Source organism: Limanda limanda, chromosome 19 (assembly GCF_963576545.1).
Source record: "Limanda limanda chromosome 19, fLimLim1.1, whole genome shotgun sequence".
NCBI lineage: Eukaryota > Metazoa > Chordata > Actinopteri > Pleuronectiformes > Pleuronectidae > Limanda > Limanda limanda.
This window is the reverse complement of record NC_083654.1, coordinates 17,763,874-17,888,957: the sequence shown is the minus strand read 5'-3', so window position 1 is coordinate 17,888,957 and position 125,084 is coordinate 17,763,874. Positions and strand designations below refer to the sequence as shown.

The 125,084-nt window shown below is 43.4% G+C and overlaps 11 protein-coding genes across 19 annotated transcripts; 7 read left to right on the top strand and 4 right to left on the bottom strand.

Annotated features, from left to right (window-relative positions):
• The first annotated feature begins 16,574 nt into the window (after window positions 1-16,574).
• celf3a (cugbp, Elav-like family member 3a) lies at window positions 16,575-28,712 on the top strand. The gene is made up of 11 exons (XM_061092689.1): window positions 16,575-16,623; window positions 18,122-18,250; window positions 19,631-19,710; window positions 20,298-20,441; window positions 21,443-21,587; window positions 23,048-23,194; window positions 23,441-23,500; window positions 24,017-24,121; window positions 24,990-25,133; window positions 25,348-25,480; window positions 27,804-28,712. Exons 1-10 carry the CDS (start codon window positions 16,575-16,577, stop codon window positions 25,473-25,475), a joined length of 1,131 nt encoding a protein of 376 aa, XP_060948672.1. The 3' UTR covers window positions 25,476-25,480; window positions 27,804-28,712.
• Window positions 28,713-30,465: 1,753 nt separating this feature from the next.
• Window positions 30,466-43,723, top strand: cers2a (ceramide synthase 2a). 2 transcript variants are annotated; one of them, XM_061093409.1, is made up of 11 exons: window positions 30,466-30,530; window positions 37,454-37,621; window positions 37,733-37,850; window positions 38,038-38,156; window positions 39,343-39,400; window positions 39,681-39,731; window positions 39,916-40,008; window positions 40,796-40,924; window positions 41,118-41,224; window positions 41,698-41,851; window positions 41,944-43,723. In XM_061093409.1, exons 2-11 carry the CDS (start codon window positions 37,455-37,457, stop codon window positions 42,088-42,090), a joined length of 1,143 nt encoding a protein of 380 aa, XP_060949392.1. In that variant the 5' UTR covers window positions 30,466-30,530; window position 37,454; the 3' UTR covers window positions 42,091-43,723. The 2 variants fall into 2 exon arrangements, with proteins under 2 accessions (XP_060949392.1, XP_060949393.1); XM_061093410.1 differs by lacking the exon at window positions 30,466-30,530 and adding an exon at window positions 33,114-33,126.
• On the top strand, window positions 42,677-46,902 carry LOC133026486 (cortexin domain-containing 1 protein-like). Its single transcript, XM_061093382.1, has 2 exons — window positions 42,677-42,693; window positions 46,671-46,902. The coding sequence occupies exons 1-2, from the start codon at window positions 42,677-42,679 to the stop codon at window positions 46,900-46,902; spliced, it is 249 nt and encodes an 82-aa protein (XP_060949365.1).
• Window positions 46,903-47,853: 951 nt separating this feature from the next.
• On the top strand, window positions 47,854-52,372 carry LOC133025893 (histone-lysine N-methyltransferase SETDB1-B-like). Its single transcript, XM_061092683.1, has 7 exons — window positions 47,854-48,184; window positions 49,063-49,408; window positions 49,507-49,659; window positions 50,565-50,766; window positions 50,861-50,934; window positions 51,600-51,790; window positions 51,887-52,372. The coding sequence occupies exons 2-7, from the start codon at window positions 49,066-49,068 to the stop codon at window positions 51,980-51,982; spliced, it is 1,059 nt and encodes a 352-aa protein (XP_060948666.1). The 5' UTR covers window positions 47,854-48,184; window positions 49,063-49,065; the 3' UTR covers window positions 51,983-52,372.
• Window positions 52,373-53,736: 1,364 nt separating this feature from the next.
• On the top strand, window positions 53,737-59,863 carry LOC133026076 (histone-lysine N-methyltransferase SETDB1-A-like). 2 transcript variants are annotated; one of them, XM_061092910.1, is made up of 9 exons: window positions 53,737-53,786; window positions 54,774-54,948; window positions 56,586-56,692; window positions 56,787-57,248; window positions 57,340-57,495; window positions 57,598-57,796; window positions 57,899-57,972; window positions 59,230-59,420; window positions 59,515-59,863. In XM_061092910.1, exons 2-9 carry the CDS (start codon window positions 54,779-54,781, stop codon window positions 59,611-59,613), a joined length of 1,458 nt encoding a protein of 485 aa, XP_060948893.1. In that variant the 5' UTR covers window positions 53,737-53,786; window positions 54,774-54,778; the 3' UTR covers window positions 59,614-59,863. The 2 variants fall into 2 exon arrangements, with proteins under 2 accessions (XP_060948893.1, XP_060948891.1); XM_061092908.1 differs by having other exon boundaries at window positions 56,772-57,248.
• Window positions 59,864-61,805: 1,942 nt separating this feature from the next.
• Window positions 61,806-71,689, top strand: clk2a (CDC-like kinase 2a). 4 transcript variants are annotated; one of them, XM_061092671.1, is made up of 13 exons: window positions 61,806-61,963; window positions 63,169-63,410; window positions 63,513-63,762; window positions 64,936-65,026; window positions 65,842-65,908; window positions 67,305-67,421; window positions 67,854-68,020; window positions 68,525-68,619; window positions 68,736-68,865; window positions 69,094-69,176; window positions 69,794-69,873; window positions 69,965-70,055; window positions 70,241-71,689. In XM_061092671.1, the coding sequence occupies exons 2-13, from the start codon at window positions 63,169-63,171 to the stop codon at window positions 70,427-70,429; spliced, it is 1,602 nt and encodes a 533-aa protein (XP_060948654.1). In that variant the 5' UTR covers window positions 61,806-61,963; the 3' UTR covers window positions 70,430-71,689. The 4 variants fall into 4 exon arrangements, with proteins under 4 accessions (XP_060948654.1, XP_060948656.1, XP_060948655.1 ...); XM_061092673.1 differs by lacking the exon at window positions 61,806-61,963 and adding an exon at window positions 62,202-62,230; XM_061092672.1 differs by lacking the exon at window positions 61,806-61,963 and adding an exon at window positions 62,248-62,315.
• Window positions 71,690-73,368: 1,679 nt separating this feature from the next.
• On the top strand, window positions 73,369-75,052 carry si:ch211-81a5.8 (uncharacterized protein LOC560648 homolog). Its single transcript, XM_061093406.1, has 4 exons — window positions 73,369-73,593; window positions 74,101-74,433; window positions 74,656-74,743; window positions 74,834-75,052. Exons 1-4 carry the CDS (start codon window positions 73,451-73,453, stop codon window positions 74,972-74,974), a joined length of 705 nt encoding a protein of 234 aa, XP_060949389.1. The 5' UTR covers window positions 73,369-73,450; the 3' UTR covers window positions 74,975-75,052.
• A 264-nt stretch (window positions 75,053-75,316) lies between these two features.
• On the bottom strand, window positions 75,317-80,380 carry dnajc8 (DnaJ (Hsp40) homolog, subfamily C, member 8). The gene is made up of 9 exons (XM_061092724.1): window positions 80,312-80,380; window positions 79,758-79,859; window positions 77,348-77,404; window positions 77,187-77,253; window positions 76,978-77,072; window positions 76,803-76,874; window positions 76,323-76,414; window positions 76,133-76,208; window positions 75,317-76,043 (listed from the first exon to the last, which is right to left on the bottom strand). The coding sequence occupies exons 1-9, from the start codon at window positions 80,378-80,380 to the stop codon at window positions 75,921-75,923; spliced, it is 753 nt and encodes a 250-aa protein (XP_060948707.1). The 3' UTR covers window positions 75,317-75,920.
• Window positions 80,381-81,142: 762 nt separating this feature from the next.
• LOC133025734 (heterogeneous nuclear ribonucleoprotein R-like) lies at window positions 81,143-89,800 on the bottom strand. 4 transcript variants are annotated; one of them, XR_009683163.1, is made up of 15 exons: window positions 89,645-89,800; window positions 88,234-88,394; window positions 87,347-87,465; window positions 87,143-87,250; window positions 86,918-87,031; window positions 86,554-86,730; window positions 86,318-86,453; window positions 86,013-86,218; window positions 85,778-85,927; window positions 85,574-85,695; window positions 84,943-85,481; window positions 83,031-83,091; window positions 82,054-82,114; window positions 81,708-81,826; window positions 81,143-81,276 (listed from the first exon to the last, which is right to left on the bottom strand). XR_009683163.1 is itself a non-coding variant. In XM_061092477.1 (12 exons), the coding sequence occupies exons 2-12, from the start codon at window positions 88,388-88,390 to the stop codon at window positions 83,057-83,059; spliced, it is 1,863 nt and encodes a 620-aa protein (XP_060948460.1). In that variant the 5' UTR covers window positions 88,391-88,394; window positions 89,645-89,800; the 3' UTR covers window positions 82,244-83,056. The 4 variants fall into 4 exon arrangements, 2 of the variants coding, with proteins under 2 accessions (XP_060948460.1, XP_060948459.1); XR_009683162.1 differs by having other exon boundaries at window positions 81,708-82,114; XM_061092477.1 differs by lacking the exons at window positions 81,143-81,276; window positions 81,708-81,826; window positions 82,054-82,114 and having other exon boundaries at window positions 82,244-83,091.
• Window positions 89,801-90,292: 492 nt separating this feature from the next.
• LOC133025956 (ATPase inhibitor A, mitochondrial-like) lies at window positions 90,293-93,332 on the bottom strand. Its single transcript, XM_061092756.1, has 3 exons — window positions 93,150-93,332; window positions 91,489-91,601; window positions 90,293-90,632 (listed from the first exon to the last, which is right to left on the bottom strand). Exons 1-3 carry the CDS (start codon window positions 93,219-93,221, stop codon window positions 90,491-90,493), a joined length of 327 nt encoding a protein of 108 aa, XP_060948739.1. The 5' UTR covers window positions 93,222-93,332; the 3' UTR covers window positions 90,293-90,490.
• Window positions 93,333-103,115: 9,783 nt separating this feature from the next.
• LOC133026226 (adhesion G protein-coupled receptor B1-like) lies at window positions 103,116-120,087 on the bottom strand. Its single transcript, XM_061093092.1, has 29 exons — window positions 119,385-120,087; window positions 118,404-118,553; window positions 118,213-118,311; window positions 117,947-118,111; window positions 117,398-117,562; window positions 116,115-116,279; window positions 115,841-116,005; window positions 115,629-115,730; window positions 115,412-115,518; window positions 115,124-115,318; window positions 114,940-115,008; window positions 113,929-114,037; window positions 113,316-113,459; window positions 113,150-113,219; window positions 112,933-113,035; window positions 112,522-112,565; window positions 110,116-110,242; window positions 106,599-106,702; window positions 106,372-106,474; window positions 106,004-106,224; window positions 105,823-105,889; window positions 105,619-105,704; window positions 105,241-105,412; window positions 105,038-105,133; window positions 104,883-104,922; window positions 104,058-104,713; window positions 103,840-103,944; window positions 103,559-103,609; window positions 103,116-103,313 (listed from the first exon to the last, which is right to left on the bottom strand). Exons 1-29 carry the CDS (start codon window positions 120,085-120,087, stop codon window positions 103,116-103,118), a joined length of 4,581 nt encoding a protein of 1,526 aa, XP_060949075.1.
• Between the last annotated feature and the right edge of the window lie 4,997 nt (window positions 120,088-125,084).

Genomic DNA, 125,084 nt, shown 5'->3' with positions numbered 1-125,084 from the left:
TTAAAAAAAGGAAAGAATATAACAAACACTAAGATAAAAGATATGTAGGATGTGAACCTTATAGTCTTTGTAAAGCGTGACCTTTATTAGCCAGAGAGCGTTCTGATCTCAGTCACAGGTGAGGTCACGTTTAGAGATCCTTTCTCTGATCTCCAAACTTAAAGGGATAGTTAACCAAAAATGATAATGCACTCATTATCTACACACCATTATGCTTATGGGGGGCGGGTGAAGTGTTTGAGTCCACAAAACACTTTTGGAATTTCAGGGGTAGACAGCGTTTCAGCCAAATCCAATACAATTTAAGGTGGTGTCCATAAGCCCGACATTTAAAGTCAACTTGAAATGGCGTCATTAAGATTGAATTTTTAGCATTAATGTCCATTATCGGAAGTAGTGATGCTGCCGGAACAAGCAAAATGGATTTATTGGCAGAAATCTTGTATAAAATAATCTTACTGATGTTTCACTAGTGTTTTTTATTTAAATTGTACAAATTGTTCTTTTCTTTACCCTTGAGTGAGCCTTTTAGATTCAAATACTTTATATTTATAATATGAGCGGTTCCTCTCTATGGAGGCAGACGTGTTTTTTACAGTCGTCCACACTGGACAAACTAAACACCTTTTGTGTTTTAATAACAACTGAAGGCTACCACAGGTTCTCTATCATGTTTGGAATGGGAAGGTGAGGTGAGGGGTGTTCAGCTGCTACATGCAACTTCACTACTGAAACGTGTAACGTGGACTCAAACACGTCACCCACCCCTTCATCAGCATAGATAATGAGTGGATTTTCATTTTCCGGTGAACCGACCCTTTAATGTATATGTAATGTACACTGTGCGGCTGTCGCGGGGCCGGTAGCTTGCGGACGGTCCCTGGCGGCAGTCATCACGGCTCGTACAGCCCAGGGGAGGGATGGAGCTGAGATGGACAGGGAGGGAGACACCGGCTTACGACGTCAAAGGAGTACACACACACACACTCACACACACACACACACTCACACACTCAGAGGGGAGAGGAGCGACCAACCAGACCCACTATTCCCCACGGTCCACTGACGGAAGCCTAAATATCAATTGATCTCCACACTCATCCAGCGGAGCCAGGCAGGGAGAACTGTTTATTCTCTAGGTCTGATTCATTCTAGGGAGAGAAGCAAAGAAAAAGACAAAATCCAGGAATTCGAGAGCAGCGAGGAGGAGAAAGAACCCGAGCAGATCTAGAAACAGACGCTCATGCCGAATAGCGGAGCGTGGCTGGATGTGAGTTGTGTTGTTTCAGACGCGAACAGGCCGAACTTGTAACGGGATTTCACACACGCTCCCACCGACAGATGAACTGAATCACAGAGGTTTTTAATAAGTGAAGAAGAAAGACGTCCGCGGCTTCCATCGATTCTCTGCCACCGACAGCACCACAGGTAGGAGGGTTGTTATTTGTCGTTTATTCTCCCCGTGTGTGTGTGTGTGTGTGTTTGTCTGTTTGTGTTTTGTGCTTTATTTTTTTGGGTGAAATGTGTAGAATCGTGTCGGGGTCATTGTTGTTGTCCCCCACGTCCTGACAAAGAGCGAGCAGGTCTCCAGCTGTGATGACAGACACATGATGTTTCTCTCGACGGATCGAGCTGTTTACTATCATCTGCTGCGATGGGACTTTAAATTTAAAAATGTTTTTTCTTCACCCTGACAATAAGGACAGGTTGTAACTTACCCATCTGTAGATCCAAATGTTGATATAAACCTATGAATATGCAAGTTAGGACATTATAATGACATTTTATTGTATATTTGTTTTTGCAAATTAGCATTTTTAACATTTTAACACGAAATCGTGGCTCCCGATGTTTGAAATTGGGTCAAAAAATGTGTTTGGTTGATTTTGAGCCTTTTTAAAATAACATTACATCACTATTCATATTGAATATAGTTCTTACATCAATGTGTCTGTCATGTAGACAACAGTGCATTCAGGATATTTAAGCACTAAGCATTTTTATATATTAATACATTGATATCATACTCTATATGTTAATCTTAATGTTAATCACGTGTTTTATTGAGATCACATGTGTTTTATTGTGATTTATTTGGGATATTCTCTCTAAAATCGACCTGAGGATTTGCTCCACCATCTCTCCGAGGGTGTAGAAACCATCATTTCATCATCTCAGTCCCACTGATCGTTCCCATCTGCACCTCCATCCCCGGCCTCCTGTTGGCACCTCCTGTGCAGTGTGAATTTAAGCCTGCAGGCTCCTGTCTGCTCCTCCTGACCGCCTCCACTCTCTCTCTCTCTTCTCTCTCTCTCTCTCTCTCTCTCTCTCTCTCTCTCTCTCTCTCTCTCTCTCTCTCTATCTCTATGTGTGTGTGTGTGTTCCTATTCCTCCCCAGACTTCTCAATGAAGGAGCCTGACGCAATCAAGCTCTTCATCGGGCAGATACCCCGAAACCTGGAGGAGAAGGACCTGAAGCCCATCTTCGAGCAGTTTGGCAAGATCTACGAGTTGACGGTGATAAAGGACAAATACACAGGGATGCACAAAGGTAAGGAAGGAGAAACTCCCCTCGTGGCTCACCGAGCTTCCTATTGGGGGGAAATATTAATTTAGCACGAGACTAAGATATGGAGTCACGATAGTTTATTCTTATTCCCTGTAAATATCAGTGAGGCTCTTCCTCATTTGGCACGTGTCCCTCTGAGGCCTCCTTGAGCGTCTCTGTGAAAAACCTGCTGGTTGACGCACAGCTGGTGGAAAGTTTGCATCCTCACACTTCACAAATCTTTTAGTCAGGCTTTCTGTTTTGGATTACAGTGGAAAAAGATTTTGAGCTTTGACTCAGTCTGAGGTAGTGATTCATGCAAAGTATTTTCAAGCTGAGTTGACAACATTTCATTTATTTCCCTGGAAAAAGGAGTCGAAGCTATTTGGGCGAATACATTTTATTCTAACAGTCAAAATGCTTTAGATATGATTACATGTAAGTGCAGCATTGGATTTTCAAATGAATTTGTTTGTAAATCTACAGTCTGCTCATCAGGAACATGTTGAGTTCATGTTGAGCAAATGTGAAAACAGTACAAAGTTGAACGCCGCAGTGCATCTTGGGAGATCTTATGTTACGTCTCATGATGCTACACCAGAGATTTAAAAATGTGTCAATGGTTGTTCTTCACCACCAACATCGTTTGATTAAAATAAGACTTCCCCACTTTAAAATCAAAAATCATAGACCTCAAGAATGAATACATAACTGTCATCTGTTAGAGTTACGAGATTATACAGAAGTAGAATGACATTCACTTGAGCAAAAACCACCGAGACCCGTCAGTCCCCTTAAATTCAATCAAGCTGCACTAAATTCCACACACTCAAAGATATCACTTCCCTCTCTGTGTCTAATTATTTTTAAATCAAGATCCATGAATTACTTCATGGGAAATTGGTGGAAATGTCCAACAAAAAAAAAAAATGAACGCCCTCTCTCTCAATGTTAAAGACACTGATAAAACATTTACAGGTTCAGCCCCTTTTTGTCTGGATCCCAGAATTTATTGAGTTATTTTTTGGCTCGTGTTCCATCCTTCAGTCTCGTGCAGATCCTTTCAGGTTGTTTTTTTTTGTGTGTAAATCTGCTGACAACAAACAAACCCACAATCCAACAAACAAATGGACACAGAGGGGTGAAAACATGACATCCCTGGTGGAGATGATAAATAGCATTGTTGTACGTTTTACAGTGTAGAATATAGCACAACTATCTCTGGATATAATTTACTACAACCACAGAGGTAGTTGTCTAAACCCAACCATATAAAACTATGTTGTTATTCCACAATCTTGTTCATATGATGGCAATAGTCAACTTGAAAGTAATGTTTGTCAAAGGATGAAAAAAGGCTTCTCATAATTTGGATTTAAAAACTCCCCGCTGTCAGAATCCCGGTGGACAGATGGAGTTAAGTTGGTAAAAGTGATCTGAGGGAAAACACTGATCCCTCCTGTCATTCCTAATGCAAATATGAGCAGGGGAAACAAAGGCTTTTATAAATCCACATAAAGCATCAGTCATTTGGGAGACGTATAGGGCCAGGTGGTACCGGTCCTCTAACACCTACAACACCTATTCTGCATACATCTACATATTCATGATTTGTGGGAGCCCTAAAGGTTAATGAAGGCCTTTCTCTATTATGTGGGACTGCATACATTTTGCTTGAACAGCATGATATTAACCACTCATTCAGACAGCCTGCGTCTGAATTGTCTCCAGGTATTATGATTTAATAATCCCAGCCGATCTCCTGCGCTGTTGGGAAAACTATTTAACAAAATGACAGTTGGCCATTGTTTTCATGCCACTTTTTTAATGTAGCTTTAAATACATATTTATAATTGTGTCCCGATTACAGGCTGGAAGCAATTTTTTTTAATGAATTTTAAACACATGCAATCCCCAAACTGTTAAATAAAACCAAACCACGTACTCAATATCAAATGTGCATATTTGTATTATTTATTTGATGGCACAGCCTTCAGGCCCTCGGGGCGAACGGCACCATGTGTTGACAATGTTGACAAATCTGATATTAAAAATACATGCACTTATATTTGGCTGATTTTCTCCCGTTTGGCTTTGTTTCCCAGGATGTGCCTTCCTGACATACTGTGCACGCGAGTCCGCCCTCAAGGCCCAGAATGCACTGCACGAGCAGAAGACGCTACCAGGGGTGAGTGCGTCGTCGTCGTCATCGTCTTCTCCTTCTCGAGTCCTCAGCGGCTCACATGTGTGTAAAAAAAAAAAAAAAAAAAAAAAAAAAAAAAAAAGAGGGAGGGAGGGAATAACTGGCAGGCGAGGGCATCTGAACACACACCGCACATGCACAAGCGTGGACGCACAGTGACACGAGAGAAATTAACAGAGTTTGACATGTCAGCCGCGTCTTCTCCCTTCAGCTGATATGCTCCAATAAAGGTCAGGGGCTGCTCTCCCTCTTATGTTTCATATGTGATGCATCCAGACATATCCATCCAGTTAAGGCATGAGTCATCTCGCTACATGTCATGGGTCGAGAGACACCAAAGAGACAGCTCGGAGGTTCGCTTCTGGAGGGCCTTTGCCGCTCCTCATTCTCTCTGATGTTTCTTTTCTTTAATGTATCTATGTCTTTCTCCCTCTATACACACACACACATCCATACATACATATATCTATATATATATATATACATCTTCCCCTTCCTCTCCTGTCTTTCCATCAATCTCTCCCCGTGAGTCCTAATCAAAGTTAAACCTAGCTTTATTAGCATAGCCGGGCAGCAGGTGTGCTGCCAAATGACATTTCCAGAGCTAAATATGACATGACAGCCGCGTCTCCATAATAACCGACTCCATGAGAGACAAGGCGACAAGGCAAGGAATTACTGAGACAGAGCGTGCTCCCAGACTCACTGCTGCTTCCTCTTTTACACTAACAAGGCTTTAACCCTGTTTCCTTTGGTTATTTTTGTTGAAATCTACATTCATCATCATTCACTTCTCTCTCTCTCTATCTATCTCTCTCTCTCTCTCTCTCTCTCTCTCTCTCTCTCTCTCTCTCTCTCTCTCTCTCTCTCTCTCTCTCGCTCCTGAGTGACAGCTAATGGCTGCAGATTCTGAGGGAAGAGTGAGGAAGCGGTAGAACAGTGTGTTTTTTAAAATGATCTATTGATTGGCCGGTAGACTATGCCCATAAGAGATTCTAGTGTGGTCAAATTGTTTTCCTTTTTGTCCAAACCCAAAAGATTTTAATTTAGTTTCATAAAAGACGAAGAAAACCAGCAAATTATAACATTTGAAAAGAACCAGACAATTATTTTTTGGTATTTTTGCTTGAAGAGCGAGTATTTTAATAATCGATTATTAGCTTGAGTCATTTTTGTAGCAAAAATGAAAAAAATTGTCTGATTACCGCTTCTTCAATGTGAGGATTTGCTGGTTTTCTTTGTCTGATTTGATAATACAGGAAATTTGAAATTGTCGTTGGGAAAACAATAATTAGTTTTACAGGCAAAACTATTTATCAAAAAGATAATCATTAAACTAACTGATGATGGTTTGGTCAAATTGATTTATTTTTTTGCCCGACCTAATAAAACCAACAAATTTCAACATTTGAAAAGACAGAAAAACGATTTTTTTTTTGTCATCTTTGCTCAAAACATCTAAAGAGCCAGTATTTTAATAAACAAGTGATTTTTGAAGCACAAATGCAAAACATTGTCTGATTACAGCTTCTTCAACGTGAAGATCACCTGGTTTTCTGTGTCTGACGTGACAGTAAAGTGAATGTTAGGTTGTTGGGCTTGTGATGGACATTTTTCACATGTTTTGGACATTTTAACGCCAAAGGACTTGATTGAGAAATGAAATAATGGTGAAAATAACATTTGGTTGAAGCCCAGAAACAGAGAAAAGCCACCGAACCCTCGTGTGCTGCTTTAAACAACAGTCATTTGTGTTTCCCCTTGATAATCTCTCATTGATTGTAATAATTTCAGCAGTAGATCAGTGTTGTAATGGCAGCCGGGGGGGGGGGGCGGGACACTGCGGGTCGCGGGGACAATTTGAAAGAGCCGGCCGGTATTAGGGTGGCAACAAATGAAATCCTTTTGTTAGCGTGACAGTAGCGTGACCTCCCTGACCTCTCGTAGGGGGGGGGGGGATCAGCAGGACCCGGTGCCCCCCGGCTAAAGCCCTCTTCCCCCCCCCGTGTTTGCTCCCCCAGCGGCTCTCCTCCTCACAACCTCTTACCTCTAAGCCGAGTGGAACAAGCTAAACCCTCCTGTGTTCTCTACCTCCCTGCCCCCCTTTCCTTCGCCAGAGAAAGAAAGAGAGAGAGAAAAAAAAAAAAAAAAAGACGACGACGAAAACCATCTTATTAGCTCCGTGCACGCCCACGCGGACAAGAACGGCTTCCCACCCCTGCTACCAGCTGTGGTGTAATTGTCATCTAATTGCACCTGCACTGCCAAAGAATAATTAACTTTGGCATCTCATGGTCGTGGTGGGGGGGGCGAGGGGGGGGTGACACAAAAGAAATAACATGAAGGCAATTATAGGACTGAGAGGAAGGAGCTGAAATGAAAGCTCACCTGAATGTAGAGAAAGCTGAAGGATGTCATTAACACTCATCACAGCTTTTCCTTTTTTTTTTTTGTGTGTTTCTTCTCCTCGGGAAGTGAGAGAATCAGACTTGCTGCTTCTTTTATTTCCTCCACGTTTGCTCTTTCACCGATTTTTTTTTTTTTCTTTCTCTTAGCCGACAATGGAAAACGGAGAAAGAAAGGAGATGGGGAGGGTGGAATAAGAAAGAAGTCAGGGAGGGTCGAACAGATGGTTTTATATATCGGAGCGGCACCTGGCCTTGGGTTTCATTTCAGGTGAGAGAGGGTCCATCTAGGAGGAGGAGGAGGAGGAGGAGGAGGAGGAGGAGGAAGAAGAAGAGGAGTGTCTAAGGCACAGTCGGCCGAAAGCAGGGAAAGCAATTGAGAGAATGGCGGAGTTGGTAGATGGAGAGAAGAGACGGGAAAAAAAGAGGCAGGAACAGTCAAACGGTTTCCGAGAGGAAGTGTGAAAATGGAGTTTGGGAGGAGAGAAGATTCCGGGAGCTGTTCTCTGGTCCTGTCCTGTTTGGACATCTTGTTCTCTTGTCCCCACAGTTTGAAACCATCACATCCGGTTTTAGCCACATTAAAAAGAAGCCATTTTACACAGCGACCTACAAAACTCAACGTAGATTCCAACAACTTTATATAAATATCTGTTGAATGAGCTAAATCATGTCCCTGGTTGCCGTCGGAGATCATTAGAGCTGAAATTACTCGACAGAAATACGTCGAGTACTTTTTTCAAGAGCAAATGGCAAAATCTCCCTGGTGTACTTGTTGTGGTTCTCGGTGATAACAGACTGATTGTGTTTAGTTTTTGGTCTCTGAGGTGATTTAAGACATTTCCACAGGCGGCTTGAACCTGTTATGAGAATGTTTTGTTATTTCCTGACATTTTCAGCCAATTGACAAAATCATTATCGGGGGGAAAGCAGTCGCTAGATTCAAGAAAAAGCCCCCAAAGTTTTGTAAGTATGTATAATTGGATTCTTGCTGGGAGTTAACTGAGATTACACGCTGATGTCTGTTTGGTAAATGTGAAGCTGCAGCTAGCATCTAGCATAAATAGCTTAGCATAAAGACTGGAAACAAGGGGAAACAGTTAGCCTAGCTCTGTCTAATGGCACCAGACACTTCTATATATTTTTATATTTCCTAATATGTGAGACTTTCACTCCTGTAACCAGTGAGTAAGAGATCGTAAGTTGCAGCTCTTCATCTGTTCATCTGCTTGAGTAAAGACACAATAAATTTCTCCTCATCCCTTACTTAAATTAATATTTGCCAAAAGGCCTCACAGTTAATTTCACAACTAAATATTACCGTTTAACAGTGGGACTGTGCCCCAGTGAGATAGTAGCTGTGTGTGTGTGTTTGGTGCGTGTTTGCATTTGCAGCAGGGCAAGGGAGGGCAGGTGTTAACACTAACTGGGTTTAATGACGGGTTTGTGTGTGTGTGCGTGTGTGTGTGAGTGTGTGTTTGCTTTTGTGTTTGTGCGTTTCCGTGGAGGGTACACATACAAAGACTTGGACGGATGCATGGATGGATGGATGGATGGATGGAAGTCGTGGGCTTTATTATGAGCTCCTCTCAGGTTTCTTTATTCACTATCTGCCGTGTGTGTGTGTGTGTGTGTGTGTGTGTGTGTGTGTGAGGCAGAGAGAGAGAGAGAGAGAGAGAAAGTGAAATCTGTGCCGTGAGGCCTTCTGTGTTTAAGCTGCCTATATACGAGAGGAAAGATCCCTCTGTGAGTGGAACATCTGACTAAGCCTGACATTTACTCAGCCATAAGGACTCAGACGGAGCAGACAGAGGGGTTTTATCAATAGTCGGAAATAAATGCATATGCTAAATATAGCCCAGGCTTTTTACGCAGGATATGAGATGGGAAGTTGTCGTGCCAGAATGTGGTAATTTGTGCCCCTCATGTCTGAGCAAACACTCTGCTTCAGATACATATGGACTTATGAAGGTGGTGTTACCTGTTAGCAGTGTAGACTTACTCCATCTTTGCATAGTGGAGACAGATAAATGGATAAATACGTTTACATCCGGATTAAACATCCAGATCTCCTGATTACAAGGCCAGGTCAGCAATGCTGATCATTTATATATATTTTCTAAATGCCAACTGGAAGAGCATCCATCAGACTTCACAGCAGATGGTCAGAACCGCTCACCATTTCAGATTCAATGTTCTATACCCATTCAAGATCCCACAAAAGACATACTTCAGAGACGGAGCCTTTATGAAAATCCTGCTGGCTTTATGTGAAAAAAGGCTGGAGCTTAAGTGGCTGAAGCCCCAAGGTCCCGAGCTCTGGATCCACGGCTGGACTGACGTAGTTCATCATGTGTATGTAACGGACAAGTGGACATGTTGTACAAGATACATTCACCAGCGAATTCTCCTCTCCCTCCCAGTCGTGCTGTTTTATTCTGTAAGGTTGCCACCAGATTTAGATTTGATTCACTGGGTCACAGTGAACATGTGTAGCCTGTGTTGTGACGTCACTCGGGGGCTGGGATGATGATGATGATGATGAGGATGATGAAGAAGATGATAGCAATTAGCGTGTCTCAGAGCAAACGTGCTCTCTCAATCAATGTATCTGGCATCGGGTCATTTACATACGCATGCATACGGATGGATGTGCATCAGGGACGGAAAGAAGAGGGCCCCATTTTTTTTTTCCCCGCGTCACTCTGTGTCGACAGTAATGATAAACGCAGATTGGATTTACAGACGTAGTAAATGGGTGTGAATGAGAAAGGAATTGGATAAATGAAGGAGGGGTGGGACAATAAGCAAAGGGTGGGGGGAGGGCAGGGAGAAATGAATGAAAGTTTGACATAATGAACAGTGGGTGGCAGCAAGGGTGGGGGGGGGGTGTTTGGAGGTGCATTGAGGCAGTGTGTTTATCAGCTTAAATGCAGACATCTGTTACTGAGAAATAGTGTGTGTTTCGGGGGGTTTGTGTGCGTGTGTGTGTGTGTGTGTGTGTGTGTGTGTGTGTGTGTGTGTGTGTGTGTGTGTGTGTGTGTGTGTGTGTGTGTGTGTGTGTGTGTGTGTGTGTGTGTGTGTGTGTGTGTGTGTGTGTGTGTGTGTGTGTGTGTGTGTGTGTGTGTGTGTGGCTGTTACAGAACTCATTAGGCTTTTTGAACTCGTAGCATTGGTCATAGCGTAGCATGTAAACCCAAGTGTGTATAGCATGAGCAAATTAAAAAAAAGAAGAAAGAAAAGTAGGACATGAGCCCAATCTGCACACGCACACACACACACACACACTTACACACAAACACACACAAATATCTGTCCGTAATTCAGTTCTTTTCTCCCTCTGCTCCACTGACTCGAGTCAAACAACACTTGACATGAATATTTAGCAGTCGGAGAAGACAAAACAATTGAGAGTCGACTCCAGCGTTGTTAGAAATGTACTCTTTGATATTCAGTTTCTCCGCTTTTGGAGGATTTTGCGTCGGCTCTTGTTTGACAAAACGTCTTCGGCTCTCGACACCGGACGGACTGCTGAACCCTGCGGGAGTCGGAGACAACACCGGGAAAGCAGATTTGACATTGAAGAGCAAATCATTGAATAAATATTATTGAGCTGTGCTTAGCATGGTGCTGTCAGTGTCTTTGTGTTTGATTGATTTAGCTACAGGCCGGATTCAGGAGAAGGTTTCTCTCTCTCCGCCTTGTGTGCCTACCCACCCATGTGTGTGCGCATCTGTGTGTGCATCCACGTGTGGCCACATTAACAGACCCTACTTGTGTATCTCTGCTTCTCGTCCCTGCCTCTGCTTTGCTTTGTTCCGACTCTTTGTTCCGAGCTCACAATCATCTGTGTCTGTTAATCTCCTTTTTTTTTTTTTTTTTTCAAAGTCTGTTTATTATCCTCCTCTTTTTCTTTTTTTTTTTATTCCACCCTGTGAATATACCAATTTCCACCTGTGCTTCTCTCCTTCCACTTCTTTTTCCCCTGGGTGAATTCACAAGTGCGTCCCAGCGTAAGTGCATTTGTGATGGAGAAGCGAGGGAGCGAAAAGCATCAGAGACTGGAGAGGAACAGAACAGGGCGGAGAGATGAGGGGAGGGGAGGGAGAGGGTGGTGGTGGGGGGGGGGGGGGGTGGCAGGTTGATTACGGTCGCAGGTCTCGTTGCTTGGAGACGGCGGGGACGAGGGATGCCAGGTTGCCTGGCGACCGGCGCGATGCAATGACCAGCGCTGTGTGATGGAGCGGAGGGGAGGCGAAGACGGTAAATTGTCTTTGTGCCCCCACCTACCCCCCAATTTCTCCCCTTACATACACACAAAAACACACACACACACACACACACACACACACACACACACACACACACACACACACAGAACTCTCCCTGCTGTAAACGTTCTTCAAAGAGCAGGCGAGATGGTCTCTGCTGATATTTACCAGCATTCAGAGCGGCTGCTTTTCAGGGCGGATCTGCAAATTGTAGAGAGAACAGGCGACAGAAATGTGTCAGCAGCAGCAGCAGCAGCAGCAGCAGCAGCAGCAGCTCTATAGACTCAACCCCACTGGCTTGTGTTGAGCCAGATGAGTGTATAGAGATTATCATCTGCTCGGAATCGGAAAAAAAGGCGAGAAAAATATCCCAGCATCAATACGCTTCACTCACCTCCGTCTAAAACACACGTTCCTGTAGCTGTGGCTGACGAACCCATTCACGATGAGGTGTGTGTGTATTTGGTAGTTGATGGAATGGGGGGGTGGGGGGTCATGCATTATGTGGGAAGGGGTCGAGCCGTGATTTGATTGGATAATCTATGGATTTAATATCTCATAATCCTTTTTGCAAAAATCCCCGGCGGGCATCACAGAGCGAAAAAAAAGATTAAGTATGTGTAGATGTGTGCTCGTGTTGCTGTGACCGACAGGAGCAGACAAAGCATGTGTGTGTGTCTCTGTGTGTCTGTGTGTGTGTGTGTGGCAGTGATAATGCATGTGTGTTTAATGTGACTTTATATAATAACTGTGTGTTTTGGAGACGGAGCGCGGAGGGAGAGAGAAATCAAACAGCAGAAGCGGCGCAGATGAAATGGCTCTGTTGCATCGGGCAGGTTGTGTTGCCTGTGCACAGTATGGGACTGTTTTTGTAAACAAGCCTAAGAGAGAGAGAGAGAAGGGGATGGGAGGAGGAGGAGGAGGGGAGCAACAGGAGGAGGAGGGGAGAGAGCAAATTACTGTAAAGTGTTTGTTAGTGGTTTAGGCTTAGAGGGAGATATTTTCCTCCCTTGCTTCTGCATCTGCTCTCGAGGCAGCGCCAACATTCAACAGGCACGAACGCTCCCTCCATCATCCCTCTTTCTCTTTTTTTTTAGGTGTATGTGTGTGTGCGTGTGTGTGTGTGTTCAGAATCTTTCATTTTTCCTTCCCCCTCCTCCCTTCGCCCATCTAATCCTTCTATCTCTCGACCTAGAAGCACCCTTTGTCCTCCTCATTTGTTTTTCACCCTGTCTCTCTCCTCTGCACGTCGTTCAGGGCAACCTTGTTTACCTGATGTGGGGTTCTCATCACCGGGGGTTGTCATGACGATGGCCATGCGAGCGCCGGCCTTCGTCAGAGGAGGCGGCCGGGCCCGTGTGTTGCCGGGCTGAATCTGGAGTGGCACAGGCGTTGATGCCTCCACTTCTCGCTGTTTTTTCCCCTCTTGTATATTCTAATTCCCATCTCCTGAGCCATCTGCCGCTCCGTCTTATCAGCGTTTGGCCTTCGCTGTTTGTCTTCCTGCACTGAAATATGGGACATGGGATTTTTATTTTTACAGGCGTCAGTCAAACATGTGATCGGTCATAAGAGACGTCACACTAAACTGCTGCCGTGAGGTCGAAGCTCCATCTGTAAAATCCTTAAATCAACTCTTAAATCATTCCCACTGTAGATTATATTTTATCTTTGCACTGATCTAATCGGAGTCTGGTTTTTATTATGGATTTTTCACGTTTATGTTGCATGTTCACAGAACTGTAGCAGCCACTGAAGGCTCGATACCAAGGTCCTGTTCCTGGTATTTGGCTCTGAGGACATTTCAGCAACTGGACGTGTTCTAACTCTGACTGGACAGGCTCATGTTTATTTAAATTCAGGTATATGTCACATCCCTTGATGCGTGTGACCGTGTATTTTTGGTGCAATAAAAAAAAAAAAACTGCCACATCCTATCAGCAACAGAAAAAAATATGATGTATCCTTTTCTGTTTTATATCATCTATTATTTAGTTGTTGTTGTTTAAAGCTGCATCCTTTGCCTCCATGTAAAATCTGAAATCCTTGAATTTCTTTTTCTCATTAAGTTTTTATACAATGTTGAGAGTATCGTTTTATTAAGTAAATGAAAAAAGCCGAAAGGGCAGAATGATTAAAACTAATGTGACATTAGGAGAAACAGTAAGAAAATGATCAAATAAGAAGAACAGGTCTATTAATAATATTTCCTTTTGTGAAAACCAGCTTAAAACATCAACAAAATAATTGAGAGATCCACTTCTTTTGAAAATATACATTTAAATAAAAGAGTGTTAAAAGAAAAATGAGAATTAAGTGACATGCTGTTTAATATCTAACACCATGAGACAAAAACATAACACAAATCAAATTAAAATCAGCTAAGAAAAGAGTAAATATATAATATTGCACAGAGGTAAATAACAGTGAGTTTTGCACAGGCTGCTCCACTGATGTATTCTGAGCTGTGGGTGTACGAGTGCAACACAACATGAGAAGTGATTGCAATAGTGGCAAACAAGACAAAAGGCAAATGAATGGAGCCGTTTAAAAACCACAGGGGTGTTATTTGTCGAGAGCTTTCGTGCACAAAGCTTTTTGAACAAGGGCCGAGTCGGAATGATCTCTGCGAAAATAAAAAAAATGATTATATGTATAAGGAACAGAACTGAAACTGTGATTTAAGATGAAATTACTATTCAGTGATTGCAGGAGCAGGCCTCCATTTGCCTGAGTGATTGGAAGATGGTTTTGAGACTTTGGCCCTCCATCTCCCTCTATCACAAGCCCTAATTGGTGCAATCAATTGGACGCCCTCAGTGAGGGGCCGAGGGGGTGAGAAGGGGAGGGGGGGGTCGTCTGCAGCAGGTGTTTCAGCTGCCGGTTCACGTCAGTGGCGGTGGCGGTGGCGTGGAGACGGCGGTGTTTGTTCATGCCGTCCGTCTGACCAGCGATCGATGTCTCCTGGCGACCGAGCGCCGCAGATCCATCAGTGACACGGGAACAGTGACCGGCCCAAATGTCACCAGCTCCATAATTAAGACCTTCATTAAGCCACAGTTAACAGAGTGTCACTCCGCCGCTCGCACCTCCACTCCTCACCTCGCCCATCCCCTCCCTCCCTCCCTCCCTCACACACACACATCGCACCCCCACCTCCATCTCCATCCTCTCCTCCTCCATATGCTGCTGCTCTCCTTCCCCCTCCATCCCTCTCAATCCCACCCTTCTTACTCCTCTTTGTAGTCCAGGCAAAGTAGCGTTTTACGACCGACTAATTGTAAAAGAATTTTTTTCAGCATAGATCATTTCTATGAGGTGTCCAGAACAACATACTAAAAGTCCTAAGAAATCCTAGTTGAGGAAATATGTTTAATTCTCATCAATGTGTGCCAATAAGGCCCGGCAACAATACACCCCAAAAAGACTATTTTTTTCCTTTACTCCAATCAAAATAAAACTTTACACAATGAAAGTAGCCATGAAACGTAACATTTTTTGTATTACAAGTTTCTTTTGAAATGAATTTGACAAGCACATGAGCTCCACACTTATTGAATATGTCCTAATTTGCATAGGCAAACACCATTCATATGTATGACAAATACATACATAAATTCATTTTCAAAGAAACTTGTAATACAAAAAATTTTACGTTTCATGGCTACTTTCATTGTGTAAAGTTTCATTTTGATAGGAGTAAAGGAAAAAAATAGTCCTTTTGGGGTGTATTGTTGCCGGGCCTTATTGGCACACATTGATGAGAATTAAACATATTTCCTCAACTAGGATTTCTTAGGACTTTTAGTATGTTGTTCTGGACACCTCATAGAAATAATCTATGCTGAAAAAAATTCTTTTACAATTACTTCTATTTTTGGCTCCGAAATGGGCTACTTTGCCTGGACTATTGCCCTATTGCCCTACCACCAAAGTATTTCTTTATCATCAACCACTTGGTGATATTAATTAATACTTAAAAAAAAGGAATGATGAATGATAAATGATTTCTTCAGGTCTTATAGTAGCATGAGGCCTCCGTGTGTGTCACATGTGTTCGAAGCACCGCGGCTGGTTGTGAGGTTTAACTGTTGAGACTGTGACTCCAGCAGAAACCTCTTCACCTTCAATTCTGATGATTTCTTAGTGTACGCTCGAGCTTATTGCACAATCCACAATCTCCTCTTTATTCCACTCAATACCTTCTTTTTTCCCGGTTCCCTTGCTCTTTACATTTCAAAGACCAGGCGCCGGGGAACCGATGTTCATATAGGAGGAGGCAGTGTTCAGTAAATGGGAGGACAATGGTGAGGAAAGTAATGGGATTTCAGCAACTTGTCTTTTGATGAATTATGAAAAGGTCACTTAATCCTCCTCTGTTGTGTGCGCTCTCTGCTGTTTCTTTGTCATTCTTTTATTCCTTTTTTCTTCTTCTAGATATGATGCCTTTCTTTCTTACCCTGTATACCCCCCCCACCCACCACCCCACCCACCCCGTCTGTTTCTGCCTTCCTGTCAGGCTCAGAATCTACTCTGACGATGCATGCTTCTGTAATCCAGATTAGCCCGAGCGAGTGTTCTTAATCTTATCACTTCCCCAATCCCGGCGTGGGTGTGTGCTTTTTCCTGGTTGGGTGTGATAGGGGGGGGGGGCAATCGGCATTAGAGCCGATTCTGAGAGAAGGGATGGAGAGAAAAAGAGAGAGAGAGAGAGAGAGCGACTCTGAATGTAATATCCCACATATCAGTGTCAGTCGTGGTCTAGTGAAGCAGGGTTGGCAGGAAAGGAAGAAAAAAAAAAAAGGAGAAGAGAGAGAGAATTACTGGAGGAAACATGGGAGGCCGACTGACAGAGCACAGACTTACATACATGTGTCACCGTGACGTCACGTTACACCAGTAATAGCTCGAGTTACATGACATCTGCACGTCTGCTCCTGCAGCTTACCAGACAACAGCGACCAAATCGCGTTACGAGCTCCAGCACCTGCCAGTTATTTCTAGTTTGTCGGGTTTTGTATTTTTTTTTTTCTTTCCAGTGGTATAAATTCTCCTCTTCTAATTCTCTTGTTCATGGTCACTGCCCCCCCCCCCCCCCCCAGTCCTATATTTAAACTCCCTGCGCCGTGTGGCCTCTGTCTTTCCAGATGAACCGTCCGATCCAAGTGAAGCCGGCGGACAGCGAGAGCAGAGGGGGTAAGAGACACCTGCCCCCCCCCATGCACACACACATGCACACACACACACACACGCACACACACACGCACACACACACACACACACACACACACACACACACACACACAGCACCTGTTCAAATAACAGCACCTTCATAGTGCAAACGATCATCTCACATCTACACAAAAACACTTGATTTTCATGCAGCAATTTGGAAAGAAAACCTGATTTATTTTCACAATATCTTGAAATGACACTGATGACGACACAAGAGCCCAAACCATCAGGTCACTGCTTGTATAAAACAAGGGATTTTAAGAGTTAGCCTTGGATTCAATGACCTGTTGATAAGGAGTGTGTTGTGAATGGCTCATCTCCCAAATCTCAACACCTTCAAAGCCGAACCCTTGGACGGCCACGAGTGTTCTTCAGTGCTGGATTAGTTTTCCCAGACGCCACTTCTTCCAACATGTAATCAATCAGTCGCCCAATCAGTCAGGATTAGACTCAGGCTGCTTCCAACATTTCCTGAAACACAATTATTACACATTTCAGCTGTTTCTGTTGTGTATTTGTTTCTCTCATTTACCACAGTTCATACGTACGTTTGCATTGTTGTCGGCCATTTAACATTAAATGTGATCATTTTGTTGTAAAAGGCATAAGAACCTATTTGAAACCTGGTTGAGCTACAGTAGCTGCTTCACCACACATGCAGGGTTTTTGTCCGTAGAGGTAGAAGATTGATGACGGTGTCTGAGGACATTTTTATACGACACAACAGGGAAAAACGCAGGTGTAAATAAAATGAATGAAGGCTGAATTTCCCTTAGTCGCTTCATTTCCAGCCTCCTGCAATCATGAAGGACTGACTGATGATAGAAACCACCAGAGATACCCCCCCCCGCCCCTATCTACACACCTTTTTTAATAAGACCACATGTTCGACCTCTATCTTGTGTAACATTTGCATAAGTATAACAAAAACAACAACGGCTGTGAATCACTCTGAGCCTCAGGTCTGCAGCAGATGATTTTTCCTGCAGGGTTTTTTTCTTCTTCCCCCCATCCGCTGTGTTTTTGCAGAATTATAACAAGCACATATATTTGTAGTGGAAGAGGCTCAAACATGCAGAAGCGCTGGTCTGATCCCTCCCAGACGTGGACAGACGGAGCAGCTTCTCTGACAACACACAGGGTGACAAACATTCGAGTCACCGCCAGATGCTGTTTGTTTGTGCAGATTTTCACGTTTACTGCACTCTGGTGGTAGTTCCGAAGTACAGCATCCACCCTGCTTTGTCACTGCCCATCACACTGTTGCTTCCTTAACACTCCTGCATGCATGTAGTGGTGACATGGCACTTCTCCCCTTTTGTCGCCCCTCTCCTGCCTCCTCTCTCATCGCCTGCATCACCTCCCTCATAAAAACACCCACTCCCATTTTCTCCCCTTTGTTTTCTGTTCTCACTCACACTTTCCTCCCCTCCCACCCTGGTGATCTCCTTTTCCTTAGAAGACAGGAAGCTGTTTGTGGGCATGCTGGGAAAGCAGCAGACGGACACCGACGTGAGGAAGATGTTCGAGCCGTTCGGCAGCATCGAGGAGTGCACGGTGCTCCGCGGGCCCGACGGCACCAGCAAAGGTAACGTCATGGAGTCATGATACAGGAGAGAACAGGATCCTCTATCAGCAGAATATGACACAGAGCATGAAATGAAAAGCACGGCCTGGAATAAAAACAATGAGGAATAAAACCACAGCCCCAAATCCTGTCAACATCATGTACTGTTGTGTCTCTACTGCAAAACAGACTCAATCTTCTGTCCTCCACCTATTGCTTTGAATAAAACAACCTGTTTTTACTAAATGGTCACAGAGATGCTCTCATCAGCTGGTCAACGGTTCCAAATCTTTACCCGTTCCAAAGTAGATTCAAAACAAGACTACACTTTGATTTATTCCCATTTTGGCCTGAATTCTGAATTCCTGTTTCATCCCTTTTATTAAATGACATTTTAAGTGGATTCAACAATAGCACTCTGCAGTTCCCTTATGAAATCACATTTAAATTAGTTAGATCTAGATTTTTATTCTGATTCATACTATATTAAACATAGTCATGGAAACCCACCTCCTAAATACGCAATTTTTTTCATCAATATCCAAAAAAAAAGGAAATAGTTATCAAAAGTAGTAAAAACATTCATGGATCTGCCCCTTTTTCCGGATTTGCACAAAGTATTTAAGAATTCTTTACTGATCCAGACTGCATCCCTCCACCAAGTCTCATGGAAACCAGCTCAGTTGTTTTTGTGTAATCTTGCTGAAAACCCAACCAACAAACTAACTATAGTTAAAGTAAAATTGATTCATATTAGCCAAAAAAATCATCTTTTAAACAATAAATTAATATTTGTCCCTCTTTTTAAAAAGATGCTGACTAAGATGTTTTTGGAAGTTTTCCTTTTCTCCACAATTTCCCAAACACCTGCTTCTCATGCGTCCTTGAGCTTTTCTCTCTCCTGATTCCAATGATTGGCTCCAGATCACGACTGCCAACATGACACAGCCCTCCATTTAAATATTTGTCTTCTCATCCTCCGGCCCTGAGACTCAAGCCCGAGTCACGTTGCCGTCACGTGAACGTAAATTACAATCGTCACGAACAACAACGCTCGTAACATTTGTCGTGTAGATCAACGTCCGGCGACAGTTCAAACACCGACGCTGGATCTTCCTGCGTTTGTTGCATGAGCCATGACTAATGGTGCAATAGGTTTTATGGGTCATGGCTAATGATGCGTTTGGAGGTTTACGGCCTGTGATTGATGAAGCAATGAATGTTTTGTGGACCATGTGTAATGATGCCTTAATAACTGATGAAGCACTAGATGTAAGACGGCTCCTAATGTATTTTTAAAGCAAAGTCGTGAGAGAGTGTGTGTGTGTGTGTGTGTGTGTGTGTGTGTGTGTGTGTGTGTGTGTGTGAGGCCACGTTTAATGGTGTGTCATTTTCTCCTAGGGTGCGCATTTGTAAAGTTCCAGAACAACGCAGAGGCCCAGGCCGCCATCAACGCTCTGCACGGGAGTCGTACTTTACCTGTAAGTCCCCCCCCACCCGCCACACACACACACACACACAGAAACACACACACACATGCACAGAAGCTACACGGCTGCTTACACACTCACATGCTCCACATTCAGGCGTTTAGCCGCTGAACACGGTGACTCAGCCCACAGTCACCACTTCTCGTTTCGGTCCCCCTCCTCCACTCGATGAATCCAGGACAGTCTTTGTAAAATGTAAAATTATCTGGGTAGTTTATTTTCTCCTCTTCTGCTGGAGGTGATTTGTTCTGTGCTCTTTGTGCAGGTTTTCTCTAAAATTCACATTTATCTCAGTATTTTTTTTATCATTTTAGCTTAATTTCAGCCTCACTGTTGTCTTATCGCTAATATGTCCTAGAAACTGCAGATTTCCTTTAGATTTAACATTATAACCACTTATTATCGAAGTGATGCAGAACTCAGAGGTCCTCACTAACCCACCACAATTACTATACCACATAACCCACCACACCATGCCGTACATTATTCCTTGTTTCACCTTGACTGAGCGTCGATGTTTCTTTCTTGACGTTTAGCACCAGACCAAAGGAGTTACGATATCCACGTTACCTCCACAGGGCGCCTCCTCCAGCCTGGTGGTTAAGTTCGCCGACTCGGAGAAGGAGCGAGGGCTCAGGCGGATGCAGCAGGTGGCCTCTCAGCTGGGCGTCATCAGTCCCATGACCCTGCACCTCGGGGCATACAACGCCTACACACAGGCGGTGAGGAACACACACACACACACACACACACACACACACTTTATCTTTCATGAGGACGGACACGCAGAGCAAAGAAACCCTTTTCTGCTCAACTTGTTTTTATCCTCGTCCGACTCCCTCTCATCTCCAATTCAGTATCGACCCTTATTTAAATAATCAGAAAGAGACCATGCATGATTCAGTAACAAAAGCCTGGCAGTTGTTTTTCTTCTGTAGACGTAAGTAAAAGCTGATGTGACATAAAGCTGAAATTACACGACTGAAAATATCCTCAAAGAAAAAATATACAAAACCCAGTTTTTGGGGGAAAGCAAACCTCGCTCAACGTGTCTTGTTCCCTGTGATGTAACAAAGAGAAGTTTTAACGTCACAACATCAAGACGGCCTCACCGCTCTTTGCTTTGCTAATTGAGCGTTTAGTGCAAATGGTTTTAGATCTGGCTCGTGAACATTTGTTCAATTTGTTATGTTTAAAGAGGCCAGACAGCGTCTTTACTCTGCAGTGCATTTGTCCACAGAATGCTGTCCGTCACACAAAACACAGACAGACACATGAATATTGAACAGTAGGTAAATATTCCAGGTCCTTTTGCAAACTGCCCTGCAGCAGAAAGGTAGTCGGGTATTTTTACCTTCACAGTTTAGAGCAGGAATACGCTACATGATTTGAAGACGGATTATTACCTTGATTCGGCCTCAATGGCTGATTCTAAAATACTGTGAAGCGTCTGCAATGGTTTTCACAAGCAGAGAAGGTCACCGAGGAAAGCTGCTCTGTAGTAAGATGTGTAAAGAAACGTGGCCTTCGGATATATTGTGACTCCTGATCGAGGTTCAGTCTGGAGCCGTCGTAACGTTATGAAACATGTTGGGTTTTTATGGCTGGAGACAGTTATTTGAGCTGGATACCTGATGTTGCTTCCTGTCACAATATATTAGAAATGTTTTACTTGATTTTTAGACTCACGCACTCACAAAAGCACATCCTCCCTCTCCTCCAGTTGATGCAGCAGCAGGCCCTGGTGGCGCAGTCGGCCTACCTCTCTCCTGTTGCCACGGTGGCGGCGGTTCAGATGCAGCAGCTCGCCGCCCTCAACCCCAGCAGCATCATCGCCACGCCGATCTCATCCATCACCCCCTCCTCAGGTAATGAGAGGCAGGGATGTCTGGCTCCGGCCGGCCTTGATTAGATTTGCGCCTGAAATATGAGGACAGTTACACAAGGGGGGGGGGGGTGGAGCCAAGAGGACGAAATAACAAACATATATTATGTTGTTTTGAAAAGAAAATCTGTCTGTCACAATGTTGGATGTGTTTTATTTTTAACGTTATAAAAACCAATAAGATGGTAGTTGAGTTGGGGAAACATGAAGCCCTATGTAGTTTAGTTTATATTCTATTTCACTAGATGCAGGGTTTGAAGCAAATATTGTGACTTATATTAATTGTTCTTTTCATTCATTTTGAAAAGGATTTCTTACATTTGATTTTAAGGATCTTAAATCGACTTATACGACTCATGTATCTGTAATAAACAAATATCTCAGTAGAGTGTGAACATAAAGGTGCAGGACAAAAAGTGATTCGCCACAGAATACAAAAGAGTTGGACGACACACTGTTCAATTCCCAATAAATAATAACAAACATATATTATGTTGTTTTGAAAAGAAAATCTTTCTGTCACGATGTTGGTCGTGTTTTATTTTTAAGTTATGAAAAAACAATAAGATGGTCGTTAAGTTGGGGAAACATGAAGCCCTATGTAGTTTAATAGTTTATATTCTATTCCACTAGATTCAGGGTTTGAAGCAAATATTGTGACTTATATTAAATGTTCTTTTCATTTATTTTGATAAGGATCTCTTACACTTGATTTTAAGTACCTTAAACATTGCTTCGGCTTTTCTATACGAGTCATATATCTGTAATAAACTAATATCTCAGTAGAGTGTGAACATAAAGGTGCAGGACAAAAAGTGATTCACCACAGAATACAAAAGAGTTGGGCGACACACTGTTCAATTCCCAATAAATAATAACAAACATATATTATGTTGTTTTGAAAAGAAAATCTTTCTGTCACGATGTTGGTCGTGTTTTATTTTTAAGTTATGAAAAAACAATAAGATGGTCGTTAAGTTGGGGAAACATGAACCCCTATGTAGTTTAATAGTTTATATTCTATTCCACTAGATTCAGGGTTTGAAGCAAATATTGTGACTTATATTAAATGTTCTTTTCATTTATTTTGATAAGGATCTCTTACACTTGATTTTAAGTACCTTAAACATTGCTTCGGCTTTTCTATACGAGTCATATATCTGTAATAAAATAATATCTCAGTAGAGTGTGAACATAAAGGTGCAGGACAAAAAGTGATTTAAACCACAGAATGCAAAAGAGTTGGACGACACACTGTTCAATTCCCAATAAATAATGTTGATCTCTAATTTAAAAAGGGTGACATTGGGAAAAGTGTGCATATGTAATAAACTAATGTCTCTCATTGCAATTCATGATTTCAGCGCAAGTTTGAATTTACCTGTGTCCTGTCTTGGAATTTATTGTAAGTAAGTGTTGAAGTGTGGGCAAACATATGTGCAGGTACCAGCACTCCCCCCTCCATGGCAGGCACACCCGTGCCCGCTTTGCCTCCACCGATCTCATTGAACAGCTACGCCTCCTTGCCAGCTCCCAACGGCCAATCAGCAACCGAAGCCCTCTACACCAACGGGGTTCACGCTTATCAAGGTACATCCCTCTCATCACAGGAGTAAAGAATACTCATGTGGCCTCTTCCATAGATTCACAGGCTTTCCTACTTTGACAGTGAGGCTCTAATTAAGAGGAAATGAAATGAAACTAAAGCTCTGAATGTTATGTGGAGCGAGCCGATGTGCTCCAGATAGCATTGAGGATTATTTGTGTGTGTGTGTGTGTGTGTGTTTGTGTGTGATAAACAGCAGTTGGTGACGATATTTATTTGTTGTGTCACAGCTCAGAGTCCTGTCCTGGACCCTCTACAGCAGGCGTATACAGGCATGCAGCACTACACAGGTGAGCCTCACTACAGTTAGATGTGTTCAGTGTAAAGCTATAAGATGTAATGAAAACTGACATTTATTTATAGAAATGCATTGCTATGTACGCGTCCTGCTGCCGCGACTGATGCAAACAAACAAATCATCCCCCAAATATGATCCTCTTGTCTCATTCTACTCGGAGTTTAACTGCTCGGCCTCAGATTTGTTCCCTGGAAACGACTTTTGTGTAACCGGAATGCAAAAACAGATTTATGCAACATAATGGATTACAGCTACCTTTGCACTCCCGACTACGCAACACGGCATGCTTGAGTGGAAATCTACATCCAAAGTCAAAACATGCACATATATTACGAAATGTAAATAACCCCTTTATCTCTATAGAATGAGTCATACATAACAAACTAGATGCAAAACCCAGCAGGTCTGTGGGTGGGGGTTCAGCTCAGTCAGATGTTGTTTTAAGTTGAAAAGTGATTAGTTTGCAGTGTTCTGTTTGCTCCGCTCACCTGCTCCTCCTCTCCGACAGCCACCTACCCTGCTGCCTACAGCCTGGTGGGACAGCCCTTCCCGCACCAGCCCCAACTGGTGGCCCAGCAGCCGCAGCAGCCGCAGCAGCTGCAGCAACGGGAAGGTAAACTTACACATAATCATATCTTTAGAGGCCAATTCCAGTGGTTTTACACACGTTTTGACCCTTTTACCACAAACAGCACTCACTTTAAATCCCAGTTTTCAAACCAAGCTCCTATGTTTCATTCTCTGATGATTTTCATTCAATAACTTGTAAAGACTTTATTAAGTTATATTATTTACACCACAGTTAATATAAAACGTTAGGGCTGCTCTGTCTAGCATATTTTTTACAATATGTCTAACTAACAGTTCAAACTGAAAAAAGACTCGAAAAACAGCAAAAGAAATTTGCTCAATTGATGAAATCACTAATTAAGAAAGCTCTTTCAAAACAATATTAAATTCATCTTCAGCTTAACTGTGATGCAACTCAAAGACAACACAAATTGATCCAGATTCAATCCTCAGTGTACTGGTTAGTACAACAGTCTGATTCCTGATCCTCAGTCTACATAACACTGACCTGAAATCACTGGCTGCCGAGGACTGGAGGAAAAACACTTCCAGAAATCGAACCCTGTTTTACAAGCATTTCAAACCAGTGAAATAGAAATCATCCATAATTAGTCAACTTTGCAAAAAGAGAGAAGATCCAGTCTGTGAAGTTTCCACTGTTAATATGTCCTTAAGTCACTGTTTCCTCAAACATATGTATATTAAATGCAGATACAGAGGTGTTAAGATTATTTGGCAATGGCTTTTAATATTTGATTTATTCCCCTGCTCTATTCTGCTCATTTTATTTTATTATCAACCTAACATTCCAAGCGTTTCCTGAACCCTGCAGTTTCTAACTCCTCTCTAAACCCGTCCTGTCTTGTCGCGTCATGTCCGCGTCCTTGTCTCTCTCCCATCTCTGTGTATAGGACCCGAGGGCTGTAACATCTTTATCTACCACCTGCCTCAGGAGTTCACCGACTCTGAGATCCTGCAGATGTTCCTGCCCTTCGGCAACGTCATCTCTGCAAAGGTGTTTGTTGACCGAGCCACCAACCAGAGCAAATGCTTCGGTGAGTCACAGCGATGCTAATAGGAACGGCAACGTCAGCGCTGGTTTATTTTTACCTTGTTGCTTTTAGCATGTGTCTCTTTTATGTGACAGGGGACACATTTCACATGTAGTTTTACCTTTATCTGCTTCCACACTTTCCCAAGTGCTGCTGCTGTTGCCGCAGTATGAACGTTTGTGTTCACTTCTTTCATTTTCCTCTTTTTCCTCCCCAGGTTTTGTGAGTTTTGACAACCCGTCCAGTGCCCAGACTGCCATCCAGGCCATGAATGGCTTCCAGATCGGCATGAAGAGACTGAAGGTGCAGCTGAAGAGGCCCAAGGATGCCAACAGACCTTACTGAGCGAGGTGCGTCACTGCATGTTGACTGAGAAGTGGCTCGGGGAGGGGTTGATAGACAGCTAGAAATGGGTCTGGAAGTTGAGGAGACAGAGTGAATGTAATTGGGGGCTCAGTACTTAGATGGTTATCTTTCATGTGGAACTGAGGAAGTCAATTACTCTACAGTTGATCAACATTACTGAGATATGTTGTGTAAGCGTGGCTCCTCCTTTATTGCTCTGTGCACAGGGACAGTTTTACTGAGAGATTTAGAGACTTTACCTCGGCTCAAATGTTTTGTCTAACCAGTGTTCTGTCGCAGGGTTGAATGCCAACTACTGTTCGTCATTAATTTTTTGTTTTACTTTTCATTTATTGTTTTTGTGCTGTGCCATATGCCATTTTTCCTGAAAAAAAACATCACACCACTCTCAAGACTGTCCCGTCCATACATATATCGTGGAGACGTGCGTCGCTATGGCTACGGTTGCCTAGCAACCGCTAAAACCTCCCCCCTTCCTTCTCACTGCGTTGTAAGTTAATTGGCCTGTGTTGGTTGCTGTGGCGATATTGCCTGTGATGGTTGCCATTAGCAATTTTTATTTTGGGCCGTTGCCTTGATTCACCATGCTCAACTGCATGGCGGGTTACTGTGGCGACCATGAACTGTGTTTGGTGCGTTGTGAGTTTCCTCTTATTATTTTGTCCTGGTTTTTAATCCTTGCAAACACTGATCAATAACTGTCACTTTACCTCAGCATCTGTAAGTAACTGATTATCATGACAGCAGAGGCTAATGTAGCTCTTAGCATTGAGGCTTTTAGAAAAAAATACAGCATGTCCATCAAATATGGATAGAATTATTTCCTTTTAGACTTTTTTGCTTTTGATTACTTTCCTTTTTGTTGTCTGTCATGATTATCATTCTTACACATCCCCTCTGTTTAGTTGGTTGGTGTGGTAGTTTTCGGTGATGCAGGGTTTTTGTTTGGTTGTAACTCAAATCCACGTGACTTTGTGCCTGAACTTTGTTTGGTTTTTGTGCGACTGAAAATGTACTGAATGTGCCCCTGTATATGGTCGACAACATAGTGTCTGTGTTTGAGTGGCGTGTGCGTGCGTGAGACAAAGAAGACGTTCGTTGTGCGTTCATATTTGCGGGAGTGTTCTGTATTGAGTAGATGTGAAAAAATATTTGTGCGTAAGTGTGTGTGTGTGTGTTTATGTGTGTGTGTTGTACCAACTGAGACACTAACCTTACTCTAGAAGGTTTTGGGTAAAGCTGTTTGGTTCCTGTGACACGTGCTGCTGGCTGAGGAACTGCATTCCTCTGTAGGAATTCTGGATCAGCAAATAACATAAGAAAGAATCAGCAAATATAAGCTTAATATTAGAATATCCTTACTCAAATATCCACTTCATATCAAAAGCAAAAATTAATTCAAAGTGTCTTTTGTTCAGGGTATCTGCAGGTTATTGGCAACAAGAATCAATTATAAAGCCTTTGAATGTTTGAAATTCACTGTCTAATGAGATTGAATCTTTTCCTTCTGACAAATATCAAAACTCAAGGATTTTTCTTGATGTTTAAAATCAGGTTTAGGCTGAAAATTAAAGGCTAAGGCTAAAGTTTCTCTTAAATACATTAAATAGACACTTCTAAGACAAAGTTATATATTTTTTGTTTACTTTAAACACCCCTTAACATACAGGGTCTTCCCCACCCACACTTATTCTGCATCATTGAAGCTAAATATTGTTTGTACGGAGTAAAGTATTCAAACCCACACTCCTTGTACTTTCGGTTTGGAACAAAATAGCGACTGCACTGCTTGTTAAGGGGTTTTTAATTGATAATCTGGCATTAAAATAATGTGTTAAAATTGTTAAATAGCTGTTTCTGGTACCTGCAGATGCCCAGTTTGCTGCAAGCTGCATCACAGAGAAACTGGTGGATGATTTTAAATACTGAACCTCCCTCAGGAACTCAAGTTTGGTCAATGGCAAGGTTCTGAATATTATTAGAAAATACTTCCCCGAAATTTGGAGAGTTTATCTCCTACCAGAATTCCTATTGTGCATGTTCTGAATTAATTTGCCTGCCAAAAGACATGACCAAGTATTTTTCTAAGAACGTGCCTAACACTGCAGCAGTATGACTGTCACCATTTGAGTTGCATGGACACTAGTTGATTACTGAGACTCCCCCGGAGGCCTCAGTGCAAGCAGTGTGTATTCCAGACACCACTCCACTTCCAAAGTCTTAAATGTTTGTGTTCTCGCTCTGTGATTTGATTTAAAATACTTTGTGCTCTTCTTTTTCTCTCTTTCATCTCTTCTCCACCTCCAGGAAAACCTAAGAGTTCAATCAAGAAAAACCACTTGGGATGTCCCAGCCTTTTTTGGTTGTTTGACCAACCGTATAGCACAGGAGCAAGACAAAAAGCAGTATCACACGTATGCGCTTACAAAAATACAGCAGTAATATCAGCAACGATCTTCAGAATCCACACTATCAGAAGTGCTCCAGATGTTCCTACTGTATCATTCCACAGCTGGATTCATTTATATTATGTACATACTCTATTGTCGGCAACAAGATCTACATGTTAAGAAAAAGCATATCACTGATGTTATTCTACTGAACAGGGTTCTACTGTATAGTGTGATTTGTGGTCTATGGCGTCAACAGAAGGCCAGTCTACAGTCAGAGGCTAAAGAAAATACTATTCTGTATGATTACCATTGGTAATATTGTTATGTAGAGTTAGTTTTATTATTTATACGTAAATTAAAAAAAATCATGGGGTAACGATGCTGGAAGAGAAATGGATGTCCTCTCAGTGTACATACCTTGGTTTTCAAAATGGAGGTAAAAGGACTTAAAAACGTCACGAGTTAAGATTCTCTGCTGCCACAACTTTTCAAAATTAACAAAGCGGAAGGAAGGGCTGAGAATTTTTCTATCTTGATTTTTTACGTTTAATTTATTTGGTAATCAATTTGATGAAAGGGGGGCGGGGGGAGGGGGGGGTAAGATGTGAAAATTTCTTTTTTAATTTAAGAGGGAGAAAAAAAAAGAGGATTCCTGTGGTCTACAAGACAATGAACACACTTATAGAGTTTTTAATTACATAAATGTACCTATGGAAGTAAAAAAAAACAAAAAACAAACATAATGTTTCTTTATTTATTCTCTACAATCGCTGTTTTAAAACATATGTCTTTAAAAGAAAATAAAGTACAATTTAGAAAAAAACAGCCCGTCTCTGCTTGTTGTCGTGTCATTTAACAAACAATGTTTCCCTTTTTTTTCAGAGTTACAATTTAGAACTGTTTTTATTTTATTTGTTTAAAGAGTGTTTGATCATATGGGGAGTTTGCTGCCCTCTTCAGGCCTGAAGAGATATTGTGGAAAGTGAAAAACATCTATACATGAATCCTGTGTGTATCTAAACCTCTGGGCCAAAACTCAATGAGGGAGATAATTGAAATGTTGTGTTTATTTAGGCTATATAACTTCACTAAGTTAGAAATAGACTATGCCATTATAGTTAGGAAATATATATATGTTTAGCTATTGATAATAATATAATCCCACTTGCAAAGCTACCACCATGATTTACTGTGTGCATGTGGATCCACTCAGGATGGAAAAGTCTGAGGTGCGCAAAGAATCCCTCCGTCCCAGCATGTTGGGTTTGGTCTGATCCGTTCAAACATGCCTCTTCCCTCCTCAGCATGCCTCAGCGTTAGGAGGGCTGATTAATGCCACACGTAGACTTTGGCTGAGGTGGGGGGGTTAGCTGTGCTGTTGACACTGCAACTGCAATTCGAGGAGCAAACAGCCGCACAAGACTGTCGGGTGAGAATACACAAATGTAAGCTAATATTTGGAAACTTAGCCAATGTGTGGTTAAGGAGGAGCATCAGGGAGCCCACGTGATGTTGACAGACTACCGACAGAATGGATCTGTATCTAATAAGAATACACTGAGGTTAAGTTAACCTTTATGGCCCAATAAAGACAACGATAAAAGCTGTCAGGGTTTTGCACATTAAATCTCCTTCTGGGACATTCGGGACAATGATGAATAGCTTTTGACTTCATTTGGAGCAAGTATCTGCAGAGTTGTGATCATGGTGTTGAATTTAAACACCCTTTAACATACAGCGTCTTCCCCACCTACACTTATTCTGCATCATTGAAGCTAAATATTGTTTGTACAGAGTAAAATATGCAAACCCACACTCCTTGTACTTTCGGGTTTGAACAAAATAACGACTGCACTGCTTGTTAAGGGGTTTTTAATTGATAATCTGGCATTCAAATAATGTGTTAAAATTGTTCATTAGCTGTTTCTGGTACCTGCAGATGCCCAGTTTGCTGCAAGCTGCATCACAGAGAAACTGGTGGATGATTTGAAATACTGAACCTCCCTCAGGAACTCAAGTTTGGTCAATGGCAAGGTTCTGAATAATATTAGAAAATATTTCCCCTAAATTTGGAGAGTTTATCTCCTGCCAGAATTCCTATTGTCCACAAAAAAGACTTAATGAACAAACTGCTACAGACATGAACTGTCCAGAAAATGTCCAGAATATTGGGTGTGGACATTTTCTGTAGATGTCAGCAGGAAGTTTTACGGGTCAGACGTGTACAAAACAACAACAACATGTCTTTAATGGTCTGGTGTGGAGTGACAACTTGCAAGAGGCAGGACAAACAAATTTAAGATTAAGATTAAGATTAAGATACATTTATTTTAAGATACATTTAAACTGAAGCCGAACTCAACAATAACAACACAACACACAATTTACCCGTCCTGTGGCCTTCATCGAGCTGTTGAGCAATGCTAAGCTTGATGAAAAAATGTAGCCTCATTGTGGCCATGTGACTTAGGCAACTTTCATGACGTTTGCCTTTTTCAGAGATGTTTGAGGTCTCACAAACAGGGGGAGGCAATAAAATACAAAACTTACGCCACATCCAGTTAGTCAACTCTGTTTCTCATAACAAGAGGGAGAGAAGGTGTAAGCTCGTCCTCGATCACTTGCTGAATCTGTAAATCGGGTAAGTCCAAGCTCCTTTTTTTTTTGAAATTCTCTTTTTATTTAGAAAGGCACATTTCCATCACATACATTAAATACAGCTTTAGTCTCTCAAGGACATAAGAAAGGATGGATGTAGTAAGTTTGGGTGATTTTGTTCATACTGCCTTTCTGAGGTTTTGTTTTATGGACCTAAATTACTTCATGTAGGAACAATAACAGAGGTAAAGAGAACACAACCGGGGAGCGCACATCACATGAAAAAAAGGAGGATCACACAAAACACAAGTATATTCAAATAAAATCAGATCCAACTGGTTTTACATACTCAGTCCATTTGGTCCAGGTCTTATAAAAAATGTCTTTCTCGACCTTGAGGGAAAAAGAGATCTTTTCAATAACATAAATCTCATACACAATTTCAATCCATTCATCAATGGTGGGAGGGTCCACAGTTTTTTGTCTTTTATGTTCCACGTTTCAAACAATATGTTGCCCAAAAACAAAGTTTCACATTTTAATGGGATGTTCACATTAAATACATTGTTAATATGTTTATGGATCTCTTCCCAGTAAGACCTCATTGCTTGGCAGTCCCAGAAAATATGGAAGTGGTTGGCTCCAATAGATCCACAGAGCCTCCTACAGGAATCTCCGCTCCAAGCTCCTTTATCCTTATTTTTTCTTGTTGGGGTGTTTTTTAAAAGAATTTACCGGATTTGCCGCAGTTTCACTAGAAGTCACCATTTCTTTGCTGTTCAGTTTACAGCAGAAGTAACTTAGTGACGGCTGATGTACCTGAGACGACATAGAGTAGTGACATCACATTAGATTTAAAACATACGTAAATCAATACCAATTGCCTGCGGATCTGGGGAGCAGAGAGTTGCATCCCGGGAAAAATCAGCAACAACCAATTAAAGAGCAGCCTCAGGTCCCATGGTTGCCAACAGGTTGAAGAACTTATATTTTCTCTCTTATTTGGTCAGCGCCCCGCAGCAGGAAATTTAAAAAATGCAATTTTTATAAACAATTTCTATTGAATGCTAAAAGGCGCTTAAAGTCACCTAGAGCGTCTTACAAGTAAAATATTATTATCTAATCAAATGATGTGTAACAGGTTTGATAGGCTTTTTTTTCTCAGGATATTTGAGGGGCCCGGCGACCCGTATTAAAGGGATAGTTTGTTGAAAAATGAAAATTCACCAGTATAGAGGCATTTTAATTTTTTTTCCTGTCGGTCACCAGTTACTTGAATTGTATCAGATGTCCCAAAGTTTTCCCCTGAGACTCCAGAGGTGTTTTGTGGACTCAACCACTTTCACCCACCCCTCCATTGGCCTAGTGGTGAGACGATAACGAGTGACGATAAACATTTTTCCCTGAATTATCAAACAAACGTTACACCCTCGCTGCGAGCTAAACACTCAACAGCAAAACGACTGTTTGCTGTTCTAAACTAAAAACACACCTCCCCCGACTATACCTTGAATAAAAGTTTAAACTAACAATTTTAGCAGCACTTAAATGTCACTAACTTATAGCACTTTGTAGTTTGGCTTTCCTTGATTCTTGTTGTTCTGGGTTTGTACCCTCATGGTTGAACGCACTTAATGTGAGTCGCTTTGGCAATAAAAGCGTCAGCTAAATTACATTTTTTTTTTTTACAATCTGTTTATTGAATTTTACATAGTTAACAAACAAACAATAGTGTTCCATACGGTAAAAATTACAGAAGTAATTTCAACATACCACAGAACAGATACCAACCCCCCAGCCCCCCTCCCTCCGGCACCTAGCCCCAACAGATGAGCACATATAGTTGAAAAATAAAGAAAAACAAACAAAAAAAAAACAAAAAAAGATGGGTTGATAGAGGAAGAGAGAGAAAGGATAAATAAATAAGCAAGTAAATACATAAAAGAATAGATGACATGAATCATAATAATAATAATAACAATATAATAGTAACACTAAAAATAAATGAATGAATAAATAAATAGATACGATCAATAAAAAAAATTAAAAATTAAGAAAATTAAGAAAAGAAACACAAGTTCAGCAAGTACTTAGCTCACAGCGATCAGACAAATGAAATTTAATTATGTAAATAAAAAACTATCCCTTTAACAAGCGGCCTGCTGGTGGGGGGCGGGGTGATCCCAGACCATGCTCCTGCCTGGTCCCTCCCTCCCTGGGTGGCACTAACCACCCCTCATACCCAGCGGAAGCGTGCGTCACTTTAAACAGCCTCCACCCGCCCACGCTGGTCTCTCTTTTAACGTAGAACCATAACATCCCAGTGTCGGCGGCCGCTTCGTCCAACCGGGCTGAACTGGGAGAGAAGCACCGACAACCGGGGCTGAACTGGGAGAGAAGCACCACCGACAACCCGGGGAACCACCAGCCGGACACCAGCTCTCCAGCTCCCGCGAAACAAACCACAGGAGGGGGGACAAACTGCGACACGGTGGTTTTGAATGAGTGCAACTTGAGTTTGTAGAGAGGGAAAAATGGCGAGAAGCACTTAAAATCCCCAGCGTTAGGAAGGAAGAACAGCCGGAAGAACAGCCGGAAGAGCCGCCGGACCACACTATTTACCTCACCTTTACCTGGAGGTGAGTTCCCTGCACCGTTACTCCACCTTCCTCGACCTGTCACTGGCACACCACCACCGGCTGCTATCTTTAGACACCACCGGGGGAGGGTGGGGGGGTGTACCAGGCTCCATACAGGGGCTTTCGGTAAATTTATACCCGGGGGGCGCGGAACAGCCACCGAACTCCCCCTCCGTCCCTCCCTCCCTCCCTCCGCGCTGCTCCGCTCCACTCCCCGGCCGTTATGAAGCGGACGTTCGCCGGAAAACAGGCCTCATGTCCGGGGTGTTTGTTTTAGGAACAACCGCGATAAGAAGAAGGTCGCGATACTATTCAAGTGTATAAACCAAAGCAACAATTACTTCCTGGTTAGGGGGGGGGGCGTTAGTCGCCATGATTTTTTTTTTGAGGCGTTTTCGGCTGCAATTTGGGTTTACGCTGGAAAAAGTTTTCAACTGGAGGCAGCTGGAGATGTCGCTAGGCTGAGTTTCCTCTCTCCACACACAGGTGGGGGGGATTCAAACTACCAACCCCCCCGGGCCCGTGTGTGTGTGTGTGAAAGTGTGTGAGTTAGTTTTGTGTCTTGTTGTAAACTTTTGTGGCTCGAAGCTCCATCTCAGCCTCAGAGCCGCTACGTCCGGGAGACTCCCCGCTTGCGCACTCGCTGCCACTCCCTGCCAGGGTTTACGCAAACGGCGTAGACCGCAGTGACAGACACGACAAGTGGAAGGAAGTTCCGCAGCTCTGCAGACACACACTCTCATGTGGGTTTAGATGTTATGATATGAGGTTTGTGATCAGCATGATTCACACATCGTTTCCCCTCTGAAGGACTCCACTGTATCTGCAGCACAACACAACACACACTCACAAAGCTCCAGGGTAATCATAAAGAAAACACACAGAGAGAAACTATGGCAAAGGGACACGCTGCTTAGTGTTTACATGCAAAACTTATTGAAATTGTCATTAGGAGCTTGTGAAAACAAAGGCATCAAGTCTCCTGTTGGCTTTGGAGACAGTTTTCTTAAAGGGATAGTTCGCCCCCGAATGATTATTCACTCATTATCCACTCAGAACTATGCTGATGGGGGAGTGGGGGGTAGGTGAAGTGTTAGAGTCCACTAAACACTTTTGGACTTTCAGGAGTAAACAAAGTTGCAGCCAAATCCAATACAATTGAAGTAACTGGTGACTGATTCTCTAACTATCTCTGCAGGATAACACGGACTCCGTCCTTCATGGTTATCCTGAAGACATAACACGGAGAGAAGCTATGGCAAAGGGACAGTCAGCTGGTTAGGGTAACCCTAACCCTAACCCTTTTTACATTCAAAACTTATTTAACTTGTCATTAGGAGCTTGTGAAAACAAATATATAAAGTCTCTCGTGGCCTTGGAGACAGCTTTCTTAAGTCTGATGGGTTTTCATGACCTGAGTACGAGACTTTCAGTTTTTAAAGGTCTGTCCCATTCACAATTTGTCTTTGAGTACAAGGAAATTATGAAAAGAAAGCCCACCTTTTGAGAGATGCTTTTGAGCTGTAATTTGGGAAGTGTAGGTTCATGGGTTCGATACATTTGGGCTAAAAGTCTTTAAATCCCTGCAAATCTAATTCATATACAGTATTTTGATCGCTGATTTTTATTCAACCATTACCTCTCTTTTGTCTTTATGGAAGTGCAGCACTATACTGCTTGTGTGTACAATACATCGGTTAACAAGGGAAAAACGTAAGAAATATGGGAGTAAAAGAAGTTCTGATACCAATACACAACGACATATGTACAGTATAAACATCACACAATTACAATGGGTAGCTGTCTTTCTAGTACAGCTGTTAATGTAGCTGAACTTTGTGCCCTGAAATGTGCATTAATCTCTAAAGTGAAGATAGTTCACTGTCTGAGAGCCACTGTGCCACTCCTGTTCCTGGACTCCAAACCGTAGGTTGCAAAGTGGCAAGTTGAACCATGGACTTTCCACAGAACTTGTAGGTGAGAGGTGAACACTGGGGCTAGATTAAATGTACCAGCCCCAGAGAAGAGTCAGCAAGTGTTGTAACAGATGGAGGAACATACAACTAACCAATTAATACACACAGCACCTACAGTTCACAGAGGCCTGTGTGTTTCTAAGTGGATTAGAATAATTGGAGTCCAGAGTGTGGTCATTTACTTCATACTGGATGGTCTGTCAATATAGACTGGCTAACAAAATAAAGTTTGCTTTAGCTTGCAGCAGTTGCACCTGCCAAAACCGGTGGTGCCACATCTGTGCTCCTAACAACTATTGATCCTCCCCAATCAATTAACCCTAATGGAAATCAAACGCATTCAGCAGCAGACATACTGTTTAATTCTGACCGCTGCACAAATGCTGGTGCTGCTGTTGGTCTTTGAGTTTTTACACAACACAGGGGTTTTCACTGAATGTAGCCTGTGCCCTCTTCACTGATAATGTTTCCTGTTTTGGAATTTAGCCTCTGCTGTTGTCCTGAACAGGGCAACTGAACTGATAAAGTGTGGTTCAGACACAGAGCTAGATGTGTACTTTGATAAGAAGCAGCATGACAGTTACCACTTCCCCCTTTCAGACAGAAAGACTTTCTGCACGTTCACCTAAATCGCACAATTCACTCCAGGACTGAAGACAATCCTCCCTCCATTAACACACACAAGCCACAGAGAGCCCATTCTCTCTGTTTGAAGCATTTAAAAGACTTAACATGATCTGCAGTCTGCTCAGCAATGTGCTCAGAGGGAAAGTACACATGTTAATTTCAGTCTGAGTGAAAATAAGTTCTGTTAAAGGTCGATTTCTGACAGAAGGCAGCAGTAGCATTGAAATCCACACGTTGGTTAACAGACAGGATGGTTGATATTGCACTGCTGTGGTTCCCTGCCTAATGCAGAAGTAGAACTACTGCTACAAAATGCCACCTGCCTGAGGTCCAGTGCATTTATACTAAGCTTCTCTAACGTGTTAAAGTCCACACACCCACATTTTCCTTGTAACAAGATCTGTCAGGTGGTGTGTGTGACAAGCTGCATTTTCCTCTCTGCTCATTGACACACAGCTTCAGGCTGCAGGAACAAAGGTTCAGATGTACAAGGCGATGGTCAGCCTGAAAAGTTGCTGCTCACAGGTAAATAAGTTCCCCTCGGAGGAGTCGCCTCTAATTACTGCTGCGACGCTGATGTCATCCCGGTTAGTTTAACTGCTGCTCCCTGGACTCTAATAACAGAGCGGTGGGACTGTGTTGAGGAATGTGACGCTGCTCATTTTCACCTGTCCCTGTCCACAACCTGAGTCCCCAAAATTAAAAACCATAAAACAAGAGGGACACGTTGTTGTTCTGGACTCCACATGAGGACCATTAAAAAATCATGGGTGTCTGTGCTGAGTATCATGGCAGTTTATCCAATGGGCCTCGACCACAGACCGGATATAAAGAGGGACGAAATGACAGCGTCAACAAATGTGATGCCAAAGTGTCTGGATCGCCCCCTGTTGGCTGGCTGCAGTATAGGCTAAAAATCCTAAATGTTAATGGATGGGACATGGACAAAACAAAAAATTGTATCACTCTCATATACGATCAATTGCTCTTTTGTTCCGTATTTAGTCATTTATTCGATGTTATAAAAAGTGAAACCTTATGATTGTCACCTGAGACTTTTTCGCAGGAACTCGATATAACAACAGTTTCCCCCCCCCCGGTCCTTGAGAGGTTGTATTGGAAATGACTAACCCTCAGTTACCAGGATGGAATATCATGAGTCATCTTGCTCAAGAGATTATCAGCCCATGATGGGTTCATTGTGCAATTTCCTTTGCAAAGCTCAAACACAGTGAGGCATTACCACTCTATGTAAACTCTTCATTATTGCGAGGTGTTACTATACAAACACTGTTTTCCGTATATATCTGCTCATGTTAATGACAGAGACATGTTACACATTTTTAAGCCCTGTTAAAAAAAAGTCAACATCGCTGCCAGACTTGAGTCGGTGTTGTGTCCCGGAACGAACTAACCAAGTGTGTGTGTGTGCAGCTTAACAAAGTCCGGCCTGCATGTGGAGCAGGAAGTGCTCAGATACTGAGCGTGCTGCCCGAGGCCCAGTGAGATTAATCACTTCCAATCAATACTCTCTCTCCTCAGCCCCTCTCTGTTTCCTCTCCTTCCTCTCAGGATATTGTCACGGCAGAGTGACTTTCTATATCTATCTAATGGAAAATGACTGAAGATCGCAATAGAGACAAAACCGTCTTTTTAATACCTGGCTTAATTTCCTTCCATGTGTTAAAAAAAAAAAAAATCTCTCATTCTATTATTTTCTTTAGGATGTCTCTGCGCGAGAAGATATGGGCCGACTGGATTTGGTTTCCAGAAGGCCACGGCTGGGCGGACCTGACTGACCACGATGGCAAAGTCTTCCCTAAAATGCAGGACCTCTGGGCTACTGTGCCCATCGCCTTCTGCTTCCTGGTCATCAGACAGATATTCGAGAGGTGAGTCAACATTTCTTAATCCACCTCTTCCTCCATGTGTGTTTTGAGTGATTCTTCCTGCCGTGACTCGTAAGCTGCGTCTTCTCATCCTGTGTGTTTTCCTCTTTCCAGGACGGTAGCGACACCTGTGGCCTCTTTGCTGGGAGTGAAAGACAAACAGCGTGTTTATGCCCCTTCAAATCCCACCCTGGAATCCTATTTCTGCAGCACATCAAAGCATCCCACACAGGTATTCATCTCGTGTTCTTCAGGAAACCAACATTGCTTCAGACTCACTGTGTGTCTAATGGCAGAGATGTTGTTTGAGGTGTAAATGGACTAGAATGACAGGATGGTGGAAATAATCCCAGACCAGTTAACCACCATATCGTCATGACAGCTCTGTCTCCTCTTTTCTCTCCTTCTCTTGTTGCCAGAGCTCCATAGAGAGTTTAAGTAAAACGGCGGGCTGTTCGGAACGGCAGGTTCAGAGGTGGTTCAGGCGGCGGAGAAACCAGGACCGGCCCAACAAGCACAAAAAGTTCCGGGAAGCATGGTAGATAAGCATCTTTGACACTTTGTCGAATTTTCACGCTGAACTGTTGTTGCATCATGAAGTTGGCGTATTTAATGCAGCCTGATGAAGCTCTGCTTTGTGTATTTAACAGGATTTTAAAGAGGTCATAGTGTGCTTTTAGTTATTTTGTCACTCTGACATGGTTTTCTATTTTCCTGTGTTTGTGAGGGTGCAAAAGGTTTGACTGTTAAGAAGCAGTGCTATAAAGAATAACAACTGGCTCCAGAAAGTAAGTTTAACAAACTGGAACTAACCTCAAACACAGAGGGGATTTATCTTTTGGGTTTTTCGGTCCCTGAACAGTTGATCAAGCTTAGTTCAAACAACTATGTGTGTTTCTTATTTGAACGTATGCATTTTATGTAAAGTAGATACATTTAGATGTAAACATAAATACTGCTGGTGGCAGAAGCTACAATGGAACAGATGAGATACAAGATTCACAAGTCCTTTTGTTTGTAACTTTAAGTCCAAGACATGTTAATCAAATGTGCTTTGCTATCATGGTATGAATGAGAGAACGTAACAGGGAATCATATTATTATGATTTAGGAGGAGGAGACGGGTTAGTTCAAGAGAGTCACAGAGTAACTGGACCAGAAGCGTGCACGGGCATTGAACGTGCTGCTGTGAAGCCACGGCACTAACCGCTCTTACAGAACATCAAAATTATTTAAATGTGTGGTGCTTAATGGCCCATGCTCTGCTAATGGATTAGTTCATCCATTTAACCCCGACAACTTCCAGAAACAAGGAGCAGGCGCGGTATTTTACATAAGCTGTTGAAAAACAGGCTGTTTCACAACAGATGTCAGAGGATTGATTCTGACCAGTGTGATTCAGGGTTTAAATCCCTGTGATATTTATTAAACATTGGAAATATAATACAAAACATGTGATAAAGGTGATTATTAAATATCTTTTTCATCATTTCATGTGTCATTTTTGGAGGCTTGTTGGAAATTGTGGACTCTCGGGTGATTTCAGATAAATAGGTCCAGCACTGATGTTTGTTGTATTCACTTTCAAGTCTGAAACCTTCATTTACTTTGTGCCTTTTGTGTTGTTTGCTAGTTGTTTCTTTGTTTGTGTGTACTGGTTTGTGCTTTGTCTGAAGTTCTACAGTGTTGTGGCATTTCTGAGATCGCTGTGCATTCTCTTACAGTTGGAGATTTACCTTTTACCTTCTTGCTTTCTTTGCTGGCCTGGCAGTCCTTGTCGATGTGAGTACCCTGTCGTAACCTGGCATTCATAGCTAATGAATATCTGTATATGTGCGAATTAGGAACGTGAAACCCACTCTGGTCATAACTAGAAACATTTTTACTGAACGATATTTTAGATATTTTAGTTTGTCTTCCTAAGCATAATACTAGTTCACTATGTTGGATGTTTCACGCAATCATGGTTTCCCTCTGTATTCTTGCTTGATGCTTTCAAGTGCTTGTGGTTTTGTGTTGGACATCGTCATTAATATTAAATATCTACATCATCTACCCTCAGAAACCATGGTTCTATGATCTGGAACAGATGTGGGAAGACTTCCCAAAAATGGTGAGCCAACTGCTACGGCCTGAAACGACTCTTCAGCTAATGTCATATTGCAATACTTTGATTTTAATTCGATCACAGAATGTGCATTACTTCTATTTGTTCACCAATTTCCTGAACTGACCAATGGATATGACATGATTGGCATCATGCTCTTACATCAGATCTTTCTTTTCCTTTGTTCCAGCCACTGGTGCCTTCTCAGTACTGGTACTACAATCTGGAACTAGGCTTCTACCTCTCGCTGCTTTTTAGCGTAGCATCAGATATCAAACGAAAGGTGAGTGATGCAGCCATGCTTCCTGAACTTTGTTAGCTCTCTGTGCTGTGAAACCCCTCAGCAGCCCTCCATCCAGAGCTATCACTCACTGACTAAGTGCATGAAATGATCAGAATCAATGATCTGTGGTGTTGGTAGTGTATTTTGAGGTTTGGATATTGACTTCCCGACTAATAAATCCAGACTTTATGGATTGGATCGAGTGAAGCTTTCAGAATTCACAGAGCCGTTAAAGGTATCGTCGTTTCTGCTCGTTGCTTTAACTTCACACCGAGCGAGCAACTAACTGAACTGTGGCTCCCAGGTCAGGGTGTTGAGTTAATGTGTGACTGGAACTCAGTGGGAAGTCACACCGACTGACCATTTTTATCCACAGCTCAGGTTGATGTTGTAACTGGTGGCAGACGTTCAAGCTTGTCAGCAAATCACAAGGCCTTGAATCCAGTGCTTGTTTTATAACCGAGTTGCAACAAACTAATCTTTTAAAACCAAAAAAGCAGGAATTTACTGTAGAGCTACAATGTGGAAATCTGTCTCTTATTCAAGGAAGTGATTTTTAAACTTTTCTAATCCAGTTATAATGCTTGTTATAATGTGATTTAAGTGTATTTTTATGGCTGTAAAGTTGTATAATCCGCTCTGAGCGGAGAGTTAATCATTTGTTAGACCGGCAGCAGTCTGATACACACACTGTCGATTAGTGACCAATCTTTATAACCTGATCAATAAGTGACAATACGATGTTGCATTTTGTTTTGACACTATCTCTCTGATTCACTCTCTGCAGGATTTCAAAGAGCAGATAGTTCACCACGTAGCCACCATCCTCCTTATCAGCTTCTCCTGGCTGGTCAACTACATCCGAGCAGGGACTTTGATCATGTTGGTGCATGATACCTCCGATTATCTAATGGAGGTACGACAAGATGCCAACACGGCGGAAAAATCTAATCATCAAATTACAATAATTGTTTCATATACCTCGTAACTCTGATATTGGTTTCATGATAACAGTTTTAGGATCAGAGAGCTGTCCTCCTCATACAGTTCACTGTCTGCCCTCTAGAGGTGAAAACACGAAAGGTTCACGCTCTCCTCTCTCTTTCCAGTCGGCCAAAATGTTCAACTACGCAGGCTGGAGGAAAACCTGCAACTTCATGTTCACTATGTTTGCTGCGGTTTTCATCGTCACCCGACTCGTCATCCTCCCATTCTGGTAAAATACAAATTTCTTGCATCAGATTTACCGTTAAAGTAATGAGTCACTGCTGACAACACAGAGTAAATTAGTGCAACACTGACACTTTTTGGGGCTTTCTCTCTATGAGCGGCCATACTTCATAATGTTTTAGCTGGATTGGAAAAATAAGGTATTTTAAAATAAAACCTTTAACATTAGGGGTTATTTTTATGTGGTCTATTCCTGTACGTTTGAGAAAAATGTGAGTGTGTGATGAAGATGGATTCAAGTTTTGAGCTGATCCCTTGCACACAATCCTCACATTTAGGGGGGGTCAGACTGTAAAAACCCTGATTCCTTTGTTTTATTTAGCAGTAATCTTATGAAAGTGTTCTTTTGGAAACATAACAACAGACACATTGTCTCCCCCCCTCTCAATGGGCTTTGGAATGTGACTGAAGGTGGCTCTCACTGGACCCTCTGTTCTCTGTCTTTGTTCTATTGTACAGGATCATACACACGACGTGGGTGTACCCCCTGACGCTCTACCCCCCCTTCCTCGGCTTCTACTTCTTCAACGGTTTGCTGATGGTGCTGCAGGTTCTTCATATCTTCTGGGCCGTGCTCATCGTGCGGATGGTCGTCAAATTCCTGCCAGGAAATGTAGGAACCGCCACTTTCGATCATTTTGTCCCCTCACACAAGTTACTGCACAAAGTGTCTTATTGTTTTTTTTATTTCCCCCCCCCCGACAGGACATTGTTGAGGACGAGCGGAGCGACAAGGAGGAGACGGAGTCAGAAGACGAAGAGGAGGACAGCGAGGGGAAGGAAAAGTCTAAAAACGGCCACATTCAGAATGGCCACACTTCACTCAACAACAACCTCAGGAAGAGGAACTGATCAGACAGTGAGAGGGTGGAGAGGAGGCCGTGTGACGAAGGGCCCTGGCGTGTGGCCCTCACCTGAAAGCCAAAGAACGGGCATGTTGAACGGGGCAGCAGGCAGCACACCCACACACTTACATGCACACACACACACACACACACACTATTTGTATAGCTACACCCTCCTTTCTGAAACCCTGGCAATCTAATGTGGATAATTTCACCTCTGTGGATCACACTAAAGTAAACGGAGAGAGGACGACTTCACTGGAGAACCACAGTGATGTTTTTCTAGTACAGCAGCAGCAGCAGAGTGGTGTTGTTCTCGCTCCACGCGCCTTCTCCTCTTCTCCTTCCACCGAAGTGTAATTTGCTTTTTTCGAAGATTTTCTGCTGTTGACCAAGTTGCCTGCTTGTAGCTTTATGTTTTGTTACTGGAAGACGCAGTGGTCAGGACGGGCATTGCCCTCCTGCACAGTCAGTTAACACTCTTCTAAGTATTACTCTGAAAGAGGACTGATTTCTTTTCGCTCTTAGTAACCAACACTGAAGTCAGTGACATTGTGAGGAGCACGACGGTGAACGAGGCCTTTTGTCTTTCGATGGACCACGAGCTGATGTAAGTCATTTTACTGAAGTGTCCAGCATCGATGATTCATTTGTGCATGTTGGTTTTTGCACATGCCGTTTCGTCACTTCGGTTCTTGACAATGATTTTGAGTCAGTGTTGCAAAAAATATATATATATGTATGTGTGAGTTCCGGTAAAACGAGATAATTGGTGATAAATAATATTTTTTTAACCGTACGAGAAGGTGCTACATCTGCCAGGTGTGTTGAAAAGTGCCTAGCGTTTGTCTCAATGTGCTTTGCCTCATCGGCAGAAGAACGCACAGAGGTCCTTTTTAAATGTTTGTTTGTGTTTATGATTCGTGTCTTTTATTTTATTTGTTTTATTTGTTTTTTCCGTCCAGTAAAATTTTGGAGCAATTTGTTTAAGTGTAACCCAAACCAATCAGTAACTGTTCATGAATTCTTTATGGGCTGGAAGAGTCGATAGCATTTCATTCATTGTTGTTTCTCCCACCCATCCAAAGATGCACTTTATGGTTTCTTCTATGGATCAGCTTTGACTAATTGTCTAGAAAACAAGCGTGGTAAACGTGTTTGATTCAAACTCAAACTTAACTCGGTTTTAGTTTAGAGACTTTTACGAATATGATTTCAATTTAGTTTAATATTTATTGTCATTATTTACCCAAGTTCTTCCTCTTTGTTTCAGTGTTTTGGATCATTTTGTCTGTAAAAGAAAGTTTAATGAAATCTAAAAATGAAAAGACCAATGTATGGTTTACATCATTTTGTACAACCTCGTCATTTCAAGTGCCTTCATCATTTCAAGTGTCCGTGGTAAAGACAAAAATAAAAAACACAATATCTGTACATTATGTCATTATTTCTGCCAACACTCTGTGCACTGTAAGGCTCCGGGCCCCGAACACCTCTCTACGGCTCAGCTCACAAACCACCTCTCACCCGTAGCTACCTTTTTAAAGTGCCTTGCTACTACAGAATGTGTTTTTATTCTGCATTATGTGTTGCTGAGATGTAAAATCATAATTATGAATGATAAAGATAACTGTGGATAACTTCTGTGCATACTGGTCTCGTTCTTTGGATTTTAATCTGAAATGCCGGTTTGACTTGATCTTAAGATCTGGTTTCAGGTGTTTAACGAGGAAATTGTGTGTAAGGTGTGAAAAAGTGCCAAATAAATGCAAGTGAATGCGTAGAAAGAAGAGTCCCTGAAAGACAAACAGTTGGAAATTGTGAATTCCCTTTAAGAGATTAAACCTTACCCTAATTTGATGTTTTGTTTTTATTAAATGATGAAAAGTTTATTTTAAAGATTGAGATAGAAATAGGAAATGTCCACCACAGTCCAAATCCCCAATATTTAAAATAAATAACAGCAGCAAATTAATGCATAATGATTTCAAAAGCTGGAGACAGAGGCCTTATTTTAAAAATGACTTGAATAATTTGGAATAATAAAAAATACCTAATATTAATGTTTGTATTGTTTTATTTATATGAAAATGGATGTTCACAAACTGGATTTTAATCGATAGATCAAATAATCAGTCGCCAAAGCATAATAAAATTGATGGAGTTGAATTCTTAATGTATCTGTTATATAAACATATGCAGCTCTTATGAATTATTTCAGTTATGTGTTAACTGTGTCTTCATCTATAAAACAAATATGTCCTTACTGAAAATTCTCATTTTATCTTTAGGCCACAATTCATGATTTTTCACCTGCAATTAAGCCTTAAAATCACCAAAAGTAACTGCAGTGCTAAATTCATCCTTTTAATTCAGCTCCTTTTATAAAATGAAAATATCTTATTTGATCCTGTCATTAATTTCCAGAAAAATATGGTTTTGTGTAATGTCGTTCATTTTGTAGAGAGAGAAAACATCCATGATTCAGTAGCTGACAAATGTTGGAACGTTCGTAAAAACACTTGCTGCCGCTGTGTAAATGGAGTTAATCCCCTTTTATCTGGAGCACCACCCGTCAGTCATTGCTTCCACTTTTGCAGATTGGACCTGAAGGCACCGTGGAGCTGTTACACTATCAGATGGCAAAGTGTTGTGGCGTCACGCTGAGCAAGCACCTGGCTGGCACACTTCTCTGGGATGATGTTGCTAAAAATGTGTCGAGTGATTATGGAAAAAAATTATCTCAGAGTTTGCAGGTGATGGAGATGTTGTTTTCATGCGGCCTGGAACTTGGAGAACTTTCTCTTCCATCCGTGAAAAGAAACCAGTTCCTGTTTCCGTGCCACTCTCCCCTCCAGTTGGCTGCAGCCTGAAAGGCCTCCTTGGTTAATTGCATGTGTGGAGCGGGATCACTTTACCCCTGTGCCCTGCTCTCCAGCCTCCACACTGTTCTGCTCACTGGCAGCTCCACTGTAACAATCTCCATTTTAAAGTGGCAGGGTCAATTTCCACCCTGCTCTCGCATCTGGCTCCACAATTTAATTGCTAATGCATCTCCAGTTTCTCCAGCTCCAACGTCTGGGTTTTCCTCTCCTCGCCCCCCCCTTCTGAGAACCATCTCAACCCCCGCCCCCTCTTTAAATCTTTTCCCTTCCTCTGTAATAAAGTTCCCCTTCCTTCTCTTTCCTGTTGTTGTTGTTGTTAACTTTTCATCATCCTGTAATGAATAAGACTCAGTGTCGCCTCGGGTGCCTGAGTTGTGGTGGTGTGAAGTCTAATTGGTGACAGGGATGATGGGTCGTCCTGACAGGAGAACAAGAGGCGCAGGGTGTTTGATTCGCTTGTGAACTTTGCAGACCGTTATTCAATTCCTGCTTAAGTATTAATAAAGGCTTTACGCGCCAGGGGGAGGCCACGAGGTGCAGGTGTGTGTGCTGTGTTGATGCAGGGTTGTGTGTGCGTGCAGGAGCTAACTCACAGGCCTGCTCATTTTTCCTGGGATGATGATTACCGGGGGACAGTTAAGACTTTGGTAACCGATGAGCGTCTTATGTCACTAAGCAATAAGGGACCTTGAGGGAAAGAACAGGAGAGTCTGAAGAGACTCTGCAGCAGCACAGGAAGGATGGTGAGTCTCAATTTATATCTTTATCTTGTTGTAAACTGTAGCTTCCCTGAAAGCCTTAATTATAGGTTGGGTTTATATGTGTGTTGTGGTTAAAAAGCCTGAGAAGGATTGTGGTTTATTTACAGAAATAAACAAAAAGAACAACATGTTTTCACAGCAAAGCTGAAAAGATTAGTGGAGATTATTATTCAGATAGATATTCTGCAATTGCTTTTTTTTTTATTTTGTTTTTTATCCCTGAGCAAAACTGCAGGAATCTCTCTGGTTTGTCTTTTCTTAATTGTATGTGCTTTAAGGGATTAGAGCTGCTGGTCACACTAAACAAGACATTTGAAATCCATCATCCAGGCTTTCCAGAATACTGCAGTTTGACAATTAACAATCTGAAATTCAAAATCACGTGAAATAAGATGTCCGCTGCCGTTTAAGTACAGATGAGAATTCATAATGAGATATTAAGATGTGTGTGTGTGTATGTACCCCCTTTAGTGTTTATGTTATTTTGTACTTTGAGTTACTTATATTACAAATAATACTTTTAATTTAAAATAAACATATGATAAAATCATTAGACTAAACCAGTGCCTTTTCAAACTTTTTGAGAAGTGGACCATCTAGTTTTGGCCCCTTGTCACATTACAGATGTCAAGACAAGTTAAAAATGCAATGATGTAAAATGCCAGGGATTAAAATATTTAAAGCTTATCATTTTTCTATAATAATTCCCAAAAAGCAAAGATGAGGAAAAAGCAAATGTGTGCAGTAGAACTTTAATTCAGTTTATTCAACTTGTAATAATCTCACGACCCCTCAGATGGAGTTGTTTAGTTACTGTCTCTCTTTTTAACAGCACCGGTTGAAGTTTATTCATCTGTGTGTGTCTCTCTGGTTTATTTTTCTACCATTAAGTCCTCACCCACGTGCACACTTGTGTACTGTCCCTGATCCGGTGGTGTTAGACTAACAAGGCCGAGGCTGACGGGAGAATCCACAGTCACCACAGCCCACATGGACCGGGGTCCTCGCCCTGCGACACAGTTTGAGGTGGACGTGGACCTGGGCTTCGCTCTCTTCTTCCTCGCCCTCCTCTGCTTCTTCCTGCTGGCGACCGTGGTGCGATGTGCCCAAACGGTGGTGGATCCTTATGGCTCCATCTCCACCTCCACCTACGAGGAGGAGCAGATCAACTGAGGCAGAGCAGAGTAAAATGACTCTGCAGGACTCTGTGGAATCCAGATTTGCTCATGCACTCTTTTTGCAGTGTGTTTTCTGACCATGCAGTCTCAGTGGACATGATGTTTTATCCCTCAGAGGATTCAGGCCACTTAAGAACAAAGAGGAAGCCAATTTCCCTTTTATATCTCTTGCAATATAAATATTTGTAAAAAACAAAAAATCCAGATCTGAGATGTATGAACCTTATCCATCTGAATGTGTCTGCTACTGGGATGTTACATGACATTAAATATTGATTGAAAAGACCCCACGATGCATTTCTGTCGTCTGTGGCTGGATCCCGACTGCAACCGGGGACGTTCACCCAGTCCCTGTTTCAAATGGCAATAACAAGATCTACAGTATTTCTTTGCAAAGTCAAAGAGCTCAGTCAAAAGTGATGATATCTGCTGCAGGGGAATAGATTCGTAAATATTGACACTGAGACACACTATCTTGTTTACTTATCTATTTACCGACTTGTTTGAAGTCTGTTTAGTCTGTTTGTTGCTTAAGGGTTTGAATTGTGGACTTATTCTAAGTTTACCCTGTGGCTCTTCTGTGACTTTGTTCTTTATCTTCCCTTCTTCTATCTTTAGTTTTCATATTTTTTACACTGTATATACTCATTTTTATTCCCTTCATATTTTTCTATATTTTCCTTACACTTAACTTTTAATATCCTTATAATTTATAAACTTAAAGATGACTAATGTAATTGGGATTGCAGTGCTCAGTCAAAGAAATAAAATTCCAATATGTTGATATAAAGAAACCATGAAGAATATAGTTTTGTTCAGGGAATAACCAATTAGCAAATTACATGTTTTTAGTTTGTATTCTAAATGAACTTTTTCCTGGAGTGTGGCTGGCTCCCAGTACCCCGCCACGGCGCTAGGTGTCAGTGGAGCGCGAACAAGACAACAACCATGGCAACAGGAAGGTAAAATGGCAGAAGCAAGGATCGGCTGAAGGAAGTTGTGTATTTTATATTGAGTATATTATTTCACACGCTTGTTATCCATCGGAGCAGAAGAACAACTCCATTCCTCCCACACGACAACGAGACGACGCTTCTTCTTGAGGCTGTGTCAATGCTAGCATGCTACATTAGCCCAGTAGCTAATGTAGCACTGGGCTTTATTATTAGCCAAGTAGCTAATGTAGCTCATGTTTACCATCACAATATCACAACACACAATACTGTGATGTGACCACAGCTGTTTGTTATTTTGAAGCAGCCCGGAAGCAAGTACAGGTGAGCTGTTCAAGTCTTATAAGTAAAATAAGCTAACATAAATGCAGCTAACGTTAACGATACTGAGTCGCTACCTATTGTTAGCAATTAGCAATCAGAGTAAACTTGCACCTCACGACACCTGGTGCGAGTCGTTTATTTATTAATATGAGTTAAAACTGTGCAAGACACAAAGCTGTGTGTGACAAAAACCGTGCAAGACACATTTATAATCATTTATCTTTTAACAACCAGCTTCCTGCAGCAGCTACTCTACTGTCTGCTGTTATTAACACATAACTTCAAATCACCATTATTTAAAGGTAGTCACTGTAATGATAAAGGTCAAATGTGTCACAACATAGGATCATAAGGTAAATATTGTGTTGCTACAGAGATCAATCATCAACTTGTATGACACTGTTTGTACAAACAAACAACACAAAGTGTGTCACAGAATAAAAGCAAAGATGAGATGTTCAGAGCTAAATCGACCATAATGTATATATTGTCTCTTAATGTATATATTGTCTTATTGTATATATTGTTGTTTTGTTTTTATGTACAGTGCACCAACCACACCATGGCAATTTCCAATATATGAAAATATACGTGGCAATAAAAAGAATTCTGATTCAGATTTATATACAGTCAATGATATGAACAGTTTATGCATGTATATATATATAACGTTAAGGTATAAAGCGTTAGAGTCAAACTACAGTTATTAACTCCAGAGAAAAACAAAGTTGTTAGCTATAAACTGGTGATTTTATTATTTCAATAATTGCTACTTTTCTTTCAATTTAATCTATAATCCAAATTGTTGCAGTTCCCTGCTCTAGGTATTATTTATTTGCTTGCAAGTCTCAATTTCACTAAATCCTTTTTCATTGCAGAAAATGTCTGCCTCTCTGTGTGAGACCATGAATGAGACCATGAGTGAGGCGACTCATTGGGGGAACGACTCTGATGATCGAATCAAAAACGCAGTGGTGGTGTTGACCAGACTCCCAGATTATAAGATCAGCGCTCTACGGCCCCCGACGCCGCTGCAGTTCTACAGTGAAGACGAGTCCCCCAGCAGCTCGGACTCTGACATGCAGGTGGAGCCCGGAGATGATGACAGTGATTCAGATTATTCCGTGTCAAACAACAAACCGAACACGGTGAGGAGGGAAGCACCGAGAGCACAAGCACCGAGAGCACAAGCAGCGTCAACAAGCGGCAGCAACAACAACAACGGTAAGCTCTCAAACGCCACTTCGACCACTCACAGAAGAAAACACACAATGATTCTTAGTTTTTTGTGACTACACACTCATGAAAATAATTTTCCACAGGGGCTGAAGTGGTGGCCGCCCCAAGCTTCGACCCTGAATCAAAGGTCCGTCCTAACCTGCCAGAGGAAGAGGTCAAAGTGGACATGGTGGTGCTGGCCAGACGGAGGGCCATGACGTGGAAGCGAGGAAAAATACTGGAAATAGTGACAAAGGGTAAAAAAAGACATATGTTCAAATCAAAAATCAAATCAAATCAAAGTTTTTGTCACATGTTACTGTAGGAAATGATGATAAACCTTTTAAAACACCAGTAAAACAAAATAAATCAAAAGTTATATTTTGTTTGGATTCTTGGCTCAGCAACAATGCAGTTTGAAGATGAAACAATATTCTGACACATTGAAGACTAAATATTTAATATATAAAATGTATACACGTCATTTTCCTTACACACAGATACAGTGCAATTTAAGAGACCTGTGCTTTTGGTTGAAATTGACCTGTGACCAACAACTGGTATGACTGGTAGAATGCAAACTCAGCTCAAGCCCAAAGACATGTGTCTTACATGGTGTTTTATAAGATTAAGGACAGAAAAGATAAAAAATATGTGTAATTGAATGTGTACTTTATGAATCAGCTGCCGTGGTCCCCACAAAAACAAGAGACCTGACTGGTGTGTTTGAGACTGGTCTTCTAAAAGCACCCTGACTGGTCCCCATAAAACCACTAAAACCAGCATGTGCTTGATAAATACATTTGAAATAAGATAAAACTAAATGTAGATTCAAGTTCAATCACTTCTACAATGACCAAAGAGTAAAGACATTAAATACAATTAATTCGGACACATCGGTACCTGGTTCTTGAAAAATGATGGTGTCTGAGGATCCTTCTCAGGAGTCATGGCGATCTCAGCCTCAAAAGTGTCAGTGACAGCGACAGTTGAATGTCCAGCAACCTGAAGAATGAGTTTAACATCATTATTGAGTAGCTGGTGAGCAGGAACATTATTTCAATACAGCTACAATGTGTGCTTTTTTAAAATTAATTTCAAAACACAATTAAGCCAAAAAATGACAGATAACATCCCCTGACCTTTTTTCTTTCCTTTGCAGAAGATGGACGGATAAAGTACAAAGTTGGTTTTGAAGAAAGGGGGAAGAGCCTCGTCTCTGGACACCACATCGCCTTCGACCAAACACCGACGCTGGAGCAGCTGTATATCGGCGCTCCTGTGGTGGTCCGGGTTCAAACCAACAATCCCCTGTACCAGCCGGGTATCTTAGCAGAGCTCCCAAGTAGAAAGAACCACTTAAGGTGTGTGTCTCCTTACATTAACACCTCACAATCGCTGAAGACTCAAATGCTTTTGTAAAGGTTTGATTTGATTGAAACACATTTTACGTTCCAGGTTCTTGGTCTTTTTGGATGATCACACACCGATCTATGTTAGTTTACCTCTTCTTCACCTGGTGTGCCGACCATGTAAGTGTTAACTCTGTTTTATTTCATTGTATTCTGGGTGGAGGCTTCCCTACTTTATGATTTGCTGCAGTTTTAATTGGATGTTAATGCGGTTTTTTTTTGTCAATCGGACCTTAAATCACCCTCCATGATGTTTTGATAAATTCAGTGTTTCATTCATTTCAACATCACAAAATCCATCAATGCAAAAACAAAATCATTTCATTGTCATTACTCTTTTTTTCTCTGGGCTTCTTTTCTCTAACAGAAATATTTTTCACTTTTTCCTGCTTGAGTTTCACATTAAAAGTGAAGTCAAGGAAGAAAGGATGTGCCTTGAGCTGCTGGAAACATTTTATTGTGAAACAGCTGGAAAGGAAGTGATGCATTTCCCTGAGGAGAGCTTGATTGAAATTAACAGAAAAGCAGAGGTGATTAAATAAGATTCGCATGATGCCCATACTGCAAAATTAATCATGTGAGCCCCTGAAGAGAACAAGTCTTTCACCCGATTGTTTTCTCATCATGTGTTTGTTAAATGGTGCGTTTAAGGAACCTCATGGAGTTTCTGTCCTCATGTAACTCTGCAGCAAAGAGTAGCTCCCTGTTTGGTGTACATTAGATGAACATTATGGTTTTTGGGGGAGACGTCCATGCAGAGTGACAGACTGTTTGTTTTGCGACAGTGGAGGACGTTCTCGAGGGCCTTCCTGACAACAATCACAGGTGTTTCATGAAGCGCTACCTGAAGGATTGGCCCTTCCCACATTCAACCCAGTACAAAGCGGGACAGACCGTGCATGTCGAGCTGAATGGAGTCCAGACGAGTTGTGAGGTGCAAGAGGTCGACTGCAGCTTGATAATGGTCGAATTTGAGGTCAGTATCACTGAAGACGGCTGGTGCTCTTATGACGTTGTGTCGTTTCTATGTGACAGGTTTTGACTTAATGTGGTGTCTTTGTCTCACACTCAGACGAATCATCTCGAGCAGTGGATCTACCGCGGCTCTGTAAGACTGCAGCAACACATGGCAAGGATATTGGAATCGAATGAGAATGAGGGGAAGTGATTTCTGATATATATATCTGAAATATGATGCATCATGAGAGATTTAACATAAAATAAGGAAGTTTTTCCAATCATGCTGCAAGTTTCTGAGAAGCTGGAACAACAGAATTAGGAAATAAGGAGGTTATGTTTTCACCCTTGTTGTTTTTTTTGTTTGGTAAATTGTTTCCAGCTATATTTTTCAAAAGAATTCAATGAATTCCCATTCAATTAGGTTGAATGATAGGACAGGAGTCAAGAAAGAACCCATTCAAGTGGATTTGTACTATTTAATATTGCATCTTATTTTAATTATTAGTATTGTTTGTTAAAAAGTTCTACATTGTTTATTGGCTCCATTGTCAGCCCCATTTAAAGAAATGTATTAAACATACAGTTTTTTCAATCCTTATTCAAATGTGTTCAATGTGTTTTCTGTCAGCTGTGTCCATAAACATGTCCGACACTTTACATCATATGTGCTACAGTCTACAAGCTTTTAATTACCTGTTGGAAGAATAGGATTAAATTCAACCATCTCATTTGCTTTGTCACTTTACTTTTATCTTACATAGTGGGTTGTTCTCAGCACCTGACCTGTTTATCGTATGACCGGCGGTTACGTCTTCACTCATATGAATAGAAAACAAAGATATAAAGACCAAAAACTAGAAGAGGAAAATCTTCAAAGAAGCACCGACAGGAAATTGTCTGATCAAAGAAAGATGAAATGCATTCATTTTGAAATCAACTTCTTATATTGAGCGTTTTTATATCATTATCATCATATAAGTATCTAAATAGGATTAAGACTGAAAGTGTTTTTTTCCTTTATTTTTATTTTTGTGTTAATATAGGTTTCCATCCTTAAGTTAAGACACCAGTGGCATTAAGCTCATAACAACTATGTGTTTTGATGACAGAGAAAGAATGTCACAGAAGCATTAGTTTATTGTTAATCTAGATGTAATTATAAGCTCATTTGTTAATCAACTATAAAGTGTATCTATTTTTATTACATTTAGTCACTTAATTGTTTATGGTTCATGAAAATGTTTCACAATCTCATTCATAATTTTATCATATTCGTTTTTACTGTCATTTATTCGTTTTTATTGTTGTATTGATCTTTTTTTTTGCTATTATTTACTCGTAATGTTGTAAGAAGGGTGTCAAAGAGTCTTTACTGTAAAAGTCCCTTACAGTTCTACCTAAGGCCCATGAAAAGTTCTCTAACTGGAGTTCCCCTAGCGCTCCTCTGGGGTCGGGGCCTCTCGGAGCAAAACTGTTGTGGTTTTATTACAGGCGGGTTCCGGTTTCAGGGCATCAAAGTAAAAATCGAGCTGTTTCAGAAGAGTTTTGATGTTCATTACCAGTTCTGAGACACTGGTAGATCGGCTATTTATACCGTAGGAGGCTAGATGGCTACTCATTTCTAAGGCATCAAACCAGCGTACATAGCAAGTGAGCGTGAGGAATAGTATCAGGAAAAAAAACTTTGAAGAATGACACTCTTTGACCTTTGATGTCAGCCGCTTTCATCTTTCGATTTTCTTATAGGAAAACTCCTGTTATCCGTTATATAAAGCTTTATGTTAATAAGCCGCATCGTTTTGATAGCATCATGTGTTGTTGAGTGTCTGTGGCCACGCACCAAGCTCCAACACATCCACACATAGGCCAATCTACTCCCAAACACGTTACTACACATGGTTGGTGACGTGTTCAGCCACTAGTGGGCAGCGGTGAGTCGATCCCGTTGTGGTGCAGCGCCAGCATAAGGCGAAGAAGACGTCGCCATTGAAAACACGGTGAGCTGCTCGGAGGTAAGTTTCACTTTATTGGTCTTTAGACAAAAACTCACAACTTCCACATCAGGAGAGAAGATGAAGCGGTGGTTGTGGTTGTTTAATCCCGGATCTACGTCACTGACAGAGGAGGAGCGGGACTTGTTTCATCAAATTGTGATTGTGTGTTTGTGTGTGGGAGGGGATGGGGGGGGGGGGGTCACATGTGTGTGTTCACCTGGTGTTCACACGTACACTTCCAAAATCAAATAAATGTGTTTTGGAAATCATCTGATAATACATGAAGGGAAGTTTGTCTGTCAAGCTCTCGAAAACACAGGGACTCTTCTCTCTCTTTGTAAAGCCCCTGGTCCACTGCTACTTTATTTATTTATGTAAGTAAGTAAGTTTTTATTCATAAAGCACCTTTCAAACCGGAAGTGACAAGGTGCTGTACAAAGCCAACATTAAAGATGAAAACAGGAAATAACAGTAAGCAAAACACAAACAGTTGCATAATAAAAACTACACAAAGGGCCATAAAAACAATGGAACCACAAGGACTAGATTATAGTGTTCAACGTGTTTTATTTGTCATATACAGTCCTGTACATGAATTTCTTACTTTGCCTTCCGCTACAAGAACCGTCATATCATAACATATCATTAATTATAATATCTTCATCCACATAGCTCTTTCCAAATCAAAGTTACAGAGTCCCGTACAAATATAACACATCAGAATACTTGAAAATATCAGAGAATAATAAAACGATGGTCATAAAAGAAACAAACGCTATAATCTAAAAAATTATCTATTACAATATTAAAAGTAGAATTAGGTCAAATCAGGGAATGCAATGCAAAAGCCCTATTTCATACCATATCACATTATTGGCAGAGAACATTGGAGCAGAACATATCATTTCGTGGTATTAATTCTGCTCTTGTGCCATAGATTTTATATAAGGATTGAATATTTATTAGTTAGTTTTTTCTTTACGTGTGTGTGTGTGTGTGTTTAAGTGAGAATGGAGGAGGACGAGATGAAGATGAGCAAAGCGGAGCTCGAACAGTGGATCAGACTGAAAGTAAAAAAGAGCCGGCTGCTCGACCCCGAGGTGCTGGAGAAACGCTTCGAGCTGCAGTCGCTGCTGGAGATGAAACAGAAGATGGCCGACAATCTACTGAAGCTCCAAGAGTGAGTGCTGCTGTATCAACACTATAAAGCTAATTCACTACATTTATGATATTTACGTTGTGTTTGCATTGTGCCTGCTGTGGAGGAAAGTTTGACTTCATCTCCTCTGTGTTGCACACATACACCCGTCCCTCCAAGCAATACCCAAGGTTAAAGATAATGAGCAAACTAGTGGTACATTGTGATGTCTTCCCTCAAGGACTTTCATAATTTAAAGGTCTCACACAGGGAACCTGGGGGGGGGCACAATGTGGGTAAAGGCTCTTATATACTACTACGTGTCCGTTTCTCGGAGAGGTCTCAGCGGGAGACAAAGAATCTTTTTGATTTTTACATCTCCGTCAGTCTACGTCCGGAAAAAACACCACCGCAGTTAGCATGGTGGCTAGCCTAGCCCGCTAGCCTAGCCTGCTAGCGCCGTTTTGAAAGCTCGTTATAACCGTATGTGACCGTGCACACATGCCCTCAGTGCTCTAACGAGCCACCGTCAGCCGGACAACTCCGCTGGCTTAACACACACGTCACATTAATCGTAGAATCATAGTTGTGTTCGTGTTTGTTGCTACATGTAAACAGGAAGTTTGAGGTCCGGAAATACGGAAATTACGTCATACGGAAATGATGTCGTTCGCGGACCAATCACAGCCAAGAGCGGTCCGTCGGGTCTCCAACATGAAGACGGATAGTTAGAAAAATCAGACGTGTACGAAAAGCTGTCCGAAGCACTCGGAGAGGACGTTTCACGACGGATAGGGCGGTCTTATCTGTCCATAATAGAAAAAACGGAGAGGCATAAATTGGCCTTAAGGTGTGTGTGCTTTAAGGTAAAGTATCCACTAAGTTAAGAGCCACACACACCGTCTACTATTACAACCACTATTCCTGTCGGTCCAGCATTTCATGTGCCTCATGTTTGTGTTTATGTTTATTCAATCCTGCTGTCAAACAAAAAAACAAACATACACAGACATAAACATAACTCCTTTGCGTACGAGACATATCAAGTTATGAAAATATGAGAATGAATTTGCATTTTTTTTACATTTATTTCTAAGTGTTGTAATAGAAATTTTCATTCAGGACACAGCAATACAATTATCATTCTGGAGTTTAATTCTTTAACCGTCTGCGGACGGGGCGCAAGGCACACGGCAACAGACTTAACACAATGGCCCAGATCCCAGGGAAACGCACAACATTTATTCTACACAAGCCCCTCCTTAGACAGAGGCAGCAAGTTATCCAATCACCTCTCTGACCAGGCTTACAATACATTAGATTCTGCTCAGAGTCAGGGAAGGTGTGAATACATCTTCCTCTCAGACCCAACGTCTCTAGCAGTCACACCCAAAAGCCCATCTGCTCCGTCTCCTTCAGTGGCCCCCCGCTGTGAAACCCTTTTGTTCACACTAGATTAAGGAGGCCACATCTCAAAGGCTTCCAGGAGCAATATGCATACAGTTACCTTGAGCTAAACTCTTGATTTACAGTCTTGATCACAAAATACATCTTTCAGTAAAGTTCTTCTAACTAAATGTCATTATACATATCTAAATACAAAAATTCCCATCACAGTACTTTCTATGTACTTTTCCTGATTCCTCATGTCTTTGGGTTAATGTCCTGATGTCCTGCAGGTCTGTGGCATCGTGTGAAGCCATCGTGAGGAAACAGTACTCGCTGCTGGGATTGGAGTACAGAGACACCGATTCTGATGAGGACAAGAACAGCTGTGGTGATAGTGGTAAGATGCACGTCATTTGTTTTCAATCAGGCAACATGGCTTATTTATGTGTGAGTCAGTTTTCAATCTGTGACTCAAGCCTGTCTTTCTCCAGCTGTTACCGGTCGTACTCATCTGTCACCAAAGCAACTGGGAAGTAAGAATCCGCAAGGAAGCAGAAAGCCTTTTCAAATGATGGAACCAGTGGTGGTCTTGACCAGACTGCCTGACCTGCAGATGCTTGATCTACGTCCACCAACAACTCCAATGTCCAACAGTGACGATCACAGCTTGAGCGATGCAGATTCTGATGAACTATGGGAACCAGAAAAAGAATCCAGTGATTCACAAGATCCAAGTTATAACTCTGGGCCAAAAAAGAGGAGGAAAATTGATCATGTGTCTCCGAAAAAACACGAGACAAAGCATGAGAGTGAGCAAGCCGACACTAAAACTGAAGCCGATAGCACTGAAGCAAAAACATTGGAACCCCAAGCTAAGGAACAGAAGAATACGGAACATGAGCAAGAGGAGAAAAACACAACCAAAGAATCGTCGCCGCCTGTAAACACCAAAGGTAAAGTCCACAAAAAAAACGACAAACAAAAATGTGGCTTTATTGCTTCTATATTGCACCGGTCTGTTTAATCACTTGTTCCCTTTTGTAGTTACAGGAGTAACAGCTCCATGCACATCTTCTGGTGACGCCACTAAGGCCCCCCCCAGTGCTCCCCAAGTAGAGCTCAGTGTGAACATGAAAGTCCTGGCCAGGAAGAACCCCATGATCTGGCAACCGGGCAAAATCGCGGAAATACTAACAAAGGGTTAGATTTTCTGTAATATCTTTTTAATCTGTTCAGCAGCTCGACACACAGTGCAACACGTTTGTTCTCCGCTTAAAATTGTTTTGATTTTTGTCTCGGCAGAAGATGGGAGGCTGAAATACAAGGTTATCTTTGTAGAGAAGGGGAAGAGCCTTGTGTCTGCTCACCACATCGCCTCGGAACAAGTGTCCAGTATTGAGCAGGTGTTCGTCGGCGCTCGTGTGGTCGTCAAGAGTAAAGTTGACCGGAACTACTTCCCTGGAGTCCTGGCAGAGCTGCCGAGCAGGAAAAACAAAATGAGGTGTGTGTGTCTGCATCTCTGTCTGTGTGATAAATAGAGATGACCCAGTTTTTCTATTTAACTTTTTGACTGTTTACTTTCCCTTTTTCTTCCATTTACCAGGTTCCTGATCTTTATCGACGACCACACTCCGATCTACGTTCCCTTACATGGTTTTCGCCTAGTGTGCCAACCATGTGAGTTTAGGTCCTTACCTATTAAAGTTGTCATTGTGGATTCATTTCAGTGACGCTGGGGAGGTGCGTTCGGTCCAGTGTGACAGCTGTTGTTGGGGGGTCTGTTGGTGAAGAAGCACTTTGGCTGATCTGGGTTGTGATTCAGGACAATCAACCGGCTTAAGGCTCTTATATACTACTACGTGTCCGTTTCTCGGAGAGGTCTCAGCGGGAGACAAAGAGTCTTTTTGATTTTTACTTCTCCGTCAGTCTACGTCCGGAAAAAATTCACCGCCAAACCCATAGGTGGCGCAACGGAAGACGAGCTCAGAGAAGCCTACCCCATTTGGGAAGAAGAAGTCCACGTGTCTCTGTTGACATGTTGGCCTGCGTCCCACACACTGAACCATGGCAACTAACAGAACTAAATAAAGTGACACCCAGCGGGTCAAGATGCTGATGTTATCGTTTCTTAGCGCAGCGGTTCCCCGGTCTTGTTTCCGAACTGTGTTGCTGATTCCACAGCTTGAATCTGCTTGAGGCTACATGTAGCTAGAAGCTACACGGACCTAGCTCCCCCCCAGCTTCCACACACAGTCAGCAGGGACTCCCGACACTAACTACTACTACCCAGTGTTTGCTTCTAACCTGACGGTATTATAGAAACAGTGTCATGATAGAAGTGGAATTAAAGTCGTGACGGCGGGTTCTTGCACTGTTACCACCGCAGTTAGCATGGTGGCTAGCCTAGCCCGCTAGCCTAGCCTGCTAGCGCCGTTTTGAAAGCTCGTTATAACCGTATGTGACCGTGCACACATGCCCTCAGTGCTCTAACGAGCCACCGTCAGCCGGACAACTCCGCTGGCTTAACACACACGCCACATTAATCGTAGAATCATAGTTGTGTTCGTGTTTGTTGCTACATGTAAACAGGAAGTTTGAGGTCCGGAAATACGGAAATGACGTCATACGGAAATGATGTCGTTCGCGGACCAATCACAGCCAAGAGCGGTCCGTCGGGTCTCCAACATGAAGACGGATAGTTAGAAAAATCAGACGTGTACGAAAAGCTGTCCGACGCCCTCGGAGTGGACGTTTCACGACGGATAGGGCGGTCTTATCTGTCCGTAATAGAAAAAACGGAGAGGCATAAATTTGCCTTTAGAGTCTGATACACAGCTCCCACGAACGGTCACCCATGCACTGAAGAGCTTATTCTTCCTGTACATTCAGCAGAAATCTGTACCTTCAGTCACTCCTAATGTTTTTTTTTGACAGTGTCGTGCCCTCTGGACGATATTCAAGACGACGCCCACAAGAAATTCATGGCGGGCTATTTGAAAAGCTGGCCCAACACTCTGATGACCCACTATCCGCAGGGAGAAACCATCGAAGCGGAACATAAGGGCGTGCAGAAGAAGTGTGAGGTGCTGACGGTCGACAGCAGCTTGGTCCAGGTCGTTTTTAAGGTAATTTTCAGCTGGATTCTTTATTTTATTTTCCCCCCACGTGTTGTCCTTTAGATTGTGTCACTTACGGGGGTTGATGTGTTCTCATGCTCAGGAAGATCAACACAAGCAGTGGTTCTACCGAGGCTCCATGCGCTTGAAACACATGATTAATTTGAGGAAGCAGATGGAGTTGGAAAAGGTGAAGAAGTAAGCAGTCTACCTCATCCGACCACAAATGAACTTCTTCCTCTAAAACAAACCAGGCCGTATTGTTCTCAGGTGCTAAAGGTTCCTCACTGGCTGTAATGGCCGGAAACTGTCAAACATGAAGTATAATTGTATTTAATTTTTGTTTTTGTGTGTGTGTGTGTGCCTTAATAAAAACTAATTGTTGCATTTCATTTAAGTTCATTTGATTGTTTTAATGTTATGAGAAACGCAGCGGCTGTTTTACATGTACATAAAAATGATAAAAAAGATAAAAAAATGTTGCCACATATGTTGTGTTATGAATTTAACATTGTGACCTGCTATGTGAAAAATTATCTGCCAAACTGTTGAGTTTCTTTTTTTATAAAGTATTGAAATACCAACTTTTTACAGCCAAGTATAATTCAAAACAGCTAACTGGAAAGGTTGATATAAACTTGGCACGTAAAAAGTGTTGACAGATCCTCCATCTTAATCCTACCACTGCGTTTACAGTTGCATTCGTTTTTTACTCTATTTAAATCTGCAATGACTGTATTTTCATATTTCAGTTTGATTTGTTTTGAAATCTTCAAACTGTGTTTGTTTCCTATTGTTTGCCTTATTTTAACTTTGAATATCCACTGCTACCGTTGTGAAATGTGCCAAATAAACAGAGTATTATTATTATTGTCTAAATGACCTGTCCGTTCAATTCATAACAACTTTATTTGTCTCCGCGGGGCAATTCTAAATAATCTAAAAAATATTGTGGGGTTGATAACATTTTAAAAGGAAACAAGATAGCAGGCTTCCTGTTGTGTTTTTCCAATTGCACCTAAAGACTTTTTTGTTTGTCTGGTCATGATACACCTGTATATCGATTTTTGTGAAGACCGGTTAATGTGAACACGTTCCAGGGGTCTCGGGGGGCACCGTTGAGCCATTTTGCGACGCCCATTGAAAATTCCTTCAGAATACGTAAATTTTCACCACTTTCTAACGTTCTGCAAATTTTGGTAAGAAGTTGAGCACGTTAAAGCCCTCAAAAAGCCAATTCATTTGCCTGAATAATAATAATAATAAGAAAGAATAATCCTTACAATTTCAATAGGGTCTCACCAGACACCTTTGATGTCTGTGCTCGGGCCCTAAATAATCCTTACAATTTCAATAGGGTCTCACCAGACACCTTTGATGTCTGTGCTCGGGCCCTAATGAAAAAACAAAAATAACCAGTTCTGAGAGAGAAAGAGACGTGACCTTTGCAAGACATAAAGTTTCCTTTGATCTAGGAAGACTGAAATCAAAGGATTCATGGTCCATGTATCTCCGCGTTACAGAACATCGTGTTTTCATGGCGTGTAATCAAACTTTGACGCCACGCCACGGTCACACCGTGTGACTAAAAAAAAATGCGTCAGTCAGTTTTTATCTCCATGTTGTTGTGATGACACTCATCTCAATTTGACGTTGATCCGATGAAAACCCTGGTACAAGTACATCAAAGTAAAAATGTGGAATATGGCCAAAATGGCCACTAAATGCAAGATAGCAGGCTTCCTGTTGGGTTTTTCCAATTGCACCTAAGACTTTTTTGTTTGTCTGGTCATGATACACCTGTATATCGATTTTTGTGAAGATCGGTCAATGGGAACACCTTCCGGGGGTCTCGGGGGGCACCTTTGAGCCATTTTGCGACGCCCATTGAAAATTCCTTCAGAATACGTAAATTTTCACCACTTTCTAACGTTCTGCAAATTTTGGTAAGAAGTTGAGCATGTTAAAGCCCTCAAAAAGCCAATTCATTTGCCTGAATAATAATAATAAGAAAGAATAATCCTTACAATTTCAATAGGGTCTCACCAGACACCTTTGATGTCTGTGCTCGGGCCCTAAATAATAATAAATAATCCTTACAATAACAATAGGGTCCTCCCTGACCTTTGATCAGTGCTCGGGCCCTAATAACACAATGAATGAATGAATGAATAAATAATAAAATAGATCAGATAAACACACAAGTTATCTGCAAATTGAACAAGCCAAATAGTCAAATTTTATCCAAATCACATTTAATAAATTAAAGGAGAACAAAAATAAGAACATTCTAACGTGGGTTCGAATCTGGAACTTTGTGTGAATGATAGATCGGCCGCTGAGTGCTCGGTGCTCCGGCTGCAGGGAGACGTCAGCTGCTCTGATCCAGGATCAGATCTGCAGCGAGCGGACCGGAGGGGGAGAGGCTGACCGCCGGCTAGCGACGCAGCGGGCCACCGTCGCACCGTCCGAGCAGCGACACAGCAGCGGGAACCGGGATCGCCATCACGGATTTCCTGTGGGACAAACGCACGGGTCTCGCGGCTAAAACGGTGAATAACGAGGCTCCGGGGGCCGCTTCGTGCCGTCGAGCGAGGGCCACGGTCCTCCCCCCCTTATGCTAAGCTAGCTGTTAGCCGGGGAACCAGGGCTAGCATTAGCAGCTAGCTGTTAGCCGGGGGAACCAGGGCTAGCATTAGCATTAGCAGCTAGCTGTGTGGCTAAGATGGCGGTCGAATTATTGACATCAACTGGTGCCGCTAGCGGGACGTGCTAGCTGCGACCCGCTGGTTGGAGAGTTAGTGAACTACCGGGACTGTGTACGTGCACTCCCAGGGAACTGTAAACTGGGCGGATATTTGATTTTAATACTTAATAACAAAGGGTTCCGTGAAAGTCAACAACGTGAGTGGCCGTGGTTTCTGCTACGCCAGTGTTTTCATGATGGTGTTGTGGCTGGGGAGCTAGCTAAGCTAACTGCTAACTGCTCGTTGTTGACAGTCGCATCTGTGCCAGTTGTGTTGTTGGTGTTTCATCACGATCAAGCCAATAGTGTTGTTGGGATGTTTAACCCCCTTTTGCATGTGATCGGTGTGTGTTGTGTTGCTTCGTGTGTGTGTCCGGCTGCACCTCAACAGTTGTGTGTTTACCTGCGACTGTTGAATGTGTGTGTTTCCCTGAATTCAAACGTGTGTCAGGCCTCCTGCACAGCCACGTCTCCTGGTCTGTGTGTTTACTAAGATGTTGTCACACAAGTCAGCCCTCTGGTTTTAATGGGTTCTATTTAAATGCAGTGTTATTAAAAATACACTTAATAATCATCACAATATAACTTTCAACAATGGGGATATTAGCCAAAGTCTGATATGTGCACCGATATATTTGTGGAAGCACAGTGAAAAGGTTCGATACACAATTGATTTAAATCAGATTTTAAAACGTTTAGCTGTTGGTCAAGGGTTTTGTGTTTGTCGTTATCTGCCCTAAAATAAGTGTTTTAAAAACCCTCAGGAGCTCCGTCTTTAAACTTAAAAGAAATAACAATATCGACTGATATGAACATATTTTCTCTTTTGTGTGGTAGCTGCTGATGTGAGTCCCGAACAAAAACAAAGATGTGAACAGGAGTAAATGTAAAGTGCCTTTGACAGCAGGTGTTCTCTGCAGCTATCTTCTCTGTTTCAGCTGTCAGCCTTCTATCTTTTTTCAAATTCGTAATAATTCATTTTGTTTATGTCCGTCTCCGATGATCCTCCAGATGCCTCACACAAGACGATACTCGTCTTCGGACAGGGACAGTCGAAGCAGCTACCAGGACCGCTACAGAGACCGAGACCGAGAAAGAGATAGAGAAAGAGACCGAGACCGAGCCCGTGAAAGAGACCGAGACCGAGGGCGAAGACAACGACACCGAAGATCACCGACATACTCGTCCAGCAGCGACAGAGACAGAAGAGGGCGGGGCCACAGGCAGGAGGGGAGCTTTGCACGATCAAGGAGGTATGTTTGTTATGTGGAAAATTTATTTCAAAGCACCAAATCTCCATTATCCTTTCATCTTTGGTTGGTCTGTGTGTTTAAACCGATGTCTGTCTCTTTCAGTCGGAGTTTTGACAATCGCTCGACGGACCAACGGCCATTTGACCGAAGATTCTGCGAACGGGATCGCGAGAGAGAACGGGAGCCACATGGAGCGGCCGAAGCTTACTACCCCCGCGTCTTCACCCCCAACATGTACGGCTACCCCCCCGGCCGAGAGCGGGAACGGGACGAGTCGTACCGGCGGAAAGGCAGCAGGCGTAAGCACAAACGAAGGCGGCGTAGAACCAGGTCCTATAGCCCGTCCTCCTCGGTGAGTACAGCCAGCCCTGAGACGGTGTCTTGACTCTCCTCATCCTCTCTCTGTCCACCTCTCCCGTCTGTTTTCACTCAGCTCTTTCTGTCTCTTTCTCTCCCTAACTATTTCTACTCCGCAGCTCCTGGAATCGGTAAGTAGTACAATCTTTATGATTTGTTTTTTTGGTTCTATTTTGTCTTATTTTATGTATTTTTATTCATTTTTTTTCTCTTCCCCCAAAGTGGGTTTTTTGCTTAAATTGGCGTTTCTTTTTGGCAGAGCATTTTCATTTTTATGCAAACACTTTTTTCATTATTAATGATCAACCATTAACTCTTGCCGCTCCTCAGACACACACCCACCGTAGCTTTTCTTATTGCATCTTTCGTTCCACTCAGTCCAGAATATGTGCCCCCCCTCCCCCTTTTGGTAACACTGGATTTAGAAGATGAATTAGAAGAGGCTGAAATGCCCGTCCTGTCAGTCCAAGGCCACCATGTGAACTCCAGTGCAGATAGACAGAAAAAAAGTGAAAATGTTCTACCAAACATCGTGCTTAAATCCGGATTTAAAATACAAGTAGATTTTGGCATTTAAAAATGTCATTGATTTACTGAAATGCAGTTTCTGTGTGGTTTATATTTGACCACACCTGCTGATTAGGTCGTTAACATTAACGTGAGCAAGGGGTTGACTTTGATATTTAGTATAAATGTTGGTATTATCTCTCTCTGTTTCCTGCTCGATTACATTTGGTCCTCATTTTCTTTTCCATCTTGTTTTAATCTGAAAAGTCAGCCTGATTAGTTTTTGAGTAAGTGATTTCTCTGTCTTAATTGGTGTCTGCGTTGATGAATGGATGTGCCAGTTGCTTCCTTGTTTGTAAGCAGCTGTGGGTTAAAGGTAGAGGGCGGTGGGTGGAGAGCAGAGGACAACATGTGATCTTTGACTTGTTCCCTTGCACTATATCCCTATCGTTATATATTTCCTTCACGTGGTGTCATGCGTGAATCGCCCCATGACCACCAAACCCACCTACAACCACAACTACATCAACCACACCACCCTCCTCTTCCCTCCTCGTCTGCCTGTGCCGCCTGACGCCATGGCTGCGGCTGTCCCTGAACCCCCCCCTGTTCCCTTTGGTCGTGTCGTGACCTGCTGATGGCGGTTTGGGTGTGAAAACAGCGGAGCGACAGCCGGACGAGGGCACTGAGTGTGAGGGACGACGAGGAAGGGCACCTGATCTGTCGGAGTGGGGACGTCCTGCAAGAGAGATGTACTCACTGCCACTACTCTATCGTAACCCTTCTCCATATGAGTATTAAAGCATAGAGCATTTACATGACATGGGAGTGCCTGATGATGATGCCTTGCTAGAATGCTCTTCGCTCTAATAGCTGAAATAGCAGGGTGGATTGCAAGAAGGTTTAAGGAGGGATGTTAGATACTGTTCCCCTTTTTCGTTGTAGGATTTTAAGCTGTGGAGCATTTCCTATGTTTCACAGGTTACTTGATTTTCCCTAAACGTAGAATTCCATTCGCAGCTGTTTGCCTCTGACGTGTTTTAGATTAAAACTCAGATCATTAACTTCAGCTAGCCATGACGGTTTCAGGGTTTGGTTTATTTTTTGTCTTTCTAACATGCACATCACCTATTTAGCCTGTTTTATAGTATAACCAGTGCACATACAGACAGAACATATATACTAACACTTTGATTATTTGCAGGATCATTATTTTCCCAGTTTCACACACATGCACAATGTTACAGAGACGACCACATCTCCAAAGGATGTGCTCTCGTTTTCGATGGCTGCAAATTGGTCATCACAGAAAGGGAGCGCTTTACATTTGCCCCCTTGTCGTAGAGCAAAGCATCCGAGTATCATAGATTTACCTCCACGTGTGTCCAGTCTGCCAGATTTGAGTAGGCAGCCGTTTGAAAAGGGGATGGGCGCTAGCATGGATACGCCTGTCTACACTTTTGCATTTTGTTTTTCTGCTCAAGTCCACATGTCTAATGCTCCTGTTCTTTCTTTCCCTGCTCTCCCCCCCCCCCTCTCTTCCTTTTCTCTCTGTGTGGTGTTGCAGATGAGATTGTCAGCACTTTGGGAGAAGGCACCTTCGGGAGGGTGATGCAATGCATTGACCATCGCAGGTGTGTATGTGTGTTTGTGTGTTAGTTAAAGTCAGGAATCAACAGTTGTCAAGTCCCTGGGGTCCTGCTTCCGGGAACTCCAGTAGGGAATATTTACTCACTGGGCTGTGGCTGCTTGTCAGGGGTTAGACTTGAGCAACATGACTGGAATAGTAATATATATTTATCCATGTTTACTATAGTTTACCACTGTGGTTCATTGTTTCCAGTAATTCGTTGTTTATGTAAAATCCGTAAATCACTTCCCCCAATGAGTTATTCTGTGCTTCTCTTTTTCATTTAATAACTATCAAAAGATTTATTGTCTCCTGACTAGGGTTGCAAAATTCCGGGAATATTCAAAGTTGGAAACTTTCCATGGGAATTAACGGGAATGTACGGGAATTAACGGGAATTAACCGGGAATTAACCGGGAATAAACTGGAAATGTTGTGGGTAATTTATACTAACTGTATTTACCTTGTCATATACAGACATAAATATAAACATTTCGTTTTGTCATAGGCTGATTTGAGCCCTGAGGAAACTTTGGGCACTTGACTAAATGCTTCTGCATCGTTGTGTCATTCTTAACATAGGTCTTTGCACAGTATTTGCAAATGTACACAGCCTTTCCTTCTACATTGGATGGGGTGAAATGTCTCCACACATGAGAGAGTGCACGTGGCATTGTTCTGTAGAATGAGATGAGAAAAAAGTTTGTAAAAAAACACTGCAATGCCAGAGATATAAACTACATATATTACAATTGATGGATAAATTAATGGAAATAGGCTAGATGAACAGATGAACAATCCTCAATAAGCATGCTAATATATTTTCCCGAGTAATATCATCGAAACGTACCTGACTAGTCCTGCACACCTCAGTAGGCCTCAATAGTTCTGTAGTGTGCAGGATGCTGGATATTATCTGTGCATGTGATGGAAGAATGCACAGTGGAGGGTTGAAATTCAACGTGCAGTATGTGCTGCATTCCGTACATCTTTAAAATAGAGTTTTGAATGATGTTTTTATTGCTCAGAGTTTAATTTGCATAGTTTTATTTTTTCAAAATTCCCGAGCTTAATATTCCCGTGGAAAGTTTCCGGAAATTTACCGGACACTTTCCACCCCTTTGCAACCCTACTCCTGACAGAGCTAGAAATGATTTTATTTTCATGGTCAAAGTCTTCAGATAGCGACACATACACAGATTCCAGGATAATATCTTTTCACCAATGGGAGGGAGTTACTCCTTTATTTTGCGCCCAACTATTCGCTCTTATGTTTCAACCGTGGAGGCAAACAAATCATTTCACTGTGGTGTCTGAAATCCAGGCTCTTTCCCATGAACTGCACCTTCGTCTCTAAGTGCAAACGTCATGTAACTTTGTGTTTTAATTGCCTCTTACAGGGGAGGAGCCCGTGTAGCTCTGAAAATTATCAAAAATGTGGAGAAGTACAAGGAAGCTGCTCGTCTGGAGATCAATGTCCTGGAGAAGATCAACGAGAAGGACCCTGATAACAAATTGTGAGTTTCGACTGAGTACACTGCTGCTGCAAACGAAGGATGTTTACAAGTAACTAACACGGCTGGAGCGGACATTATTTCACTTATTAAAACTGGTTGATAAACGGAAATATGCCAATATTGACAATCTAGTTTTGTCCCGGTCATTGGGTTCGAAACAGTTTGGTACAAATGATCCACTTCATCACTGCCAAACCTCTTGTGTTGCTGCGGGGCTCTGTGGCTCAGGTGGTAGAACGGGTTGTACACTAATGGCAGGGGTGTCTGTTCAGTGCATGGCTCCTCCTCCTGTCTGGTTACCGCGGCGTCTTTGGGCTAGACATTTAACCCCAAGCTATTTCAGTTGCAAAGTGCTTTTTAAACATCTAAGGTAAAAAGTGTGTTTATGGTGCAAGTGCAGCCATTAACCTTTGTTTGGTCTGTTCCCTGCAGCCTGTGTGTCCAGATGTACGACTGGTTCGACTACCACGGTCACATGTGCATCTCCTTCGAGCTGCTCGCTCTCAGCACCTTCGACTTCCTGAAGGAAAACAACTACGTGCCGTACTCTATCGGTCAGGTCCGACACATGGCCTACCAGATCTGTCTCGCTGTGAAGTGTACGTTTATTTTATGTCCTATTTGATTTTAGAACGTAAAGACGTTAGGAGAATAAAAATCCAACAAGAAGAACTGTTAACATATTGATGCGCAGTATAAATAACCAACAGAGCATTTTAAATGTCGTGTAAGGATTGCAATAGACAGCCTGTTACCACATGAGGGCATCACAGCTTCAGAGTGATCTCTCTTCTTAACTGGTTTAACTTCTCAGGAAGAAACGATACTGAGTAAATCCTGCCCTGGTGTATTAAGCTGTTAAGTTACTGTTAAAAATGTCATTATCTTGACAGATTATGTTCTTTTACTTTTCTAAATGTTGTTGTCGTGGTCTTATTTATTGGAGTAACATATTTTAATAATTTACTTTGTGTTGTTACAACATACATTTTCTCTGAACGGAATTAAGAAAAGCTCATTAAGTGATTAGAAGATGGTTTATAGCTTTAAGTGCATTTACAGTACAATGCAAAAGACTAAATAAGCAACATTTCCCTCCACAGTTCTTCATGACAACAAGCTGACGCACACAGACCTGAAGCCTGAGAACATCCTGTTTGTCAACTCGGACTTCACCATGTCCTACAATGAAGAGAAGGTATGAGGCGGAGAAATGCACAGAAAACAAACATTGTTAAACACCTGTTCTGTTTGCTCAGGAATTTGTATGAAAGTCTGTAGTTGTAGTAGAAACTTGTGTTTTCCTGCCTGCAGAAGCGTGAAGAGCGGACGGTGAAGAGCACGGCCGTGCGGGTGGTGGACTTCGGCAGTGCCACGTTTGACCACGAGCACCACAGCACCATTGTGTCCACGCGGCATTACCGTGCCCCTGAGGTCATACTAGGTGAGAACAACTGCCAGCTGTTGTCACTGAAAACACCAAATACCAGGAGGACACGAGCGGTTATTTCTACTAACCACAGGTTTCGTCGGGGAAACCAGTTTACATGGAACTTTCTGTAGCCAGAGGCTGTGTTCTCTCAGTGGAAACCAGCACAGCTCAGCACCCCCACCCCGATCCCTCCATACACGACATGTTTTAATGTTTTCATTGTGTGTTTGTGTCCCTCAGAGCTGGGCTGGAGCCATCCCTGTGACGTGTGGAGCATTGGGTGCATCCTGTTCGAATACTACCTGGGCTTCACCTTATTTCAGGTACAACATCATTCCATTACTACCAGCAGGTTACATCCAACACCACAGCCTCACCCATGTTTTAAGATAATAGGTAAAATAAAAGGATCTTGGCCCATATTTATCAAATCAACATCATACGAGCATCCACCTGCCCGGAAATCCTGACATCTGAGTGCAGCTCTGCAGCTCTTCTTTATTCCTGGAGTGTACCGGAGTAATATCAGAGGCAAAGACAGCTTAACCCAAAATACTAGCTCCCACTTTCCACTCTGGCAGGCTTTGTCCACAAGCCATTGAGTGGTTGGCAAGTGCACTTGTGTCAGCTCTGATTTTAAGATGAGAGGAAGCAGAGAAGCAGCTTAAAATCACAGCAGGGTATTGCAAAACCGCTCTTGGACATGTATACTGTGCAATACTACAATAAATACACATATATAGTAATTGTAGCAGCAGTTGGTTCAGCCCGGTAAGAATAAGTCCTTTGAGTTATTTGTGAGCTCTGACTGTCTCAAATTATTTGGAGCAGCTGAACCTGAAGCAGCAGTTCAACCTGATAATCTTCAAGTCTCGTTCTGTGTTTCCCTCTGTGCTACTGAATCTGGTTTGCTGAACCTTTTCTCTCCATCTCCTGACAGACTCACGACAACAGGGAGCATTTGGCCATGATGGAGAGAATCCTAGGACCAGTGCCTTCTAGGATGATACGTAAGACGAGGTGAGAAAACATACACTCTAACATACCTTTTCAATCAACACCCACACACACACAATGGAACGCTGCTCACACTGACGTCCGTCCCTCTCAGGAAGCAGAAATATTTCTATCGGGGTCGTCTGGACTGGGACGAGAGCTCGTCAGCTGGGAAATACGTCAGAGAAAACTGCAAACCGCTCCGGGTAAGACGAGTGGGAAACGAATAAAAAGAATTACAAGCGTGGCCGATAAGTGACAAACGTGCTTTGTACTGAAAGAACAAAAGCGTCTTTGTTTTGTGCGATTGTTCTTCTCTTGACATTCACTCAATATTCCACCCTCCACCTCTTTTTTCTCTCTCTTGTGTTCCTCTCTGTCCTCTCCTCAGCGGTATCTGCTGTCGGAGGCGGAGGAGCACCACCAGTTGTTTGACCTCATCGAGAGCATGCTGGAGTACGAGCCCACGAAGAGGCTGGCGCTCGCCGACTCGCTCAAGCATCCCTTCTTCGAGAGCGGCGGCAGCAGCGAGGCGACGGGCAGCAAGAGCTGGGAGGGCAACAGAGACATCAGCCGGTGACCCCGGGGTCTCCAGGGACTGAATGACAGAGGAGATCATGTTCTACATAAATGTGGAACAGGTGTACTGCCGAAGGAACTGGGGGCTCCGGATGGTGCGGTTTGTCATTAAGAGCATGGACGCCGTCACTTCCTGCTCGTCCACCCCCGACCCGCTGACGTCCACCTCTGCAGCCACGAGAGGCATGTTTCCATTTCGCTGCAGAGACCAACATCACCCACAAAAGACTTAAAAAAAAGGCGAATCTTTTGTCGAGGTTGCAGCTTCAGTCGAGGTCAAAAATCCTGGAAGAATGATTGCACCCACAGTAGCCCTCTATGCAGCTCCTGTCTTCCTTTAGATTTCTGAACCACCTTTGACCCCACCCTCCGTCCGTCTTTCGATTCCATCAGCATGTAAAGACAATAGTTCAGCTCTCTAAAGGAAAGAAGCAAGACTCCAAAAAGAAATGTCTTCCGACTCTGACGTCTAAGGAAAGGGTCAAACGGAGATGGAGCTGGAAATGCAGCACGAGTCTCCACCCAAATAAATGTGAGCAGTTACATAGAGGAAACTCTATGATGGTAACAGCAAACCAGTGATGGTTAAATATAACTTATCCTTGGAAATTGCAAGAACCTTCAGCAGAAGCAAGTGTCTGAGGTTCTTGTTTTTGAAAGGTGAGCCCTTCCATCGTAGATCGCTTTTCATCTTTATTTTTTTATGTATAAAAGGTTTATTCCCTATATGGAGACTGTTGCTCTTGATGTCCCAGTTATTATTTGCCGATGAGATGATAATGGTGATGGAAACTCCCCACTCACACACGGGCCTCTGATGCTTGTCTTGTTGATATTTGTTTATGTTATGCAATGCTCTTCTGGGTGTGGGTGTGACTCGGTGTGGATGGAGTGGTTGACACGTCCATGGTAATGCTCTGCTCAGAGTCTTTTTAATAGTTCAGCATTAGTCATGGGAATTTTCTCACAACAACAAACAAGAACCTGCCTTTTGTTTCCATGTGTGATCCGGTCGGACGTGAAGCACACACACACACAACTCCTGTCGACGTATTTATTTTGAGTTCCAATAGGTCAGTCCCCCCCCCCCACCTCCACCTGTAAATGACTTGTTTTTTTTGTATGAAATTAAAGCGTATAAAACTGTATATATGTACCATTGTGTAGAAATAAAGTAAAGTCCTCCTTGCCAGAGGCTTACGTGTTCTGAGTATGGGTTCCGGCCTCTGGTTGCTAAAAGGAGGCGTCCTGTCTTTAAATACCTTCGCTGTGTCTGAGTTCCTCTCCTAAGCTTCGCTGAGTAACGCTTCCTGCTGGATGGTTGTCAAGTGAAAGACAAGTCTGCTGCCTTAAAATATCCTGTTTAAATGTAGGCTAATGTGTATAAATTTAGGCTAATGTGTATATATATATATATATATATATATTTATATATATATATATATATATAATGTACATATTAAATATCTTTATGGACATGCAACATGTACATTCTAATGACAGGACTGTAGGAAATACAGAGGAGGGATAATCACTGAGATAATGAGCAGTGACTGAAAAATATAAGATAAAACAAGCAAACTAAATCATATATATATTATATTAATGATACGTGAACATCAACCTTTTTTTAATGTATTTTCTTTACAAATTATATTAATGCAACTGAATGTTGCTATATTTTTGATAATCATTTTATTTTTATTATCAACTTTCAAAACAGCCACAACAAAGTGCTTCTCAAAGAAGACAGATACAAACAATAATAAAAATCATCATTGATAAGCAAATAATACGGTAGTGTTTGGAATCAAAGACGTTAAAAGATATAACACACCATTTAAATGAAGGGCAAAAAATAAAATAATTAAATTTCCTTTGAAATTAATGGAAAAGAAACAAAATAGCTGTAAGAAAACAAGTCCTTCAGTAAAAATAACTTTAGGGAGAAGATTTGAAAACAGAATTGAAGTCAATATAGTGGAGATATGATCTCTGCTCTGCATGAGCCTGAAGTTTCTGTCAGTCTCCAGTTTCTTCTCTAAACCTTACAGGGACCCAGACACTGACCGTGACTTGTCAAAATGGTTTACTTCTTGTTCCAAACCAACCTCTTCATTCGTTCCCTTCTTAACCCTGAGCTCAGCTGTCGGCCCGTCAGGGACAGAGACCGGCTCGGAGGATCTGCTGCGACAGGTGCTGAGAAGCTACGTCACACAAGCTTCTCCATCTGTCAGCAACACGCCACTCACTCACTGAGGGACTTCTGTCCTACCACGTCACTGATGTACAGCTCTGCATCAAGGCTCCACAATAAGAATAGTATAGAATAGGGCCTCTACTGTGGAGTTTAACTTGATTTAACTGGTGACCTGTTATACAGTTGGATTGTTTGGTAAATCATCTTTAATTTGTCTGTGGGAGAAATAAGTAGAAATCAAAAAAGACAGAAAGGAAAGTTGACAAGAAATACGTAAGTATCACGATGATGCTGCTTTTACACTGAAAAGCCCACAACTTGATGTCACCACACTTGAGTCTTTTATAAAAGTGTGAATTCAGAGTTACAGGTAGAAGCTGAGTCATCCAGATCTGTGACATGTTTTCTAACCTTGATTCAGTTCTCACTACAATGAATGAACTGAGTCATTCGTTCAGTGACTCATCTGCTTCATGTTCCCAATCAATGAAGAGGCCTCTGTTCCTGTCCTCTTCTGGGGGAGAAAGCAAGAAAACCTCTCTGCGTCACTGGAAGAGTCACCGTCCAGCTCGTGTCCCGTCCACGCTCCATCTGTCTGGACTCTTCTGTTCCAATGATCTCATCAGCTGTTACCTCAGCAAGTCAGGTGCTCACTGCTGACACCTCCGATGGGACTTCTCCTCATCTATCCCTCGTGTTGCAGATCCAATCCCCTGCTGCACATGCGTTGACCTGTGAGCTCTTCCAGGGGTCAAATGGGAACATGCAGGTGTTTTTGTTTCCTTTCCAGAGCAGGTTTGTCGCTGCTCTTCTGTTAATGAGATGAGCGACTTAGCAGATAATCCTGTGAGAGGGACCAGCGGTGTCATCAGTCAAATCCCCATCAGATTAGACGGTGGCAGAGCAGAGGTGCACACAGAACAAAACGAGAGGAGCAGCAGATCGTGGCCCAGCGAGACAACAAGGTGAGTCCCACGGATTCTTCATTGGCACTTTTGAAATAAGGCAGCAATAGACGGCAGGAACCCACCTTTGTGGAGGATTTATAATTATTTTACTTGTTTGGAGATAATGGAACAAATGTCTGTCGGTGTTAATTTCTATATTAGTGTTCTCTATTTTGTTATTTGTTGACTTTTTACACTGATATGGACCTAAATAGGAACTAGAACTACGAAAAGGACAAACAGTCAAGTTGAATTCAATCACGCTGATGGATATTAGTTCCCTAGATGGGCCTGTTTTTGTTTTAATCAAGTTATGTTGAAACCGGGTTTATTAGTTTTTATGTAATCTTGCCGACATTCAAACAAACTAACAGACAAAAAGATAACGTCCTTGGTGGAGGTAATTAAGCTGAATTAGGTATTAAACTCAGGTTAGTTTTTCTTTATCATGATTTGGAAACTGGAAATTAAACAGCATGAGAAAATGACACAGTTAATTCAAGCTCTTGATCTCTGTGTTTTCAGATTGAAGCCTCATTCCTGTTGTAAATTGAAGAAGAGATTCAACACCCACATTTGTCTGGGACCTAAAAAGACCCACACACAAAGTAAAAGAAGCCTCGACTCCGTGAGAATGGATTCCCTCATGTCTCTGGGTGCTCCCCTGAAACAGTTCACCAGCTGCGTGTCGGGGAAAAGCTCCCCCAACAAGAGAGTGGCCAAGAGGAGCGAGTCCGTCCGCAGGAGCAGCTTCTCCCGCAGGTCGAGCATCAGCAGGAGGAGAAGTCTCCCCTGCAGCAGCCAGAAAGTCCCCGACTCCTGGCTCAGGGTGTACCAGGTCGAGCTGAAGAGAGAAAGGTGAATATCAACAGGCTCAAACTGGTATTTGCTTCTGCTTTGTTGCTGTTTTACTTTCAGATTTGTTGCTGGACTCTTTAGGGGATGAATGATTTCAGTTGTCTTGTTATGCAGCTGAGTCTCTCGGCCCCAGACTTAAAGAGGATAAGACTGTTCCTCACAGGAATAAGCTGCTTGTGCACGTGAGCTCTGACTGATGCTGTCCTGTGCTTGTTGTCAAAGGAAACGTCAACAAGCCATTATCGCCAAGAAGAACGCCGAGAGGGCCGTGAAGGGGACTCACTTCAGGAGCCACCACTGCCTTCCGAGGGTACGTGCACACTGATCTCAAAGTAAAAACAATATAATAATAGGATTTTTAACTCAGCCGTCTCTATATCTCTCATCCTTCCTCCTGCAGCAAAGCACCACAACCAGAAGATCGGCCCCAGCCAAGGACAACTCCTTCTTCGGGGCCTTTCAGGGCCTGAGTCTGGACGGGCGGATGGGAGGAGCTCACGCTGCTCCTGCTCCAGGTGGAGAGCAGTGTTCAGTCATGTGAGAGCAAGAGTTTCCAGGACAGATTTCCTGTGTTGTTTGGATTCCTGTCTTTATTCATCCTGTAAAAAAGCATTGATTTAAAAGAAAAAGACTGCAGTGCTTCGTCATGATTCCTTGATAATTTGCAGTGTACACTATCACTTTCTGTGAAATAATAAGGTATTAAACTGTCATACATTGGATTTGTAGTCATTGTTTTCTTTTTCCCACTCCCTCACTACTGAGCTTGTTTCATTTAGTGGAATCGTTTCAAATCCAAAGCAGAAACTAATCAGGTCAAATGATTTTTAGGCAGTTTTCCCCCAAGAGAGCAACATAAATAGAAAAAGTATGTACAACAAACACCAGTCAGATGTTTGTTTTTATTGACAGTATTTCATTGAGTAGTTTTAAAACATGCAGAACCGACAAGTTCATCAAGACAGGAAATAAAAGCTGAACAAGTAGAAGGTCCAGAGATATTAACCTGTTGTGCTGTTACAGCATATCCAAGGGAGTGAGTAAATCGGATCAGTGTTGTATTGACTTGTGAAGTGATCTGTATTAATCATACATATCTGATAACAGTCTCCTGAACCTTTCAACCTCAGACAAATTGTAGGCTCAGCTTTGAACGTTTGGCTTGTTCACACCAAGCTTTATTTAATTTTTTTTAAAAATAAAGGACAAAAAGCAAACATAAGGACAAACCACGCATTATTTCTCGTCAGTTACAGAAATGGAAGATGCATCATTTATCTCTCTGACACAGGGAAGGTATGATCTCTGGGTCCAGATCACAGATATGTACATTAGAAACCCCAAGTACAAAACTAAGAGGGCATGACAAGTATCCTTATGGCGACTACACAGCTAAACTGCAGACGACGAGGTGAGGATACACAGAAGTGTGTTTTTTCTTTTAGTACAGGTGGGTTTTTAATCTTCTGCAGTCCAGTTTTACGGCATCATTCTCTCTGCTCCATCTTGACTTTTGGAGGCTTGAGGAAGGATCTGTTGTTCTTCTTCTCCTTGCGCTTGCCTTTGGCCTGGAAGGTCCTCCAGCTGTCCACACGCCCATCTCTTGTTTCCTGGGGTGAAAAAAAGAAATGCCAAAAGCAAGATCATCGTGATTTGTTCTTTTTTTATTAATGAGTAACCGGGAAGGCGAGGAAGGCACCTCAAAGTTTTTCTGCCATTCGCGATCTCGCTTTGTTTTCTCTACTGCCTCGATTTCTTCCTCTCTCGCCCGTTTCCTGGTGAGTTAAGAAGAGAAAAAGAAAATCCATGATGTTCAGAATAAACCAGATCTCTTTGTTTTAAAGGTGAAATCATCAGATCAGTTGGAAATTACTCCACATGTCATTTACCTTTCATGCATGTCCTTTGCATCCCTTTCTTTCCTCTTGATTTCAAGCTCTGCAAAAAGCTTCATTGTCTGTTTGTACACGGCTTGCTTGAACTGGAAAAGGAAAGAGTCAGAGAAACTTAATGTTGACATGAACATGACAATTACTGGTCAATAAATATCAGGTCGTAAACATCCTAGAAGTTAACAGCTAAACAACCGCTTATTATGAGGTAATTCTGTGGAAAGTTTCTAGGAAATTAGCAGGAAGATAAAGTACAATTTTTTAATATGAAAACCACAAGTATTTAATCACAATAACACAGGACAGCTATATCCTGTTGTAATAAAATATTATTATATAAGTAAATATTATGATTATTAATCCTTTTTAAAAGTTAATCAGTTCGATATAATGTTCTGTGTCTCTTTCAGTTCAGTTTAGATTTAGGTCATTCTATTTTCAATCCCTTCTCATTAAATCATTCTATGACTGTCTCACCATTTCATGATCATCCTCTTCCATATCCTGCGATTTCCCTTCTTTCTTCAGCTGTTTCTTTTTCTCTTTTACCTGTTGAAAAGCAGCGGTAAATAAAAGAAATGCCACATAAACACCAGTCAGGAGTAACAAAAAGGTAGAGGACGAGCAGTGAGGGGATGTGATCAACTCTCACCATATGCTCCACGTATTCCTTTCCCGCATGGACCACGTCTAAGGCTCTTTTTTTCTGTTCGGGGTCCAGTAGGAGTTTATACGCCTTGTCCACAGCTAGAGTACAGGGAGAAACCCAGGAGAACTTAAACTCACTATGAACTTTCAGGATCTACTATTTCACTGTAGACATAAAAAGCCAAAAACAAAACACAAGTGAAAGGATATTACCTTCAAAGGACTTCTGTGCTCTTTCTTGATCCCCCTGATTTTTGTCCGGATGGACCAGAATGGACAGCTGCATAGTGAAGAGACAAAAAGGAAATTAGAAACACAAACAACGAAGAAACACATGAGATGATTTACTCCAACACTTCTCTTCTTCTGCTTACCGCCCGAAATCTTTTCTTCAATTCATCATCTGTTGCCTCGGGGTCAATTTGCAGCACCTGGGAAATACAAAAACATTTTACTGACAGATTATTTTTCCAAAATAAGACACAAAACCAAAGTGATGTTCTTCTGAATTCTAAAAATACGTTCATTTAAAACAAAGTAATATGCAGACGTTTTAGGAACAGGAGCTGTTTGGATTCTTGTCTTGAATTCATTCAGACGATCACAAGCAAACATCATGAATGATGAGGAGCCACATTCATCTAAAGCAGAAAGAAGATCCTCCCGCGACTTATGGTTCAGCTCAGAGTCACTCTGTGATTGCATGAAGACATTACAGGTATAGTTCACTCAAAAATGAAAATTCATTCATTATCTACTCACATCTATGTCAATGAAGGAGTGGGTGGAGGGGTTGAGCCCACAAAACACTTGAGGAGTTTCAGGGGTAACATGACTCCATACTGCTTGTGTGGTGTCATCCAAGTGTCTGCAAGCCCCGACATTCAAATTTGACTCGAAAAGAGGACATTTATACCGTGTTTTAAACCTGAATGTCCACTACTGGAAGTGGCTTATCTAGTGGACGTAGCCACAAGATGGTGTTTCCCAGGTTCTGTGAATGCACCTTGGAGGAAGATATCAGAGGCAGTTAGCCTTAAAAAACGGTGTAAATGACCTTGTGTCGAGTGGAATTTGAATGTCAGGGCTTGCAGGCACTTGGATGACACCACAGGAGCACCATGGAGGCATGTTGTGTTTTTTTCAGTTGTTTTATTACAACTGAAGTCTCTGTCACCATAGACTTCAAGTGTATCAGAGTCTGCTGTAAGGCTGTTGCTTTGTGGACTCAAACACTTCACCCACCCTCCACGGGCATTGTGGTGAGTAGATGAGTGAATTTTCATTTTTCAGTGAACCATCCCTTTAAAGAAACTGAGGCAGATTAACTGTGGGGAAAGTTCTTGTGGTTGTTCAGGAAAAACCTACAAGTGTATTTGTGAAACACAGATGTTATTTACTTGTTTCTTGTTTACAAGAGGTTGTAGGATAAAAATACTATTCATGGCCTGGTTTTTAAAAGCCCTCTCTCGTTTCTCCGTTCCCTTAAGAGTCTGAACAGTAGTTCCCAGTAGCAGTGGAACTTCTCCCCCTTGTGGACTCCTGTTCCCTACAGAGTCTGAACAGCAGTTCCCAGTAGCAGTGGAACTTCTTCCCCTTGTGGACTCCTGTTCCCTACACAGTCTGAACACTAGTTCCCAGTAGCAGTGGACCTTCTCCCCTGTTCCCTACACAGTCTGAAAAGTGGTTCCCAGTAGCAGTGGAACTTCTCCCCTGTTCCCTACACAGTCTGAACAGTGGTTCCCAGTAGCGGAGGAACTTCTCCCCTGTTCCCTACACAGTCTGATAAGTGGTTCCCAGTTGCAGTGGAACTTCTCCCCTGTTCCCTACACAGTCTGAACAGTGGTTCCCAGTAGCAGTGGAACATCTCCCCCTGTTCCCTACAGACTCTGAACAGTAGTTCCCAGTAGCAGTGGAACTTCTCCCCTTGTGGACTCCTGTTCCCTACAGAGTCTGAACGGTGGTTACCAGTAGCAGTGGAACTTCTCCCCGTTCCCTACAGTCTGAACAGTAGTTCCCAGTAGCAGTGGAACTTCTCCCCTTGTGGACTCCTGTTCCCTACAGAGTCTGAACGGTGGTTACCAGTAGCAGTGGAACTTCTCCCCCTGTTCCCTACAGAGTCTGAACAGTGATTCCCGGTAGCAGTGGAACTTCTCCCCCTGTTCCCTACAGTCTGAACAGTAGTTCCCAGTAGCAGTGGAACTTCTCCCCTTGTGGACTCCTGTTCCCTACAGAGTCTGAACAGTGATTCCCAGTAGCAGTGGAACTTCTCCCCTGTTCCCTACACAGTCTGAACAGTGGTTCCCAGTAGCGGTGGAACTTCTCCCCTGTTCCCTACACAGTCTGAACAGTGGTTCCCAGTAGCAGTGGAACTTCTCCCCCTGTTCCCTACACAGTCTGAACAGTGGTTCCCAGTAGTGGTGGAACTTCTCCCCTGTTCCCTACACAGTCTGAACAGTGGTTCCCAGTAGCAGTGGAACTTCTCCCCCTGTTCCCTACACAGTCTGAACAGTGGTTCCCAGTAGCGGTGGAACTTCTCCCCTGTTCCCTACACAGTCTGAACAGTAGTTCCCAGTAGCAGTGGAACTTCTCCCCTTGTGGACTCCTGTTCCCTACAGAGTCTGAACAGTGATTCCCAGTAGCAGTGGAACTTCTCCCCTGTTCCCTACAGAGTCTGAACAGTGGTTCCCAGTATCAGTGGAACTTCTCCCCTGTTCCCTACACAGTCTGAACAGTGGTTCCCAGTAGCAGTGGAACTCCCCCCCCCCCCCCCTGTGGACTCACCTCGAAGGGGTTGAGGTTGAAGTAGGAGGCTCCAGGTCGGAGCAGCCTCTCTATCTGCTGCTTGTTGGTCAGCACAGAGTCTCTCTTCTCGATCTGCTTCACCTGTTAGACGGATAAACACACAACCACACACTGTGTCTGAAGCTGCACTGTCACTGCTCATTAGCACCCCCCACACACACCAGGGACTAGCGGACATGGAAGTCTGTTTCTGTCCTGGATGTGTCTCCTGGTGTGTTTGCTAAATATGAATGGAATGTAGCATGAGGGTTCCCTGGACGCAGTGAGTTTAAAAGCGAAGCTAACAACGCCTCACATTTCGGTCACATTCTAAACGTTGTGGGTCTGTGTAAGTTACAGGAAACGTGTAGCAGACATCTCTTCTTCAGTGGTGCCGCTGCTAGCATTGGGTAGGAGCACGTTAGCTTGTTGTCGTTAGCCGATGCTCACGTCTGCGAGGCCTCGTACACGACACGCCCCCACGCGGCTGAGAAACACACGTCAGCCGACCCACAACTTTCAACACACACGAATCCACGCGGGCTTCCTGGTACCTCCGTGTAGAAGTTTTGAAATAATTCATCCGATACACTCTCGGTAGCCTCTCCTCCGGCGGCCGCCATCTTGCCCCTGGTTTACATATGACGTAGCGGCGACACGTGACCCCACGGCTAATTTGATCGAAAAACTTTTTTTGTGTGAACTTTGTTTAAAATACTTGTTCTGATACTTCAGGTTTATTTATACCCGGGCCGTTTAGTCTGTGGAAATATTTAATTATGTATTTGTTGAAGCGGGATTATTATTATTTTTTAAATTAGCAAGGTTTAAAGACGTGAAATTAATTGGATCAAACGGAGATTGGTTTAAAACTTGCGGTAAATATGAGGACGAAGGCTGCGTAGCTTTAACAAAACTTATTTGTTTGCTAGTTAATTAAAATACTGCATTGTGCTTTATTTTGAAAAAGCCGGAACTGAAAGGGAATTCGCTTCCGGGTTAGCGCAAACGTCCTGTTTGTAATTCCCGCTACATTTCCACGAGTTTAAAATAAACCTGCTATTTAAAGAACATACAGATTCATGTGCAGGAGTCAGACACTGGATCATGTGAGCGTGCTTTAAACCGCAGTCACATGAACACACCTCCAGAGGAAACTGGAGATTGGCCTGGATCTTTCTGGAATAAGATCAAACCCAAGGAGCATTGACATTTATCACTTCCCACCCTTTCAAACCGGGCTGGCCCTTTAAACCCTGTGTATCCAGGGTTAGTGAGTTCTAGTCCAGCCCCGGGAGCGCACAACTTCTGAATAACATTCCAATAAGACCCACACAAGTGTTATAATGCTGTCAATTTAATATCACAAAATACAAACACACACGTTCACTTTGGAAATACATGTATTGAACCATCGAGGTGAACACATGGTTTCTCTTTACAGTTCAGATTCTTTCAGCTGGACGAGGGAGCAGGAGTCTGCTGGACCGAGCTCTGGATCCTGTTTCCTCACAGGCCTCTGCAGTAAAAGATCAAACAAAACACATAAGAATGGATTAATCAGGACTAATTCACTGCTTAATTACTGTTGTGAATTAACTCATAATTAACACTTCATAAGTTAACTCCACAAGGTTATGGAGGTTTTCAACCATGTGTCAGTCGGATTACACATAAACTGCAGAACAGATTTCCACAAAAACTGCAAGGGTGGGGGATGGGCCAAGACAAAACCCATTATGTTTTCGAGCCAATTTTAATATGGTCACACACGGTTACAGGCTCTGATTCATTGTTCTTCTGTAATAGAGAAGATGATTTTGTGATCCGAGTTGTTTCTTGGCTTAGCAATTAGGGTTTGATTGAATAATTATGGAAATTACAACTTTTGTTCCTATTTTCATTCAAAAAGAGACTGAAGGTGGAAACTAATCCACAATTCCCTCTCACCTCAGTCGCCTGCTGTTCTGTAAACAGCGAAGCCAGCTTGTGCTCGTGCGGTTGCTCTGGACCTCGAGTGCATCGTTCTCTAGGATACACGTAGTGGAGAACCTTCCCCAGACTCTGAGCTAAAAAGAAAAAAGGCCACACAGACGACAACATTGACAAATCTCTAAAGTTTGTAAAATATTAGATCAGATAAATATGTGCCAGTTTCGTGACTTTCAGAACTTACTATGGGAAGTAAGCACGTCATAAAGAGACAACTAGGACACCAAACTTTGTTTTCAAATAGAACAAAAGAACCAAAAACAAACATTTTCTGAGAATGAGTTCAGATAATGAACAATCTTACCAATCAGTCCCTTCCATTAGTGTGAACTCATTCACATGGATGGGGGCAGCTCCTTTACTGCCTGGTGACAAGAGGCAACATATAAAGACAGTTCTGATATGAGACGCTGTTATAAAGACACTCCAGCATTTGATGGCACTTGAATACAAACCAAAATGTGTGTGACATGATACAAGAAGCTGTAACCCGTCTTACCTGTGTACTATGAATAATGTGGCTCTCCTACTACCATCTGGTGGTGTTAAAGGGTAAATACACCAGTTTTGAGGGAAATCCATTGTTCTGAAATCTGCCAATTGCATCTATTTTAAGCCCACTGTCCCCACTGAGATCTAAATACATTTGACAAGCAACTCAAATAGTAATTATTTGTGTATTAATTAGCACATATACAACTGTAAAAATGGCCAAAAATTGCAGCATCGTTTATTGGGACAATGGCGCAGCGGCCGTGCTGATGACGAACAGCTTCCTCTAGTGGAGGAGGGGAAACATCCACCCCACCTCTATTCACTGAGTGTGTGTGTGTGTGTCTGCACTGGGAAGACCGGCGAGGTCATTTTGGTGCATTGAGCCAAGACAGGAAACAGGTGCTTGCAGGGTTTGTAACGCTTACCGAATCCTTGACTGTGCCTTTTGGCTGTAAAATCCAGTCGAAAGAAAAATGCTTTTTGGCTCTTTAACTTGGGAGAATAGGAACTATGGGAGGGAAATGTGCTCCCAACAAGACGATTAATTTACTATTTTCTATGATTCTTCAGTCAACTTTAGTGGCTTTTAATCTTCATATCCTGGGGAAGAAAGAAAAATCACACCCCTCCAAAATGTAAAAAAAAAAAAGCTTGATTCGCATTACAGGATAGTAGGTGAGGAAACAATAAAAAAAAAAGAACAAGGTATAATTATAGCTAGTGTTTCTCCAGAGATAACAATGAGCTACAGGAGAGGAGACAGTACTCTGTGCAAGGCGAGCTCACCCTTGAGTACCGTTCAGGTGAGTCCCTCATGCTAGTGGTGCCGCCCTCAATGCTTCTCCACCTAGGCAGGTTGGAATAAGAGGACAGACACATGAAACAAAATACAATGATACCATGGCACCAAAAGGCAGTTGCTAAACACATTTTTAACAGGTGAAAATGTCTCAAGAATGTTAACCCTTTGGATGGTCAGATCCTTGGTGTCTTCAAAAGCTGAGACGGGGCGCAAATTTGGCAAACAAATCCATTCAAATGTGTTGTCAAGGAGTTTCAGGTCCATACCAGTGTGAGTACCATCTCACCAGTATCCAAGATTGTCCTCATCTTATTTGTTTATTCAGACAGGTGGGCACAGTATGTTTCAGTAGATGTTTCCGTACAAACACCAAATTCACACAGGAAATTGTTTTAAAACACTTACTTTTTTACGACAATACTTCTATTGTATAACCACACAACATTCCTCGACTATACTTCTTAACTTGAGATGCACTTCCTTGGCCAAAACGTTTTTCTGGCTGAATCTGAGTGGAGATACAATCAAGGATGAGGTGAAAAACAGGGAAGAACCATTTGAGGCAAAGTGTAAAATTTCCAATAGTAGAATTTTTGGCAAAAATGTTATTTATATTTAAATAATCATGGGTTAGAGGAGCATTTAGTGAAGGTAGGCTAAAGGACAAAGATGGGCACAATCTTGGACAATGGCAAGGAGTCACACTGGTCACTGTTTAGTCCTTTAATGGCGGTTGGTATCACTGTATAAATTCTGAGTGCAGATTCTGAGATGCAACATGCACTGAAAAATAAAAAGGTTAAAATCCTGTTAATCATGGTGTCATCCAAACACCTTCCAAGTTCTCTTGTCCCGTTGTCTGATTGCACAATTTCAGCCTTTTGTGTTTATCCTTTGAGGAAAAGAAAATTTGAGCGGGAAAAGAAGATCTTCATCCAAATGTGAGAATTGAGGTAAAAAAAAATAAAAATGATCAAATCAATTACTGAATGACAACACTGAATTTGAGTATCTGACAATTGACTGATGCTCAGCTGAGTTTTATTGAAACGGAACAAACGTAAAAGTTATAAATACAAAGACCATCAGAGAACAAACTGCTAGGGCTCTTAAGGTAAGCCAAACCAAATTCTATTGGGAAAGTTCAAAGAAAACATAGGAAGTTATGGTATCAGTTTAAAAAAAACACATAATTTTTTTTCCTATCTCTAGAAATGCTAGGCATACACTTTGAACATTACAAAACCTTTGTTTTCTTCCTTCCTGTGGATTCTTTTCTCCACCATTGCAAAAAATGAAATATGAAGCTCTAACCATAAGCATTTATTTACAAGCAAGTCCCTAAGCAACTATGAGAAACCACAAATAAAGGGAGTACAAGAAGGAGAGGGGGGGGGAAGGGGGCATGGACAAAAACTCCTGCAAGGCAATATCATTATTTAATGTCCTTTCAGACTTTTTTCGAAATGAATGTCCACTTTTTTGAAAATGTTCATTGTTGGCTTTAAAAGAATCAGGAACAAAAAGTAACAATAAAAGTATTTTGTGTGTTTTCTAAAGACACATGTCCCAATGTAACCGTAGAAGTAACAAATGATTCACCACAACGGTTAAGCTCATTTCTTCAGCCAAAAGGCTTTCCAGCCAATCATCTTGAGCCAATTCTGGGGTCTGTCCGTTTTTTCTGAGATATATACAGACATTTTTTCATGAGTGACGATGAATAAAAAGTGATTCAAAAAATTGTCGCCAATCTCCTGATTTTTTTTTCCTTTTTGTTGTTTTTCTCTTTTTTTGTTGCCACTTTGCCAAATACCTTTGGGTGCATCTACTTCCACTGCTGCCCATAAGAATCCTGTGAAAACTCCAGGGTGTCATTACTGTAACCATAGTTACCAGAATAGTCGGCCCCCTGCTGCAGGGGCTGCTGGGCGATGGGCTGGGACCCCCAGTTCTGCTGGGTGTTGGTCTGGCGGCGCTTGGAGTCAGGCTGGTTAAACACGTCTGCCTTCCTTTTTCCACCGACATTTCCCCCACGGTTGCCTCTGGCCCCACGAGGACCGCGGCCCCTCTGTGGCTGGAAAGGGGCTCCGCGCCCCCCGCGGCCACCCCTGGGACCACCGAGGGGTGGGCCTCTTTGGGCGTAGCCACCGCGGCCACGAGCTGGTGGTGCTCCGCGAGCCCTGGGTGGAGGAGGACCTCCCCTGTTGGGACGGGCACCACGGCCCCTCATGCTGTACCCATCGTCGTAGCCATAATAAGGATCTTCATAGCCACCACGGTAGTCATGATAGTCGTAGCCATAGTAGTCATCATAGTAGTCATCATATCCATAATAATCTGGTGGGTAAGCATAGCCCCCTCGGCCCCCACGACCTCTACCTCGGCCTGGTGGTGGCATGCGTGGAGGTGGGTAGTAGTAGTAGTCGTCATACCTGCAGCGGTAAGGACAGCGTAACATTTATCGATTCCTTATTTTGTAAACAGGTCAAACCGTTACCCGGCCGTGTGTCACCGTCTCACTCACCCTGAATTCCTGGTGGTCTGCCGAGCTGCTTGGCGCTCTTTCCTCTTCTTGTCTGGAGGCTTTGCCAAAACAATCTCAATTGGCTCTCCGCCAAGCTCCCTACCGTTCATATCATCCATTGCCTAAACATAAGAGAACAGTTGGGGGTTAGTTACAGACACACACATCGTGAGATTATATCCTGTCAAAGGATTAAAAAAATACCTTAACAGCAGCATCCCTTTCTTCAAAATGAACAAAAGCATAGTCTTTGAGTTTCTTCACTCGCTCCAGCTTTCCAAACTGAGAGAACGCCATTTCAAGAAGTTCTTCAGTCACCGCTGTGGCGAGCTTCCTCACAAAGAGCACCTTCACCTGTGTAGATTAAAACAAGATTGTCATACAGAGTGTGGTTGCAGTCTTCTCAGGTGCATGGCAGTAAGACATGAACACTGCTAACCTTGGCCATGACGTCTGGGTCTGGCTCAGCGACAGGGTCCGCCCACTCCACAGTGACGGCGTTCCCCCACACCTTGACCTTGCCACTCATCAGGCGGCGGCGAGCCTGTGCTGCGGACTTGTGATCCTCGTACTCCAGGAAACAGAAGCCGCGGTTCTTCTTCTTGTCGTCCGGCTGGTGGTACAAGATGACCTCCTGGAGACCCTCTGTAAGATGAAGACAGCGTCTTTGATTTCACATCAGGGCAAAGATTCAAGCCCCACATATCCTTCATGGCATAGGATCTCTGTGTATTTGGACCTGACCTGTCACTTTGCCGAAGTCTTCCAATATACTTTCCCTTGTCTTGTTCTTTGGAATTGATCCGACAAACAGGCGATTGTTTGCAACAGATATACATACTCCCAAGTACTTGCCAGGGCGGATTTCATGATTATCACACTGAAAACAAAATGGAAAGACAAACAAACTCTTTTTTTTGTTCTTCCTGTTTGTATTGTACACTGATGTAGTGTTTCAACTTCTCTCCCAGGTCACTTACAAGCTTCACAGCCTTTTGGGCGTCGTCCTTGTTGCAGTATGTGATGAAGGCATAACCCCTGTTCTGCCCAGAGAGAGGGTCCATCATTAACCTGAGGTCCCAGATTGCACCAGCAGACTCAAAGAGCGGCACCAGCTCATCCTCGTACAGGTCTCGTGGGATTTTTCCAACAAACACCTGAAGAAGAAGAAGAGATAATCCGGTGGAGAAGTTCAAGGGTTTGCAATGAAAATTGTACACTGTGATATTAAGGATTGTCAGCGGATGATGTAAGACAGCAGAGAATGAACATCGGCCAATTTAAAAAGGCAGTAAAGCCTTGAAATTAGGCTTAACAGATTTCAGAATTTATCTAGTCATCTACCTCAGTTCCAATCCCTGGTTGCACTCCTTTGAATACATCCTCCGGTGGGGGACCGCCATACTTTCTCTGTCCTGTTGTGACATCCAGGGTGTATCCTGTCCGCTCCAGCAGAGCCTGAAAACACACACACAACATGAACTGAGCTCCATGGTTCTAAAGGTTTCTAGATGTGACATTGACTCTGACATTTTAAACAACAAAGTTCAACTACATGAGTTTGTTTACCTTAATTTTCGTCTCATCCGGGCCCTTTGTGGACTCCTGTACTTTGCTTCCTTGTTTTTCTCTCTGTCTGTATGTCTTCATGACTCCACACAGGAAAGCACTCTTATTCTACATTAAGAAGAAATGAGACAACACTTTTCATGAAACTAAACAGCACAGAAATACAAAAAAAACAACAACAGTGTAATCCATCCATGTGGTTACCTGTACATGGGACAGGTCGCTCTCTCTGAACTGCTGCAGCACAGTGAGCGCTCCCTCCTCGTTGAACTCCCTCAGAGCATCGATGGCCCTCTCGTCCAAGTCCAGATACGCCACCAAGCCTAGAGGAGCAAGACCCGGTAAATTCTGCTGCCAAGTCTGGATACTGGAACACTTACTTCACATCATATGTGATAGGTGTTAATATAAACCATATTGATATTATATATAATTTTATACAAAAATATTGTCTTTTGCACACTCTGTCTACCAATTCTTACACTCATAGTATATATATTATCTATTGTATAGTCAAATACTTATATTTATACCTCTACTATATATCATATTATATCATACTCTCTGTATATTCTTTGTATATATACACATATTTAGACATGTGTATATGTTATTATTATTATTGTATTTACTATTATTATTATATATACTGTTGCTGCCATTATTACTATATACTAATATTATATTGGTATAATTACTATCATATATAAATATATATTATGTTATATTATATACTATACTATTTTTATATACTGTCTAACAATAACATGACCATCATATCATCAGTACTATTACCATCATCTTGCCACTGCACCTTATCTACCTATTTATCTTGTGTTTCTGTTTTGAATCCTTCTACCTCAATATTTTTTATTTTATTCTATTGTATTGTATTTTATTGTATTCAAATATACCGGCTGCTATGACGACTTAATTTCCCTTCGGGGATGAATAAAGTAATCTATCTATCTATCTATCTATCTATCTATCTATCTATCTATCTATCTATCTATCTATCTATCTATCTATCTATCTATCTAAGTCACAGTCAGTCATCTTTACCTGTAGGAGCCAGAGCAGCCACCACCCACCTGTCTGAAAGATGTTGTCCAGACTTTCAGCCACTTTCTGGGGCAGCCCAGCGTCGATGAGCGTCTGGTAGTTCTCTGTGTGCGTGGTCGTCACATCCATCGGCTCCTCCTCCTCCTTTGCCGGGGCGGAACCACCGTTCACCTCAGCGGCAGCCATTCTCCTGTCACACAGAACGCAAGAAAAACAACGCATTAGGAACAAGTTAATCCTGCAGACATGAAGTCAAACTGTTTTCATTAAGCTGTTATTGACGTCCTGCAGAATGTGGAACCAGCATAGCTCCCAGTCGACTACATGCAATTTGTGTAGCTTCTAAACTACCATCGCTCTACAATAACACATTTCTATCAGTGCAATTTCAACTGCACAATATTCTCATTTCATTGCACTTATTGCCTTCAATTTCTAAAGTTCTTTGTGTTTACACTTTAACATATATAACACCCGAATGTATATTTCTCCAATTATCTTATATAGATAGATAGATAGATGGATACTTTATTAATCCCGAGGGAAATTCTGATCATCCAGTAGCTTACACAGTTAACACTTAAACACCACACTGACATACACACATAAATCACATACGGAGAATATATACACAGATACAGGAATGGAATGCAATGATGTGATAGTGTCTGTGTCCAGTAGGGAAGTGTTCTTGTGCTGCTGGAGTGGAAAGTACAATAAAAAAATATATATATATATATATAAAACAACAAAAATATATACATATATAAATATATAAGAATATGTAGTGGTAAAGTCCGTGCATGGGCTTATATGGGAAAAATATCACTGTTTAAAACCAGGTGAAATACATTAAGGTCACACCATCATTGCATCTATTATCTAATTTAATTATTATTCTCCAGTCTCTATTTTATTATTTATTTTACAATTTTGACACATTGATCCTTGTTACCTCTTATTTATTTATTTTGTGTTTTTTTTTCATCTCCCAGTGGATCACCGGGAACTCACCTCTGTGAGAAACGTGCTTCATAAATAAGGAGTTTAAAAAAGCAAAACGCTATAAATAATAACACTAGAACTATGAGGATCATAACAATAGAAGTGAAAAAGACATGAAGCAAACAACTCGGTCCCTTAAAGAAGCCTCCGCCGTCCCGCCCCCTTCACATGCGGCTAGCTAGCTAGCGAACGAGGACGCGTTAGATTTACACATCGTGACGTGCAACACGTTTCCTGTTGACTTCCGCAATCATGCAAAACGCGTTTCCCAGTTTACCAAAACAAAATCTATCTAGTGTGTCCAGTAAAACCCACTGGTTTGGGGGTTAGCTTGCATGCTAGGCTAACGGGGCTGACGTGCAGGGCCTCGCCGTGCGGACACGTCTCGCAAATCAAACGCACACCGCCCGCGATCCGACAGTTAGCTCCACTCACCGGGTTGATTCCGACAGGTGAGCGGGGCGCGGGTTCGAGCGCGGTAGATGGCACCGTGTGGACGCGGGGGAAAGCGGAGTGTGGCGCGGATGTTCGAGTCGGAGCCACAGGACTGATTTCCAGACAGCTACGGTCTCGTCGTCGGCTCGCCCGGACAACGCTCCACCGCAAACATCGCGATAGTTTGGACGAGAAGTGGAGAAAACACACAGCGAAGCGGGTGCGCTTGTTTTCACTACCCAGACACGCGTCCCGGTTTGTCCCGTTAAACGCTTACGAGTGTTTTATGAGTCATATATTCTACACAAGGCTCGAGGGTTGGTTCGATTCAATAGAGGAAGACATTTTAAAAATCCGTGGGTGGAATACATCCGCGGTTTAATCCCTACCGTGTGCGGATTCGCTCCTCGAGCCGAGTGGCACCGGAGAGACATGTCCGCGGGCGGCGCTGGGAATCAAAACGAGCGCTTCGTCTGCAACCACCCAACCGCGGAGCTTGAACTTTGATTGACGCGACTTCCCGCCAATAAAAATGCACCTTTCTGCACAATCTGCACTTCAGGAGTTTTCTTCAATACTTAATAAACAACCGACATTTTGTCCGAGCACCTGAGGATTAAATATAAGGACTCACACATGTTTCACAGCTTTCATTGAATGTGTATATGGAAGTGCTTTATTGTTTTTCTTTAAAATGTCCATGCCGTCTGTATCATGTCTGATACTGGACCTGCCTTGACCAGCAGTAAAATCTAAAAAAAAGAAATCAATCGATATCTGGGAATCAATGGTTATGGGGGGTGGGACAGCTTGTGGAAGCACAGACGATGGGCCGCCCGCTTCGCCTCAGTCGTCGTGATTCAGCTTTCGGATTTTGCCCTTGTGGCGGTTGATCTCCTTCTGCAGGCGCTCGATCTCCTTCTTGTGGTGGTCGATCTCCTCCACGTGATGTTTCCTCAGCGCCTCCATCTGCTCCTTCTCCTTCTGCCTGCAGGTGGAAATGAAAATGCATGTTTGTTTTATTTTATATATCTGACTTTTGCGTTCTGACACACAGCTCCTCCGAAAGATTACAGGAACATTTCTGGACGTCAGTGCACGTCTGAAAGCTACGGAAGCGTATTGCATTCACTTGAAATAATAAAAAAAGGGTAAAAACAGGATTTTTCCTGTTTTTCGAACTTTTTTTTTCTCCCCTGTTTTTCCGAGATAAAAATCCTGTTTTTCGAACTTTTTTCCCCCCTGTTTTTCGGAGATAAAAATCCTCTTTTTCGCTCAAATTTTTTTCCATGCTTTTATTTTCAAAGTGACGTACAGCGTCCATAGACGTAGCGTCAAATAAACCTGAAAACATCTGTTGAAAGTCTCGACCATCTTTCGGGGGATATGCTACAGATAGGTATTGGATAGTTTTTATTTTTGTCCCGTTAGTGGCTTTATTCTAGAAGATTGATGTGTAGTTCCTGTTATAAGCAGGTTTGTGGTTGGGACTCTTGTTTTGAAAGGGGTTCTAACGGAAAGGGGTTCTATCACTAGAGAAAAGTGTGAAGGAAAATAAACGAGTGTGATGTCCCGATTCAATAACCATCTCTCGTGTCCTCTTTTGGCTGAGGCCTCCTGACAGTATAATAGAACAAACCGCTCGGCTACATTAGTCTGTTGCAGGTTCAGGCTGATGCAGCAGCAACCATACTCCATGCGTGTGAGAGCTTCAGGCAGGATTAAGGGAACGCCTTTTCCGGAGAAAACTTAACTCAGAAAAACAGGATTTTTATCTCGTAAAAACAGAAAAAAAAAAAAGTTGTGAATGCAATACGCTTCCGTAGAAAGCAGCGACAACTCACCTGAAGTACCGCTCCTCCTCCGCTGCTCCTCTCTTCCCGAAGGCACCGCCCGCCTCCCTCACGGAGCCTCCTCCACCCCCACCTTTGCCCGCTCCCTTGCCTAACTCACCGAGCTGGAATAAGCAGAGGAAATAGATTAGATTTCATTCGTTACACAAAGACTCTACATGTGAAAAGAACCTGAACCAATTCTTCTAACCCCATAAAGAACAAGAGGTTAATTTACCATTGTGCAAATTGGAATCATATTACAAGCTAGTGAATGTGTTTATCCTTTTCCAGGTAATCTCTGTATCGGGGACAAGAATAAGTTGCCACACATCCTTCAGGTTGAGATCATCGGTTTTACGTTACCTGACCTTTCTGAATCTCACCTTTGGTAAGAGAGCTACAGCTAAGACGAGAGAGATGTTCTTACAGCCTCGACATCTTCTCATTCTTGAATTTGAGCTGTTTCCAACAGGTGGAAACAGTATTTCATAACTCAAGCCATCAAGCTATTAAATTCTAACGATGACCTAGTTTATTAGACATTTCCTGTTTCCTGATGAGGGTCTTATTTTTTGCTTTAACGATAGATTTATTGATCTATTGAGGTATTTTAATGTTAATCTTACTTGAGTTTTTGAACTTTTGCCTGGCTGCAAAACAACTATCCCCTCTGGGACAATAAAGTTTAAGTAGCCTCAAGTTGTAAAGCTGAAAAAGAATCACAGTTTCACATGCATTTGAATTGCTAGGACTCCAGAGCAGTTTGTACATTGGACTTAACATGAACCCTCATTTATCTGAGTACACGCTATCTCAATCGGTATGAAAAAAACAAGCTACAAAACAGTCTCTGTCACAGCAAATAAAAACAAAAATCTTCTAAATCCCTAGTTAAAACACTTGTCACTGAGCCTTTCCTGATTTTACTTATATTTTGTAGAATTCTATTGAAAAAGGATTCATTTAAAATAACTTATTGTGTATTTTACTCTTTTGATATTAGTGGTTCCTTAACTTTTTTGAAAAGTGCTCTATAAATATGATTATTATTAGACAAATAACAAAAAAACAAAAATCTTCTAAATCCCTAGTTAAAACACTCATCACTGAGCCTTTCCTGATTTTATTTATATTTTGTAGAATTCTATTGAAAAAGGATTCATTTAAAATAACTTATTGTGTTTTGTACTCTTTTGATATTAGTGATTCCTTAACTTTTGCAGTAAAGTACTTTTTTGAAAAGTGCTCTATAAATATGATTATTATTAGAAATAGATCAAAACTCAATTCTCATTTTAAGACATTGTGAAGAAGTGTATTTTAATATATTGCTTTTTCACGCTGACTGTGCAATGATAACTTCTTCTTCCATATGTTCGACGTAAACATGCACATAGTGTTATTGTCTGGGACATGACATAACACCAGGGCTGCACCTCTGCAGTGACACAGCTGCTTTATTCAAATTCCCAGTGGATGGCTGCAGAAACCATTCACCTGAGCCTGCAGCCCTGAGGGAAACTGATGCAAACTTTACACACACACGTCGTCATCTACTTGAAAACACTCACAGGATAGCAGCTAACTTAGCATCAAGGCTGCCACCGATGCCAAGTTGCAGATTTGAGCTACATGCTAACAGGAGTGAAAGCGTCTCCTGCTTCTTCTACCTGATCAGATGCCATCCTGATCTGAGAGGCGATGCATCTCCTCTGGCTCAACCTCAGCAGATACCGGGCCATGGTCCCCGAGGCTGTGTGGCTGGAGGCAGGGGACGACTGGGAAGACTGGGAGGTGTAGACTGGGGAAGTTCGGCTCCACAGGTCCGAGACCCACTATGCGGAAATTTGAGGAGGAAGTCGGAGACTGGGGCGTGGACTGAGAATCGCCCACCTCTGGTTTGTGAGAGGCCGGCTGCTGCCACCTGGTGGTGAGGGGCCGTCAGTGCTGGAGCTGCAGACACATGAACAAAAAACACAGTGAAGTCTAATGTGTGTGTGTGTGTGTGTGTGCGTGTGTGTGTGTAGAGGGGGGTAATCAATCAATCAATCAATCAATCAATCAATCAACCAATCAATCATTCAATCAATCAATCAATCAATCAAGCAATCAATCAATCAATTAATCAATCAATCAATCAATCAATCAATCAATCAATCAATCAATCACATTTGTTTCACTCAGCACTATGCCAGGTTTTTGACCATTAACCCAGAAAATAAAGCATTACTCTCTTTTTTTTTAATGCAATATTTCATAAACGTGTTTCCTGTGTCTGCTGTATGTGACAAAAGTTACCAAACACAGTATGAATGGTCCATAAAATGAAATAAAGGCAATAAATGATTTTCATTATGTGTCTCCTGCAGAACTAAGTAACAGTGGTGTGATTAAACAAAATATAATTACTTTTTACTGTACTTTACAGTATTTTTCATTTATCTTTTCTTCAATAGATTTATTTTGTTGTGTTATTATGTTTGAGCACTTTCTCCAATTATCTGCCAAGTTGCATTAAACTACTCTTTTTGAACTAAATTCATTGATTCGTCCTCTTTTTCAGCTAATGATTCCTATCTTAGGTCAGTGGGGCCTTGACCCCTGCAGCAGGCTACACAACAAATTCACGCTGCAGGTCTCAAGTCCGAGTGCAGCACAATGCGAAACTTGGAGAAAACACACAAACGCCTCTCACTTCTGATTCAGTGATACTTAAGCTCACTCAGGTTTGTCAGCAACAATAATAAAAAGACAGATTTCCCCTGCTTCCTCCTCTTTTGTGCTCAGCTATCTTCATAAATCGATCATCCCCACCGAGCTGCACGGGCAGTCTAATTAATTTCACGCTCATATTTTCTAACCGCTGTTTACAGACTGCTGACATCCTTGAGTTGTGGACCCATTACTCAAAGGGATGAGACCCGGTGCTCACCTCTCGAGTGCTGGATGAGACACATTCAGACGCACAATGGGAAGCTTTGCACAGTAAAGAGAGATGGTGGGTGTTCCGTACAGATGAGTCATAATGGAGTCCCACTGATGAAGAGCCCTTCCTGCCAGACAATACTCATCCACAGTGTGGTATGAGCTATTCATCCCTGACATTCTCCTTTCATTGTCTGAATCCGGTAGAGTTGATGGTCAATGAGCGAGTGTGGGCGCGGCGCTGCTCCGATGACGTCCCTGCAGCCTGTCAAGCTGTTTAAGTCCAGCAACGACCATGGGGATATGCAAGCTCCTGCAAGAAGAAAGGCGTCCATGTCCGCTCACTTTGTTCTGTCACTCCAACATCCTTGGTCTGTGTGCAACAGGAAGTGGAAAACGAATAGATTTTAGGATCTGAATGGGAGCAGGGTCAGGGATAAATAAATATGCTTTCAGGTCTTGATTAGAGCACAGGAGACACATGCAGGCTTTTCTTTGTAGACTCAGCAAGCACTTTATTGGGAACACCGTTCTAACAGCGCTCAAAACATGTCAAACCTAATTCTTTGTGGCATGCACTCTGCACGATTTCTGCAGATTTATCCGCTGCATAATTTATGCTGCCAATCTTCTTTTCTACTGGATCCAGATCTGGCGACTGCATCTTTGTGACCTGGTGAAGAAAGTAGTTGAAAACAGTGGATAGAAACAATACTCAAATGGGCTGTGGCATTAAAGATATCCCTGACCACCACTAGCAGCCTGCATGGTTTAAGGCACTTTGGATGTTTGAATTCATGTCGTTAACGCCAAATTGTGACCCGACCATCTGCAGCCTCAGCAGTTGTCAACTGTCTGGCTTTGATGAGCCTGTGTCCACTGCAGCCTCCGATTTCTGCTCTGAGCCGACATGAGTCAAACCTGAGGTGTTTCTTACAAAGTGGCTTTTGAGTGTACTTCTCAACAGGGAGAGGAAATGGTGAAACTGAGGTAGTTACACTCTTGCAACAAATGGTGGCAGTGTGCTCTCATGCAGATGGCGTCCGCTGTGTGCTGCCGGCAATGAATATGGAATCAGAAATTGCTGCCATTCACATAACACATGTTCAAAACAAGTCTTTCTTTTTTTCTATAGAATGTAATGGACGTCAGGAAGTTCTGCTCTCACTTTACTTTTAATAGAGATGGAACTTGAGTTTCCTGCAGAAGAATGAATATTGCAGTGCAGTATTCTACAGAGGAACCGAATCTATATCATTCACCGCATAACTCAGTTGTGATAAATGCAAGAAAGAAAATTGATTTTCACAGTGTGTCAATTCCATGTGAAAACCTAATGTGAAATAACCTACCAGGTTAAAATCAATCACGGCTGAGTCGAACAGGAAGTCGTTTTGTTGTGTTATATCAACTACAGCACTGAGCCAAACACAAATCCGAGGGCTGTTTGCGTGTCTGTGCATGTAAGGTTTTTGTACGGTCATGTACGGACTTCCGGTGTGCTGGATACAGAGCAGCCAGTTACCCTAAATCCTTTCAGAGCTGCTCACCTCGCCGTCTCAAGTGTTGCCATAGGAAATAGTATCCTGGCAACAGCACTAACCTGAGCAAAGACAAAGTAAGGTCATGCAGACAACGAGATGTGGCACAGCGTTCCTGTACCAATAACCCATTTTCATAACCTCTGCTCGGAAGGACGCTCATTGAGAATATACGTGATAATATCCTTTCAGATTTATTTTGTTGCCGTCCTTTTAAAATCTACATTCAGATTTCCCTGCATAATAATCTTCCCCCTTTCTCATGTGCATTATCAATAACTGCATGAAATTGAACTCAAATGTGAAATTGATGTGCACCTGTTGGAGAAAAGCACGTTGCATTATGTGTGCATGGAGTCCCTTAAACATAAGATACTGAAAACATGTACATCCATGAAACAGGCAGTAAATCATATCAGAATTATAATGCAGGATTTATATGCAATGTTCTTTGGCAGAACGCACCCTGACTAGTTCTCAGGAAGTATTTACACTTCCAGGTGTTTTATCTACGTCCGTTCATCTCGTATATTTCTCAGTGTTTGCTGCTGCTGAAAGTCCTTGTGTTGCTAATGGCCCCTCATGAGCTGCCTGGATGTTGCCACTGTTGCCATAGCGACCATCAGGGTTGATAAAGTGGATCAGATCCGCAATGTTCTGTACATGGTCTTTTGGACAAGGAACACTCGCAGGAACGATTGACAACCAGCAGGGCAATAATTAAAAGGGGGAATTGACTCATTTTGCAGACTGATTACAAAACGAGAAGCAGCCAATCTTTAAATTCTCTCCAAACAGCCGTTGCAAATCGTACATTTGCTGGACTTATTTCACTCTCTCGCAGGATGGTTGCAGATTTCAATAAAAGCTGCATTATAATGTCAACTAAAGGCGAAAAGGCAAGACACAAATCTATGTAATCGGTATTGTGATTAGCCAAATGCACAAAAAACAAACACTGGAAAAATGTAAGTCTTGACCTGAGGATGGCTCTGAATGAAAATTTAAGGGGATCAAATCAAATCAAATCAAATCAAATCAAAGTTTATTGTCACATGCACCAATGACAGCGTCATCGGAGCAGTGAAATTCTTATGACATGGCAGGCAACATCAACGCAGTAGACAGGCTTTATACAAAATTTAAAAAATGACATACCATATAACATATAACATATAACCTATAACATAGCAAAATGAAGCAGCACATAGCAAAATGGAGCAGCAGATAGCAAAATAGCAAAATGAATTAGCAATAAGTGTTCACCGGGTGAAGGAGTGGGGAATATTAAATTAAATAATATGAATATGAATATATGTGTAGTAAGTGTATTTGTATGGGTGGTGGAGCAGAATGTGCATGGTCACTGTTCTGAGGGTCAGTGTTGATTCGATTCGATCGATAAAGATATTTAAAAAAATATAAATTGTCTACCAACGACTGGAAATTGTACTCAGTGTTTAGTGCCCTTTAGCAAATGTCAGCGTGCTAACATGCTAGCGGTAGTAATGTTTCCGTTGTTCAGCGTCTTTGTTATCTTGTGTTAACATTGGTCAACAGACACTGTAAACATTGCTTTCGCTGGTTTTTGGTTCAACTACTGAACAAATGAAAGTCTTGACTTAAAGATGACGCAAGTTAAAAGGTTAAGTGATCGACAAAGTCCTCACAGATCATCAGACAATACGTCTGAGGGAGCACAACAAATCAGTTGGATTCATCCTCTCAGGAGCGTACAAAGCATAAAGGTAATCCATCCGGTAAAAAGATCTATCAAGACGGACTAAGTGACCTGACGCACCAACGTTACCACCCCCACCATGAGAAATACATCCTCTCTTCATAAAGGAATATCAATTTATTCATGTGTCACCCACAGTTCCATTGAGCTGCTCATGGACCCTTTCTATTGAGTCACTAGCTTGTGACCACATGTCACCTCTGTCCAGGTTTAAAACTTTATGATTTTATTGGACCATTAACTTCAGCCCTCCGCGTTCCATCAGTACCGAAGCTGATCATTAGCCTCCCCCCCGGTTCATTCCCCCCCTGGGGTAGGCTGACCGTCTGAAAAGTAGTACAAGTGCAAACACCCCCTTATGAAACCACTCTCAAGTGACTGCTGGCATTTCGCTGTGACGCACATTCACAGCTGTGATCCGCCACATCTGGGTCTTGGCCATTCATATGTAAGGCAGCCACACAGTGGGGGGGCTTTATTCATGGTTGACAGATCCTTTATCAACCCCAATTAAGAGGAGGAAAGAAAGAGAGCGAGACGCATATAGTGTCTGGGTAGACCTGCGTGAGTGCTTACTTCAGTTCAATCACAGACCATACGTAATATCAACCTCCACTCCGGTCCTGTTGATTCCTGTGCTGATTATATGAGTGGACGCTGATTGGACTTTAAATACGTATTTACATTCAAGAGAATTTCTGCCCTCGGAAACAACACGAGCCCGAGGGTTAAGCCGCTCGGAGTCTCGCTCGCGGATCTGTTTCGCTCGGGGAGACAAGAGTGTGATTCGAGCTGAAGGACACGCTGTGCTGCGGCTCCAAAAACAATGCATGCAGCTTATCTTCAGAGCCAAAGTTTGGTTCCCCAAGTAGAGCAGTGTTGTAGCGAAACATCACAACACAAAGACCTACTCCAAAACAACAACAACACAAAATACAGAACACATAATACCATCCAAAACAATGTGTTTAGCCCCTTTTTGTAGTAAATATTCATTTTGTAATCATTAAACTCAATATAAACAATGTCACTATAAAATCCATGTTTTGGTTCAAAGAGACTAAAACTAGGGTTTGGATCAGGCACAAAAAATGAAAAATGTACTTCATATTGTTGACATCAAGAGACAAATCTCACCATTTGTAAGTTGTATTATTATTTTTAAAGAGTTTAGTAAAATACTTGATAGAAAGCTTCTGAACAGCTATTAGATGGAACCAGGGGAGTTTGTTCTCTCACCTGCTGTTTCCTAGTTCAAGAATGGATTTTGAATCTCAATATTATTGTTGGAGCTAATTTGCATGTCATTGCAGTAACATTATAACACATTTCAACTAGCAGCATTACTGCAAATGCACTAACGAAGATCTAATCCATATTTGAATGTGAAACTGTTTCTCTAATCACCACTTTTCAGTATCTCTGATAAACACTGTAGCCCATCGTGCCAACTACATCACCATGAATGATTTCATGCATAAACAGCATGAAATCGCCTGTGTTCAGTCTCAGCCGTGTCTTTCCTCCTTTGTGTTGCAGTATCACCTCATGAGTTCTGCAAAGAGAATCACTGACTAGATGAAGAGTTTTGTAAATCCCCTGATGTCGAGCTGGAGTAGTTTGCATCGTCGTCATCATGATCGGGAAATTAGGTTTCTCTAATTCCCTCCACTGGGAAGTCAGAGCTGCTTTGCCGACTGCAGATCAGGACGACAGGAAGTGCTGGAGATTCTCGTGGAGATAGTTTGCTTCTAGGTCTTTTTTATTTTTGCCAAGACAACTTTAACCCATCTGCCTGAAGTAATCGATCAGCATGATCATTTGTGGCATATTTGTTTGTAGAATTTATCCAAATATCCAAATAATATATGATTATTGAAATTGGAAATATATAGATATAAAGATAAACCTCAAAGTTAAAGATGATATATTTAAATACAGTTGATGACTTTGAGTCACACACAATCTTTTTCTTCTGTTGCCTCACACTTCATAACTCTTGATAATTATAATAATTCCATGTGCTGCTGACAATCATTCAAAATACATTATAACATCTCTTTTTTCTCCTCCTTTGGGAATTTGAAGACCTTCTTATCTTTGCCCATTCGGATTAGCATCTGTTGTTTCTATAGCAACAGCCTCCAATTAAGAGACTGCCAGGACCCTGCTGTTCCTGCCAGCAAGGTGCTAATTGATACTGGATTCCATGTTGGGAGGGATGGGGGGTTGAGATGAGAAGAAGAGGGTGGGGGAGGGTAGACATTGACAGCTGTAGGATGTTGTTATTTGGACCCCCAACCACCACACACATACACATCTACATATACTAATTATTGAACAAGAGAGAGAGAGGCTGTATCACCATAAATATTCATAAGCATGTCACAGTTTAGCTTTTTATAGAATATAAACTGCCTGTAGGTGTGTTTGTGGAGACAGTTGCTGTTATATTACTCGCACACTTGGATGAAGTTGTTTATCAGGCAGAAGTTTGTGTTATTCAACATTCATGTATATGTAATACAAAAAGACATTATAGAATCTAAATGTGTGAGCATCTTGTTCTTTCTTCCTTCTTGCCCAGTGATTGCAACTGTCCGCAGGTCAGGGCATGAAAGGAATGCAAATAACGAGGGGCCACAGTGACTCATATTGCATATTTTGTATTCCACAATCACAGCAGTAAATTGTCACCGCAGAGGAAGCACAGATGAATGTTGGGCGTGAAAATAAATTAGCACAAAATGTTCCCCAAAGCAAAAATTAATCAGGAGACACTGAGAAAAATGGAGCGTGTCCCGTGATGTGCTAACAAATATGAAAAATGTCACCGGTAGTGAGGCGCCGTTCCCACAGAACCCAGCCTGCTCTCCAGCTGACCCCACCAAATTAGCAGAGCTCGACAAATGGATGATGTAAATCTCCTATTGCTGATGCCTTGCAGCAGAATTACAGCACACTGTGGAAGTGAAACGAAGAAGGGATTATGGAGAAGAGAAAGCTCAGTCTCATTACCACGGACAAAGTCGGCAAAACTAAATTCACACTGGGTAGATTTCCTTTTCTCTAAAGAGGCCGGACTCACATTCTGTCCTCTGTCAAATTTGTTTCTTTTCTCATTACTCAACTTTTCAGATCTTTTTTTTCTCGCTTTAATGATGTTCTTCTCCTTGCAAGGCATCAAAATAGAACTGAGAATTGCACTTCTATCATCAGAGATTTTTTTTCCCACCCTGCATATCACGTCTATATTTAGAGTGGCATGTTTGCCAGAGGCTTTAATGTGGCAGGAGTTCAAAATGCATTTCTTCATGTTCTGCCGCACTCTCCACACGCTGCAGTTTGTTCCTTATCCCGCGTTTGAACTTTATTTTTAGGCTTCAGATGGAGCTGTCAGGCCAACGTGACTCTGCAGGAGTCGTCTGTTCAGATTCCTGAAAGTCCTCAAGAGAATATGAGATTTAAAGTCGTATTTCAACCACTGGTGAATAATTGAGGAGTCTTCATGTAATATATATTAGTTTTTTATTAGAAATAAGTCACATTCATGTTGTGCTGTGAAAACTGTACAGTGACAGAAGGTAAAACAGAACATAAAAAAACAAAGTCGAGACAAGGAATACAAATGGGTCTTCAATACGTGTAACTCGAGGTATGAATCAGGCTGCGCCCAGGACGCACTCATTGGAAGGGACATGGGAATTGGCTGGTAATACATACTGTTGAGTTACTGACAAGGTTATTAAAAACACACTGGTACAGAAGACGTGAGGATCAATTACTCGTTGCTATACAGCGGCGAGTAATAACAAATATCCTGAAGCACAGTTTAGAGATATTCATATCGTTCATTCTATAGTATAATGTTTACTTTATAGAAGTACAATTATCTACCTGTCACAGCTCCAAATATGGAGTCTTGTGCTAACAAATCTCTAGCGATTAAATTCCTTGAATTACTAATACAGATTTGTCATACAATATTCTCATAAAGCATCTTATGCCCTGTAAATATGCGGAAGATGGTATAAAACTTCTTAAAACATCGGTAAGAAAAAACTCCTGTCTAAAATGATAATTCAGTCCTGCTTGAGCATCAAGCACCCATCATATTGCACTTTTTCATACTGATGGCTGAAAACACAAACGTGTTAAAGTCGTGAGGACCCGACGCTGGGCTGGAAGTGGCCGTCAGCGCGGGGAGCCTCTGCTCTGTCCAAGAGTCCTGCAAGGCTGAGAAACAAAAGGGCGTTGATGAAAGGTCTCCTCGGATCCGCTTATATATGTGCCACATGGAAGAGCCTGCATCTTGTGCCAGCTGAGAGAGGGCGGAGGTTTGCTACCCCCAACCCCCCCCCCCTACTGCAACGCCTCCTCTTATTTTCCACCAGCATTTTCCTGGAGTGCACTGCTCTTCCTGTGTGAGAGTCTGTGTTCATCCTGGTGCTGGTGTTTTGGTAGAGAAGAGGAATGCTCGAGAACCAGGACGTGTTGGGTAACTTAAACGCCACCTCCATCACCACCGCTCGTTGTCCCGATGCAGTCCACGTGGGCTCAGAACATTCTACTGATCTTTTGAGCCAAATGTTGTGTATGACTGTTAAAAGACAATAAAACTTGTGCCTGACAGTCATGTGGGGAATGGAAAATCTAAATGGAGGGCTATTAACTCAATAATGACAATAACAATGGTAATCATTGGAATAATAATAATAATAACCAAGGTGGTAAAATCGGAGAAAATGTATTTTCTGCTTCATTTAAGTTTTCTCAGTTCAGAGTCTCATATTCAGATCTGTTGTAGCAGTTCCAGGTATGAAGCAGAACAAAACATAAACACAAAAACTGCAAAAAAAGCCAAAATGAGTGTTGGACTCCCGCCATGGAACCGGTCCCTTCTGCTCTCACGCCTCGTGTTGGACCGTTCACCCGGCTGCTCCAGAAGCAGCCAAGAGTTCCGGCCGCTCCTCCCAAGAAGCAGGGAGGACGCGCCGTTTGTTTTTTAATGTCATTAACATTTCTCTCCAAAGTCGAGGTTGAAGGAAAAAAGAAGCACAGACATGTCGACCACATCTTCTGAACCCAGGCTGGAGGGGGTTCAGGAAACTCCCAGTGGAACCACAGCCAGTCCTGGTCCATGGAAATCACTGGACACTCCACTAACCCCGCCCCCACCAGAGCACTCTGACACGAGATACTTTAAGTCCACACGGAGAAGCTACATAAACATCCCATCATCACCAACTCCACTCTGCCGTCCCTCTCTGCTCTGGCTGAGGGTTTGAAGACATTGATTCTGGGGCCTACTTCCTCTCTTTCCTCCCTTTTAATGGTTTCCTCTACTCTATCCTTGCAGGATCGCGTTCCCAAACCAAAAAGGTGACTAAGGTGAAATCAGGTGGCTTCGCTCGCCCCCCTCCTCCCCCTCAGACCTCTGTCTGCAGGTCGATGATGTCCTGCCCGACTAAGGGGATGGTGGTGCTGGCTTTCTCCCAGTCCACAGAGTGCAGTTCCAGAGGCGAGGCGGCAAGGGGCTCCAGGTCTTTGCGGACCCAAGCAGGGGGCGACTGGGGGATTCCCCGGACCCCCTCCCACGGCCTCTCCAGAGGAGCCTGCTGTTTGTCCTGTTGGAGCAGAAAGAGGAGGCACGTTAGCACCGGTGTCGCTCATCAACCCCCGAGCAATTTCTTGATTCAATTGAAAAATGTGATGGGTTTCATTACGTCAAAAGTGATTTTCTAATAATGAAAGTCATATTGTCGTTTGGAGGGGGGAGGAAATCATTCCTCCTTGAGGCGAGTGTAATATCTGTGTCTCGTCTACAGGCAGTAAATTAGAGATCTGTGTGAGGTTGTAAATAAACACTCACGCTGTGGTTCGTTTTGTCACTTCCTCCTGAGGACACACTCCATCTCACAGACTGTAAGAAGGAAGGAAGAAAATAAATCCTTATTCAAATGACCTCCAAGTAATGACAACCACAGTTCAATACAGAAAATCACTGGTTGTTTTAAAAGGTCATTTTATATCAAAGTATCATTTTAACATTATAATTGCCTCCGTTGTGTTTTTCCCTTTTTTTTGCTTAGCATTTCCTGGAAATGAATGTCTATGGAAATGGAAGATGATCACATCATCATGATGCGTTACCTTGCTGTCAGAAGCAGGCGACTCTCGGTCTTTCTCAGCATGATGGACTCTCCTGTTCAGGTCCTGGAACATGTTCTGGTGGCGTTTCTTCGTGTGCATTATTTTCTACAGGAAGAAAAGACAAAAACATTTAAAATTCAGATCTAGTATTGTACTTTTCATATATAATACATGTCATTTATTATCTATAGAGCAAACGGCAACAAAACAATATTCACCTCAAAGTCCAGCTCAGCATATCGGGATTTCTGTCGCTCCAAGGAGCTCATGGAGAGCGTGGAGATGGTTTCGCTCTTGGACATCATGGAGTTCATGGACTCGAAGGTGTTCTCCAGGCTGCTGTGGGTGATGTGAGACTCGCTGGACATGTTGTGGATGTTCTGGATGGGCGAGTCTCTCTCCGAGTACGACACGCTGACCTGGTCCGAGGGGATCGACTTCATCCCGAAAGCGGCCTGCGGCTCGGCAAAGGGCCCGCCGAGGTGCATCAGCCGGGCCTGCGGCATCTGCTCCACGCTGATGTTGTATTTCGTCTGGTCGTCTTTGGGCTTGGACCTGAGCGTGGAGGTGGTGTTGGGCATGAGGACGTAGCTGCTGCCGTCGGAGCCGCTTCCTTCGGCGTGAGCCCGGGCGAGATCTGCGTCCAGCTGCTGGAAAATCTCCCCCTCGCAGACGTACACAGGTTTTCCACAGGGGTCGACTCCACCGACCAGCCGGGTCTTCTCTCTCTTCAGGGTGAGGGTGTGGCTGGAGTATTCGGGCAGCGCGTGCATGTGGCCCTTGCTGGGGTTGGACGGCAGGGTGTGGAAGTTGGAGCCCATGGGAAGAGGCATCTGAGGAGGGGGCATCTTCTCTTCAGAGGAGCTCTTCATTCCTTTAAGGACAAATGGTTTCAGAGTTAAAAGATAATAAAGAACAAGGCCCCATCTGAAATATTGGCTCAATAAATGTGTCCTATTTTTCATGCAGATTTTTTAAGTGCAAGGCTAAGAGAAGTGGAAATGCAAAGTGGAAATGGTTAAGAGCAAGAAAAAGGGGTTTACCTTGTCTGCTCGAATCTCCATCCTTTTCGGTATCGGACTGCTGATGAAAGAATAAGAGATGTTCTATTAGTCCCTAATGTATGCACATATCAATTTAGAGGTAAAACACAAAAGGCACTCAAGACATTAAAAAGGCAATAAGCCAAGAAACCTACCATATGCTGGGAGTGGCCATTGTGAAGGGAACTGCCAGAGTCTCCGTTGCCATCGTCCTTGCGGTCAACGACTCTGCACTTTACAGCTTCTTGAACCTAATGGATGGAGGGTGGGGGGAAAAAAAGTTAGCTTGTGTAACTTCATGAATATGACCAGCAAGAGGAACTTTTCCTTATTCCTGTCACTTTATCTCATCTCTTACCTCTCTGCGCAGGATGCAGTGAACCATGACGATGATGAAACCCTCCAGCGAGTCGAACACGGCAAAGAGGATCTGGAAGAGGGCCGAGCGGCGGTCGGTGATGGCGAGGACGGCGGACATCCAGGTGAGGGCGAGGAGAGGCAGAACCACGCAGGAGCTCCACAGTGATGCTCTGCAGGAGGAAAAGGAAACGGGTTTAACTCAACAGGCTCATACACACAGCACTCATTCTCTACTGGCTCAGATCTATTCCCCTCCTCTCTTTTGATTGTAAGCCTTGATATCAAAGCACATCATCAATAAACCCGTAATGGGACTGATGGGGGGGGGGGGGGGTGATAAGAGCAACACTCTACAGCGAGGATCAATAGGACCTACCCAGCTCTCTCCTTCAGCTTCACGTCGGTGATGCCGTCCTTGGATACCAGCTTGTTGAAGACCAGAATACCAATGACCATGTTCACCTGTTTGCAAGAAGAAGAAAAGAACATGGATGAGAAAATGTAATAGTGGGTAATGCATTTAGAAATACACTGTGTGTGATTGTGATGGATTGTGGGACGTCAAAGTCAGAATACACACCAGAACAACAGCTGCAGCCGGGCCGACAAAGGAGTAGAGGAGTCCGCCCTCGAGGGAGAGCCAGCAGCTAGAGAAGCAAGGGAGGGAGAATATTAATGTCTGAACTGAAGGAGGAGTTTTTGAGGATGAAGGCAGAAGAAAAGGAAAAGATGCAAAGCTGGGAGGTTGAGAGTTCACTTACTAGTTGACGGTGCCGTATCCCTTAGCTTTAGTGAAACCCACTGACACAGCCACCACCAGCGCGGGAAGGCCCCAGCCCAAGCACAAGAAGCGCTTGCGGATGATGCGGTTGCGCAGACGACCGGTGACGGCCATGTAGGACTGCCACGCTTCGGTCAGCACCCAGCAGAAAGAGGAGAGGAAAAAGAAGTGCAGCAGAGCGGCGACGAGAGTGCACACCACCTGTGGGAAGGAAGGGAAGGGAAGGTGGAGAGGGACAGAGGAGAAATCTGTGTCAGAGGCGCAGCTACTTTGCAAAGGTTCCCAAAGCAGTGAGACTCAGAGAGATTTAAACGAGAGGCTAGGATTGGCTGGAGGAGCGGCCCTTACCTTGTTGCGAGCCTGGGTTTGTCCGATGAGAATCAGGGCGTTGGAGCAGATGATGGAGAGGCAGAAGTTGATGAGGATGACGGAGCGCTCGGAGCGGATGTACCTGGAGTTTTGGGAAGAGGGAGAAGGAAAGAGTGAGTACAGCAGTAGAGGAGAGAGAAAGCAAAAAAACGTGCAGTGTGTATAGTCGGAGTCAGGTTTTGTTCGTAGGGGGGGGGGTTACTTACTTCCACACGGAGACGTAGATGATGATGAGGAGCAGCAGGGTGAGAGAGGAGACCCCACAGCCCACGATGAGAGTCACGGACGGGAGCAGGGACTTGTCCATGATCTGCAGAGAGGAGACATGAACAGACTTAGAGCTGATTGCATTCACACTGGGGCGAAGCAGCACTGAGATACACACTCACACATACACACACACACACATCCACACACACACACACACACTAGCGGAGCCTGTGGGTTGTGTGCTATCTGGAACGGCAGACAGCTCCCTGTAGGCAAACAGCTGAATGGCACAATCAGGCCACGGCTGAGGCAAGGTGACCCCAAGGTGAAACACGTCAGAAAGATGGAGCGGCAAACTAAACAAACGGTCAGGGTCACTGCGTTTCCTCCATTGAGCTTTCGAGTCAGCCAATGAGGCGAGGAGGATGCTGCTCATACATCTCAGTGTGTGTGTGTGTGTGTCGGGGGGGGTAGTCCGAGTCCCAGGGGCAGTTCAGGAGGGGCCGCTGCTATTGAATCATTAGTCTGAGCTGCGGCGGCAAACCTTCTCATCGCTGACAGACATCCCGAGCTATTCTCTCTCTCCTCTCGCCCTTTTTTTTATCATCTTCTCGCTGCGTCGGTGCCCACCCCCCCCCCCCCCCGCCTCTGCTGGTGTGAACAGGTGGACCATTATCACCTGTGCATTAATCTGCCACCACCTGCCCTTCTGATCTCTTGACAGCAGCTTAGCGCCTGCCACTGCCAGCGGCGCTGACTGTCCCATGTTTCAAACGGCCCTGGCACCGGCCCCCTGGTGGAGGAAACGCCTGTCGCTCCTGCTGCTCGTTGACCCGGAGCGCTGACGGGTCGCGGCTGCACACACACAAATCTCACACAGCTCCTTGAGAATCTGACGCCAACCCCCATTCGTGTGGTTTCAATGCATCTATAATCTCTGCCGGTCTCACACCTCCTCGTGGCTGTAATAAGGTAATTTAACACATCGGATCAGGTTGTCATCACCGCAAAAAAGCGTGTGAAGGATAAATTGCTCGGGCTCGGAAAAGGGAGGAATCATCGTCGGGCAAATGGTGTGATTATATTTTTTGATAATGAGCTGGGAGGGAAACGGGTGAGAAAGGGCCAAGTGGCTCCAAAAAGGTGGGTGAGGAAAATGGAATATAATAAATCTGCAGGTTTTTCAAATTAGCCCCAGCGAGAGAGGAGAGAAATGGACGCTGCTTTGGCCTTCATCTGATTTATGACGTCCATAAATTCTCATTTTTGCGAGTGTTTATGTGACGCCCGGCTCCTAATACTTCTACCACTGTTGATAGTGTTGCAGAACATTTAAATGGCACAACACGGAGCCATGAAGGATTGTTCCTCTCTGGGGTGATAGTGAAGAAGCACAGCTGGTGAAGGCCGGCCTACGGCAGCCAAAGACTAATTCCGTGTGGCAAATTTGCTTCAGAATCTATCCGACTTCATCATTGCGCCCCGAAACAGATGGTAGATATAGAGTCTTTTTCTTTTACTCTATCTGGGGGGGAATGAGAGAGAAAGGGTGCTACAGTGTGTTCTGCTCTGTCGCTTCACAATCTCTATATCTGGGTTGACGCCTCCACCGTGGACCTCTGAGTGAAATCCAGACGGCCAGATTGACCCAAATATGGAGAATGTCTTCTGCCTGCCCTTGACCGAATCACATGTTCCAATCTCGAAAACATTTTTTAAACATGTACGTCTTGGATTTGTCTATTCAATCACCCCAGTGGTGAAGAGGCTCCGCTGTACTAACTCTATAAAATGCTCCCTGTGGACCATCATGTGTCCAACGCACATGAGTCCTGAAGCCAGACTCACAGTGAACGAGAGCTGCAACACACACACACACACACACTGCGGTATCTGCCCGTTTCCCCCCCCCCCCGCTCCCCTTCTCTCCATCATATGCCTCCCAGGAAGATGTTATTGAAAACGTCCATGGCTCACATCAAAGGGTGGGTGGGGGTTGGCGGGGGGGGCATCTATGCATGACCAGACGTCTGTCTCTCATTGGTCCGCCTGGCTGGCATTTTTAAAGACTCGCTGCTGTGGCCCGAAGAGGAAGATGAACAAGCAGGAGGAAGAGGAGGAGGAGGAGGAGGAGGAGAGAGGAAGAGGAGGAGGAGGAGGAAGAGGAGGAGGGAGGAGGTGGATGTAATCGAGAATTCAGAGATATTGGCAGAGGGGATGATTGGCGCAGCTGCCTTTTTTACTGTCTCGGGAGGTTGAGAGAGAGAGGGGGGTGGGTGGGGGGGGCCCTATAACAAAAATGATGGGCGGCGCTGTTCAGACTGGCAGCTGCAGGACAAATCAAATCTGGGCCGTAAACAACAGGTTGGAGAGGGGGGGGGGGGGGTGATTCAGCAGCAGAACAGCACTGCAGTCCGGAGTCTAAGTGAGCGGCTTCACCTCCGACTGCAAGATGCAGAACGAGAGGAAAGGAGGAAATGAAGAGATTCAAACTTCCAAAATCTGAATTTCCTCAAACTGATTAATATCTGTTGCTTGCTTCCCCCCCGACTGTGCAGCAGCAGTCAGATGCACAGCAGAGATGGACAGGCCATTTCCTCTGTCCTGGGGGGGGGCGGCTGCTCAGACGAAAGAGGAGGAGGGAAGTGTGTGTGTGTGTGTCTTTATATGTGTGTGTGTGTGTCTTTATATGTGTGTGTGTGTGTGTGTGTGTGTTTTCCCCTCAGCACCTCAGTTATCAAAAAAAAAAAAAAAAAAATCACACAGGCGGAGTTTGCCTGCAGAAGCCGTTACCAAGGCAACTGGCGATGGAGCAGCTCTACAGGCAACACAGTCTATGGGGGGTGGGGGGTGTTACATATTGTCTTTGCGCATGCATTAAAAAAAAAAAAAGAAAGAAGAAGAAAAAGCTATTATATATCTATTGGCAGATTTCAATGGTGGAAACATCAGGTGCTCAAACGAGTAATTTAGAAAAAACTGCATAATCGATTATTAATTAAATGTTTCCTGTGATTACACAACGATCCATAAACATGTCTGTGTGTCTACATTTCCATGCACAAGCAAAACGTCTAAATGCATAAGCGACCCCCCCCCCCTCTCCCTTTCCCATTGCTGCAATACGCTATTATCCTTTTTTCTTCTTCTTCTTCAATTATGCAGCTGATTTTTGCAAGGAGCAAATCGTCAAATGTGCACAAATCGCCGGCGCTTTAGTTTTTTGAAAATCCCACACATGCAAAATGCCCGCATGTCAACACGTTGCACGGTTTATTATCCATCAGATTCATTATGATCAGATCGATCCGTGCAGGTGCTGCTGCTCGGAGACAAAGCGGAGAAATAACACACAACCTCCTCCGGCTGCATGACACAACACAACAACAAGTCCTACCATTCACACTGCACCGCTTTCACACAATGCACGGAGAAAAAAACATTTCAGGTGCATACAGGAGATAAAACGATTTTTGGGGATTTTTTTTCCCGGAGCGGACCGGTGAGACTTACCGAGTCGAAGTTGATGCGCGCTAAAATGGCGAAGGTGGACGGGCTGTCACACACGCATTTGGTTCTGAAGGGATGAACGGGCACGGACCTGCAGCTGCGAGCCGACCACGATCCGAGCAGCGAGGAACTGCACAGGGAAGGAGAGAGGGAACAAGGGTTAGGAGGAGAGGAGAGGAGAGGAGGCATCTGACGAACCCCTCATGCGAAGGGAAGGTCTCATAAGATCCCATAACAAAAAAAACAAAAACACACTTGGTATATTCTGCTTATGATAGGCCAGTGTGATTTGAATTCCAAGCAGCACACATGCATATAAATCTACTTTTTTTTTTTTTAATAAACCGATTCAATGCACAGACATTACTTCTGTGCGATGAAGACAAATATTATTTCTCTGTAACCTGAGGGCAGCTCAGGCTTTCACGTTTATGTGATTAATAGCCATCTTTGCCTGGATTAATGATGATAGGCCCCTTCATAAATCTCAATGTTAGCATAATCTGTATCGGCCCCCCCTTATGGCTCATCTTTCCTCGCTTGACACCAGATTATTGGCAACACTTTGCCGGTGCACAGGGACAATGTAAAGGACAATGTGTTCCTTCTTTTGAGAAACAAGGAGAGAGGGAGCGTGAAGAAGAGGGACTCGACACTGAACTTCATCTTTTCTTAAACAACTGAATATACACGCAGCATTATTATTATATATACTGTTGCTGCCATTATTACTATATAGTGCTATTATATTGGTATAATTACTATCAAATATATATTATGTTATATTATATACTATATATACTGTACTATTTTTATATACTGTCTAACAATAACATTACCATCATATCATCAGTACTATTACCATCATCTTGCCACTGCACCTCATCTACCTATTTATCTTGTGTTTCTGTTTTTTATTCTTTCTACCTCAATATTTTTTATTTTATTCTATTGTATTGTATTTTATTGTATTCAAATATACCGGCTGCTATGACGACTTAATTTCCCTTCGGAGATGAATAAGTAATCTATCTATCTATCTATCTATCTATCATTTGCTCCTGTTTAACAAATCACAGAACAGAGATGAAAACATGAAAAACATACAGTGTGAAAGCAGCTATGCTTCGTTATGGACCCTTTCAAATAAGAGGCACTTGATTTCAAATCGACTTTTTGCTTTTTGTGCAGATCTCGACTTTAAGCCAAAGAATAATCCAGCTCCAGCCTTCGTGTGTGAGAGCAGCGAGCACAGAGGAGGTTGAGGCGGCGCCCTCCGGCTCTCGCTGACTGACTGACTGACTGGTGAATACAAAGGGGCATCATAGCCAGCAGGTCCAGCCTGGTACAGAGCGTCATGGGGGGGGGGGAGGATATCATCAAGCCAGTTAACTGGAATGGCGTCTTAAACCGGCTCGGCTGCAGCGTTTAATGCGTGCAGCTTTCAGTCCGTCACATCATAAAGATGAAAACTTGGCCTTTAAAAAAGAAGAAGAAGCAGGCGTGGTCCCATCTTTTGTTTTCATGCTACAAAAGAAAAGATGCTGATTGGAGGAGACGATCATCGACCAACTTCCTGCGACGCCCCCCCCCCTCAAACATAAGCAGCTCCTCAAACAAGCCCTGACCCCGAACTGTGCCCCTCAGCCCGAGCTTCCTCCTCTATCGTTTCCTCCCGTCCCCTCTCCAGCCATTCATCACATCGGCTGTCAGGAAGGAACAGAATCTGACTGGAGGCACTTGGCCCCTCCCTCTGAAAAGTCTACCAGTTAATTACATCTTCTCCTTTTGATTCATTCTTGCCTTTTGCTTATGCTTCCACTCTGGTTGTTATAGTATAAATGTGGAAAAGTGAGCGTGTGTGTGTGTGTGTGTGTGGGGGGGGGGACAAGTCTATCTATATGCAAATGGTCCACCTGTGTGTTCTTGAGGAGGGCAGAGTGGGCCCCGGGGCTGATTGATCCCGGGCCCGGCCACCAGGAGCTGCTTTTCCTAAGCGTCCTTAAAAACTCCCGAGCTGCCACAGTCATTAAGTGGCGGCGGTGACATATGAACATGGCCGAGGGAGAGAGAGGGAGGGAGAGGGAGGGAGAGGGGCCATTGTCTGTCGGGTTGACACTCTGTGCTGCGACCTGCAGGGATGCTGGCGGTGGATTTACTCACTGATGTATGTAATGAGGTCATTAGTGTGTTTAGTCAGCGTGTCAGACAGAGAGAGGGACGCTCCTCTCTCCTCTTTGTCCGAAAATGACTTGACATTTTCAAAATGGCCGAAGCGTTATTGCTCTTTCAGATGCGGTGACTGACAGACGATGAACAACACCAGGCCTCAGATCATCTGACGCCCACAGGACAGACCATGTGTGGTTGATGATGATGATTAAGAGGAAACACTCGGTGGACACTTACGTTTCGCTCTCGTCCCACGACAGGCACGTCTCGTTCATGGTGCCCTGCGAAAGGAGAGAGGAAGAAGAAGACGTGAGCGAGGGATCTCCACAGAAAATAGAAAAGAGGGGACACACGTAGGCCGGGACGCTGTACTATCGAAACGTGTGAGATGCAACAGCTTGCCACCGCCACCCTCCCACGTAATATACGAAGTACAAAAACTAAAAACAGCGTCTGGCCGTCTGCGCAGATTAATGACTCGCACGTGATTTGTGATTTATCATCATCATCACTGACCAGTCGTACGTCTAAAAAGTCACAGTGTGGCTGTAAATGTCAACAAAATGTCAGGCTGTGTACGTGGCGGTGAGCAAACACCCGGGGGGGGGGCGGGGGAGGGATGCTACCACGTTAGATTGGGTAACTTACATTTTGGAGGTGGGGGAACTCGATCTCCACCGGGGAGGACAGGAGGGTCGTGGTGGGGTTGACGATCACCGTCACCACTTTGGAGTTGAGCAGGGTGGAGTTGCTGCGGAGAGGGAGGAGGTCACATGGTCAGCGTTTGGTGCACATGGGGCTTTATAGAGAAGAATGAATATGGTGAATGGTCGGTTTGATAATAAAAGCAGAGGAGCGGTCCTACCTCTGGAAGGACAGGATGGACGACAGGTTTCTGTAGAGGACGATGCCGGTCACAAACGTGCTGTTGCCGTCTGGGAAAAAAACAAAACACCGGATTTTAGATTCAATTGAATAAGATGGGAAGACAAGTTGATCTGCAGAATAAATGTTTTCGTCTGGGAACTCACCAGATTGCTTAATGGACAAAGCGTCCCGGGACACTGAGATCTTCTCCTCGGAGTTCCTGACCCAGTCCAGCATGCCCCTCCAGCCCTTCACGGGGAAAGTGAAGTTGGAGTTGGTGGTGGCCGGGCGCTTGTGGATGCTCAGCACTGCAGGAGGACACACATTCACAGTCTTAGACGTCATCCACTTCTACACATTTCTTTTTTTTTTTTATCTCAATGAACTGAAGCCAACGATGCCAAGGACATTTGTTTGTGTGTTTCATGCGTCATGTGTGTCACTTCCCACTAAGTCCTGTGAGAATGTCACCTTCATCACAAACAGTTACACGAGTCACCGATGAGATGAAACTTACAGTTACTCTCACGGTGTTTTTTAACAGGATTGGTGAGTTTCTGCCAAAAGCAACGTGTGATGTGAACTACACTTGTGATCAGATGTAGAACATCTTGGAGATGACACTGATGCTGATGTAGTGCGGTCTCTGGACCCTGTCAGAGTGATAAGTGATGCTTTGTGCTGCTGCTGGTATGGACTCAGACACAAGGGCCCCCAGATTAAGATTGATGCACCGGGGCCGGACTAAAGGACACATCATCCTGACGAGAGGCTCACCGAAATTCTCTGTGACTTCATAGACGTCCTCGAAGCTGCTCATCTGCGTGCCCATCATGTTCACAAAGTCCTCAACCAGGCGGAAGAACTCTTTAATGCTGGCGCCCATCTGGATTTTGAAAAATAAGAGAAAAAAGGAGGGAAAGGTTAGACACAACTGGTTTAATTAGGCAGGAGGCCGCTCATTTATAATTCATTTATTATAAGTCCCTGTCTAGATTTTCTATTCTCATGTCAGAGCGGCTTGTGCTTATTCTTTCACGGCGCTCGGCAGAGGAGCCGAGAAAAAAAAAGGAAGAAGAAGAACACACTTCTTGCTGCTATGCAACGCCAGAACTTCCTGAAAGGCCATACATGGGCAGGCTGTTGATTCATACTCGGGGTTTTTTTTCCTGTGCTCTCGCTCGGTGGAAGGGAGGGCTGCATGACTTGCGTGTCTCTGACGCAGAACTTCATTGATGTGGGCGCAAGGTGTGTGTGTGTGCGTACTCGTGTGCGATGTGCTCGTCCGTGTCCACTCACAAATGCCATCGGTATGTAGGACGGTGGGGACACTCGCAGATTGCAAAGTGGGCGTAGTGATTCTCCCTGATTCACTCTCGCTAGCGCTCCCTCTATGTTCGCTGTCACCTTCAAGCACTCGCTTTTTCTCCCACTAGTCCCCGTGTGCACTAATGTGCGTTTGCTCTCTGCAGTGTTTGTGCAACTCTTATCTTTCCCAGGGAAGGGAGGGAGTAGGGAGAGGGAATATGTCGACAGGTGGTCAAACAAGTCCTGTATGGTTTGTTGTAAGATTATCATAGGGACATTTCTGAGATAAAAAGCTACTGATAGATAATAAGTCAGCCTCTGGACATTGAATTCACTTTTCTCCAAACAGTCTAATCTGAGATACGTTTCCAGCCCTCCTGAATTTGGGAGTTTTAATCTAAAGGTTACAGGACGATGACAGAACAGACTTTTCATTCCCTCTTCTCCTCTTTCTCATAAGCACATCCTCTTATCACGTACCAGTTGTGCCTCTTCCCATTTGTCACGGTGTTCCTCGTTCAGTAAGTCGCTGATGGTCTGGACGTAGTTCTGCGGATCATAAAGCGGAGGCACAGGTGTAAGAAGAAACCAAATCTTTACTTTATCACAAACTTTTCTTCAAGAAGATAAAATAACACTTGTGAATGTGAAGATTTCAATTTACCGCGACATCGGCGCTGCTCAGCCTCAGCTTGGTTCCCTTGTACAGCTCAGTGGTGTTCTTCAGGATCTCCATGATGGCCATGAGGTCGCCGCTGTACTTGGTGCCCTCATCAGAGGAGAATCTCAGACGAGAAATCACCTCAGCGACTCCGTCCATGCTCTGCCCGACCTGCGCTTTGGAGATGTAGTCCCTAGACTGCAGGAGAGGAGACAGGAGGTTAATCTGAATGTTCTGACCTTCGCCTGTTTGTCTACACAGCTTAATAAGGGGCGTCTTCTCGGTGCTTACCAGCATCTGAATGTTCTCGTAGTTCTTGGAGACGCACTTGACGTGAGATGGGGCCTCCCAGGAGGCGAGACCTACAGCGTCCAGGGTGCAGCGGCGCAGAATCATACCTGTGGATGGGAGAGAGTGCTTGAAGTTGGCGTGACGGGCATGACAAACAGTTTGAAGTATATCTAATCAATGCAGGTACGACACATCTCTCTCTGTAATCTCACTGTACCTGAGGCATCAGCGGGACAAGCGATGGCAGCCATGTCTCCAGCCGGGGTTTGCTTCCACACAACTTCTCCAGTGCTCTGCTCGGGGCAGATCTCATGGGGCTCTGAAAGGTGACGAGAACAATCCATTACATGATGGCCAATTTATCTCCTGATTGGACTGCGGTTGTGGTGAAGTGACACTAATTGATTGCGATGTATTGAAGTCACTCACCAGGGCATCTCTTCTCACTGCAGCGTCTCTGCTCTCCCTTCCCACCGGGGCAAGGTTCTCCGCCGAAGAAAGGTCCTTCACACGCTCTCTGTCTCTGCTGGTCGCCTCCACCGCACGTCCTGCTGCAGCTGCTCCATGTGCTCCAGGAGTTCCAGCGTCCATTAACTAAACACAGAGGACATTTCACATACATGAACAATGGGATACGTCTAATTCATGTGTCCTTTATTTACACAGGGATTGTTGAATATGGGGATTTTGGTTCTCTCTTTACCGGGACAGTCTTTCAGGAAGCAGTTGTTGGTTTCTTTCCAGCCCCCGTGGCACTCAGAGCCGCCATAGGAGGGTCCGTTGCATTCCCTTGTCCTCTGCATGGTGCCGTTGGAGCAGGAGGCAGAACACTCGCTCCAGCCGGACCACTCGTTCCAGGATCCGTCCACTGGAGGGAGACAGAGGATGATGGTACATGTGCAGGAGAGTTAGCAAGGACGAGGCAGAGCCACAGGCCAGAGGCATCGAGGCAAACTCGCCGATGCCATTAAGAATTCACATGATCTACTCCAGTTCAAGTGAAACCTTGAAACATGACTGTATGTGCCTGTTATATCAAGTTTACTTCTTTATGGACAATATGACCGTCGTTTAAAGCATTTTTCACTTGGCTGAGAAGACCATTTTTTCTTCTTACATAGAAGCAGAACTTTACAAAGAAAATCCAATACTGGGGATTTATAATAAAGGGTATAGACACATAAAGAAAAAGGAATATTGATTTACTGCAGCATCATGCTCCAGCTTTGAATTCGGAGGAGAAGAAGTGCCTTGAAATATTGAAGCACTTTAGAAATAGAACAGAGAAAGAAATCAATGGTAATTGCTGCTAAATGTTGCCCTTTAAGACGCTGAGGCAGATCACGTGGTCTTAAAAGGGTTGGATTGGCCAAAATCAGGTTTCTATCACTCTAAATGGACATTGAAGGGATGACTCAATTTCCAACGACTTTCAATTTTCCAAAGAGAAATAATGAGTTTGCCGAACAGATGCTGTTTGAGGCACTGGTGCACAGAGACATCTGCTGATGGTGTCGTGCAGTTGCATCGACAGAGATCGAATAACTGTTAACAGCCACACGTCATTGGGAAAGAAGAACTATCTGTACAAACTGAGGCCGTGAAATCCTTTCAGCACACGTGTAGGAGGCTGAATGGTAGAGAGCCGAGCTTCTAACGCATTCAGTGACCATGAGCACAGCGTGAGTCACCGGCCGTTCCCTCTTAACCACTGACTAATTCCAACGGAGGCTTTTTATTGTGTTGATGTGTCAGATGTAATGTCAACCTGCCACTGTGCTCGCTGTTTGTGACAGGGAAGGGGGGGGTGATGCCAATACTTTGTGTAATTATCTCTCAAAACAGCATGAATAGAGTGCAGTCAGGAGTCAAGCATCACAGCCAGAGTCAGGAATTCTGGTATTTGGTAGCAGATGAATAGCCTTTTTTTTTTTTTAAATAAAAAGAAATACCATGACACATTCTGCAGATCTCGAGATGACTCACCTGGGCAGACGGCGATGTTGCAGAACTTGGTTTGTCTTGTGGGGCCGCGGCATGGCTCTCCTCCGTTCTGGGGCAGCTTGCATGTGCGGGTGCGGTCACGGTAACCACGGCCGCAGGTGGAGGAGCACAGGCTCCAGGGGGTCCACTCGTCCCAGGCACCATTCACTGCACACGGGGTCACAGAGGGGTTCAGTTTAATACAGGAAGGTAGAAGAGATAATCTACAGTAGAGGGAAACTCTGAAATCTCCACTAGATGGTGCTGTCCTCCACATAATCCCTTTTACATGGCACTACAACTGTCAAAACACTGTCATGGAAATGTATTAAATATTGAATTTCTGTCTCTTCCCCACAATCCACTTGCTTTTCTTTATCTACTTTTCCTTTGTGGCTGGTTGAAGGCAAATAAGTGAGCAACAACTTTTAACCATTATTGTGTAACTTCAAAAAATGGGGCTAAGTTTGGTCCCTGAATCACGGTCTCCTTTCTTTCTTTATCTCCCCCCATCCATTATGTTCACAGCACAGAATAGGAGGTGGGACTCACCGGGGCAGACCACGGTGTTGTTGCAGAGGCGGTTCTCCCGCAGGGGGCCGGTGCACTGGGTGGTGTAGGAGGAAGTGGCACAGACCCGGGTGCGACCCTGCCAGCCCTCCCCACAGGTGATGGAGCAGGCGCTCCAAGAGGACCACTCATCGGTCTTGATTTCCACTGTGGAGAAAACATGTGTTAGAGGGAAATCTATGCAAAATGTGTATGGGTTAATATTCCATAACTGCAGCACAGCTTGCAGAGGGTCCTTGTGATCTCACCTGTTTGGGGTGCAACAACTCCCTGGCTGGATTCAGCAGCGCTGTCCCTCTGCAGACCGACGATGGCCCGCAGACCCTGGCTCCTGGATCGCTCTTTGCCTGAGGGAATGAGAAGATTGCACAGATTATTCCACTGCACTTGAGGGCACCTGCAGCCAAGTGCTCCCCAGCTCATTGACAGGTGGGCTTACCAATGCAGGCCTGAGGGTTGCAGGCGCGTCCTTCTTCCACAGTCCCGTTGCACACGCTGTCCTCGGGCTGGCAGGTCCGGCTGCGCACCTGGACTCCACCGCCGCACTCCTGGCTGCACACGGACCAGCGACCCCATCCAGCCCAGCCTTCTGCAGGGAACACATGAGAACAGATACTGAGGCAAAGGTGCAAACTGGTTCATTCAACTGAATTAAACTATGTTTTGTCAAACTTTGACTCAAAAAAAGCAAATAGGAAGTGAGTAATATTTGTTTTATACACAGCGAATGAGCAGGTAAGGCTCTCTGCGAGCAGACGTGAGCACTCAGCCCGATAGATGTTCAATTTGAAATGGTAATTGTCTGCTTTTAACCACTCACCGTGTGAACCACGGCAGAGCGGTGTGTGAGGCCGACTGGCGGGTTGCTGTGACGACCGGAATTGCTGCACTCCGATTTCCGCTGCCAGCTGACTGAGGGCTCTGTGCTCTTTTCACAGAGACCTTTTCCTAATCCTCCTCTCTATCATTCCCCAAACCCCCTGACCTTGCCAATCGTTAAACCTATCATGTCTACCTGAGAGAAAGGCAGCGCCGGTGCTGTGTGAGGCTCAGGTGGTTCTGCCACTTAAGCCTCAAGATGCTGCAGCAAATTACTGGAGCACCTTTGATTTACTTCTCATTGCTTTGTGGCGGTGGAGTGCACATCCTCCGCCTGGGCCCCTGTCCTAGGAACACGGATCATTAACCTCGGCAGACAAACAATTAGTGCCTGCCTGGTCCACAGAGATGTGGGATCTAGGAGAACATGACCTCCCTCAATCGATAGTCAGGTCTAGCAGGGGTCGTTATAAAACAACACAACAAACCTGGAGAATCACCCTGTTATTGTTCGATTCTCACCTCTTGATCATTTTTTGTTTTTCCTTCTTATCCCCATTGAAAACAAGTTTAATAAACCAAACTAAACAACTGAACTTACTGATAATCTCAGCATCGCGTCTGTTGTCTTTGGGCACAGCAACACAGTTCTCCACGTAGACTCCGCCTCTGTAGCAGCTTCCTGGTTTCCTCTTCGGGGCCTCCCAGCACTGGCAGGGGGTGTTCATGATGCCACAGGGATAATCATGGGTGCTGCTGGACAGACACTTCTCCAGCCACTGGCACAGCATCTGGCAGGCAGGCATACTTGGGTTCCTCTTCCCCACGACCAGAAATTCAGCCTTGAAGTCGCTGCCGTCGCTCTCCCCTTCCACGATCTGCAGCCCGTTCCTTGGCGCCACTTTGCGGATCTGCAGGAACTGCTTGCTGGACTCCAGGTAGGTGACAGTGGTTGAGGCGTCACACAGCCGAACGACCTCGTCGAAGCTCTCCATGCCCAGGTAGGTGCGGGAGGTCTCGATGAAGGAGTCGAACTGGAAGGTTCTGATCTGGCGCGGCACGCAGGAGTCGGTGGGCTTCGTGATCTTCATGTAGACGGTGTAGCGGCGAGGGTCGGGGTTCTGCAGGGTCCAGGAGCACGGCGTGGAAGGCAAGGTGGTCGACGAGGAGAACACGCCGAAGAAGCGGCTCTGCTCCAGGGTGGCGCAGGTGGCCGAGGCCGGGCCGGAGGGGGTGCAGGACGACAAACCAAAACAGAGAAGGACGAGGGCCACACAGGGCCCGGTGAGAGCTGACGACGCCATTGGGTCGGCTCAGATAAGGGATGCTGATGTACTTGCTGCTTTAGTCAGGATAACTTTTTAGTTGCAAGTTACTGCACTTGTTTCAGATCTTCTGACTTCTCTTCAAAACCTCTCTGAAGAATCAACGGATTTGTAGGTTTTAGAGCTTCAGACAATCTGTCTTGTCTCTTGCAGAAAAGGATCTGCAGAGAAACATGGATTGAAAAACAGGAAAAATATTCTGTTAGCGTGCTTCAACATCTAAATCATCAGAACAAGTATCAGTATGCAGGAGAAGAGGTTTCTCCAAATCAAATGTGCAACTTTCACAATATTCGTGGAATGCATTTTAATAGGGCCAACTGTGGAAATTATATTTATTCATTAGGGATTTGCAAATGATCCGTATCATTGTGTTCCAGGGCAGATTTGATGATCCAAATGCCCAGTTCTTCGGGACATAATTGCTCTGCCACTGCAATTACAGTCCTTCACAGCAGGCTGGTATCTCGGAGCTCTTGCTCTTTCCTCCCACACACTGAACCGATCCGTGAATCATGTGCGTCAGTCTGACGTTCATAGAGGCATTGCCCCTAGCAACCACAGATGCTTATTAGTTCTGTTATTCGTACAATGCACTCTTCACTCGAGTGGTAAACAAGAGAAATGGTTGGTCTGGGTCTGCGGTGAAGTGTGATTACATGTCCTGCTGTGGCATCTGTGCTTCGGATAAATGTCCTGCGTTGCATACCAGAGAATGAAGTGCAATGAATAATATGCTCCCAGAATGACAAATGACAGCCACTCTTGCAAATGCATGAAAGTCAATGCAGATGCATGCATTTTTTAAACGTATGAATCACTTATAGCTTCTCTAATCAGGTCTTGATGCTGCTCTGCAAATGGGCAACATGCAGTCAAATGAAGCATCCACACTTCTCTCGATAATTCATATTTGACTCATCTTGCAAACATGCTTAATGTGGACTTGACTCGAACCTGTGCCACTGCACGACTAATAGAACCTGGAGAAAAGAGCGCAGAGCCGATATTACGGTGTCAGTGCTCGACTGGACCTGCTCAAATAACAGGAGCTGCTGCTTGAAGCCCAGACGAAGGGGAAGAAACACTGTTGCTCAGCAACAAGTTTCTCAGGCACCCAGGGTTGTTCTCCTTCTCATGTTTTTCTACTTATTTTTTAACAGACCATAGTCATCGTCAACTGAAATAGTAAAAGTATGATCAGACATGGGATAGTGTTTGCATGATGTGTTATCTAAGATGTACCAGTGACAGCCTGTGTTTGCTCTGTGTGACTGAGGTAACAATCATGAAGAACAGGGGCAGTGCAGGGGCGCAGGAGATTGACGCCTGCAGTGACATTCGCTTTGAGGAGCACCTGCGCTTTTCAGGCAGGAAGAACTCATAATTACGCTCCTCGCATTTCTTTTCACATCTCTCCCTCCCTCTCTGTCTCTCGCCATCCCTCCCTCCCTCCCTCCCCTCTCCTCTCTGTGAGCATCACAGCAAAGACCTCTGCTTTGTGTAGGTGGCTGCCTCCCTCCCGCCTCCCTCCTGCGTCCCAACAACCGGAAGCTCCATGAATGGGCATTCTGATGAGGCGCACAGCGACAAGAGAAAGGAGGTCCAGATGTCGTAGGAGAACTCAGTGTGTATCTTGCTGTTCTTCTACCTGCCCCCCCTCTCTCTGCGACCATTCTGGTGCTTTCTCTCCCTTGTATATTTGCTGTCGTCAACAACATTTCTGCAAAGCAGGCGTCCTAAAGAGCAGGTTGTTGTTATGGAGACAGCATTTATTTTCTGCAGATTGCATGAAAATAACCGTCAGCGACATGCTCTCTATTTCTGCTCGTACAAACAGTTATGAAGCCGTCTGCCACAGACAGAGACAGCTTTGCAGAACTCATTATGTGTATAAACCCAAAAGAAGCTAGACTGAATGAATGTCTGCAGCATCAAGCGAGTCATTTAACATTTAACTACAGGAAGCTATGAAAAGATAAATCAGATAGAAACTGAAATACATTTAGACATAATGTATAAGTAAATAGTAAATAGTTGCTTTTAAGCTTCAGTCTTCTGTTCTAGATGAGATTTGTGAGCAACAGGTAGAGAAAGAGAGACTGATGTCCACAGTTTACTGACATCCTTCTTATCCTTTGCAAGTCGCTCTGTTTAGTTTGAGGCAAACTCAGGAGTTATGTGGCCATTATACAAGTCATCCGTCATCCATAAACTGCACAGCTCCCTCTTTTGCTGTACAGCCGGTGGCAAGTAGCTGCACACGTGTGCAAGAAACTGTGCTGGGCAGCTTCGTTGCAAAACCGTGTGACAGCAAAAAGCAACCAGCAGGAAAAGGGGAAACAGATTGCTGACTTAAAACTCCATGAGCATCTGGAGACAACATGCTGAGAGAAGGGAGTGTTTGTTCAGATTCAAGACAGGATGTATTTACATTGTCTTACAGGTGTCATAGTGATATATGATGTTTAAAACCTGTTCTTAAATAAAAGTGTGAGAAGCAGAGCAAATACAATCCAGACTGGTATTTGTTAAAAGCTTGTCAGAACCTTGATTAAAGAAGAAAATGTTTGATTCGAAAATCAACAAAATGATATTTGGATTTATATAAATGTAGAAGCATCTGCACTAGAAATGCGTCCATTAAATGAACGATAGGATTCAAATCACTGTAACATCTTCTACAACCGGACCCGATCCTATCCTGCAGCACAAGCACATCAGAGAAATGCTGTGGAGCAACTTGTTGCCGGAGTCTAACTTTCTCCTGCTGATCGTTCACCTCATCCAGCATGGCTGCACTCGTCAGGCTGTATTACTGCACCTATAGGCAGCTTAAGCAGCAATGTAGCAGCCCTGGAATTCAAATCAATCAAAAGTAAAATCTAAATCTCTGTAAGGAAAAAGTGTTTAATGGAACAGACGATGCGTAAAATGTGCGTAAAATGTGCGTAAAAGGCGATTCAACAGGTGCACGTAGTTGGAACATTGCAGCAGCAGCTTGAGAAAGTTGAGTTGGATGAAACTCAGAAACTCTCACACACTCATCATCAATCTGTCTCTTCATCAAACATGAACTCATTCAAATAACACACGCGTTTCTAAGTAAGTTTCCTCACCTCGATACGAGTCTTCTCTCAGCTCTGGTCAGTGGCTCTCTGTCCGGGGACCCAGGTGAAGATGAAGCTGGGCTCAGGAAGCAGCTGCTGACGAGTCTTCAGATCTGGACACAAACTTTTGCAGCTTCGGGAACCGCGCGTAAAAAGGATGAAGCGCTTGGTCCAAGCCCGACCGGCGTGTGCGGAGGGGTTCGATCCCAAGCTCCAGTGCAGTCCACTCTCACAAGCGAAGAAATATAAAGTGACTCTTACCAAACTCCAAAGAGTTTACTACCAACTTTGTTTAGCGGCTACAGCCTATCCAGAGGAACCGGCGTGTAGCGAAGAGGCGAATTGGATGAATCGGAGCTCCAGCAGACAGTCCAAAAAACGATGAGGTCTCGCTGGTCTTTTCTTTTCTATGCTCCACGATAAAATCTGTTGGTACTTCTACTCCCGGCTTCGGAGTCTTCTTGCTTGTGGTCCTTGCGCTGCAAGCGGGTCCAGTCTCAGTGAAGCTCGTGGCCTCCTCTCGGAGGTATATATCCAACCCCGCCCCCCCTCCCTTCCTTGGAGCTGGAGTCAGTGCGTGGATGGCGCACTGAAAGTGAATGAGACAGCATGGAGACGAAGGGAGGGGGCGGGGGAGAGCGGGTGTGTGTGTGTGCGCGTGTACGTGTGTGAGAGTGACTGTGTCAGCGCACGGAGGAGGGAGGGAGGGAGAGAAGGAGGGAGGGATCTGTGCAGGGAAAGAGAGAGAGAGAGAGAAGCATTAGGTTTACACCAAACTACGCAGATATCAACGCAGAGCCAAAGGTACCGGAAGGAGGATCAGCAGAAATCAATGTGTCTGCGTGACAGCGATGAAATCCACACTGTAACTGTCTTCAGTGAACACAACACATCAATACGCACAGACAGGCTCCAGTGGTTTATTAATTATGATAATTAATATGACAATGGATAATCAATAATTTGTTTTTTTTTATTCTGGGCATTTAAGATTTGGACTGTGTGTGTGTATGTGTGTGTGTGTGTGTGTGTGTAGGGGAGGAGGAGGGGGGTCATCTCCATTAATTAATGTTTAATTAACATTAATTTTGTAAACTCAGCTGTGCAGAAAGCGTGACGTGCACGCGCTTCTCCGGCGGCTGTCGCACCGTGAACGCGCATCCACAGCCAATTAAAAGTGAGAGGTGAGGTAATACAGGAGAGGAAACACACACACCCACCCCTGTCTCCCTCTCCCTGTCTATCGCAAAGAAACACACACTCACATAGACAACACACACACATGTGCACACAGGAATAGGAGTCCCCCCCCCCTGGCCTGTGCAGCCTCCTCCTCCTCCTCCTCCTCCTCTTCTTCCTCTAGCTCACTCTCTCTCTCCTGAGATGTGGGTGGATCTGGGGTGCTTCTCAAAGTCTGACAGGGATAACCTAATGTGGGGGTGCGCCTGTTGGTGAGATGTTGGCTCGGTTCCTCTCCTCTACATGAAAAAGTGTGATGTTTTTTCTTTTTTTTTTGTAAAGAATTAACTGATGTACCAACCCTCTCCAAACATCATGAGTCAAGAAAACAACAGCAGCGGATTCATGGTCATCAGACCTTGTCCTGTCTTCTTCGGTATCATTGTCCCCTGGTTCCGGTTCAATCATGAAATCAGGGCCTGGTGGGAGTGAGGAGTCACTCACAGTCACAGGGGTCTGTTTTTTGTGGCATGTGAATTTTTAGATTTCCATGTCTCAATCGAGCGGAAGTTACAACAGCAGAAAACAGTTTCAGACAAATAGACAGCACATTTGTACTGCAGATTCTGAGTCAGAGGTCTGTCTCGACCGTACAGGTACAGGTCGAGCTGACCTGCGGGACTGAAA

Excerpts from the sequence above, each read along its gene's own strand:
- LOC133025956 (XM_061092756.1), bottom strand. The coding sequence starts at position 93,221 with ATGGCCCGGTATCTGCTGAGGTTGAGCCAGAGGAGATGCATCGCCTCT. Across the intron at positions 91,602-93,149 it reads TCAGGATGGCATCTGATCAG|CTCGGTGAGTTAGGCAAGGG; the intron begins GTAGAAGAAGCA and ends TGCTTATTCCAG. Across the intron at positions 90,633-91,488 it reads GAGGAGGAGCGGTACTTCAG|GCAGAAGGAGAAGGAGCAGA; the intron begins GTGAGTTGTCGC and ends TTCCACCTGCAG.
- LOC133025734 (XM_061092476.1), bottom strand. The coding sequence starts at position 88,390 with ATGGCTGCCGCTGAGGTGAACGGTGGTTCCGCCCCGGCAAAGGAGGAG. Across the intron at positions 87,466-88,233 it reads GGACAACATCTTTCAGACAG|GCTTGGTGGCGTATCTGGAC; the intron begins GTGGGTGGTGGC and ends TTGCTCCTCTAG. Across the intron at positions 86,219-86,317 it reads AGACTTCGGCAAAGTGACAG|AGGGTCTCCAGGAGGTCATC; the intron begins GTCAGGTCCAAA and ends TTCATCTTACAG.
- clk2a (XM_061092671.1), top strand. The coding sequence starts at position 63,169 with ATGCCTCACACAAGACGATACTCGTCTTCGGACAGGGACAGTCGAAGC. Across the intron at positions 65,027-65,841 it reads GGACGTCCTGCAAGAGAGAT|ATGAGATTGTCAGCACTTTG; the intron begins GTACTCACTGCC and ends GTGGTGTTGCAG. Across the intron at positions 69,177-69,793 it reads TGGGCTTCACCTTATTTCAG|ACTCACGACAACAGGGAGCA; the intron begins GTACAACATCAT and ends ATCTCCTGACAG.
- dnajc8 (XM_061092724.1), bottom strand. The coding sequence starts at position 80,380 with ATGGCGGCCGCCGGAGGAGAGGCTACCGAGAGTGTATCGGATGAATTA. Across the intron at positions 77,254-77,347 it reads TGAAGAAAAGATTTCGGGCG|CTGTCCATTCTGGTCCATCC; the intron begins GTAAGCAGAAGA and ends TTCACTATGCAG. Across the intron at positions 76,415-76,802 it reads AAGAGGATGATCATGAAATG|TTCAAGCAAGCCGTGTACAA; the intron begins GTGAGACAGTCA and ends TTCCTTTTCCAG.
- cers2a (XM_061093409.1), top strand. The coding sequence starts at position 37,455 with ATGTCTCTGCGCGAGAAGATATGGGCCGACTGGATTTGGTTTCCAGAA. Across the intron at positions 37,622-37,732 it reads ATCAGACAGATATTCGAGAG|GACGGTAGCGACACCTGTGG; the intron begins GTGAGTCAACAT and ends TCCTCTTTCCAG. Across the intron at positions 38,157-39,342 it reads AAAAAGTTCCGGGAAGCATG|TTGGAGATTTACCTTTTACC; the intron begins GTAGATAAGCAT and ends ATTCTCTTACAG.
- celf3a (XM_061092689.1), top strand. The coding sequence starts at position 16,575 with ATGAACCGTCCGATCCAAGTGAAGCCGGCGGACAGCGAGAGCAGAGGG. Across the intron at positions 23,501-24,016 it reads AGGCATGCAGCACTACACAG|CCACCTACCCTGCTGCCTAC; the intron begins GTGAGCCTCACT and ends CCTCTCCGACAG. Across the intron at positions 24,122-24,989 it reads GCAGCTGCAGCAACGGGAAG|GACCCGAGGGCTGTAACATC; the intron begins GTAAACTTACAC and ends CTCTGTGTATAG.
- LOC133025893 (XM_061092683.1), top strand. The coding sequence starts at position 49,066 with ATGTCTGCCTCTCTGTGTGAGACCATGAATGAGACCATGAGTGAGGCG. Across the intron at positions 49,409-49,506 it reads CGGCAGCAACAACAACAACG|GGGCTGAAGTGGTGGCCGCC; the intron begins GTAAGCTCTCAA and ends AATTTTCCACAG. Across the intron at positions 49,660-50,564 it reads ACTGGAAATAGTGACAAAGG|AAGATGGACGGATAAAGTAC; the intron begins GTAAAAAAAGAC and ends TTTCCTTTGCAG.
- LOC133026226 (XM_061093092.1), bottom strand. The coding sequence starts at position 120,087 with ATGGCGTCGTCAGCTCTCACCGGGCCCTGTGTGGCCCTCGTCCTTCTC. Across the intron at positions 116,280-117,397 it reads CAACATCGCCGTCTGCCCAG|TGGACGGATCCTGGAACGAG; the intron begins GTGAGTCATCTC and ends GTCTCCCTCCAG. Across the intron at positions 113,460-113,928 it reads TGAAGTCACAGAGAATTTCG|TGCTGAGCATCCACAAGCGC; the intron begins GTGAGCCTCTCG and ends GTCCTCCTGCAG.
- LOC133026076 (XM_061092908.1), top strand. The coding sequence starts at position 54,779 with ATGGAGGAGGACGAGATGAAGATGAGCAAAGCGGAGCTCGAACAGTGG. Across the intron at positions 56,693-56,771 it reads GAACAGCTGTGGTGATAGTG|CCTGTCTTTCTCCAGCTGTT; the intron begins GTAAGATGCACG and ends CTGTGACTCAAG. Across the intron at positions 57,797-57,898 it reads AGCAGGAAAAACAAAATGAG|GTTCCTGATCTTTATCGACG; the intron begins GTGTGTGTGTCT and ends TCCATTTACCAG.
- si:ch211-81a5.8 (XM_061093406.1), top strand. The coding sequence starts at position 73,451 with ATGAGCGACTTAGCAGATAATCCTGTGAGAGGGACCAGCGGTGTCATC. Across the intron at positions 74,434-74,655 it reads GTCGAGCTGAAGAGAGAAAG|GAAACGTCAACAAGCCATTA; the intron begins GTGAATATCAAC and ends TTGTTGTCAAAG. Across the intron at positions 74,744-74,833 it reads GCCACCACTGCCTTCCGAGG|CAAAGCACCACAACCAGAAG; the intron begins GTACGTGCACAC and ends TTCCTCCTGCAG.